The 125,514-nt window shown below is 36.7% G+C and overlaps 2 protein-coding genes across 4 annotated transcripts in view; one reads left to right on the top strand and one right to left on the bottom strand.

The window, feature by feature from the left end:
- The first annotated feature begins 6,320 nt into the window (after positions 1–6,320).
- Positions 6,321–103,305, top strand: LOC121313326 (myelin basic protein-like). The gene is given in 10 exon segments (XM_041245734.1): positions 6,321–6,413; positions 28,271–28,326; positions 46,380–46,449; positions 61,433–61,468; positions 76,384–76,835; positions 88,611–88,730; positions 89,354–89,386; positions 89,704–89,736; positions 93,481–93,603; positions 102,038–103,305. Coding segments are annotated over 9 exon segments (951 nt in total). The 5' UTR covers positions 6,321–6,413; positions 28,271–28,284; the 3' UTR covers positions 102,080–103,305.
- A 7,358-nt stretch (positions 103,306–110,663) lies between these two features.
- Positions 110,664–125,514, bottom strand: part of LOC121313325 (zinc finger protein 236-like) — a 114,228-nt gene continuing 99,377 nt past the window's right edge. For all 3 annotated transcript variants that reach the window (XM_041245732.1, XM_041245731.1, XM_041245733.1), the window contains 5 exons: positions 124,597–124,731; positions 124,162–124,359; positions 114,607–114,736; positions 113,376–113,552; positions 110,664–111,020 (listed from right to left, as the gene is read on the bottom strand). In XM_041245732.1, the coding sequence (XP_041101666.1) occupies positions 110,893–111,020; positions 113,376–113,552; positions 114,607–114,736; positions 124,162–124,359; positions 124,597–124,731 (768 nt within the window). In that variant the 3' untranslated portion in view covers positions 110,664–110,892. The remainder of the gene's footprint in view (positions 111,021–113,375; positions 113,553–114,606; positions 114,737–124,161; positions 124,360–124,596; positions 124,732–125,514) is intronic.

The following is a 125,514-nucleotide window of genomic DNA, read 5'->3' as shown; positions in this document are numbered from 1 at the left end:
CCACTGGGAGAGATTTGGAAAAGGTCCTCGCTCGGAATGCCACAGTTCAGACTGCCCTTGGTCGTGTGGCCCTTAGACAGCTAGCGCTGACTCTGATTGCCAATTTGTACTATCCTGTAGGCCTGGAGTCGTATACTTAACACAAAATCTGCATCAACCTCACAATTCAACACATCCCAACACAGTTTGCATAACTTAATTACTAGTTTTTAAGTGTGGGCTGATTACATTTAGCAGGCAATAATTTTAACTAACAATTGAAACTACAATCCACTTACCTATATCAACAACTATTCAAACAGCAACACGAGTTCCAGCCAGGAGCAGAAGCAGATACCACATGCGTTTTCAGATTACTCTCTCAAAATGAAATGATTGCAGGGTTATAGCTGCCAGTAATATGTGCAGGACGCCACAGAACTGACACACCCCCTCCCCCTAGTTAGAGAAAAATAGACAGCTAATCACTGTTTACTTTACACAAAATTTGCATCAACCTCACAATTCAACACACCTCAACACAGTTTGCATAACTTAATTACTAGTTTTCATAAAGACTTTCCTAAATATATTTACAAAATACAGTACAGCGACACAGGATACAGCTGTACCGTTGGTCTATTCATTTTTTAACACCATTTGTTTGCGCATCTTTTGGCAAACTGAGTTAAGTAATAACAATAACAACTGTCTTTCATTGCATGTGACTAACATCAGTAGTACGGCTTGGCTGCAGTGGAAAAACAACCCAGGCTCCCCTTAACCACCCCGGAGGGCTCGGTACGGACCTGGCACGGCTCGGTTCTACAGTGGAAAAGAAGCATTGGTAAGAACAGCAAAATGACACCCACATACAAACATATCATTAAGTTGTAATAAAGTTAATGCATAAGGAGTAAGGTTATGGTGACAGTGAAATACGTTTTGTCAGACATGTAATTCCATTTCTTAATGCATTTTTAGACCAGCACAATCAATCAATCTTTATTTTATATAGCACCTTTCATAGTGGACCACCATCACAAAGCGCTTTAAAAGGTGCAGTAACAAGAAAATCCATAGTACTTTAAATACAGAGAAATGCATAATAAATGATATATAGTAAAAAAAACAAAAAAAAAAAAAAAAAAAAAAACAATGCATAACACAATACAGTGAAAAATGTAAAATATGAAATACGGTAAAAAAAACAACAAAAAAAAAACAGTGCATAATACATGATATAGTAGCATAATACATGAAATAGCAGCAACAACAAAGCAGCTAACACTTGAGCAAGTACTGGCATTGATTTCAATAGAGAGGAGACCAAAAATGAGAGATAATCTCAGCCAGCCATGTCAAGTACCATGCATTCAGTGTTAGATTCACTCATTTGCATGTTCTTTCACTTTTGCAAACACAGCCTTGCTTATTTCGCACATATAAACCTCCCACAAAAGAACTTAATATAATTTATTTTGATAAATTACAAGGAAAATGTGTTATACAAATATCCTTGTACAATATGAATGTAACAGCATAATCCTAAAGTTTAACAAACAATGCAGTACATGTATATGGGTGCTTTATACTAAATCTAATTTTGCTGTGCGAGAGTATTCAAAAGCCTGTGTAACTGGGAAAAAAAAAAAAAAAAAAGTAAAAGAAATTTAAGTAAAACCTGTCTTGGCCATGAGCGAGTGCTGCAGCTACTGCCCTGTGTTGCTTCACATGTGCTGTTCCTCCCAAAAATGTAACTTTAACAAAACATCATGTATCCTAAAAGTTGAGGCAGTAAGCTTGAGTACATTTGTGAAGAAATGTTTTTGTAAATATTGGCAAAATGGTTAGAAAATGTAAGAAATTGTAGCTATAATAATTCCACAACTATTACAGGTTGTGCGCTTCCATTTGTTATGTAAGTCTGAAATGCCCTGTTTTAAAAGAAACACGTTACAGTAAACTTCATAACATTATTTAGGGTACTACACCTGGTTAAAGAGCTCTGTTTGCAAGCCAAGCTTTTAGTTAAGGTTGCACTTGCTTAGTCATTTCACCTGGAAGGTGAAATTGGTCCCACCCCATTTATGTCTTTATTCCTGTCATTAACCTACTAGCTGCTTTCCCTATTGACTTACATGCTTTTAACCCTTAACATGTTTTAACCCAGAAGACACTGCTGAGGTAAAATGGCCCAGGAAGTGGAATCAGATAACTAGAGAATAAGGCACACACCAAAGTAGTATCAGATGTCATGTGTGTTAAAATAAAAAGACAGGTTTCTTCAAAAGTGAACTTTTGAGACCTATTTACCTAGTGGAAGTGCTAAACTCAATTGAATAATAATCTTTATAAAGCACCTTTCACAGTGGACCACCATCACAAAGTGCTTTACAAGATACAAGACTAGCGTCTGTGAACTATGCATCAGCTGCAGAGTCACTTACAACAACATCTCACCTGAAAGACAGAGCAGAAGGGGGTTAAGTGACTTGCTCATGGTCACACAATGAGTTAGTGGCTGAGCTGGGATTTGAACTGGGGACCTCCTGGTTACAAGGCTGTTTCTTTTACCACTGGACCACACAGCCTCCTATAACTAGAATTGCTTTAAGTTCTGGAGGAGTGACAACCCCCAACACACCTCATAATTTGTCAGCCAGCTATAAAAGGACATTTGAGAGGCCTTTCCTCTGCATTGTTTTTTCATCCCTCCACCCCATCTCCGCCCTTGCTGCTGTTCTGTACTAGACAGTTTTGTCTCTGTCCAGTACTTGGTGGTATAGGACTGGGCATTTAACAATATACCAAAATGTATACAAATCCACCAATGATTTGTATGACTTGAATAGCACCTAATGTCCCATATGACCTACTACTTTTGAAATGTTTATGTTATCCTGACAAAAACAACAGTATCTTCACATTGAGAAGATGGAGTTAAGTGCTGATAATGTTGTTGCATAATGCTGTTGAGTAGCACAGGAAAGGAATTGATCCTCATGTGGCTGAGTATTAGTTTGTTTGTGTGGAAACTATGCTGTTGCTTTGGCTTCAATACAATGGGAAGATTTCAATGAGTTGTAAGTCAGAAAGACATTTACGCTGACCTTTTTTCTTGAATAAACACAATATTTTTAATAAGCATTCAATTTGTTTTAAGTTCTGGAGGAGTGACAACCCCCAACACACCTCACCTTACCTAATTTGTCACCCTGCTATAAAAAGACATTTGAGAGGCCTTTCCTCGTTGCACTTGTTCTTTTCATCCCTCCACCCCATCTCTGCCCTCGCAGCTAGTCTGTATGAACAACATGCCACCTTTTCCGAGATGCCTCATTGACAAGAAAATGACAAGCATGGCAAAGGAAAAGGCTTGAACTTATATGGCACCTCAAAAAAAAAAAAACAAAGCAGCGTAGACAAGTACGTTTCAAGTTTGAATTTAAAAGCGGAAAAAGTGGTGGCTTTTCATAATAAATACTGTAGTGAACCTCAGTTCCCCCAGGCAGGCGCCTCACTCAGGGCGAGGCAATCTACACGCAGGCGGAGGGCGGGTGCGAACCCGGGACCTCTCGTATTAAAGCATAGCGCTGATACAAAAGAGCTCTACAAAAGAGCCGTCTCCTTTGCAAGGTGTGTGCATCGGGCTTATGTCTCCATGTGTGATTACGTCACCTACCATCCCTGCTGTTGCCTTCCTCCGTGCATGGTACACTCTCCCGTCAGCCTCACGTCCGTCCCGGACTTACTCACCACGCTACAGTCCGACGAGTCTGTGTCTGGGTACCTGCATCCCACTTCTCACAGCAATGTAGCAAATCTCAGTTCCCGCAGACAGGTGCATAACACAGGGCGAGGTAATCCACACACAGGTGGAGGGTGGGCGTGAACCTGGAAACTCTCACACTAAAGCATAGCGCCAATACTGCTGTACAAAACAGCCAGCTCCTTTAGAAGAAGCGTATATCAGTCTTATGTCTCCGTGTGTGATTACATTACCTACCAGCCCTGCTGCTGCCTTCCCCTGTGCACGCTACCATACTTTATTATACCAGTGAAACAAGAAGGAATTTTCCGGAGGACCTCAGCTGATGCCTGGGGTATAGTTTACAGTTTGGATAGACATCTGACGCCTATTGCAAATCATTATTGTAAGTTATATAGAATTGGAGTTATGTGCTCAGACTGACAAGAACTGTAAAAGTTCAAACCTGCAGTAATAGGTTCAAGCTGCCATTTGTCTGCCATACATGGGTGGAAACGGGTTATTAAGGCACTTCAATAGATTAAGAAGGATACCACAAACATTGAATATGATCTGAATGTTAGCAGGAAGAGATGCAGATCATATGCCATTATTTATCTGGGGCTTTATGCAATTTCATATGTTGGAACAAATAAAATGACATTGTAGATCCACCATAAATTCATAAAGCAAGCCAACTTAAAACTTTCTTCTCATAGATGCCTCCTCTCATTTTGTCATGTTTTCTTTTTGCCTTTATTTGTACTTTTGTTTGGTTAATGTTATTTTTTTTGTTCAAGTCCTACTTTACTGTTGCATTATTTAAATCATCCTATTACAAATGCAAAAAATAGACTAGAGTTTTATAAGAGTGAGTTGAATTATTGTTCTCTCTGTTGCATTGTGAGTAAAGACAGAGCCACCACCCCACTTGCCTAATAAATGCAGTGCGTTAACTATATAAATATATGTTAGTGCTCGGTTAACGCAGACAGGCGCCTCACTCAGGACAAGGCAATCCACACGCAGGCAGAGAGCGGGTGCGAACCCGGGACCTCTCACAAAAGCATAGTGCCGATACCACTTCAAGTGAGCTGGCTCCCATGCAAGGTGTGTATATATTGGGCTTATGTCTTTGTGTGTGATTACGTCACCTACCAACCCTGCTGCTGACTTCCCCTGTGCATGCTACTATATATATATATATATATATATATATATATATATATATATATATATATATATATATAATATATATATATAGTAAGCAGGCAATGTTTTTCCAATCCTCCAGTGTCCAGTGTTTTCTTTCCTTAGCCCACTGCAACCGCAGTTTCTTGTGTTTTGCTGAAAGAAGTGAAACTTGTTAGGTCAGTTAGGTCGGCTGCTATACCCCATTGGTGTCACGGTACGACAAGTTGTGCATTCTTTTATGGGTCTTTCGGCACCAATATTGTACTGGACTGTCAGTTGACTAACTGCAGCCCGTCTGTTGCTCTGCTCAATTCGTGTCAGCCTCCTCTGGCCTCTTTCATCAATGAGCCGTTTTCGACCACTGGCCTGCCGTTGGCTGGATGTCCTTTGGGTGGTGGACCATCCTTGATACACACAGGAAACTGTCGAGCATGAAAAACCCAGCAGCATTGCAGTTCTTGACACACTCAAACCGGCGCGCCTGGCACTGACTACCATACCCCGTTCAAAGGCACTTAAATTTTTGTCTTGCCCATTTACCCTCTGAATGGCACACATACAAAATCCATGTCTCAATTGTGTCAAGGCTTAAAAATCCTTCTTTAACCTGTCTCCCCTTCATCTACACTGATTGAAGTGGATTTAACAGGTTACATCAATAAGGGATCATAGCTTTCACCTGGATTCACCTCGTCAGTCTATTTCATGGAAAGAGCACGTGTTCCTAATGTTTTGTACACTGTGTATATATCAGAGAGGTTCGTTATGCACTAGAGTTTATACACGAGTAGAAAAAATGGATGGACATCAATCGAACCTTTTTTGTTTGTTTGTTTTGTTCAGATCAACAAAATACTAGGATAACCATTTTTAAAGCTCGTGTTGTCATTTCAGCTGCTTTTTAGCTAGAATTCAGTTTGATGAAAAACATTTTTTGTACAAGATTGGCGTGGATTTTTGTGTGAATTTTTGCAAGTTCGCTAGAAATCTATTCGTTTTGTTGATGGAACCATAACTACTGCCTGTACTTACTTAATGCACATCATCACTTTTACAAAATAGTGAGTACGGTACAATGGTCATTTTCAGCACCGTTTTGTACACCGCGTGCTAGCTCATTGCTTATTTAAGGTGTAGTATTAAAAAAAAAAAAAAATTCCAATATTTGAAAACTCAATACTTATCAGGTGCCCGGACAAACCATTTCTCGTATCTTTCTATGTTCAGCCCCACCCCAAAACCCTCACTGTACCTAACAGGAAGCTGCAAGGCATGATCATACATTAACAGACGAAACCAGAAAAAAACAAAACAAAACAAAACCAAAAAAAAAACCCCCACGAAACAACAACTAGTAAAGCGACAGATATTAGTCTTAATATTTACAGCCTTTAAATTGAAGACGCTGCTGAATTGACATTGGCAAGAAGTCGAAATCGCCTTTCTTCTCTGGTTGATGCATTCCTTGATTCGATCGAAAAGAAGCTGGGTAGGTACCAATCAGGTTAAATGTAGGAAACGCTTCGCTTTATGTTGCTAAATGTATCCCATGAACGATATGGTAAACCAATGCTGAAATTATTAACTTGTGTAGCACAAACACAGCAAGGTGTGTTTATTTGTCTAAAAACGTGTATTTTGAGTTTAGCTAGGTTCACCTGGTCGTGTTTTTTGTTCCACCAGGTACATTTCCGTACAAAAAACATATACAACGATGTGCAGTGATTGCTAATGTGATAAACTTTGCTGAATAATAATGTTTTAAATGTTGTTTTTGACTTTTCTAAAACTGGTAACATTTTTTTTTTTTTTTTACCACTTATTGCAGTGTCAAAGATGGGTGGAGTTGCTGTTTTTTAAAAACCAGCAGTAGCATGTCAGTTTCACAACCTTCTCTTTTGCTCTTCCTGTAACATACGCATTATGATGTGACAAATGCAGTACTCATTATTTATTTTATTGTTTTACCAAAAACATAAGTAGTGTGATTTTAATTTAACGTACACACGAAATAGAAAATGTAGTGTCAAGTGACTAGAATACACAGCAGCAGCTTCCGGTTTGATGTCATGGCGTAGTCTATATTTTTGAGTGTTTTATAAATGGTTCAGTTGTGCAATTATGTAACTACACACCGTCCTGAGAAAGATCAGAGAATGAGCTGTAAATGGCTCCTGACAGAAAAACAAAACAATATTTCAGTGAAAGCATGCATTTACTGACAGTGTTCGGTTTGAGGAATGACATGTGTTTTGAATTATTTTCTATTTACACCTTGAGATAACAGCCGGAAAGCAGTGTGAAAGCAGTTTGTAGGAAATATGCCAATCCTGTAAAATTAAAAGAATGTGCAAACACTGCAGGTATGGTCTTGAGTTAAGGTGTCATGTTACCTAGTGGCGCATACTCCTACTGGCAGCAAGCGCCAATTCTGCAGAAGCACGCATACAGTACATAACCTTTGTGTGTGGTATTGGCAACCTTGGATTCTGTATTCTAAACTGTGAGTAAGGGATTAATAAAATTAATTAATAAATTAAACTGTATTCTAAACTGTGAGTAAGGGATTAATAAAATATTAAGCACAATTACTGTACATAAATATATTTTAATATTAGAAATATAAACGATATAAATCAATCATTCTTGAATGTCGATTAAACCCAAATCTGCAGGGAAGTATGCATTTGTAATTTGGCAATTAAAGTGTTGCAGTGTCTTTGACTTTAGCCACTTAACAGGCTGGTACTGATTAAGTAAGCATGCATGGCCTTGATCATTAGGTATTTTTTATTAATTATTTAATATCGTCATGTGACCCCCTGTACAAATAAAGTAGAAAAGATTTAAGTTCAGAAAAAGTCTGCTTTGCAGAATATTGATACAACATCGGTTAAATATAGAAAAAAAGCATTATAATAGACATTTCGACTGTGCGTATTGTTGAGAATGTTTAGTGTTTGGTTTGATTTTTTTGCCTAAGTCCAGTTTTTTTTTTTGTGTGTGTGTTTTTGGAATCTTAATACAAGCCTTTGTTGTTCATGTTTTGCAATAAGCTTTTCATGTTATTTTGTTGGCAAAGTGCCTTGTTTTAACGTATCTTGATGGACACTGAAAGCTCTGTAAAACAACCTTTCCATGCCAATGTTTCCTCTATCATTTTTGTAAATCGAACATCGTTTCCGAGATTGAAAGATAATATTCTCTGAATGAGTAAAACATGATTTCCTTCAAATAAAAAAAATGCATATACCCAGGTGAATTTTTTATAAGCAGGTACTGTACCTTTCCAAATGGAGTATGTTCTGTAATGTAATGGCTACAAAAAATGAAAAAAAAAAAAAAATCTGGTGCATTGTGAACTTATGACTAAAATATATGCTAAAAATAACAGCACTCACTGAAGAGTGTCTGCCTTTTCTATACCTCGCTGATTTACTGACTAGGAAAAGTGCCTAGAGTAATTCTCTAGTTACTTCTGAATCTTGGAAGGAAAATAACTGCTGATTACTTTTACAGCCATTGTCCTTCAAGGCAGCTACCCTACACCAGTCATTCATTGCTGCATTGACGAGCTTGACAATAACATATCAAATGTAATTCTAGCAGTGATAGTAGTTGGCCTCGGCTTTAATTGGGTACACATGGTAAGCGTGATACAATCAAGTGACTCCAGCCTTCACCATTATCAATGACAGTTTTAAATAAAAGCAAACAGTCTTAAACCACCAGACTTATCAAGGCAGAGTATGATCCAATCGACCCCATGGTCTGGAAGGTTTTACTGTTGTTTTTTGTTTCTCTCTTTGATTTAGACTGTACAATTTGCATTAATTAATTTGTGACCACAGTAGATCCCCCCCCCACAATGCCTCTCTAATCAATCTTTACCTAAATTGGCACAGCTATCCAGTTTTCATTGAGCATAACTCATGCTGCTTCATTCTGATTCCTCATACAGCTTCTGTTTCTGTTAGCTACTATTGGCCAACATTAACATCAATTTCATCACTCTGTTGATTTACTGAACTTTCATTCTGATCAGATTTCATTTTGGCATGTGTCACAAATCTCTGCCCATTTCATTTTGTGTCAGTTCTCATTGGTTGATCAACAAGAGGAAATTAGTAGTGTGACATGAAAATAGCTGTATGGAGTAATGTTATTTACTTTAGTGTGGAGAAACTATCTGAATATTGTAAAGAACATTGCTGCACATGATTATGAAGACAAAAATACATGTCAGTGTCTGCTACAAATTAGGTAGCTGATAGATATTAGAAATACATATCACAACATGTTTTGCCTTGCATCGATTTGACAGAATTTGCGCTGCAGTTTCAAAAATGGCAAGTGATGTGTGGGATTAACATAAAAAACAGTATAGACAAAGTGCTGCTTCATATTTGTCAAGGTTAGGGGATAGAGGTGCAGGTACAACTCTCGAAAATGCTTCATGTTTTCCAAGCATTGGCCCAAGGTAAATGTTACGTATAGTGATCACTGTTTTGTTTGTGGTCCTATATTCTTTTATGAGGAGAGTAATAAATTAAAACGTTGAGTTTTTTTCTTTGTACAACACCTCAATTCCACATTTATTCATTTATTCCAGGTTTCACTTCAGCTAAAAAAAAAAAAAGGCATAGGTGAACCTCAGTACTGCTATTAGTATATGAAAATGTGTCTTTTGCAACTTTGTTTATTGCGAAGAAACTAAAACGACAGGGATTCAAATTAAATAAACAACTGAAAACATGTCTACTTATGTACTGTTTCTGCCTGAAACACACACACACACACACACACACACACACACACAAGAACAAATTGTAACTTTAAACTACTGTGGGATGCTATTTTCTTTATAGTTAACTTAGTGGGGCAAAGTAAGGCCTTGACAACCTTGAATATTACAGTTTAACTGTCATTTTATGAGAAAACATTGCAAATAATTATACTTTTGTTTAGCTGAAAAGTGTGCAGCATGTGATTGGAGCAGGAAAGTAAAAGTATGTTTTTGTATTTCTAACTTTAATATGTTAGTAATGTACTTTAGCTTATATTTATAACAATATATATGATTGACTAACCTATTAAATTTGACCTGTTGTCAGAGAAAAAAATACAATATAATGAAAGACGCAAAACACCTGATTTGGCTCCAGTTTATTTTTAGAAGGGCCTGGGAATTAAGATCTAGTACAGATTTGAGAAGGGCTGCTGCAGAGTTCCCTCTAAGGCTAAAATGCGCACATTTTGGCAGTAACTGGCAACAACTTTCGCACTCAGTTTACTAACTTTTGCAAGTTATTATCATAAATATCAACCTCAGTCGAGACAAGAGACGACAGCCCCTCGAGGTAAACCTATTATTTTGAGACCATTCTTACAAAGCATTAACATAAGCAGATATATGACTGTCTTGCAGCTCATTGTCTGATTTCCCTCTGTAAAAAAGCACGTCACATTAGGGTAGAGCTCGCTTGGGCATCAGCAAATCTACTGGTACACAGTGGGCGAAGCAGGCGTCTGACGATTCTGCCTGTATAGAGTGCTGCTCGTGAACTTTACAGTTTTTAACTTGTCGTATAATGGAATACTAAAATCAGTGAAGCACAATCTTCCTGCATTATTTAGAAGTGTAAATACTCTGGTAAAGATAAATAAAAATCACAATACTCACACAGTTGACAGTTTTAGTTTTATTTCCCTTTTAAAAAAACGACCATTTCAGAAATCCTCTCAAGTGTTTTGTAACTGGTAAAAATGTAAATCGGCACATTAGTTGAAAATACACATTTAAGTGTATAGTAATTGAGGAAGACATACCATTATTGTATTTTATTTTTGCGAGTTTATTCACAATGTGACTTCACTCCATGTCTCTGCTGAAACTCAACATGGCGGCTGCACCAACAAAGAAAAACAAGCAATTTTTCAGTAAGACAGAGTTAAAAGATTTAACTCTAAAAAAGACTCTTTAACTCTTAAAAGAGTTTTTCTGTAGTTTGTGTAATCATGTACGGGTCAATACCATTAAATATCATAATGCCAGTACACATAGGGAATAAGAAAGCAAATAAGACGCCAACAATGGCAAAGCATTACATTCCACTATGCTGAAAAACTAAGACCTAATGCACTGCACTCAAGGTGGAGCTTTCCTGAAGTAAGCTAAATTAATTGCATATTTCATTATTGTTTAGTTTATTTCTTTCCACGCTACCTGCCTTTTAATGAAGCTGTAATTAGCAATTTTAAACCATGGCAGTTTATTAATTGAGTTATATTTTCTGACGACAAAGACGTGAGCTCAAAACTATTTTTCTAGCTATACAATTCTTAAAGGAAATTGATCACTTTACAGTGTAAAGGATGTAGTCACTACACTGTAAACCATTGGTTTCTTAAAGACATTCTGTCTGGAGACACGCTTTTCTTTAAATCTTGCAAATAACACTGCAGAATTAGGAAAGAAACAATTGAGAGGATTATGCGTTTACATTAAAAGGGGCATTATATAAATTAGAGTTGGGTAATACATAGCAGTGAACCTGTTTTAGAGCAATGAGTCAGTCAACACACCTTTATCAGTGTTTCATATTTTATCCTGGTTGTTATTATAATGCCAGTACACCTTTTATTTGTAGTCTGAACTACTGTGTTAGTGGAAGACTGTAAATATGATTCTCACAACTGTGCTGGACATTTGGTTTTCTGAACTGCTGTAGTATTTTTCTTAGGTTTTCCTGCTTATTTTGATGCCAGCAATGAGCCAAGTGATGTGTATAAACATTATGACAGGTTTGAAGTGACTTCAGGTGCTTTACATACTAATACAGCAACAAGAGTCTGATTGAAAAAAAAGTGGTAATATTTATTAAGTTTACTTATTTTAACTACCAACATTATATTTATGTTCAAATGCCATATTTAATTAATATGTTGATAAAAAGTGGGAACAAATGGAATTGGCCATTTTTAAAAAATGGAATTTTGTATTCCCAACAATGGAACAATGAGTAGCCCTAATTGAAGGCAGTGCAGATGCCAGTGTTTTATGCAGTAGCAGAAAGCAATTTTATGCAGGCCATCAGTTAAGCATGCAATCTTATCTATGATAACAACCAACAGGGCTGTATAGGATCAGAGGATGATTCAAAATCAGAGGCAGAGCCACAGTAAATGTCTTGTTTAAATTTAAATTGTAAAATTGTGTTGGAATATTGTTTCAGAATTGTATAATGCAACAAAAAATATATTAAAAGGGTTAATGTGTGGGCGAAGGTTTCTCACTGATAATTTACCCTTTCAGTCAAAACGGCAAGTTTCTCAGTATCTAAAAAGCTTAGAGGGAACGCTGGGTTGCTGCATTTGTTTTTAATGAGAAACATTTTGGCTTTATTATAGAAATAAATGAAAAAAATTGAAGTGCATATCTCTCTCTTCTTTATTTTTCATATTGTGTTCTTATGTTTTGGCAAACAATGTTTGATAACAACTGCTGTAGTCCGTGATTATACTGTAGCTCTGTTTTGTTAGAGCAGTGGCAGGGATGCACAGTATGTAACTGACATGCTTGTTTTACTTGTCAGGGACATAAAAAAATAGGTTTTAGATTTTTTAGCCATCTGCTTCCTTTGGGTTGTTGCACAGGGTTTTAGGCCAGAAAAATAAGTATTTTAAAGCCGTCTTGGAATGGTAATGCCAGGATGGTCAGATCAGTTAACACACAGTCTTCTCCTTGGTCTGCATTTTTAAAATAGATTTGTTAAGGTGACGCGATGGTCTAATCCCAGTTGGTCAGACGGTTCAGCTGCTTAAGGCACATGTATGTTAACCAGAGTCTGGATGCTGGGTCTTCAGTTAAAAAGTGTTATTCTTATCATATTGAACATCAGTTTAACAAGAAGCTACAACTAAATCAAAATGTGTTATGGGGAAGAGGGACTGTTTTCACTGTTAAAGCAGTATTTTGACTTAAGCAACGTACTGGGCATTCTGATAAAGGGAAAGACGGCAGGATATCAGAATCTAATTTTTGCGGTTTCTATGATGCCTGGCAATTTTATCTCATAGTACCTTTCATTGGACACATAGTACAGATTGTGTCCAGTATTTTTTTTTCCCCCATTTGTTTTTTTTTTCATTTTCTAGGAATATTTCTTAAGCTGATTGATGGAAACAAAACTACAGCCAATTTAGAAAAAAAAAAAATATAATGTTCATTAGTTTATTAAAAAAAAAAAAAAAAAAAAGACCACCCAGATTGATGGAGGCACTAGATTGCTTGAATACTTTTGTGATGCTAATGGGGAGCTTTTTCCCTCAGATACCAGGCAAGCGACAGAGTACAGAAAAATAGCCTATTCAGCGCTGACCTGTGGGTCACAGGCTGATATGGTAGGAAAAGCAGAGAATTACTTCATAAAGAAGATATGTGTTCTCTTGTTATTTAATGGTAGAGAGTGACAATTATTTTCCTGCTAATTACAGATAGCTCTCAGTTTAGAACAAAAAAAAATATGACAGTACTGTAGACCTCACAGCTGTTTCTTTTTACTGTTTCTCTGTTTATTGGTAGAATATTGCATTGCCTTTCGCTGCTGCACCACTTTGTTCAAATGAAAACAGGTGTATTCAGTCTAGTGGTAAAGGTTTTCGTGGGCCCCTGTATAATAGTATGTCTCTTATTCTTCTAAATTATTATTATTATTCATTTCTTAGCAGACACAGGGCGACTTACAGTTGTTACAAAATATCACAGTACAAAGTATGAGATTGCAAAATATCACATTACAGATAAGAGCAGTCATAAAGTACAGTAAAATCAGTAGAAAAAAGATCAAATTTAAATAGGAGCAAAATAAAGAATATAGTAAATAATTACATTTGTGTGAATTTGATTGAGCAGTTAAACATATAGTAAAATATTTGCTTAAGAGTAAATTCCATTAAGAACATGTAGTAAGTACGATAAATGGATAAGAACGATTTTAAATAAGAGCGATTACAAGAAACGTGAATACTGGTACCTTTAAGAGTAAAATCAAGTACAAGATACAGGAAATGGTTATAATTAAGAGCAGTAGTAGAATACGGCAAAGTATGGAGCAGTTCAGTGCAAGTACAAGATGATGCAAGTACTGGTATAATTGGGTGACGCATAGTCTGAGAATTATGAGGTTTACAGATGCTGACTGAACAGGTCTTGAGGAGGCGCAAGACGGTTGTTACATAATGCCTCTGCAATTAAGGGTAAATGTTCTGAGGTGTACAGTTACTTACAGTAATGTATTATCAGTAGGTGAGTTTGTTTTTGCAAACCACAGGAGTTCTGTTTGTTTTGTGGCTGTGACTACCCTGATAGAAGTTCTCAAAAAACAGGAAACTGTTGCACAAATGACCTTGTTTTAGTTCCTGTCGTTAAAACCGCTACTTGGATTGTACTGCTTCTTTCTTTCATTGATGTATCTTGGATATTGATATTCATTATATGTATTTTTGTTTTTAATTAATAGTAATTGTTCCTATTGATTAATGACTCATTGGTTTGTTTGAATAATCCACCGATTTATGTAACATGGATAGAATTTGAGTGATGAAATTAATGAATAGTGTCTGCTGATTAATGACTTGTGCAGTAATCAGATTATTAATAGTAAAACCCATTTAAATTACATTCCTAATAGAATTGAAACACTCCACTTCATCTCTGCTCAGCTCATAAATAACTGAGGCACAAGATGGAACTTGAAATGTCTGATTTCAGAAGGTGGTTCAGATGAGTTTAGTTTTATATGTTTAGAGACAAGGAGCCATTAACTAGGCAATAATAAACCTCACCTTTTAATTAAGGCATTATCCTCCCATTTCCTCATTACTCATACCCAGCACTCTAGATAAAGTTTGGGTTACTGAGTAATTTCCAATTTGGACATTATGGGGATGGTGTAAGTATAGGCCAGTGCAAATAATTGCGGATGCAAAATTCAAATGTTGGCTTACGAGCAATGCAAATGACTCAACACACACAAATAATGATCCGCAATTATGATAATGAGGGTCTCAATGAGTGCATGAGTCTGTTTAGCAGCCACACGTGCTGTGAGGTCAAGGATGATCTGTGGAGTGAGACGTTAACACTTTAGCACTGCATTCTTCGGCATCCCAAACAAAGTGACCCTGGGATTGAATATGCTGGGTCGTCTTCGTCTTCTCCTTCTCCTCCGAATGTGTTCCTGTCTCTCTTCAACAAAGAGTCAAGTGTCGCCGCATCAGGAAGCGTACCACAGCAGCCACCCTGAAGCCAGTGACAGGTCTCAGCAGGTGTGTGCTTTTATACCGCTCTTAGTTACTCGTTTCTACAATGGTTTGCACCTTATAAGAAGAGGTGTAAAGTTTTTGGAGGGTCAGCAATTTCCTAAGTGCAAAGCAAAATCCTTACATCGCATTATAATGTTTGCGGCCGCTTAGTATCCAGATCCCATCCAATTCCATGCTTTTTTCTTCATTTGAATGCATTTCTATATAATTAATGGATTAATGAAAGTGCAAATTTGATAGCAGGTGTAGAACGTCAGGTGAACACCATTCTTTACATACGCTGCATTTTTAGTGGGCGGTAAAATCAGATTTTATGTCTGCTAAACATGGTTTATGGCAGCATTAAATGGGTTTTGCACCTGCAAAAAAAATGTGTATACTTACATTGCCCCCATGTGAGTAAAATGTAATTTAGGTGAGTAAAATGCAACATTACTTTGAAGTCATGAGTAGTTTCAATAAATACTGTACATTTTTAATGTTTACTTATGTGGTATGCATTAACTACAGACTTACATTTCAACTGTCATATTACTTTGATCTACTGTACAGAAAATTGGTTTTACAATCAAAACTTCCCTTTCCTTATTTTTCACTTGAAAAAAAAACAAAATCTATGTAGTTAGCTACTGCATTCACCGAATCTCCTTCCATTAGCACTTCGCTTTTAGTTTTTATAGTTGTCACCATTTCCAAGTGAACTGACACACTCCCTAAAAATGTAAAACAAAACAAAACAAAAAAATCACCTTCCAAAAACGAGGTTGACAGATAGGTAAATTTGTAGGTTAGGTTGAGGGTGATGCCACCGAAAAATCCAAAGGATCAAGAATCCAGTCGCTTATTCAGCAGTCATAAACACATGAAGGGATTCAACGTACGCTTTTTATTAATAGAAAACCTGGACTTATTGGTCATGTGTTCCTGGCAATTCCCAGGCAGGTTACAATTATGATCCCTTCTGTAGCAGCTGCATGTTCACAATTGAGACGTTGGAAACCAACATGCGAACTCAAGCTGTGCAGCAAAATTGCTTTACATATTCTTTACGCCTTAAATTTAAATATCATGCATAATTCATTTTTTAAAGGTACAAAACACCCAGTATGCAGCATATGTGGAGTGCTGCTTATACCTATTTCAGTTATATTTTCCATGTGCCTGGAACAGTGAGCTTTTATAGGGTTTAGGTTCTGAACTTTTTATATTAACATTTTGATCTCAAAGTTTTTGGGCACCTATATTTAAAAGGGATAAGTAAACTAAAGCAAAGCAAAAATAGCTTTCACCAGAGTATGGTCACCGCACAAATCACCAGTTATCCTAGATATTCCTGGGATGCGCAAATTTCAGTACTATCCTATCTACTCCTCCACTGAAAGGTTTTCTTGGCTTTTTCCATTGTAAAAACGACTAGAAGCCTGTGCTTGAAGTCTTTTTGATGTCGGACAAGGGAAAATTGTAATATTGAACCTGGTCCGACATCATCAAAAAGAAGTCAAGCACAGGTCTCTAGTCGTTAGCAATACACATAGCCCCTGCACCACAGAGATAACACAAACATAAACAAGGTAGCTGCTTCCGCATCCAGTGCTCAAAGAATATCACAGACATTTGCCAAGCTTTTTGAGATGTTATAGTAATAAAATAATGACTTGGATCACATTATTGAGGAGTTTTGGTGATAAAATGAGTGATCAGGAGAGGATTTATCAGTATGCACGACTGTGAAGAGGTATGTGATGAATACAGTGAACAACGGGTGAGGCGGGGCTGAAGATGCAGTACTGAATGTCCTGTTGATATAAAGAATGGGGACCTAAACACCATAGAGGAATATTTCCGGAAATGGAGGCTCAAGCCAAACCCCCACAAAACAGTTGCTGCATTCCATCTTTAACAGGAACGCTAAGCGCACCCTGAAAGTGACCTTCTGCGGCAACAGTGTGCGACATGACCCCACTCCGACCTATCTCGGAGTGAAGCTGGACCGCACGCTAACCTTCCACGACCACCTGAAGAAGGTAGCCACCTGGTCCAGAAACTGGCAAGCAGAATTTGGGGAGCATCAGCATCAGTACTATGGACATCAGCCATGGCCCTTTTGTACTCTGTAACCAAATACTGTGCGCCGGTATGGACCAGAAGTAGTCACACTCAACTTTTTGATGTCCAACTGAACACTGCAATGCGGTGCTTTACTGGAACCCTCAAGTCAACCCCAACAGCCTGGTTTCCCGTGCTGTCGCACATTGCTCCCCAGTTCCATTCACCGCAACCCTCTGGGAAGTCCAGCAAGTTGTAGAAAACTAACGTCTCCGCATCCAGCAAGATCTCAACAATGTCCCTCACCGTTGCTTGAAGTCTCGCAAGCCCTTTTCGACCGACACACGTAACCTTCAACAATGCGACTTCAGCCCTGATGATGCTTGGAAAGCCGAATGGAGTTCACAAACAAACACCTCATGGAAGACCCAACGAAGAAGATCCCTGGCTTCGATCTTCCGTGACGCTTATGGGCAACCTTATCTCTTAGTGGTCCATTTGTTCAGTGCCTGTCAGGCGCGTCAGGTTCAATTTATTTTCACATGCACTGTTTATTTTACATGTGTTGTTTAAAATATGTTTTTCAGAGTAAAACAGGTTTAAAAGGCACTGAATCGCAAAAGGACACTGATGGGAGTGCAAGGAATTCCTGTTGTAGTTCGCCCTCCCGACTACTGGCGGTGCTGGAAAGCCACCAGCAGTAACAGTGCTGGCCAGGCAGCGGCCATGTTGAGCAGCATGACTCATCATGGCCAGGCAATCAGATGGCTGATTGCAGGGGCGGGGCTCAGCCTTATTTAAGCAGCACCTCTTCCCTTGCTCCAGTCTTCCCTTCCTGGAATAATACCGAAAGGAGACGTGCTGTTGTGTGCTGTTTGTTTTATTTTGGAAACTTCTCCTGTGTTGCAGACCTTTAAATCGGGATACCTTCTGGTTGTTCTTGCTGCCGTGTACTGATGAACAGAGGAGTCTGTAGCGCGGTAACTACACTCCAGGATTATTTGTGTTTGCTTCTGTTTACCTGGGAAGGAAGCCGAAGTGCAGCGGGACGACCTCCGATGTGTGATACGGGACAACCGGGTTTCGAGCGTGGTCCTCGAGTATATGATTTATTGTGTGCAGCACTGTTCACAGTGAGAGAGGTGCCGCAGAATTCAACAGGGTTCTCTCCGTTTGAACTGCTGTATGGTAGACAACCCTCAGCATTCTTGATCTCGTATGGGAGTGTTGAGAAGAGGGTAAAAACGAATCCAAAAATGTAGTTAAATATGCGCTACTGCTTAGAGATCGCTTGGAATTAGTCGATCATTTGGCTCAGGAGAACCTGCGCAACGCCTAGCAGCAGCAGTATAATAAAAAATCAAGAATTCTGACATTTCGGCCTGGTGACAAAGTACTGCTGCTCCTTCCCTCCTCAGAGTCAGACTTGTTTGCTAAGTGGCAGGGCCCTTATGAGGTGGTACGGGCTATAGGGAAGGTCAATTATGAGATTCGGCAGCCCGATCACCGAAAACCACTAAAAATATATCATGTTAATTTGCTATAGACCTGGAGAGATAGACAAGCCCTGTTTATTACGAGTGATAGTCCGGATGAGGATTTCGGTCCTGAGACGGGATCACTTGGTCAAACACCTTAGATCTCGATAGGGGAAACAGTTGCTTTCTCGTCAGAGATAGGAGTTGCAATTGTTAATTGAGGATTTTAATGATGTTTTTTCTGAGTTGCCCGGGAGGACGAATATCATTGAACATGCTATTGTTACTCTGCCAGGTATTCGTGTGCGGCAGAGGCCTTAATGGATCGCAGAGAGTCGTCGAGGTGTAATGCGCCAGGAAGTGGATAGTATGTTTGAGCTGGGCGTGGTGCAGCCGTCCCAGAATGAGTGGTGCAGTCCAGTGGTAATGGTATCCAAAAAGGATGGCTCCACTCGCTTCTGTGTGGACTATCATAAGGTGAATGCAGTCTCTAAGTTCGATGCGTACCCCATACCCCAAGTAGATGAGCTTCTTGACCGCCTGGGTGAAGCAAGGTATTTGTTGACCCTGGATCTGATGAAGGGATATTGGCAGATCCTGTTGACAGCCAGTTCCAAGGAGCAAACCGCATTCGCTACCCCAGGTGGCTTTTTTCATTTCCAGATCATGCCCTTCAGGTAGCATCTGTGATATTCTTTGAGCATGGACCTTCCAGAGAATAATAGATAGGATTTTAGCCCCACATCATCGATATGCGGCTGCATACATCAGTGATGTGGTGATTTTTAGCTCCACCTGGGAGGAGCATCTTGATAGATTCGCTGCCGTTTTTCAGTCTTTGAGGGAGGCGGGGCTGACAGCTAACCTGTGTAAGTGCGCGTTTGGAAAACACGAGGCCCAGTATCTTGGTTTTATTATGGGTAATGGTCAGGTGAAGCAAGTTGCATCCAAGGTGCAGGCCTTGGTGGACACTCCGATTCCACGGACCAAGGCTCAGGTGAGATCGTTTTTGGGGTTGGCAGGCTATTGCCGCCGCTTATCCGCACCCCCCACCCCCCAGCCGTGTTTTCCACCATTGTTGACCCCTTAATTGACCTCACTAACAAGAGTGCCCCAAATTCTGTAGAGTGGTCAGACGAGTGTCAGGGAGCGTTTGACAGGGTAAAGCAGGTTCTGTCCCAGGCCCCTGTGTCGATATCGCCGGATTTCAATAGGGAATTTTTCCTCCAGACGGATGCTTCAGATATCGGTCTAGGGGCTATTTTGTCCCAGGAGAAATGGTTCAGAGAGAACGAAATTACGCTGTGATCGAGAAGGAGTGTTTGGCCATTAAGTGGGCCATGAACGCTCAGATATCTCCTGGGACGGTCCTTTACTTTGGTCGCAAATCATGCCCCTCTTATTGGTTAAACACGATGAGGGACAGGAACGCCCGGATTACTCCGTGGAGTCTGGCGCTGCAACCTTTTAACTTCATGAAACATAATGCGGGAAAAGAGCATCAAAGTACGGATTTCTTTTCTAGGGAGGGGGGTCAATAAGGGGAGTTAGGGTTGGCTGAGAGTATGTGACAGGAGTGCAAGGAATTCCTGTTGTAGTTCACCCTCCCGACCACTGGCAGTGCTAGAGAGCCACCAACAGTAACAGTGCTGGCCAGACAGCGGCCATGTTGAGCAGCATGATTCAGCATGGCCAGGCAATCAGCTGGCTGATTGCAGGAGCAGGGCTTAGCCTTATTTAATCTTCCCCTGCTCCAGTCTCCCTGTCCTGTAATAATACTGAAAGGAGACGTGTTGTTTTGTTATTTTGGAAACGTCTTCTCCTGTGTTGCAGACATTTAAATCGGCATAACTTCTGGTTGTTCTTGCCGCTGCGTACTGACAAACTGAGGAGTCTCTAGCGTGGTAACTACACGCATTTCACCCCCTTTCATTGAGGCACCATTTTTATCTTTCATATTAAACTGCTACATTTGTGTCCGCATAGTGAATGAAACCTACAATATCTTTTAAAGAAACTTTCTACAATAGTACATGTGAAATTGGTAAAGTGAGTTCAAGTGCAAATTTCTAGGACATGCATGAATAAAATAGGATACAAATATTGAAATAACCTATTTTTTGTGTAAAATGTGTACTTTTATTTTGATACGTTGCCGAAGTGTGCTGTTTTGAACCCTGGAAGTAGTCATATTCTGCGGGCTTGTTGTTGCTTATTGTTGCTAGCGTCACACTGTGTTTGAAAGACGTTAGCAGCTGCTCACACAGAAATTTAATGGATTTATTTTTGCTATTTTGTCTATTTGGCTGCACTGTAGTTACAATACTGCTAAGTTTAAGGGTCTTCTGGTCGCTTTTTAATTATTGGCAGAATGTATGATAGTTCTGATCAGTGGTATAGTCCTAAATTTGAAAGTAACGGAACGCCAATTAAAATATAAATTTATCTCAAAAAAATTAACATTTTTATTTATACAGTAAACTTGAGGTAACATTTACTAGGTAATGCATGTGTCTCACATGCAACTTTTAGGCTACTCCCCCTTGCGGTGCTGCCACATTGTTGATTTTCAAGCCACATTTGTCTTGTTTTGAAAGCAGGTAAAATGTTGTCTTTGGTTTGATTATTTTTTGGGGCTATTTCTATCATGCATGTTTTTTGTATTGCTTACAGTTATGAGGTCCTCACCAGTGCAGAGCTTCAATCACCACAATGCCCTTGTAAAGTATATCATGTCCTCCCGCTGTCTTTTTTCTGGAGCTCCAATAGCATTATTCGTCACCAATTTAAAAACTGTATCAGTGCAAATTAGAATTGCTTTTACATTTATTTTTAAAGACTATCTACTGACAATGTTATAATTTAATGTTATTAAAATGTCTATTACAAAAAAATATCTTCATTCCATCACAAGGATAACTGTAATCAGACAATTGTGTGGGATATGTGTGGACTGTTGACTTTGCAAACATTTGAAATGCACGTCGGTTATCCAGACTTTGATTAAGAGTGTACCATTAAACCAGTTGTAGGGAACCAGACACTGATTTTTGAGTTCCTAGTGGCAAGGGACAGAAAGACTAATTTGATTTCCCTATTTAAAAGAGATTGCCCAGGGACCGAAATTAGAGAGTTCGGCACCATATAAGCATTTTCATAACAAAAAAAATCGGTAAAGATTCTTAATTCAAGGTTCTGCCTATAGAAAAAAGTTCCAGAAAGAAATGTGGGCATTTAAATCTCTCTAATACTAGCTGATCTTATTAAACGTGTTTAAAAATAATCTCCACTCGAATTATGTTTGATATTAATTATGTTGATGCAGTTTTAAGAAATGTAACGAAAGCAAGACTTCACACTTTCCAAGAGCTTAGTTTGCAATATTTAATAAGTTAGTTAGTTCAGGCAACTCGGTACAAAAAAATGTATTTAAGTGAGACCAAGTAATGTATTGGAATTTATGAATTTAAAAACCTGACCGGTTCTGGAGCATTTGGCTTCCTTTAATATAAGAGCAGTCAGGGATGCCTCTGGTTGAGTACGGTGGCTTGTTGTCTTTTGATCTTTATGGAATTTTGCTTTTGTGGATTCTATTGCTTTGCCTTTTAGTTCTCAATGCTTTTAGACTTTTTTTCTATGTGTGGCATTTAGTGTTTATTTGCTATTGTTTTAAAAAAAAAGCAGAAACTTTAATAACTGAAGAAGAAAAAAAATAAAAAGATCTGCGTGAGACTTTATACTCTATTTTACGGAGTCCTGCAGAATCCCCCTTTTGGGAATTTTTGATTCAGTTTATTAAAGGCGCAGGGCTTTTCTTATTTGGTTAAAAAAATAAAGCTTGAGAATAAGGGAGTTAAAATGAGTGTGTATGCAAATTTACTTTTCAGATCCTTCTACTGAAACCTGTGTTTCTCATAGTAAATAGCTGAGAACTGATTTTAAAAAACAAGAGATACTGTGGTTTCCCACCGCTAAAAAGCGCTTGTGTGTGGTTGCTCAGTTTTGTTATTTATATTCTCACGCGAAATTCTGATCCAGTGAAAACTGTTTATGTAATCACCTTAATGTGTTATTTTGTTTATTAGCCCCTATACACCGTTTTTTATAAAACTGAAACAATATAAAAACCTACAACTTTGCTCACACAGTTCTAAACTAGTCTTCATTTGTCTTCATGCAGCAGTTTCATTTGTACTTGACTTCCTTCATAAAACCACTGTCTTGGCTTTTTTTTTTTTTTGGTTAGCTGCAGATACAAAAAACTCATACAAAAAACACTGTGGGGTTCAAACGAAGTGATCCACCATACTGATGTTGCAGGAATGGAACAGGAAAAATCTATATTTTTACAACTTGGACTGCATGATTTTTTAAATCGACAATGTATATTGTTTAAATGAAAAAGAAAAAAAAACTGATCAACAACACCTTCTGGGCTTATAGCACTGAAATTTGATGAACTGTGCGAACTGATTTTAATATTATATTGCTATAGCAGAGTTTTTTTTTAATGATTAGGGCTTACTTGTTTTTCTGGAAATTCTTACAATTACATAATGAAACACACTTACAGAAGTTTATTACTGGTTTCCTGCTTAAAGGATTTGGTTGGTTTGTGTTCCTTGGCCTTTTAGTAATTCATCTTCCAAAATCTGTAGTTTAGCATTTAAATAAGGTAATAACTGGTAACTTGTTACCCTGATACTTTAGCGGCTGGACGACACAGTATTGCAGAACTTTGCAGTACGGTTCTAAAGTGTCTTTTTGAATACCGTACACAATTTAAGTAAAATGGTGGTACTGTTCTGTCAATTTTAAACATGTGTTGCCCTTGTTTCTAATACAAAACTAGATATGACAAACATTGTTTTTTGGCTGCTTTAAAAAGGTGTTAAATCGCTTTAAATTCCCTCCTGTATCTACAGTATAAGATCCATGCAATTGTAACCTGGTGAAAGAGAACATGGCAAGTCCTTATTCTTCATGACTGCACCCAGTATGGTCAGTGCATAGCCCCCAGTTTGGGGAGTTCTTAACAAGCATAGATAATGTACCTTTTGACAAGCTCAGAAGCCTCAGTCATGTTGACAGCCTTGTATTACCGCTAATATTTGCGTCAGTACTGAGGTTGGCCACGTTATTAAAACTGTGTTTGCACAGTCACTGTAACAGTAAGTGCATATTTGCCCTGGTGTGTGTGTGTGCACACATGTACTGTATAACCAATTATACAACATTCCTTTCTGGTTCTGTGTCAACCTGTACAGCTTCAGTACACTGTAGGTGGAATGATTATTCAGCGACTTTTCTTGGAATTTAAAATGGATGGCTCTTAAAGCAGACTTAGTGTAGATGGCACATGTTTTCAAATGTTTCTATATGAAAGATGCAAATATTATGGCAATCATGTATTTGATTTTTAATAGTGTTATTTCATAGCAATTAGTGAACAAAAAATGAGTGTAGACCTTTACCGGGAATATATCACTGATATATCTGCCAGTGATCGTTTAATTTTGTCAACTAAAAAAAAAAAAACATTTAAAAAAGAAAATTTGCCTTTACTGTCAGACTTGAAACAAATAGATTTATATTTCAGATTTAATTTATAAATATAAAATATTTCAATATTTTGTCCACACTCAATTATTTCTTTGAAATTATTGGTCAAACTTTTCAAATGATTTTCAAATTTATACAAATAAATACTCAAAGCTGAGTAAATCTTGGAACCCTAGAATTAGGCTTGCAACTATTTTGATTTTTTTTTTTCGCGAAATCAACGATTTAGTAATAAACATTTATTTTAGATAAAAAATTACCAGGGTTTTTTTTTTTAAATCTTTATTTTTCAATTCAAGCAGAGAATGGGTGACATTGACCTTTATTCTTTAAAAAAACAAAACAAAAAAACAAACAACTATGCCATTGAGAAATGTATTTTTTAGCGAAACCCCTTTATCATATTCAACATGCAACAAAACCATGGTTACCAACATTCTAATTGAAATAACATTTGGTCAAAGCAAATCTATACCTTGTAAAAGAACGATCCAACACAGATTTACTGCAGTTTTTGTGGGGTATTTTATTAGATGTGAAAACACTGTAGAATCCGTGAAGTGCCCCCTTGGTGCCCCTCTGTGTGCTATACTCTAGAATTGTCACTGTCTCAGATGTAGGTCCTATATTTTATTTTACATACAGAAATGTTTCCTTTGGCTGAGGGAGAGCAATTCTGTCTCCTATATTGTGCTTGCCACACGCACATGTTTCTTCGGGCTGATAGATAGAGAAAAGTATGATGTTGCCTGTGGTGTGTTACATGTTCAGTGTTGTTGCCCATGGGCCAGCAAATGTTGGGGACAACTGATGTCCAGTAATTTCATATGATATCACACCATGGGGTGGGGTGTGGTGTTAGGGGTCATCACAGCCTGAAACATTTCCAGAGGGTCCCAGCAAAAAATGTTTGAGAACCCCTGACATAGATAATTTACTTTTAAGTTAAACTGAATCTCCTCATTTGTAAACCTTCTCACACATTTGTATTATGAGACGATCAAGGGGACTTGGTGTATACAAGCTGCCTGTCTTCAGTTCAAGTTCAAGTCAGTCACAGGGTACTTGTTTATGTTACTAGACTATATATCACACACACACACAGTGCCTATAGAAGTCTATACCCCCTTTCAAAATGTTCACCTGTTGTTGCCTTTATAGCATGGAATTAAAATGCATTAAAATATATATATATATATATATATATATATATATATATATATATATATATATATATATATATATATATATATATATTCCATTTATCTACGCATCCTACCCCACAACTTCCAAGTGAAAAAAATATTCTAGAAATTTGTAGAAATTGAATTAAAAATAAAAACTAAAATAGCTTGGCTGGATAAGTGTCCACACCCCTTGTAATAGCAATCCTAAAGTAGCTCAGGTGTAACCAGTCACCTTCAAAATCACGCACCAAGTTAAGTGGCCTCCACCTGTGTAAAATTGTAGTGATTCACATGATTTCAGGATAAATTCAGCCATTCCTATAGATTCCCTCTGCTGTGTAGTGCATTTCAAAGCAGACTCAACCATGAATCAGCTTTCAAAAGAACTCCAGGACAAAGTTTTTGAAAGGCACAGGTCAGGGGATGGGTATAAAAAAATATCAAAGGCCTTGAATATCCCTTGGAGAACAGTCAAGACAATTATTAAGCAGAAGGTGTATGGTACCATCAAGACCCTGCCTAGATCAGGCTGTCCCTCCAAACTGGATGACCGAGCAAGGAGGAGACTGATCAGAGAGGCTACCAAGAGGCCAATGGCAACTTTGCACGAGCTACAGGCTTTTATGGTCAAGACTGGTCAAAGTGTGCATGTGACAACAATATCCCAAGCACTCCACAAATCTGGCCATTATGGTAGGGTGGCAAGAAGGAAGCCATTACTCAAGAAAGCCCACCTTGAATCCCGTGTAAGCATGCAAAAAAACTCGGGAGATTCTGTAGCCATGTGGCAAAAAGTTTTGAGTTCTGATGAAACAAAAATTGAACTTTTTGGCCTAAATGCAACAAAACGCATCACCCAAAGAACACCATCCCTACTGTGAAGCATGGTGGTGGCAGCATCATGTTATGGGGATGTTTCTCATCGGCAGGGACTGGGGCACTTGTCATGATAGAAGGGAAAATGAAGCAAAGTACAGAGAAGTCCTTGAGGAAAACCTGCTGCCCTTTGCAAGAAAGCTGAAACTGGGATAGAAGTTCACGTTTCAGCATGAGAACAACCCAAAGCACACAGCCAAAGCTACACTGGAGTGGCTAAGGAACAAAAAGGTAAATGTCCTTATGTGGCCTAGTCTGAGCCCCGACCTAATTCCAATCGAAAATTTGTGGCATGACTTGAAGATTGCTGTCCATCAACGCTCCCGAAGGAACTTGACAGAGCTTGCACAGTTTTGTAAAGAAGAATGGTCAAATATTGCCAAATCTAGGTGGGCAAAGTTGGGACCTATCCCAACAGATTCACAGCTGTAATTGCTGCCAAATGTGCTTCCACCAAGTATTAACTCAGGGGTGGAGAATTATCCAATTATGTTTTGTATTTTTAATATAGAATTTCTAAATAAAACCTTTTTTCTCCTTATCAGTGTGGAGTATGGTGTGTAGAGAAGTGGGGAAAAAAAAAATCTGAATTTAAATGCATGAAACTCAGCCACTGACACAACAAAATGTGAAAAAAGTTCAAGGGGGTGTAGACTTTCTATAGGCACTGATCTATCTATCTATCTATCTATCAACAAAATATTTTGGAACCAAAAGGATCAAGGTTCATTTTTATGTAAAATGTTCTGCATTCAAGGGCTCCAGCTAATAAAAAAAACAAAAAAAAAAAACAGTAATTTGTAGACAAACTGTGGTACAGTTCTTAATATATACCATATTAATGTATATTGGTATTTGCAGCCCTTACTCAGATAGATACTGTAACACATCATCGCATCTACATTGTGCCATGCAAAGTATGGGAAGAATGACCTATATTACTTTAACCATGGTTGGGAATTCACACTAGGCCTGCACCCAGTCCCGGGTCTTTAGAAATAACCTCAATAAATGTTTATTATTGAAAATGATCAGGATGGCAAAAAATAGCAGTTACTGCATCTCCAGCTCCTGATAATAAACCTACTTATTCATGCTTTGATATGTGTTCATAATACATTTAGCAGGGGCCTGATTGCTGGCACCTGCTCATTTCAATAATATTCATAGACAGTGGGTGCATGACTAGTCTGAATTAATAGGAAGCACATTTGTACCTACTGATACATGTTTATTCATATTGGATCTACTGTTATTGTTAGAACATCTGACACTTGATTAGGTATTCCATTACCTTAACCCTCTCGAATTATAGGACAAAAAGTAGGGGAGACCGAAGCACAGCCAAGGATACTTCACAAGGATATACAAACTCCAGTATGTAAATCACAATATTCCAGGACACAATAGAAGGCTATGATGAGAAAGTAAATAAATATTTTTCATGTTTGTTGGATTTATTTTTTGTTTGTTTTGTTTTCTAAGGAAACAAAAATAGCTGACACACATGTAGCAGCAAAAATATTTCTAGCATCACTGATGAGAAGTAAGGGGGCCAAAACAAGGACCCCTCCCCCAGGTGCCTTAGAATAAGACAGAAGTGCGATATCCCTTAAAAGAAGTGTTGTCATCCGTCTCCTCTCTGCCCAATAATGAGGGTACTGCTTGATCCGCAGGTCAAAGTATTATTACTGTGGTTGTATGCAGATGAAAATACAGGAGAGCAAAGGTAAACATTACCACTCCACTACCATATTTCTTTTCTTTTATAAGGCAGACCATCTTTAACATAAGGTGTGGTAAAGGCACTATTAACATTTCAGTGTATGAGCGTCTTTATCAATAAACTGTTTTTCTTTTATCTTTTGCAGCTTTGTTTTGCAGAATGGGTAGTCATGTAGGAAAACAAAATCAAGTGTCTGAAAAGGTAAGAATTTATTATTGCTTTTTTTATCCAATAAGCACATAATTTCTGTTTTTTTGTGAACCATTTTTTTTGTTTTACAAGAACAAAACATCAAAATAAAATATACAGTCTGTACTGAATTAAAAAAAAAAAAAAGAAATTATTAAAAAATGCTTAAATAAAATAGCAGAGTCAGAATCGTAATGAGATTAAAATAAATAAATAAATTGAAAAATGGCACTAATAAGATAATTAATTTGTATTGTATTTATTTCCTTGTAGAAAATTCATACTATCAGGAAATGTGTCTAATCAGAGTTGGTTTTAACGAGAATTCACTACTTTGTTTCAAGCCCTTAGTTTTCTCAGGGGTATTTTTTTATGTTTTCACCCTTCAGCACTAACATATATTGTAAAAACATGTTATTGTAGTTAGGCTAAGCGTTAGGTGTTTGTTTTCCTATTTCTAGTGAATCGCACATAATCAGCCTAGTGCTTTGCAAACAGAAACTGTAAATCTACCTGTTTAAGTGAATTAATGCACTGCTTTGGACCTAAGGCTTATCTAAAGAACATCTGGCTCTTCTGTTTTAATGTTCAAAAACATTCTGTCATGTAATATTACCGTAGAAGAATGAACATTGCTAACTGTGTGAAACAGTTTTACATTAGTACTTAAATCTACTTTAGTACTGAAATATTTACTGCTTCTCTACACTGTCCTGTTGTAACCTGCTGCAATGCACAGGAAAGGCAGAGTACATAGTCATGTAATCGCATTCTTTAGATGCCTATGTGCTAGGGATGGGACGGTATAAAATTTACACGGTATGATAACAGTTAAAAAAAAATAAAAAATACCGTGGTAACCTTAATATCATGGTATACAGTACATGCAAGTTATAAAGGCTTAAAAAAATTGACTAATGTAAAATTACTTAAATTACAAAACTTAAATTAAAAACACTTAAATTATTGTAATTCACAAAAATAAAACCAAGTCACACTTCCTTTCATGGAATGATTTAAGCATTTGGTATTTAGCATTTTACTATGTCAAATAACTTGGTACATTTCTTTTTTTATAAAGACAATCAGAATTAAAAAAAAAAAAAAAAAAAAAGTTGTACACTCTCAATCTTCTACTACAACAGTATATAATATCTATTATTTGCTCAAAATGACGTGGTGCTGTAGTTTATTAAAACATTTTAATGTATCTGATGAAATAAAAATAAATACTTTTTTAGCTGATAGTAAATAGAATTGGGAAATAATCAGTCTTGCTTAAAACAAAAATGTACCATAGGTTATTATTTAAGAGCAGAGATTAGTTGTTTATTTTTTCAACCGGATAAATGAAATATGTATAGCAAAAAAAAAGTATTTTAATACTAAAATGTGTTATTGGATTTATAGCTACATGTCACGACATTGCACAAGTGAGCTTCCAATGGATTATTACACGTGTGGAGTTTGTATAATTTTTTATTTTTTTTTTAAACCCAACTCAACTTAGCCAAGAAAATTGGAATACTGTTATAACTTGTTTAAACAAAACTACGTTGTTAATAAGTAGTCTATCCTGCTCCAGTCACGGGTCTGTGCTAGTTTTAATTGAGGCATTGGTCGTGTTCTTATACTTATAGCGCTGATTTTTTCAGTTCTGCACAGAATTGCGGAGATGTGCTGTAGACGTCAGTCAGCACCCACAGAAATCTGTGCAAATCTGCATACCCAGCGCAGCTTTGAAATGTTACAGCAGGAGGCTGGCTGTGGCTGTGAACCAAAAGGAACGATGCAAAAATCATGAGTGACGTGCTAATCGTAATGCAAACAACTACTAAAACTACTGCTGCCACCGACATTTTATCACTTTACAATGAATCTGTGAACGGCCTTGTCAACGTTATATTAAATAAATCATTTAAACAAACATGTGTAATTTTAAAATAAAGTTAATGTTAATCTATTACATTAAACAGACTGTTGATAATCCAGACAAATGTAAATATAGGACACTGAAAATGTGTGCTCAGCTGCAAGGTTTGGAGAAGGCATTTCTCGAAAAGCTACGCGCGACGTCAGAAAGACAGCAGCCAGCGCAGCAAGCTCTGGTAACAGAGCGTAACAATTGAAACGTGTGTTCTGTGTCGTTGACGGTTTCCTTTAAAACCATTATCAAAGTACAGTATCAGTTCACAAAAAGCTCTTACACTTTGCTAAGGCTGCAAGTACCATCACTTGATTTAGATGAAACGTGCTTGCAGTTGAAAAAATGTGTTAAATGGTGTATAAAGGAATTACGAGTTTGCGTTGTAGAATAAAAGGAATGGTATTAATACAGTAATGTACCTAAACCGCTGTAAACCGAAAAACCGGTATGCCGACCCATCCCTACTGTATGCAACCAGATTCTAGGCAGTGATTGCACAATTGTGCAAAATGGAGACATTTTTGTCTATTACAAATATAAAAGAAAGTGATGATATTTGCCCACATTTCTGCATTCAGCTGTGATTTCACAATAGCCGTGGTTATGGGGTGGCTACATTTGAAATCCATCCATTAAATGTTGTTTTGACAAAAGAAAAAAAGAAAAAAACAAGACACTGGATTGCACCATTTAAAATGGGATACCTGAAAGTGATATAATAAGTACGTTATTCAAGATTGATTGACTTACTTACTAGACTTGTGTGATCTAAATGTTTCTTGTCTTTGCTTGAGAAGTTTCTCCTGTGAAGACTCCTTTTTTCCACGTCAGCGTCTCTCCAGCGATTGCTGCTGAACTGTATCACAATTCCTTGGACCTTTGTACTCATATGTACCGTTTACTAATCATCTGGAGGATGTTATAAACCAAGGCTGAGATGCATCAAAACAGTTTTCACCAAAATGAACTGCAGTAATTAATGGTACATTAGGGGATGTGGATAATTCAGTAGTAAATGGAACAAGTGCATGAAAACTACTAAATGTGTTAAAATTACACTTTACATTCAAGAGAGGAGCTAATCTGGCGTTTGGTTGCATACCCGATGCGACACATCACAAGTCATCTGTGTTGGGATTTATTTTAAATCCTCTCCAACACCACAGAGCTCCATTGCACTAGAACGTAACCTTAATTCAGTCCAAAACGCAGGGAAAACACATGCACGGGATTGACCAGCGATAGCAAATCAAACATTTTCATACATGAAAGGTATGCACAGTCACTGATACCGCAGTGCACAGAGTCAATTCCCAGTCAGTCACTGGAAACTTCTTTTAAAAAACATACGCCAACTATATTTGTGGAAAATCCCCTGAAGAACCACCAGGTAGTGTGTTTTTCTTTAACTTTTTAAAAAGATACCCTGAAAAAAGGAACAACTATATATGGGAGAAAAAATAAGGACAATTACATTAAACCAAAATGTAACATAAAAGCAGCATCAGATTTAGTGTTTCTTTAGTTAGAAAACAATTCATATTATCATGACTAAGGTTTATCATTATTATTTTCCCTGCCAAGTATTATGAAACTGGATTATTTATTTTTTTTTTTTTTGTATTTTTAGAAGCTTTGATTAAACAGAATGTATCTTTCTAATGTTAATACTATACTGTATGTTGCATTGTTGCAATGCTGATCGTGAAGACAGTGCTATGTTGAAACATATAACAGTATGTAAGCTTACAACAGTAAAGCCAATTATTTTATTATTATCATTTGCGTTTGCCATTAATAGCTAAGCTTTTGCAATATGAGGCTCAGAGGGAGTGAGGTGGTGGAGAATCTGTAGTCTTAAGTAGCCTAAAAGTTTAAAATGTCATGCTGTGGTTTCATCCACAGTCGCGTAGACACTTTTTCAGGGCGATGGAGATTTTTGTAGATGGATAATAATTTAGAAATATGTTTTTGGAAGTAACAATTCACTACGCTCCAAACTTGCAATGAACTTGAAATAGCACATTTAGAACAACTACTGCAGTTACAAAACATACAAATTTAAAATAACAGTTCAGATCCCCAAGTATATCCTCCTGTTTTTCATTGCAAACTCATCGAGTATTTATAGCTCTCGGTTTTACAACAGCCATTTAAAGCAGATTTGCACGAGACTGAATTAAATTAAACTACAAAATTATATCGCAATAGTCTACACTAAACCATAATAGTAAAGTATCTCATGTTAGATTTCGAAATATCACATTTTTCAATTTTTTATAGTTTTTCGTTAAGTATATGGAAAACTACAAAGCGGTATGTAGTTCAGTATGTTAACATAACATTATTACAGTATTTAACAATTATAGTAATTAAACTTAAAATAACACATCATATGCAGGGCTTGGCAGTGCCAACTCGGCACAGCCATGTTACATGACAGACATTTCCGCACAAGTGCGATATCCTGCTCTCTCCCATACCTCCTCACTGTACACCCAACCCTGTGTGCGTGAAACACTCACTCTTATGTAGCTGTACTGAGATTTGATTGCTAAGCAGTCATTAAATTGAATCACGGCACAGTCTGCACGTGAAGTAATTGTGCAATCCCCATTTTAATTTGCCTGTGCTACATAACCCCCACTCCGTTTTTCAGATAGGTAAAAAAAAAAGCGTTGTTTCTTCTCCCTTTTTCACACCTTTCCAATGAACAGTTACATTTAAATTGCATTTAGATGGACATAAGTTTTTTTTTTGCTTTTTGCTTTTCAGTTTAATCAACACATTCAATTTAAAAACACAGTGCATTTGTTTATACAGTATATAATACCTATACAGAGAGAGAAGGAGTATTAAAAAAAGCTAAAGCAGAAGTCATCTTGTTAACCAACAACGGTATACAGCCCATTCAATTCCTAAAAGCGTTGGTTTTACAATTCAAGCTGCACCGCACAATAACCAGGTATACTGTGACGTGTCTTGAGGCAACTTTACCGTGGAACTGGTGAGATTTTGCATGGGACTGACTTTAACAAAATCAATAGAAAGAGTCAGCGTTATATAAAAAAGTGGATACAGACACTGATGTGAAGGATAAAGTAGCCATATTCGTTGGTACCCAGATGAATGAAGCCATTATAGGAATTACTGGTACAGTGTGTCACTACTCAGTGCCATATTGCTATCCAGATCTCCATGCAGCAGTAATGAAATCAAGATTGCATACAGATAGAGAACAAGCCTTAATGTTAGGTCATGCTAATGTACTTTGCTTGTATGTTGGAAAATACTTTTCACAGAACATGTCTCCCAAAGGGTTATGCATTGCAGTACAGGTTTCCAATTCCCATATTTCTTTGCTGGAAATAGAAACCAAAATTTTCTGGGGCCTGAAAACACACACATGTTACATGGAATGTAACAGTTAACAGTAATCAAACTTGGAGGTTCCAATAAGATACAGTCCCATGTTGGCCTAGCCCTAGCCCTTTCTTTAAATCGGTAACTACAATCCACCAAAAAAAGTGTTATTCACAAGTCTGTTTATTTGTTTGGTCTAAAACAGACAAATGAAATCCATTTAACAAATAACATTTAGCGAAATAAAATGCCACCTTTCAAATATTTTAGAGCAGTCTAATTGCTCAGATGCTTTTTGAACACATGTGATGGGCACATTGCAGACAGATGGGATTTTTGCACGAGGCACAGGAGACATTTGTCTTTTGGTCCTTCGATGGATAAATGGAGCACCTTTTCCTTTTGGATTTGGGAATATCTGCAGGGATTGGGTCAATAGGTAGCAGAGTTCTGAGAATATCTACTGTAAGGGAACAGTTTCAACGTACTTTGGTGTTGGTTATTCTGTACTCCTTACTCATGTGGGCTTGAAGAGTTCAGAGCCTGTTAGATTAATTTGTTGCTGCAGACATATAGAAAACGCAACTGTTTATCCCAACAATGTTTGGAATGGCAATAAATATTGCCGCCGGATAGCAATATGCCAGTGATGACTCATTTTATCAGATTTTTCAAAAAAAGTTAGTTTAAAAAATTGGAACAATCTTTGTTCTTTCCTCTAGAGCTAACTCTTAGTAGCTTGAAAAATAAAGAATTCTAAAATCGCATGACTGATGAAGAAATGTCACGCAAGTACTATCCACAGGTCCCCTGGACCCAACTACATACCTGTGCAGAAACTCAGAGTAGACAGTCCAGTGAGAACACCACCATACAACTGACACGGACATGACATGAAAACAACAGGAGGGCAGGGGTGCAGAATGTTTGCGAACAATGTGCACCAAAGGATTTTGTCTGGAGCTGAAGACAACCCCCTCCCACTGCACGAAGTTTTCAATTTTCACCGACATCTGAAGGATACACACGTTGTTAACGGGCTCATGTTGTCCGAGTCTGGACACATTGTCACTCAAACAAATAAACACTTTCACTTTAAATTATCATCCTATGTTCTGTTTGGGGTGTATTTACATAAATAAGCATGATGTCATTTTTTTACCATGCATATCGTTTGTTCACAAACACATGACCGCAGTAATACAGTGTACCACATCGATTCTGCTTAAATGGGAACTCTAGGAGACGGCTCTTCCCAATGTTATTTATGTCATTTAATTGGGATGTCACTTTGTTGGGGATACAGTATTTTCAAATGATGGACGGAGATCGCTTTTCAGAGCAAGACAGGTCGCGTAGCACAGTGCAGGAAGCACGTGATTACGCTGTCACTTGCATAAATTGTGTAAACCACGTTGAATTCTTGAAGGAGTCTCCTGTGGTTTCTCAGGTGGCTGTTGCAAAGAAAGTTGGCGTGTCAACATTGCAGGTGTCTTGCTTTGTGATTTCATTTTTTTTCATGTAGAAATAAAACCGATTTTTAATTTTGTTTAGGAATAAAAACGATTGACTCGTATTTTAAATTATATAGTTAACATTTAATCAGTCTTATGTAATGATTGTTTTTCTTTTCATTTAGAAACAAAAAACTATGACTAAGGTCGTCTCAAATGCCTCTTGTTTAATTGCTGACTGTACAAGCCTTTTGCTATTTTGTTACAATTCTTTATTCATATTTTGTTAAAATGTCAATTTTTATTAGTAAAATACCACCTCCAATTAGAGGGTGAGATACGATTATTGTAAAACAGAAATGATACGAGCGGAGCTTGCTCATCACCCAAAAGCAAACACTCACAACTTTTTTCTTTACAAAACACAGCATTGAGACTTGGGGCCATATTTACTATTATCGGGATAGTGAGTATTTGGTTAAATGCATTGTACTTTTCCATATATTCGTTCCATCAAAAGTTCAATTATAAATGCAGTATTTTAAATGTATGATTCCCATAATCGGCAGGTTTATTTTATTTCTTAGAGTACCAATATCTCGGTTCACCAAGTTAGAAAACGTAACTATACTTGCAGTCAAATTCATATTGGGGAGAAAATGTGATTTCTTTTTAAATTTAGTTATATTGTTTTGATTTGGCACAACAATTGCAGAATTAGCTTTTGAAAGTTTTAAATAGTTTTTTAGATGCAATTGTCTAAGTTTAAAAGCCATCCACCTTCAGACCCAAAACACTGACATTACTTGTCGGGACAAAGGAGAGCTCTCTATTTAAAACACATACCTGTGAGGGGGTTAGGGCTGTATCCGATATATTTAAAACAGATATCTGTTAGGGTTAGAGCTGTATCCGATATATTTATGACCACCGGGTTCTATGTCGTTGAGAACTCCTTAATACCATTGGTTCTTCTGTTCCCCCTCCTGGTCTTCTTCGGTTGAGTGCTGTGTTTTTCCTGTGATCTTGGGTTGCTCTGCTGTGATTGCTGTCTGTCTAAAAAAAAAAAAAAAGTGAGTTGTATCCATTTTCCCCATCACTGATCAGTTTGTTCACGGTCACTAGCAGAAGAAAGCAGCAAATCCTCCCTTTCCATATGATTAAACTTCCTAAAGTTGACTTTTTGCTTTTTCTGTGGTCTATTCCAACTGTAAACTGTACCGTCCTTGTAGTCTATGAATTTCTTCAATTTGTATTCTTTCAAGTCTTTTTGAAAAGTGTCCATTGTATTCTTGATTTCTATGTCTGTGTAGGCTGGAACATCTTTTCTCTTGTAAGGTTTGTTCAAGTATCAGAATATCTTGTGACAATCTCTGATTTAGGTTTGTTCAGTTGTTAGTAGAATAAGATCAAATGAACACTTATTCAAAAAAAAATGTTCCCATTTCTGTGGAATTCCCTGATTTTGTATTCTGACACAGGTGTTTTATGTGGCCTTAGTCCTGTTGGTATTCTCTTCTTCCTCCAGTACTCTGAAGGGGTTATTGCATGCCACATCAGTCTGATTTATTTTCTTCAAATTCTCCAGGTTGTTCACTAGATTCACTAAATTGTTACCTCCGATTGAGAAGTTTGTAGCAGCCTCTAAATTCAGAATGTGGCAAAGTTATGCTATTTCCTTTTTCATCTGAGTAAGATAAACTTATGCTCTTTGCTTCCGTGAGTTTTGTTATTTCTTCAAAACAAACTAATTTTCAAATAGGTGGCTATGGACTTCACTTAGACTGAAGTCGTTGTACAGCCTTAGCAACTGACCTTACCCATCTTCGGTCATAGAAATCTTACTGTAGAAAATGCGGATGCTGGCACTACAAAAGTGTTGCGGTACAGCCTTTAAAATCCGGGGTGCCTTGTCCTAGGATATAGATAAACAGAAGTCTCCTCCAGTGAGAAATTCCATCAAAGGAGAAATTAAGAAGCAACTCCCATTTTAATTAAGTCCAAAGCCCCAAAGAATTCAATAAAAACAATAGTCTTTATTCAAACATATTTAAAAACCACGGTAAACATGATAATGGCTTACGCGTTTCGAACCGTAGGTCTTCCTCAGAGCCCAATAGACATTTTGAACAAGGAAGGAGCCACCTCCTACTCCTGCGAAACTTATCTCCGCCCATTTTGCAGATTAGAAATGCCTAGTTTTGGTTTTGTGATAAAGAAAATGCGATATGGAAACTTGTAAACTTGTTTGCTTTTCTGGAAGGAGAATCCGCCCATAACCAAAACGTCATCAGCAAGCGCATAAAATCTCTGTGTATTATTCTTTCTTGTCGCTTCTTTTTGTTTCGGCTGCTCAGTCAAGCACTGGGAAGCCAAAACGGGAGTTGACCGCTTAGAGCCTGAAGGATGGGCTGCATCAGCCACGGATTTCCTGAGGTTTCCTGCTACAAAAATTTAAAATATGTGAGTAGGGGTTTTTTCCTTACCCGAGTGTTGAGCGGTTCGTATTTAGTTCTCCGGGGTGCATGGTCGGGTTGGAGAGGCTAGGCTCAGTCATGCTCTGGGGGGCAGGCCGTGTCTCAGTTGCTGATTTTCATTAAATTCTTTATTTGGGAGTTAGGTGGAGACTGCCACTGTGGAGAGCGTTTATTATTTATTATTATTCATTCATGGTTTGGTGGCCTCGTCTTTTTGGGGAGAGGTAGCTACAGCCACTTCTTATCTGCGGCACTGGGATGCATGTAAATGTTCATGTGTTTCCAGCCGGCCTCGCGCAGATAGCCATCGAGCACCTGCAGTCGAGACCTCCAGCCAAATTTATATTTCACAGGTCCTGAGCGCCATTCACAGTCAGAAATTATCTGCAATCTCTATCGTCATCATTCATTCATTCATTTAAGCAGATTCTCTTTGGATTTTTGCAAAAAAAAAAAAAATGCTGAAATTAGTAATTAGACATCTATTTCTTGTAACTTTTTTCCTCATCCACAAAAGCAAAAATTTGCTACAAAAGATTTTTCCTGTAATTTGTTCGAGAAATTTCTATAAGTTCTAAATTTCCATTGGGGTATGTAAACTTTTGACTACAACTGTGTGTATATATGTGTGTTTGTGGAAAATTTGCTGTGGTATGATTCTATGTTGTGTGTGTGTGTATATGACTTGTCTGGTTATGGTATTAAGGGAGTAATCTATCTTTAAAATCTAATCCGTTACTTGAAAATTATTATTTTGAACTAGAAAATGCTTCATACCTTCATCTGAAGTTGTCATAATGGAGAAGTTTTTGAGGTTTTAGATATTACTGAATCATGCAATCATGAAATATAGAATACATAAATAATGGACTCCCATCAGAAATGCAATATATTTCAAGTGATATACAAAGCAGTACGAAAAAATATACACATTAATTTTCTTCAGTTTAGAGGTTGATGCTATAAAAGTAAAAAGTAACCCAATTGAAAATGTTCATCTTTATGGGGACAGTCTAGCAGGATAAATTTGCCGAGCTTTGAACCTAAGAATGGAGTGTGTGTTTTCTGCACTCGTTGATCTCTGGAAACACATACAAGTCTTTACAGGTTATTTACTGCATATTACATACAATGTGTTAATTGCCTCAGGCAATTATAAACTGAAACTGGTCTGCTCCAGCAAATTCTCTTGAGTGACAATAAATAGTACAGGCACATTCAGTAAATCATTTAGAAACATACACAATTTTAACAGATTTTTTTCCATCAGATACTGCCATAAAACAGTGCTTGTTTAGAGTGAATGTACCCCTGTACTTTCAGAACACAGGAGGCAGTTGAAGCAATATCTAAACTTCATGTCAGCACTTACAGCCCATAGATTATGCAGTACCAGACCAAAAATGGGGAGCAGCAATAAGCAACATTACCTGCAAGTGATTCCTTATGACAAATTATCTCAGTTGTCCTTAAAGCTATGGTCAGTTTGTACTTGCGAAAACAGAGTTTTGCATGCAACTTTATCTGACAATCATAAATTTAGTGCTGTACTGATGCATTGGTAGGGTAACTGATCTGCTGTCAGTCTCTGCCATTTGATAAATCTATATTTTAAAGTGTTACATAACTCCCTGCAGTGTTTACATTTGTATGTTATAGTTCCCATAGTTTTGTTATTCACACACACCATAGGTAAATAAACGAACATTCCTTTTTTCAACTCTTACTCTGGAACTGATTGAAATGAGTGTCTTTTTGTGGGAGGGGGTGCGATCCTTAAAAGATTACTGAGTAAATGTTGTGAAATGTATTGACTTATGATGCATAATGTGCATTGAAATATTTTAAGTCAGCAAATGTTTAGCAATGTACAGGACATAGCAAAGGTTATGGAATGTGTTTCTTGTAAACCTTGCGGGGTGTTTAATGTCATCTTGCATAAAGAGAAATGTATGAAAAACTTTTAGGAGCACTACTTTTGCAATTTAGTTTGCGATTTTGTTGTGTGGCTGCTAGGGAACTGACCAGTGAGAAAGCGCTTCCCTTGCGTGGCTTCAGTAAACAATGTCGGAAGAAAAAATATACTTGCAGTATCTATACCCGAGCTATCCAATAAAGGACATTCGATGTATAAAGACACTGCAATGAGGGAGAACATCTGGGAGTACATTTCCAGCAAACTGGATATAGCTGGTACGTGATTTGTTTAGCTTTGCTGAAATAAGTATTCTGAAAAGCTATATGTATTCTACATTTTTTATTAGCTGTATAACAGAACTTTCATATGTGTGATTTTTTTTTTTCCCAGGTGATGATGCAACAGGTGGGGGTGGGGGAAATTTGGCATGGCATTGCCGCTGGTGTGAAAGGTAGTGTCGCAGTGAAAATATAATTTTCTCGCGGGACAAATTGCATCGCATACACTTAGCCTATTTTATAAATACAAAAAGAGTCCCAAATAGACAGTCAAATCTCACACACTCAGCATGAGGCACACTCATTTGCATGTTATCTCGCTCTCTCACATTAAGCTTTGCTTATTTCACTTTAAAAGAAAAGGCCAGTACCTGTGTATTGGGGATTTATACTAAATCAAAATTTGGCCCACAAGAGTATGCAAAAGCCTGTGTAACTGTGTAAGAGGCAGTAAACAATTCAGCCATGTATAGGAAAGAGTGCTGCTGCTGCCAATTGTCTCTTTCCAAGTACTGTCCCACCACAAAAAAACAAAACAACTAATTAAATTTATCAGTACTTTCAAGAACAAATTCATATTTAAGCCAGAGCCGTGTGTGGACTGCAAAGCAGCCCTGTATATGAATTTCTAAACTGTATAGTTCCTGGGAGCTGTCAAAGTGCAGGGGAAAAGACAAAATTCATTATCTGCAGATAAACACTCCATTGTAACTAATCATTGATAGATGTTTAACCCCTTCTCTGCTGAGGCCCTTATAAAGCCTACTCAAGTTCCTTTTCAGGTATCCCTGGTAAATATATATATATATATATATATATATATATATATATATATATATATATATATATATATATATATATATATATATATTTTTGTTAGACTGAAGTTTCTATTGGTGCCAAGTTTTTTTGTGTTTTATAGCTGCATCACATTTAGTCCCTAAAATGCTAAAGTTTTGGTGTAAGAATGTAGAAATCTAAGATGCTGGATGTGCCTATGTGGAAATCTTTTCATTGATTTTGGGGGGGGGGGGGGGGGGGGGGGGGTGGGGGGGGGGGGGGGGGGGGTGGGGGGGGGGGGGGGGGGGGATGTCACTGCATGTCATAAGTCACTTTTTTCCCCTTATATTTGGACCAGTGAATCTAACAGCTTTTGTTCCATTGTTAAAAAAATTAAAAAAAGCGAGACTAGGTCACTTTGAACTTTCCCTTCCGCAAGGTGATGTTGCTGCATGACAACAAGAGACTTAGCAGCTTTTGTTACTGGTCATGGTGGTTTGTTCTGGGGTTTAGTCGTTCCAGTACTCAAAATACTCCTCCAAACAGGCCTGGCTGAGAGGGATAGTAGTACTGTGTATCCGTCCGCACACCCTTGAGGGAACACACACAGCACTTTTTTTTGTGGCCTTTACTCAAGTCTAGCCACTGTCTCTAATCTTACTGTTATCTGGCATTTCTTGGTTGGCAAATATGAGGCTGGAGATGACAGAAGTCTGAAAGGCTAGAAAAGTAAGCTTGTTTTCTGGAGCCATACAGTACACAACATGGCTGTTGCAGAAGGAAATGTGAACCATGTACATGGCGAGATTTTTTTTTATACTATGCCATGGTCTTCCTTGCAGCACTGTAAGGTTCCAGCATTTGGTCCGACTTATCTACACCTCCCATGTGTCTGTTGTAGTCCAGCACACACTCAGGCTTATTTGTGTGAGTGTCCTGATTTCGCACAGGAACTGCCACCGTGGCCTCATTGTGAATGGTAGTTAGGAGATACACAGCTTTTTTTTTTTTTTTTTTTTTTTCTGTATTTCATTGCCAGCAGTTCCTCACTGGTTTTGCCACACCTCTGTTTCTTGGCTACCAATTGATGGTTTAAATCCCTTTCGGTTTGGTCTTATTGTGCCACAAAACATTGTTTGTGATGTGTACAAAACCCTAAACAGATGGATTCCTGTGTAGAAGTTGTCTACATATAAAATGGTAGCCCAAATTTAATAGGGGAAAAACCATTGCACATGCAATTCTCAGTGGTCTGCAACCATGGGGGGCAGCCAGGTGGCTCAATCTGAGTCTTTCCCTGTGTACACTCTGAACCGATGAACATACCAGTGGAGCTCTCACACAGTTTGTACAGTTTAATCCCGTAAAGGGCATGTTTCATGGGAATATACCATTTAAAAATTAGCCTCCCTTGAATAGAAGGAGGGACTCTTCCAAAGATACAATTTTGCATGGGGGACATGTCTCTTCAAATTTATTCTGTAGGTGTTTGAGAAGGGGGACACAATTTGAAGAGTACCTACTGATGGTGGCAGGGAAAGTAGGCTAGCATTAATAGGGTCAGTGGACCAATATAAATTAATTCTAGGTTTAATCACCAGTCCCATCAGACGGGATAAACCCCATAATTTTCTTTTCAGTTAGATTAGTGGAGACCCATTTGTGCACCTTAGAATATGACCCCAGGTTGTCCCGATATTGTGCCATGTATTGCTGGGCTTACAAATTGGTCTGCATAACTCAATACTCAGTCATCAGTGATGAACTAGAAGGCAACAATTGGGGTCAGTCCAGTTGTGTTCACCCTGGCACCTGGTGTGCCAGAAAAAGGTGGAATTTGAGACTGGATGTTGTTAGGGGGAGGGTCCAAGCGTAGAGTGGCTGAAATCCACCACCCCTTGGTCCACGACCTACTGTACCCTGTTCTGGTAGGGGCTTCGGCTCAACGTCCATTGGCTCTTCTTCCTCACTACTGCTGGATTTCTCACTGGAGGAAGAGTCACTCTGTACATATTCAATACCAGAGTCAGGCACAAAATCTGAGTCAGACTCCCTGAAGAGGTCAGCAACAGCCTCTGCATTGAGCTGTTTTCTTGCCATTTCACAGAGTAAAACTTCAAAATTGAACAATAAAATAAAACACAAATAGATTAATGCCAATTTAAATATATATTTTTAAAATGAAGCAAATCATTTTAAATCAAATTGTTGGAAAAGCAGAAAAAAATTGGATCTGCAGTATTTATTGAAAAACCAACCCCCCAAAACCCTTAATTATTGTAAAATTGTATAATATTTAACCTAAAATGAAATTGAATAAATACTATTCAAACATAGTTTACAAAAAAGTAGTAGTGGGGAAAAGAAAAAAATAAATCTAAATGCAGAATAGGAAAACTATATATATATATTTTTTTAAAGCCTGTAATCACTGAGTTTACACCATGGGACAAAAAAAAAAAAAATTATTACTTGATGTGTTACAATGGTGTCATGTGATGACACCCAAGATCAGGAAGTATCAAACAAATGTAGTCACAGTAGGCCGATGTTATTGATAATTTTATGAAACACAGGTCAATAAAACAGCTACTAACCAAAGGTTAACTTTTTATTATTAATTTACATTGACAAGAAAACAAAAAATTACTGTTTTAAAAATTCAGGATGTTTCACAGTACAAGCCAAAGACTGCTTGCATTCAAATAGGCTGTAAATTATATTTCACAACTGCATCACAAATATATTTTGTCAGTGAAATATACAACACATACTACCACGCTCAAGTTCCAAAATTTAACTCACTGCTGCATCGACCCAAAAATGAATATCAATTCAAAGCAATGTGACGAAGGTCCACACATAAAAAAAGCTAATTCCAAAAAGCCATTATTTATTCTTCATTTCACAGCTTCATTTTTTGAAGAACAAACATATTAAAATTCTAATCCACAAGAAAAGTCACAAACATGTTTCAGCCAAAAAGCCTTCAGTGTGTATACACAGCTTCAATACCTCAATTTAAATACACTGAGTTTAATAGGCAATTATAGTTTAGTAAAGGGTTAGTTAATGGGCACCAACACAAATTATATTGGGTATATTGTGGATATTTGTTAGTGAATTTTAGCTTTGATTCTAAAACTGTTACCTCAGTGTAATATTATACAAAATAAACCATTCCTCAAATAGACTTACAGACATCAGTTAATTATCACTAACTAGCACTAACTCACAGGACGGCTAAGCTGTTTACCTGACAAATAACAAACACAGTTTTGCAAAAGGCTTGCCAAAGTACCTTTGACTATGCACAGATCAATCAGGTTTCAACCAGCAGAACGAAGAAGAAACTAACTGCTAACCTTAAATACTCTGCACCTGGCTCTAATTTACAATAATAGCCAGGTGCAGGTGATAATGAACAATTAAATAAATTAACCAAGTAAATAACACACACACATGTGCACCTGTGTTTGGCAGGGAGGATTTTAACCCCCTCCCTTATGGAGTTTGCTTTTATCTATTTATTACTTTTTAGCCACACCTGTTTCAGCTTTTAGGAGCCCTTGTACCTCTTATTAGAAAATCAATATTTGTTTACACCCCAGGGAATTTTGCACAGAAAAAAAAAAATATTAAAATTATGCGGTATCTCTTACAAGTATGTACAAAGCAACAAGAGTAGTGTGCAGTTGTATTGGGTTCTTCTCTCATACTGGATAGCAAAATACTAGCATAAGAACAAAAAAAAGTAAAAAATAATGGATATTTTTTATCATTTTTTCTTTCTAAATTCCAAGATTGAAATAAAGGAACACCAGCTCTTTGTTTGTCTTCCGAAAGAGAACGCCTCCGATCGGACAGGACAAGATTATACAGCGAGTTGCTGCACTCAGCATCAGCTGTATTTGTTACTGCATTTATGTATCTGAAAGCTAATGTTTTCAAATTAGGAAGACGGTCAGCTGTCGATGACCAAAACAAGTCAATGTCAATTTTGTGGCTCACATTGGGTGCCACACTGTACAAAGCAAAGAACATATTTTACCTTCTCTTTTGCTGATATATTTGCAACGTGGGACCTTTGTCATGGCACTTTCTGGTAAAATCACTCAGTCTTCTCTTGCTCCTCAGTGCGATCCAATATTTTTCTCTATCCTTCTCTGTTAACAGCGATATTATTTAATATTACGCTCCTATGCGTGGTGATACATTGTATGCGTAATTCCCCAGGGTGTATTTGCTGACATTTTAAAGAGCCTATGCCTGAAATGTTAATATCTGATAGGCACTGTATTAACTACTGCACTTGCTCTGTGTGCATTTTACTGCCAACAAGGGCAAAAACAGACACAAAAGCATGGTTGTTAGAATAGATTGCCTAAAAAAGTACTTAGATGGGGAAACGGTAAATCCTGGTTGGACACAGTAAACAAAAAAATAAAAAAATAACGCTCCAACTGTACCAGCTGGAAAAGTGAAGTAAAGCAGCAATAAAACAAAATGCTAAATGTATTACCTTTTTTGGCTAACAGGCATATCAAGTAAATATTTCAAGTCACAAACAAGTGCTTTTATTTAAAACAAAAACAAAAAAAAACAACAAAAACATTTATCCAGGATTGTATCAGGTTTTTATAATAACATTGACTGCTAGTAGAAATGTCTCCATGGTTACTGTAACTCACAGTATCAAGACTGCTGGTTGCCATGTGCAGCAGATGAAGCCTAAAGATGCTTTAGCTGACCTCAAGCCAGTAGGGTTTTAGAAACACAGTGTGAGGCATTGATGGTACTTGTATGTGTTTCAGCAAATATTATTAGTGTGTATGAAATTTGGCAGTGATGTTTAATCTTTTCATATCAGTAAATGAAGTTCAGTCATGGAGAATCCTTTGCTGGTGACATGGAGAAATACGTGGCTTTGGATTAACTGGGGGGGGGGGGGTATATTTTCAGGAGAGGCTGTATTTTTAGAAAAACCCAAATGTGATTAAATCATGAACAGTTGTGTCCACAATGACCTGTTGTTTCACAATTCAGTATTAGTCTTTCAGTATTAGTCTTTTAGTATCAGTCCACACAGATGTATAGTGCTCTTCTGGTTCTATTCACTGGATTTCTGTCCTATTTCTGACTTGCACTATTGCTCTGTTTCTTTACCTAACTAACTTTCAATAGACTCAGCTCTACACATAACTGTCTTTCACTATTGGCTGGTTTTTGACTACTGTTTGGTGGAAATTAATTTCAACTTGTTTTCAGATTGGACAATGCAGATAGTCAAAATATTACATCTGTTACATGTCTATTCCTTAAGAATTCCAGAACTTTCTAAATAATTCAGAGTGCTTGTGGATTCATTTAATACCATCTAGTAGTAACTGCTAGCATTTTTGTGCCCCAAGCCACAGGCGAGAGGGAACTGCTGATTTTATTTATTTTTTATGACTGGATTAACCTTGTTTGTTGAGTACCCTTAAAAACATACAAACCACAAACAGCATTTCATATTGCAAGGAGGAAAATGAGCATTTTTACTTCATGTTTGCTGTTAAGTTATCTGCTGGACGTTGTTAGTGAGTTGAAAAGTCAAGCAGCTAGTTAAGCATAGTTGAGCTTCTTGTTATTACTGAAACAGGAACGATACATTGCATAACATTCTCAAATGCAGCAGTAATTAAATCTAAATATATTTACTTTATCATACTTTTTTTTTTAATATCTGTTTAAACTGTAAAATATTTGCTAATAAGTTTAGGCATGCCTTTACATAAAACATAGTGGAATTATATTATTTATACAGTTACACTTAGTCTTGGTTCAGTATTTATAATTCTTCCTAATTCTTGCCCTTGTATTCAGGTCAAATCAGAAGAACCACCACCAAGTCAAACACCTGAACCCGAACTGGTTGATGATAATGAAGTTTTTGGTATGTAATTCAATTATGTGTTAAAAACTGATACCTATGTTACATTGCACTGTGAATCCTTACCAGAGCATAACTAGAAACTTTAATATTGATAAACTGCATAATTGTAAACCTGGATATTTTTTTTAAATGATCTTTTACAGTATTGAGCCCTAGGTGTTACTCATCCATAACTACGAACAGTCAATCATAGATTCCAGTGGAAACATTTAATTTAAAGCAAATGCAAAGCTGCTGGTGCCTTTTCTAAAATTAATTATTTGTATGGTATACCACTAGAAAGAAACAACCCCTAATTGTAACTAATTCATTGTTGAAAGCACTGTGAAACCGAGCAATAATAAATAGACTTCTCGATTAGCTCTGATTCTGGACTAAATTGCACATTTAATCAAGATTAATGAAAAGTTAATTTCATGAACAAGGTTTCAAATACTTCCGGAGTATGGTAGTTCTTGACTAAAAAAGTTTCACGAATGTACATTAGATGTCGTCTAAAACTATATGGGGGCTTAACTTAAACTTGTAAGGTGGTAGGTTTAAATTTAGATTAAATCCAGTTTGTCCTCAGTACCTGAAGAACATGGAGTACTTGGACTTTGTTAATGATCACAGGCGTGTTCCAGTAAGGCGAGAGAGAAGAATACTGCTAGACAGAAGTGATCCAATTAACTATTACCATGATATTAACTTCCATGATCATTTTTAAAGATGCATGCATCTCTTCGGGGGAAGCCTCTTCCTGCTGGTTTGGTCACCTTAACCCTCTGAGTGGTATGAATGTACCGGCACATTCGCTGTTGTCTGGTCCCCAGGGAGTATGCATGTACCAGTACGCTCTGCAACTTTAACTTTAATTACTGAGCCTACAAAACCCCTGATCACATGATATTGTAACACAAGGTTTCTGTAACATATTTTATTGGTCCCTTGCAACCTCTGCCAGATATTGACTGAATTACATATAATTATCCCAGTCACAAAAATGTCAATAGTGTTTGTAAACCGGCGAAAATTGCTCAGTGAGAAAGAAGTATTAGTAATAATACTGAATTCAGATTCCGATTTAAATTCAAATACATACAATTCTTCCGCTGAATCGGATGTCTGCAAGTGTGTCAGTGAAGACATAAACAAAGAATATTTACCACCATCAAGTGACAGCGAAGAGGCGGCGCCAAGCCATGTGCATTGCTCCATGCTCAAGGAGTGTCATACGCTGAAGCATTAGACACTCTCACTCTCTCTGCCCCCACAACCTGTTCACCCGGATATGATTTATTCATGTCTCTCTCTGTCTTTATTGTTTATTGCCTACATGTTATTATTTAGTCGAAACCTTTCCTCATGACTAAATAAAAATATATATTTATTGGTTTTATTTATTTACGGTAAAAATAATTTGTCTGTATTTCGTCAGTATTAATTACTACATTTAGCTTTCAACTGGTTTGTGTGCTGTACTGTAATAATCAAGCACATGCAGCAGACAGAAAAAACAAAACAAAACCAAAAAAAAACTCACTCCTGTAGGTCAGGCAGTGCATTTTAGAACTCACTACTCAAAGGGTTAAGGTTTTTGGCTACTGGAAATTTTCATTAGGAAACTGGGGATTTATTGGTTGTCAGTGAATCAACCGTATGCAGAATAGCCCATAAAGTTTGCTATGCCTTATGTCAGCTGAAACCTAGATACATTCATTTCCCAGATGCTGCTGAACAAGACATTTACAAAGTACAGTTCTATGAATATGGGAACTTCCCTGGTGTTGTTAGCTGTATAGATGGGTGTCCCATTCCCATCAAGCGCCTGTCAATGCCAGATTATGAGGAGTACAGAAACTGAAAAAGAAATGGTTTTCTATCAATGTCAAAGGTGTGTGCACCCCAAAGTTATTGTTTTCAAACATTCTTGCTCGGTGGAAAGGTGCAACTCACGACCTCAAGAATTTTCCAGAATTCTTCCCTGTATGCACATTTTGAAAGAGCAGAACATGGTAGCATTTTCCTTGGTGACAGTGGCTATGCACAGACCAATTTTTTATTCACCACCAACCTCATTGTAGCAGAACTTTCCCAACAATGATACAACCAAGCTCACATCCATAAAACAAACCTTGTGTCGCTTCCAGTGTCTACGAAAGACATTGTTGAAAGTGTATTGTTCTCATTGCCACAGCTGTGCTGCACAATTTTTTGAAACAACAATGCGACCCAGACCCCCCCCCCCCCCCCCCCCCCCCCCCCCCCCCCCCCCCCCCCCCCCCCCCCCCCCCCCCCCCCCCCCCCCCCCCCCCCCCCCCCCCGATTGAAGAAGAGGATGACATTGCTGTTCCAACTATTGTAGCAGACCACAGCAACAGAAATGCACTGGCCTATAGGGATGCTTTTGTTCTTGAAAACATTTCCAGTTATGTTGACAAATATTTAATACTGTGTGTGGTGTAACAGTGTAATTCAAACAAGAAACATGGTTTTCGGTAAACGTATTATTTATGAACATTTATTAAGTTTAACATATTGTTCCTCCAAACTCGAGCAGGTGCTCTCTCTCTACATTCTTCATTATCTGCGTGGCGCATCTTTCTTTCTTCCTCCTTCATGGCCACTTCAATGGTTAATATTTTCATTTTCATTGCATGCTCTTCTTTGAGATATTTCAATTTGCATTGAGGAAATTCAATTGCAAGCTTTTCATGGGGAGTCCTTTGGCCCATTTTTTCTCAGATCTCAAATTGTTTTTCAGTTACAGTCAATTCAAAAAGTTCATAATGCCAGCCTGACTGCCTGCATAATCAGTACAGTTTAACAATGGAAACCATCGCAAGTAATTGTATGGATTATTATTTGCAAAGGAAATTAATTTAGATTGATGTGAAGAAAGAAATAGAGTGTGAAAGTGAATTACAGTTGTATGGTGGAGGCTAGTGAGATTTTGCTATGTCCCTTATTATTATTATTATTATTATTATTATTATTATTATTATTATTATTATTATATTATTATTATTATTATTGTTGTTTTGTTCTTTGAATATAATATAAAAAAAAATGTTCATAAGGAGCCCATAAGTGTTCCTTATGTTTGCATGAAAGACAGAAAAAAATTCATTGTCAGTTCTTGTCCATTATATTTTGCTATTAAACTCTTTCACGGTTTGACGTTGTTCTGTGAAAAATGTGTTACATTTACTAAAATGAAAAAAATAAAAATGTTTTTAAAAAGACCAAATTCCCACTGGGCTGTTTTTTTTTTTTTTTTTTTTTTATATAGATTCTTTTTTTTTTTTAAGTATTACTATGGATGACAGCCCCTTACGATCATTACCTTAAAAAAGTTCACGGATTAATCTAACGATTTTATTCTACCAGTTAAAATGCCCATAAATTAACCGATCAATTTTTTGTTTTTTTTATTGAGCGACAGACCTAATTTAAACTGCTCAGACTGAATTAAAAGCAGATAAATGGTTTGATTATATCATATTTATTTAAAATCAGCTGTAATTTGTTTTCGCTTGTTGGCTATACATTTCATCTGGGGGGGAAAAAAAACAGTAAAATGTGACTCCGTTCTTTTGCTATTGTTATTAGGATAACCAGATTTTCAAAGCTCAAAAACATGTTTTGAAGTAATTTCTAAGACTAATTAAACCATTTAAATATAGACTATTTAATGGTTATCAAAATAGCCATCCTCTCAGTGATTTTTTTTATTTATTTATTTTTTTTAAAGCAGCTAGCTAATTTCAGTGCACTCCCGTGTGTATAGTTTGTGGCTAATTAGTTTAACTTGCCATATTGTGTTGTATACATATTGATACTTTTTATCGATAATAATAATAATTATAATATTATAATAATAATAGTAATACATTTAAATTAATTCTGTAAATCGTCATTAAAAATACATTTATGTTTTGGCTTTTTTTACTTACTGTGTCAGGCTGTATTTATTGATTGTTGATGTGGTTTAACTTGGTGGATTCAGATGCTTGCAACCGCTCACCACTCTGCCTACTGTCTTTGCTAAATCCAGCCAGAACTGAACACCTACAAAATTACTGTATTATACATTATTGTAGATTCATATTGAATATAAACTAAATGAAAACGCATGGAGCACTGAGGAATACGTATGTATGTGCTAATCGCTTTATAGTAACAGTGTTATTACCCTAGTACCTTTTTTAATTTAATTTTTGTTTTCACTGCAAGTGCTATAAACTATCGTAAGGGCCAGACTACAGGGGTCCTTGGTGCACAGTGAACCGAGGACACTCTGGCCGACCTAAGCCCTCCCCACCCGGGCGGTGCTGGGAGTGCCTCTCCACGGTCGGCAGTGGAATAGCCTAGACTCAGACCGGCGACGCCCAGGCTATAGGGCGCATCCTGCACTCGCGCAGAGCGCCTTTACTGGATGTGCCACTCAGGTGATAGATTAGCTTTTTTAAACTGAATTATAAACTGTGTTTCTCTTTAATCAAATATACAAATATGTTATATTTAGAATTTCTTCTGTTTTGTCCTGTACAGCGCTCTGATTTACTTTTTGTATGAAAGGCGCTATGTTAAGTATTGATTGATTGATTGTATAATAACAATGATTAAAGATAAGATACTGTAAGTAAATCAATAAATCCTGTCCTGATCACTCGTTTTGTCACCAAACTCAATAATCTGATCCAAGTCATTATTTTATTACTATAACATCTCAAAAAGCTTTGCAAATATCTGTGACATTCTTTGAGCGCTGGATCCAGAAGCAGCTATCTCCTTTGTTTATGTCCGTGTTTTCTCTGTAGTGCATGGATCTATGAGATACGCCCTTTTTTCTTTTTTTTTTCGGCTTCATTCGGCTCCTATCAGTCTCACTCGGCCATTGAAAGATTTTCTTGGCTTTTTCCGGAGAAAAAATGACTAGAGACCGGTGCTTTATGAAAATTGCAATGTTGGACCTGGTCCGACATACGACCGCAAAGGGTTAAACTGTAAACACTTCCAGACTTTTGATATTTAAACAGTAGGTTGACATTTGTTAGGTGGTGTCTGTAAAAAGGCAGTGATTTATTTATTTATTTTTGCACATTTGGCAATTATAATTTCCAAAAGCTGTCTAGAAACTACAGTTTGGGAAAGGGGTATGGAGATGTGGCAAAGTGATTAACAGTGTTCCAGTGAAAGTAATGCAGCAGTGATTTAATAAACAGACAGACAATGATAATCCAGGTGCAGTGTTGTTTAATGTTTTTTTAAATCCAATGGCCTGATGACAAAACAACAGTGAATAATAACAATGGTAATGAAGCAATACAGTGGCGTGTATTGCTTGTTTGTAACCTGTAGGTTGGCCCCGAAATAATAACAGTCCCGTTTCAGTTCATCCACACGTAACACATACACAAATACCAGTCCACAGTGCATGCTCTAGTGCTTGTGGTGAATATAGTTCTTTATTGCAAATAAAGTGCAGTGTCGTTGATCCGGGTTTAGTGCTGGCCTTTTGCGACAGCTCTGGATCATGTTAGCTGTCCAAATAATTACAAACAGTATTATTAACGACAAACAAAACACTGACGTTTCACAACACAGATTCTGGTCATTTCATTTAACCATTCACCAAGGAACAGATCACATCACTACATCCCCATTATATATTGTCAACCATGACCCCTTGGTTAACTAGTGCACTCGCTCCTCCAATCCGCCGATGCCACATCGTTTTCTGTCCGGGTCAATGATTTAGTGTACCATAGCTCTGTCCCCTTTCTAGATGGCCGACTTCCACCTAACCCTGGGAATGAATTGTTGGGCCACCCAGTCCAGGGTACTCTGTTCCCTTTACACTGCGCTCTCTCAGGTCGGGAGGGAGATCTAACACTAATAATCATTCAATATCTGTCACAGGAGCCTGTTACTTACTTCCTTTAATTCAAAAGTAGTTCTATGTGTAGTTGCACAATGTCAAGAAATTTTATGTACAGATTCACTAATACTAGCAAGTAATCCTAATGACAGGACTTTTATAATGTGGGCAGTTTTGCCTAATGGTGCAACTTGAAGGTAACTACTCTAATCATTGCCTTCAGCCTATTATTTTCTACAGAGTACATCCTCACGCAGTTCGATGTATAATATATTGTGGAACAGAAGCAAAGTGATCTCAAGAGTCTAAACTACAGGATGATTGGAACTGTAGGCTGTAGAGTTTTTTTTTTTTTTATTAAGGGTTACTAGGCAACGTCATGAAGCACCGATAAGGGGAGGGGGTAACAGGTGTCTGTTCTCAGCTTTGTACATTTACAGTTTATTGTACTATAGGAAAGGCTTTGAGAGAAAGAGAGATTTTTTTTTTTTTTTTTTTTTATCTGACAAACCTTGAGGGTAAATATGACATTCTACATGGAGGAACAGCCGATAATTTATTTATACATTCTTACACAGCAGTCTTTTAAAAAAAAAAAAAAAAAAAAACTCAACCTACCTACAAAAGGCTTTCATTTAGATTCAGCAATGTATTTCAAGTTTCAAAACAAACCCAAAATGAAAAAAAAAAAAAAAAAACCTTGGGACTGGATACTAGACAAAGGTGTCAAATGTTCCAGTTTTATTATTGACAATGGCATCTTTTTAAAATGTCTCTCATCTCAAACTTGCATTTTTTTATACTGTATATAGTACAAGTTATATTAGGCATTTTGTTGTGATAATATAGCATGTTTACCATACAGTACTTCTGTCTATTGCTATGCTTGGCTTGTCTTGCCTACACTTCGCTGTGATTTTTCATCTTTTATAAAGGTTGTATAATAAAATAGTACTGGCCGTTGCCTGATCACAAGTTACAAGTTTCCAGGCAAACTTACAGGATGCTGCATGAATTATGAAGGGATCTCATATTTGCAGTTAAGACACATAGCATTTTAACACATTGAAATGGACACCGCCACGAAAAAAAAAAGTCATACAGATATATAAATGTTGATTCATGCATGTCAAATGCGCAATGTTCAATTACAGTTTATGGACTTTCTAAATAAAGTAACATTGTAAAATGTGAATTTTGATTATAAAATCCTACTGCAGTATTTCTTATACCTTTTTTTGTGTCTGTAGTTTAACAAAACTTTCACCACATCAGTCGAAGCCTGACGTGTGTTATGCATAAAAGGTACTGTTTTGGTATGGTGGTAGAAGCTGTTACTATGTAATTGTGTTTTTTTTGGATTCATATGGTATTTCCATGATCATGATGGGGGCAGTACAAGCACATCATTCACCTTTTCCTCATTTGCATAGACTTCAACTGATTCATAAAACAATGTGATAAAAGTAAATGGTTTTACTGAAAAAAAAAAATACCACAACCTCTGACAGTAATATTATAGGCTTCTCAATTGGAAACGTTTTAAAATTTTATTCTATTTTCGTTTGCTTGATTTTTGTAGAAAATTGTCAAGCATTCACCAAACACCAGCAGTCATGCTTTCATGTTTTAGTCACAAAAAATGTATTTTGGTAGAAGATTCAATAACAAGAAGAGAGACAATTCCTGGTCAAAGCAAATGCTATGCAGCCATAGGTCTTTGTCAGTGTGTCACAGACAAATCCTTTGTGAGACCAACCATTCTACCATGGGCAATTTATGTTTAAGGTAATAAAGGTAATTTATTTCTGACTGTAACGTGGGTATATAAAGCACCATACTAGTTTTTTTGTTTTCAAGAAAAGCAGACTTTTCTTCTGTGGCTTGGGTAGTGCACCAGGAATGGGGTGCGTTATTAGTAACCCACCCTGTTCCTGGTAACATTTCAGTAATACAGAATCAGACACACACACACACACAAAAACATAATGATGATTGGGAGTAAATAGCTTTAAGAACCTAGCCATGGTGCCTTAATAGGTCCGTATCCTGGTTAAATAAAAAATAACTGAATTGAATACAACAATGTTTGTTGGAATAGAGTAAAGATACAGCAGCATCTGACAATCAGATCTCTTCCTGGCAGTCCCTTCATGTTCATACTTAAAAGGTTTGTGGCAGTGGCACAAATTGGCAATAATTGCTGAGGAGTCTCATCCTACCATGTGTAACTGCAGCAGTTTGTCAACTGAGATTGATTTAAAAAAAAAATATATATATATATATATATATATATATATATATATATATATATATATATATATATATATCAGTTTTCCAGCCGTCCATCTTGAGTGGCTCATTTGGAATGCAGCCATCTAGCTGTTTGACTGTGCTCCTATCCCCCAGGTGTCTAGGCTAGACATTAGTTCAAATTAAAGCACGCCTTGAGTTCTTGGCGAGCAGGACTGCTGAAGAGTAGTTTGTCATGCTGGGCAGAGCATACCCTGGATTTGTTTCATGCTTTGTCAGTGCAGAGCCAGACAGCAGACCAGATTGCTGCTTGAATGCTAGGTGGTGTACATCTCTGGCTGTTAGTAAAGTCAGATATCTGATGCTCAAGCTTGCTTACTGTAGCAGGAGATGAAACACAAAGGCTTGGTCCCTACTCATTTAGTTTATAAGGTTTTGTTCATGAACTAATTTAAATTCATATAACCTTTCATAACCTAGTGTTATAATAGTGCTGATGGAAATCGCGAAAGGCTGGAAAAATGTGTCACAAGGGTAGAATGACACTGCATTATTTTTTACATACCAATGGCTTTAACCCGTATGCATTTATTTTAATGATCAGATTACCATGGTGCCAGATTTGTACCAGTGTGCGTCTGTATCAGTGCCACCATGCAATATGTTTTACTCAACTTTACCATTCAACCTGTTACCACTGCTGGTAATTGTGTGTGCTAATGGTTCTGATTAAGTTTAATGGTATTATATCTTTTTTTGCAAGGACTTACAGGTTATATGTAACTGAAGTAAGGGGAAATTGAGATTAACTATTGGCCAGCTTTGTATGGATAATTAATTACATGATTGTATGCATTTATTTGTGAGGAGGAAAGCCCATATACCCTGGCACAACAATCTAGAAAATATTACCTTGCAAGTGATGATTGTTGGTCAGAATAGAAATTTTGACTAGCCTAGCCATTGCCACTGTATTAGCATGCCACAATATTAACAATTGTGCTTTGAAAGTTAGAAGAGAGGAAATAAGCTATTCCAGAAGAGAATGCACAGAAACACTGTGCATGGGGAATGTTGTACCCCCACAGTGCAGACATTGTGGGAATAAACAGATAAGAAATCATGTAGAACTTCTCCTTCGCCTATTGAGTTACTTATCATTTCCCTAAGTGTGTGGGACATAGGAAAACATAAAACTCCTTTTTTAAATTTATTTTTTATTATCCTTGGCAAAAAAAAAAACAACACTAGAAATGGGAAGTTACTTGTACGTTAGATTGACCGATACATCAAAATGGAAACAGTTTTACTTCCAGTTCTCTTTTAAATGCTGCTTTCTTTGGCTTCTTCCATTCCCTTACTCCACCAGCAGGCTCCCGGATCTCATCAATCAGGGAGTGTCACTAGAGTTCGTCTGGAGTGCAGCGCCTAGTTAGTACAGTGAAGCCCCAACTTGTTACAGTATCTATGATATTACTAATATATCAGAGTTTTAATGTGGACAGGCTAGTAGCTTTGTACATGTTTTATGAATATATTCTGGATAAGAGCTGTCCACCTTAGAGTGGACTGAATTTTCATTCTTAGCTTCACACACATGTAGTGCAGAGTGTTTTTTTTTTTTTTTTTTTTTTTTTTTTTTTTTAAACCTTCTTTGACTTGACATACTATTGGTATATGCGTTTTGTTTAGTTATCATCCCTTGATATGTGTTCCTACTCATCATGTAATACTATTTCTATATTTTCAGCATGTTTAATAAACATTTTAACTTTGGGACTATCTCTGAGCGAGCCTACTCGAGGTGGGTTTTTTGTAATCAAGGCCATTATAAAAAGGACCACTTGGGGTGTGCATCAGTAATTTCTTGACCTGTTTTTTTTTTTTTTTATTTTTTTATTAATTAAACGATATTCTGCTACCAGCTGTGCAAATATAATGAATTGTTTAATAAATAAGTTTAAATTATTTTAAGTGCACTTTTAAAATACAGTTTAAATTATTTTAAGTGTGCTTTTAATTACAGTACAGAAACAAAAACTAAAGCTTTATATGAAATAATAATCCTCTATTTTTCCTAGGTGGTATAGAAAGATAGTCACCATTTACCTTTTTGTTCAAATTACCTGTATACATTTAAAAATTACAAACACAGTGTACTCTTTGTAGAACATACAGCGAATATGTGAGCCACACAAGTTTCTGAAAACCTGAATTGCGGAAGTCTAGCACCTACACACAAACATTTTAAAACGTTCACTTCTGATTGGATAGCTGTGGAAGAAGCTGATCTTCTATTGGTTACAAAGAAACCCAGAAATGGCTGCCAGGAAAGCCTCTGGCAATGCACAGACTAATCTTTTAAACTTAAGGTATTTACGTTTTTTTTTTTTTTGTAAACTAGCAAATAACTGGTGCTGCTTTCTTAATGCATGAACCTGACATTTAAATGCTGTAATCTAGTGAAGTTACAACAACCAAAAAAATAAACACCAGTCACTAAGTTATTAGCAGATTAGAAAAAAGTTGTGCTGTCTAATTTATCAAATTATTTATCAAGTCAACTTTGTGGTCAAGCTTGTACAGTACTTGTTAGGATGTTTAAAAATAAATAATAAAAATAAAAAAAGTTGAAGTTAAGTTAGATTTTAGTGTTGCTAATTTATTTATTTTTTATTTTTTTACCAGATTTGATCAGAAGCGATATTAGTTATTTATTGGACATGTAATCAGTAATTGAGTCACTGTTAAATAAAACCAAAATCCTACAAGTTATATTCTATTTTATGTGTGTGTGTGTTTTGCAACAGGGAGGGGGCAAGTTGATTTTTAAGGACAAGTAGATTTTTCTAGCATTTTGTCCCTTTGTAATTTTTTTTTTTTTCATAAGTTGCACACCCCTGACACAGTATACACGACATCTGCCAATGACTGTTATATTAAATGCAGAATGTTATGAAATATACTTTAAGTGGCATTGCATTGGTGTTGCCTCTTTTTTGTATGGTTAAATTTCAGCAGAAGTATTGTGTCACTGCAATACATTGCATCCTGTGTGTAGTGGCCTTTATTTAGTATTCAGTCGGGCACTGTCGTTAAACAAAATGTTCAGTACATACACAAGATACAGTTCACTGTCTGTGTAGACTCCTGGCTCCTCTGTGCTGGCATCCCCAGCACAACCAAACCTCTCAACCACACACTCCACTTATATACAGCAAACTCCACCTGAATCTGTCCTGTACCCATCCCTAGGAAACAGGTGCAACTAATAAGACAGTAACTTAGAAAAAATGGCGTCTGAAGCACATGTACGTTTAAACCTCTACCAAGATGGCTGCCACAACCGGACGTTAGACTTAGGTCCGGAACATCTTGGTGAGGGTGGGAGTCATCAAACACCTCACCGCCACTGGTTGGGAGACCAGACTTTACCCCTGAACAAGAGAGAATGCTTTACCCTGCCACAATAATCATTTATAATGCATTTGCATATGACTAAAGTGATTTCTACTTACTTTTCTAATGAACTTGTGCTCTGTGTTAAATTAAGTGGCACATGATCATGGTATCTTAAGAGTTAAAAAATGGAATGAAATGAAATTGTCCTTAAAGCTAATGAGTTCAGAATAATGGCCTCTTTTCAGAATGGATTTACTCGGAATGGATTAGTTTTCTTTACCTTTCCATGTGTATTGGCTAGGAAACAAACACAGACATTTTGTGAAGCATGGGTTAAGCCCCTTAACCGCACTAAGTAATTATTTTATAGTAATACTTGTAAAAAAGGGATTCAAATACCAGCATTATCTGTGAAGACATTGAAAACCTGTGTTGGTACTAGATTAATGAAGTATACTGAAGTATATTTTATTGATAATGCTGTTGGGTGCAAGTACACTTTATACCAACCCTGTTATATTATCCTTTGCTGATGATGTAGTGAGGCACCTCTACATCCATATGTTACTTTCAAATGTTATAAAATATTGCTTATCCAATTGTGGTGAAACTTGGTAGGGACATTATTTCGCTCAAGTTATTGAGGGTGTCAGAATCCGTGGATATACATGTACAGTATGAACATTGAGTATCTTACTGCAGTGATTCTGTAAATTGCCAAAGGGCAATGATATAACACTCACGTTGACATTTTAAAAAATAGCTTGACTTCTTTACTTTTTAAAAGTATACTCCAGAGTTTGTGAATATTTGTAATTGTGAACAGCCTGCTAATGGTTCTAAAGGTTTCTTCAGCAAAAACACCAGTAATAAGCCAAATGAACTGCCTTTACAATCTGGCTCCTGGGCTGCTCAGCCCAGAAATTTCACAGTCCTTGTATTTTACTGATAATAACAGGTGTCCCGTGATGATTATTTCACAAAAAAAAAGAGAGAAGTGCGCATCCATTCCTGTCTGAAATCGGTCTGGTCTGTTTATCTCTCGAAGAGGTTTCTGGTTCTGTTTAATTGGGAATCATTCTGGTAGAAAACAAAAAAGTCCCTGCTGAGAGCGATGCAGTAAAAAAAAAAAAAAGCCGGGGGTAAAGGGCTTCCTATCTCAACTGTGCAAATGCACTGTGCTAAAGCAGGTAGGAATAATGTTGCACATGCGTTTTCTTAATTACACCAAATAACTGTGTAGCTTTGGTAATAGGTAAGTGATACCCCTTGTGCAATTCATCAATTACTTTTATTAGAGGAGTCAGCATTGAGTGGCTTCATAGAAATTAACTGTCCTTTATGGTATTAAAAGCTTAGAGTATGAAACACTCCTTGCATTGCATTTTCCGCCAGTAGCTACCACTAACTGGTACAAGCACTGGTACTGTTTAAGCAAATCACTAGCGTTGCTGCTCAAAAGCAGATATTGTTGCAGGGGTCATCTATCACTGCTGCTGTTTGCTACAGTTTGACACCATTGTTCTTGGCAATGTATTAAGTCACTCCCAGAGCAATGGGTTTCATGGCTTCAGAGAATATAAGCTTTTCTCCTCGCACTCATCTCTAGCCAAGCCTCTTAAAGTGAAACTAGCCTACTTATCTAACTATATTTCACTTTTTAGGGGGTTATATGTAAGGTATATTTCAGTAAAACTCTTGATTTTACTCATTAAAAAAAAAAAAAAAAGTTCAATCTCTCGCTTAATTAATCAATTTAGTAGTCATTTCCATTTACAACAACTTGGAAGCAGCTGTAATCAGCACTAATAGCTTTATACTGGTCATGCAGGAGACTAATACTGGTCCTGGTTATCAAAAAATAACAACTTAAAAACTCTTTAAAATCCTTGTAATTTGGCAAAAGTGATTTGGCAAGTATTGCCTGCAGAAAATATATGTTGGGATTTTATATGCCAATTTTTTTGGCCTTTTCTGTATTATTATTATTATTATTATTATTATTATTATTATTATTATTATTATTTTATTATTATTATTATTATTATTAATAAATGTGCATCTACTGGGTTAATTTCCAAGCATTACGCCTTACATTTAAAGAAAGTACACAGAGGATAAAGGATCAGCATACCTGAGTTGGCACGTCTTGTGCTGCATGTCTTCCAGACACTGCTCAGCAAGCCAATCATTACAATGAGCAGATGTTTCTATTGATATTTGGTAAAATATCTAGCAGCAAAGCGAACATAATACTCTGCTATTAATGTCATGTTAATCAATAGCTGCCATTTGGCTTGTATGCAGTGAAGCGCATAGAGGGCTTTTTTTATCAACAACATTATCCTAAATAGATCGCTTACAAAATAAACACAAAACCATGTTAATTAAACTAAACGTATAAGGAAAGCATATGAGCTCTACAAGTTAAGGATCAAGCACCAGTGAAATAAGTGAACTATACTGCATGTTCCAGAAAAAAAAAACCAATGTATTGTATGTTAACTGTAAATAAAATATATGCATCCACTAAACAAAAAGAAACATTATTTGTCAGGCTGGTGGGTGCTTTAGAAACTTGCTGCTCTTAGATGAGATTTTTTAGCCTCCGTGGGTTGCTTGGACCTTTGCCACATATTTCTCATGGTTTTAGCATTTCGCCCATTTTTAGTCCCACTAGCTCTATCTATGCTCTTTTTTGTTGTCCTTCAAGTGCCTTCTGATCCTCAGCAAACGGTCAGAATGTCCAAAGTATTTTCAAAACAAGAAGGACATGCTGTGGAGTAGTCCCACTCACTGCATTCTTTGACACTGCTGTCACTGTGGGTGCTGTGCTACTCCTTACATGGAAAGAGGCACATTGTACATGACCTGCATGCAGCACTACACCAAGTATTAAAAAGGCTACATTTCAAAACTGCCTATATATGTGTGTTTGTGTGTGTGTGTGTGTGTGTGTTGATTGTGTAACCTTTTGTAAGTCCTTGCTTTGGTCAGCAATGCTTAATACCTATTTTATGTGTTTTTGAGTTTCCATTACAGCTACAGAGACCATGCGCTTCAATGCCCGACAGAAAGTGATAGCCACGGGTGTGTACAGTGTCAAGGGTGACAGTACATGAGCCAAAATGCAGTTTGTACACTAGGTTCTGATGAGCTTGGTAACCAATAAAGAAACCAAAACTATAGAAAACAACCAGAACGAATGCATGCAGGAATAGTGTGTACTGTAATAATTTGTCGATCTGTAGCCATAAAGAGATGTACTGTGAGGTGCGTTTTAATATTTCAGCTGATACATAATATTTTATCCCACAGATTAACTTTCTCTCACTTAAGATTTAAAACATATAAGAATGTGTTTGTTTCACATTGCATCAAACACTGTCCTAAACTGATTTAAAATCAGATTCTCATTCATGTAATTTTATTTATTTTTTTTACCCTTTTCTCACACAAAAGGTACCGGTTCTCCCCCTACACAAGAATTCATGGAAGGTATTTATAGCTAAACTGTTTTCCACAATGTGACTAGTGCAGAAACTGGAACTGAAAGTTTTTCTCAGGGTTATTGTGTGTGTGTGTGTGTGTCTATCTATCTATCTATCTATATCTATCTATCTATCTATATATATATATATATATATATATATATATATATATATATATATATATATATATATATAATATAATAAGTCCAACAGATTAGATCTCCCTATGACTAGATACTGATTTCAGTGGAGACCTCTAAAGTAGTGGACACCATTGGTAAGCATGATACTATATTATAATTAATTGTTTACCTAGAAACTCATTTTCCCTGATAAATTTAGGGCTGTAAGTGTCGACATTTAATTGCTCTGAAAATTAACGACTTACCTTCGAAGGATATATATATATATATATATATATATATATATATATATATATATATATGTATATATATAAAATTGCAGAAACGTGACTTATATGATGACAGACTTCAGTCTCCTCATTTATCTTGCCACCAGACACCCCCGATACGATTACAGGCTTATTAGACAAACTTTGGTGTAGGTTATTCCTTATGTAATCTATACATCCCTATTTGAATCTAGTCCAGTAAATTAATGAAGTCTTTGTATGAGACCTGGCCTAAATTGTTTACAGTAATGAGCAGACCTCATAAAGAAAAACGTCTCTAATCCAAACTAATTGGCACCAGTAGCTGTTCACAGGTCAGGTACAGATTGTGTTTATTAAATTATAATATATGAAATTCTTGATCACAAAACCTCTAAAATGTATTTCAATGCAGTCCGTGTACATTAAAATGCAATATGAAAAATGCGCTGTGCAAAAAATACATAAATAAATGCAATAAAAAAAGATAATAGTGTGGTGCCTTTTAGAATCTTATTAACAGGCCTTTCAAGACACTACACTTTCTTGCATTAATCTTCATCCTTCAATTTTGTCAGAAAGACAAGTTTCTGATGCCCTGTCTGTTTAAGATCTGTCAGAGCTGTGCCTAAACATCACTGTCTCTTCTTCAGAAACCCAATCACTGGATTCACTGTGGCACTGTAATTCAGTATGTTTTCTACCTGTGTTACTGGTGCACATACTCTTACATAACTTTCCTGAAATTCTCCAGTTTATGCTCATTCACAATAAATTAGTTATTGCTCCCAGTCTACTTCATCACCCTTCCCACAGACATTTCTATTTGCCCTTTTAAAGACCATGAATTTCACATCACTAGTTTTTGAGCCCTTCACTTGATATGTTAAATTGGCCCATTAAGCCTCTGCATGCCTGCTTCAATTGATAAATATCTTCATTACTCCCCTGTTAAAATCCAATCCCTTCCAGTAATATGTTAAATACAGCAAGAATGTTATGCTTTAGGGCAATGTATGCCGTGCTTCATTTCCATTTACCTTGTTAAACAGCTTGTGAAAAGTTGCAACAGTAAGATACCTTTCCAAAGTATGTGGTGATTTTCATTCATCAGGTTTAAGTAAAGCAGATTTGGATTATATATTTTTTTTTTTTTAATATTGATTCGTTCTGAATACATTAAACCCACCCCAACTACTGAGTGGCAGCACAGTCTACATTTCTATTGGAGACTCAGCTTGTTAGATTTAAAACAAGATTACAATTAGGAATGGATGCTTGTTCGCAGGAGTTAAACCTGTATTACATTTAAGATATAGAGGATTTAAAACAGAATTGCAAATTGTGATGAAATGTAAAAACATGCCTACACACAAAAACCCCAGAAGAATGTGCCTGTGACTATAAGGATTTCGTTGCAGTAAACAGCAAAGGAATGAAGGTACCACTTAAGTGTGCTTGTACTGAAAAAAAAAAAAGAAATTTGAAAAGTGACCGAAAACAATAATTTCATGAAGTAGATAAAAAGCGAAAACCCCCAAAAAATGATTTACATAAAATTCAAAAATAGCTACAAAAAAAATGAACACAGAAAAATGAAATTAATAAAAAACAAAAAACTGCAGCCCTAGTTATAATTCCTGCCCCTGTATGTATTTCTATGTCAAATAAAGTGTCAAGTTAAGCTGGAAAAAAATGGTTGGAAATACTACCTTTTTGAGTATTGCTTGAACTGTTGAAAGTAAAGCTGTATATGCTTGCATTCCTCATTGGTCCCAATCTCTTACATTATGTAACCCAATGTTAACAAACCGGCTGCCTCCCCCATCTCAGTACCTGATCTCTTCCAATGTATCTGTAATAAAGCGCCTGGAAGGATTTTTATGGAAGAATGGTTTTATATTATAAAATATCAAGAAAGCATAATTCAAGTAACATCAGGGTACCCAAGGCCACTATTTGCTTGCTGAATGACTTGGTAAATTACCTGACTGAGTGAGTGCCAGCTGGCTCCCACTGTAAAGAGTTATTGGAATGTGTGGATTGCCATATACTGTGTGAAACAGTCCTAAAAAGGGGGATACTTCTGTCAGCTTGATAAAGGACATATTTGAGGGTACTGACTTACAATACCAGGGCCATGCATCTGAAAAGCTTTATGAAAAACGTTGTAAGGTAATTTCAGTCGTGTCCTGCAACTGATTGACTCCTATTAGCACGTTGTTGTTTTTTTTGTTTGTTTGTTTGTTTTTGGTGCTGATTTCTGGTTGTTTTCGACCCCTTCACAACAATTGCCTAATGTCGAAATTCCTTACCTTTTTTTTTTAAATCAATGTGCAAAATGTCAGAGGTAATTTGCGTTGGCCATGCCCAATCTTCCAGTGTTCTGAGGGTGAGAAACTATTACATTGTGAGAGCAGGGTGATGCATTATAGTTTTGATGTACAAACTGCAGCCAAAAAGCAGTGTAATGCATCAGAGTAAGGAAAAATGTGTGCACAATAATGGTAAACTTTTCTCAATACATTTTTCAGTACCAGTAATTAATTTGTTTTTAACTTGTGTTGTGAAGTTAAATCACCTAAATCTATAACCAGAGAATTAAATATTACCAGAAGTCCAGCTTACTTTCTGCCTGATGGCTCCACTTGTTGATCATCCAACATTATATGCTGGTACTCTGCCTTTTTCCAACAATTATGCATTGGCACAATACAGCTATGGAAGTCATTTTGTTGTGTGCATTTACGTTTTACAATCCAACATCACATAGGAATAATATTTGTTTCAGAAACAAATCCTATTTTTTGGCTATTTTATATTATCATGGTGTCTGGTAATTACACTTTGACTTTGACACAGTAGTAGTCAAGTAAATATACAATAAAAGTTACTTTTCTTCTAGATCTAAGTGCTGCCTTTGATACTGTAGACCATTCCATCCTACTGAATCATCTTGAAAGCACAGGGGTGTTGTCTGGCCTTGTCCTATCCTGGTTCAAATCTTATCTTCTTGATAGGTTTCAGTTTGTCTCAATTGGGAAGGTAAAATCAGCAGTATAGTAAGTTTGTCTGTGGTGTTCCACAGGGCTCCATTCTAGGTCGCTTGTTGTTTTCATTATATGCTATCGTTGGGTGACGTTATCCGCAGACACAGAGTGAACTTCCGTTGCTACGCTGATGATACCCAGCTTAATTTGTGCCTAAAGAAGAATTTCTTCTGTCTGGGTGTTATCTGCTACTTGCCTTACATACATCAAGCATTGTCTGTCACAGACTTTTTTAATGTTGAATTCAGATAAAACTGAGGTTATGCTTGTGGGCTCACAGAACCAACTAATAGGAAATGTGGGATTACATGAGCTTGACCCTTGCAGTCTCGCATCAAAACTTAAACTAGAAATTAAGAGTTTGATCTTTGATCCTGATCTATCATTTAAGACTCACATTAGGGAAGTTACTAAAGTATTTTTTTACCATTTGAGAAATATAGGCAAACTTAGACCAATTATTTCCATATCTAATGTGGAGAGACGAATGCATGCCTTTGTTTCATCTAGAATTGATTATTGTAATGCACTTTTCTCTGATTTCCCAAAACGTGTGGTATCACGCTTGCAGCTTGTTCAGAATGCCACTGCTGGAAAAGTTAACATATTACCTATGTTTTGGTCTCTTTACACTGGCTCTCTGTGCAGTATAGAATTGATTTTAAGATGTTCCTGTTAACTTACAAGGACCTGAATGGATTAGCACCTAGTTATTTGCAGGAGTTACTGACCCCGTATCTTCCAAACCACACTCTGTGATCACAGGATGGTTGTTCCTAGGGTCAACGAGCAACACAGGAGGGTTTTTTCTTGGAGAGGTCCTAAATTATGGAATACTCTGCCTTTGTTTATCAAGGACCGTTACAGTTTTCAAGTCAAGACTAAAAATGCACTTTTATAAAATGGCTTTCTTAGTGGGTTTTAATGCAACTAAAATTGCTGATTTTGTATTATGTGTATGGTGTAATTTACTATACAGTGCTTTGTGATACTTTTTGAATAAAAAGCACTATATAAATGCAATAGATAAAGAAAGAAAAAATTGCATATATTTTAAAAAGGAAAGGAAAAATACAGTACACCCTCGCTATAACGAACTTGTTGGGGTCCAAGCCTTTTGTTCGTTATATCGAGGGGTTCATTATAGCGAAAGGACAATCAAAATGAAGGATAAACTGTTGGAGTGAGTTAATGAGATGAGATTGTGAATAAAAGTAGAATTACATGTACCTGTTTGTCTCATGTATGCAGTATTCTGCCTTTGCTTTATCCTATTCATTAAAACAAAGTATATAAAGAAAAAATCCCGAATTGAAGCTTCACTTTTAGTCAGTCAATCTGACATGAATCATTTCAAAGTGGACCAATCCAACCTTAATTCAACATGCAAGAATCCAAAACTGAACTTTTATTATGCGTATGAAAAAAAGCTGTCAGCTGACGGCACACGCTTCAGTGGACAGCGTTTGCTCATTTTCGCAACTTCTGAGTCAGCGCTGAGCCTAAAATAAATATTGGATATGCCAAATTGGGAGAAAATAAAATAATTGGAGATTTACTAAATTAAAATAATAATGGTTGCTGAACAAACATAAAAAAATTGCTTTTTGACAACCTATATTCACGACAGAGATATGCTTGTGTTACTGCTTTTTTCAAACAATCAATATAGTTTCCAGCTGTGTTGCAACATAAAATGGTTTTTATTAAGACAAATGAGTTGATTTCACTGTGTGTGTGCAGATTCAGCATCACATATTTGAGAACTAGGGGTGCACAGAATAATCGTTACTCATGCTCATTATTGTCTTTAAGAAGTATTCATCGGCAGGTATCCAGTAAATCCATTCATAACATTGATTTCAAAACACAGAAAACTGTCTCCCTCACGTTTCCAACTTAGTACCAATCGATTGCAATTCACTTCCACATTGAGTGTTTTAAAAACTGATTGGAAGATTATTTTCCTCTCATCCTGGGCGCTGAAAATGAAAAGTCAGTTTACGGCCTAGGTACTCCAGCACGACAGTAAAAAATGTGATGCCTGCATTGAGCTGAACATGCATAGTAGATAATAAATCATGAAGCTACTGTCAGCCAATCAAAACACCAGATTTCAGAACATTCCAGAACATCTTATTTTTCCATTAATGTCGTCTTGTGCGTGGTGGACTTCCAACTTCTACCTCAGGTTCGCTTGGTCCACTTGACCACCCAAAGTGTTCACAAGAAGATGCTTTTAAACCATTAGAGAAAGGGTGCCTGATTTCATGGATTTATCCAGCACCCTGTAGATATTTGTAATATCAGGACTGTTTTATTTATTATTATCTTATAATAAATAAAACTGGCCTAGTGCTCAAATATATTGCATATTATTTTGGGAATATTGTCGTGATATCATCTTACAAAGCAGCATTAGGACTAGAATACAGCAATAACAAATAATCAAGATTGACACTGAATATTGATAGAAATGCATTATCCAGAACCAACATTCTGTCTGGCTAAGTTAAGGCAGCTAACAGCTGTTCGTTCTCTGCAGGATGTTTGGTACATATCAAATGAGAAGTAAGACAGGAAGGCAGTAATGCTTATCATAAGCACTAAGGCCTAGATTGCTGAATGAATTGGATCAGTGAAGAACTATGGGGTGATTTAGAAAATAACAAAGGACCAGATGGTGCATATTTATTTGGTTTTTTTTTTTTTTTGGTAAAAGGACCCATCTAGTAATTTCAGTTTTTAAACTATGCAAATGTGTAATGCCAAGTTTCTGTCACATATTACTGTAGTTATATTGTTTACTTTCTCAAATGACATGTTTAGGTGAATCTGTAAATACACAATACTACAGAAAAAAAAGTCGTAAGGATGAGCTGGTCTTCACATTGAGCTGCACAAACCTTATAAAAGGTTTAGCACGGTGATTTTGCACTGTATTTTTGTAGTTTTTCCATGCTTTTCCTGTGGTTATACTATGCATTTACCATTGTTTACTGTGGTTTTTCATGGTTTTTAATATATTTAACCAAACAATCTCCATAAAACCTCTAAGCTTTACCATACTCACCAATGCTTTACCATGCTTTAACTATGCTTTGTTACATTTTGCTATGCTTTTACTATGTTGTACTTTTATAAGGAAAGGTGTGAGTTTGCTGTACTTGATAGAAATAGTAGTAAATAGTAGATTTAATGTTGCAAGAAAATTAGGTTTTGTAAAGTAATAGGAGTCTCCATTTTTGTTTCTTCGTTGGCTAAAAAGATAATCATCATTATCATTAGTTTACCTTAGATGCTTTAGTAAACTGGGTAGACTTGTTCTGACTGATGCTACAGTAGTTGTTAGTCGCTGCATTTACCCTACCATACCTCTGGGATCTTTAATCACAATAAGGATAGGACTTTAATGGGGCCAGGTGGCAACATGAATACATTGTTTTGTATTGGTATTTTCACCTGACCCCATAGTCCTGGGACATTTTAAGAAAGGTCAAGTTTTTCAACCCACTTCTAAACCACCAAAACTGAAAACGTACATGGTAAAAATATATTTAGCAAAGTAGTACAATTGCTCCGTCATAATACAGATCTTGGAATTCACCCAAAATTTGTTTTGATATATCTTTATAATTGTGTGTGTGTGTGTGTGTGTGTGTGTGTGTGTGTGTGTGTTGGAAAGTTAACCAGACAAACAAGTAGCTAACGTGCGGTGTAATTCAGAATGTGCGCGAGAACACGTGAATTAATTTCTCTTGTTAAATGTTTTTATCTTAATGGCAACACATGAAGCTCTCCTCACGATATTCAGAGTCGTTCTTTTCCTACTTAGTAAGCAGACAGGGACATTTAAATATCCCCGCCCCTAAGTGACTATGAATTCAGTAATCTGCATTGGCACGGCCGATTTCTTTTCCTAAATCAGAACAGCATAGCAACACATTTCCTGAAAAGAACTGCATAGCAACACATTTCCTGAAAAGTACGACAAACAGATTGTGAGGAACACTGTCATGACTTATGCATGTAAACACCGCCAAAGAGAATATATAAATACAGTAGTGGTGTTATTTAAACACACCACTGTGTAGATCATTATGTCATGCCTCCACTATATTAGCAGCAACTACACGTATAATTTCACTGTGTAGATCTCACGCTCAAAATGACAAAAAATTCTAATTGCTTAAATTAAAACAGATTCTATTGAAACAAATTTGACTCCTGTGTTTAAAGATGGGTGGCAAAAGACATTATGAAGATAGGATCATACATATAATTAGAGGTTATTATCAAAAACTGTACTCTTCTGACTGAAGTAATACTATACATATTTTGACAGAAAAAAAGGCCAAGAATTTTGAAAAGTGACCGAAAATAATAATTTCATGAAGTATGTAAAAAGCGAAAACCCCCCAAAAATGATTTACATAAAGCTCAAAAATAGCTATAAAAAAAGATAAACACAGAAAAATTAAATAAATAAAAAAAGAAAAACAGAAGCCCTAGTTAGAATTCCTGCTTTCCGTACTTTCCAGTGCCCTTGGCTCTTAATGATTAATTAATCCCCCCCCCCCCCCCCCCCCCATGTATTTCTACGTCAAATAAAGTGTCAAGTTAAGCTGGAAAAAAATGGTTGGAAATACTACCTTTTTGAGTATTGCTTGAACTGTTGAAAGTAAAGCTGTATATGCTTGCATTCCTCATTGGTCCCAATCTCTTACATTATGTAACCCAATGTTAACAAACCGGCTGCCTCCCCCATCTCAGTACCTGATCTCTTCCAATGTATCTGTAATAAAGCGCCTGGAAGGATTTTTATGGAAGAATGGTTTTATATTATAAAATATCAAGAAAGCATAATTCAAGTAACATCAGGGTACCCAAGGCCACTATTTGCTTGCTGAATGACTTGGTAAATTACCTGACTGAGTGAGTGCCAGCTGGCTCCCACTGTAAAGAGTTATTGGAATGTGTGGATTGCCATATACTGTGTGAAACAGTCCTAAAAAGGGGGATACTTCTGTCAGCTTGATAAAGGACATATTTGAGGGTACTGACTTACAATACCAGGGCCATGCATCTGAAAAGCTTTATGAAAAACGTTGTAAGGTAATTTCAGTCGTGTCCTGCAACTGATTGACTCCTATTAGCACGTTGTTGTTTTTTTTGTTTGTTTGTTTGTTTTTGGTGCTGATTTCTGGTTGTTTTCGACCCCTTCACAACAATTGCCTAATGTCGAAATTCCTTACCTTTTTTTTTTAAATCAATGTGCAAAATGTCAGAGGTAATTTGCGTTGGCCATGCCCAATCTTCCAGTGTTCTGAGGGTGAGAAACTATTACATTGTGAGAGCAGGGTGATGCATTATAGTTTTGATGTACAAACTGCAGCCAAAAAGCAGTGTAATGCATCAGAGTAAGGAAAAATGTGTGCACAATAATGGTAAACTTTTCTCAATACATTTTTCAGTACCAGTAATTAATTTGTTTTTAACTTGTGTTGTGAAGTTAAATCACCTAAATCTATAACCAGAGAATTAAATATTACCAGAAGTCCAGCTTACTTTCTGCCTGATGGCTCCACTTGTTGATCATCCAACATTATATGCTGGTACTCTGCCTTTTTCCAACAATTATACATTGGCACAATACAGCTATGGAAGTCATTTTGTTGTGTGCATTTACATTTTACAATCCAACATCACATAGGAATAATATTTGTTTCAGAAACAAATCCTATTTTTTGGCTATTTTATATTACCATGTCTGGTAATTACACTTTTAACTTTGACAAAGTAGTATTCAATTCACGTGTAAAGCCAGTGTTTAAATTGATATACATAATGCTAGCAACTACCAAGAGCCCATCTAGGGGATTTATGTGCCAAATGCTTTACCCCAGTAAATGCAAAGCTTGGGTGTGTATAACATCAATTCCAATGTGTTTCAACCGCTGTTCGTTTGGGCATGCGTTCTGGTCTCCCATAAGCAGGAGGTAATTCTAGTGTTTAAGCATGGTAATGTTTTCTCATTATTGTAATGTTTCATAAGGGTGAGGGGTAGCTCAGTTGTAAGAGATAGTGATTTGAGCTCCTATTTATAAAATTAGCCATGACAAGGACTTTGCAGACTGAAAGGTAAACGATATTGCATGAACAAAGCAACGATAAAAAAAAATATTTCTGCTTCATTTTTGAAAAACAGTGTGGGTTCAAACTAAAGGGAACTCTATTGGTTGCCATTAGAACAAAGGAATTACAACTTCCAGCAACCTGGAAACAGACCTGGGCTTTTGAAAACAGTTAAAGCGCTTTCCCTGGACAAGAAGTTTTAATTCGTCTAGATCTAAATGCTGCCTTTGATACTGTAGACCATTCTATCCTACCGAATCATCTTGAAAGCACAGTGGGGTTGTCTGGCCTTGTCCTATCCTGGTTCAAATCTTATCTTCTTGATAGGTTTCAGTTTGTCTCTATTGGGGAGATAAAATCAGCATTATGTTACTAAATTATCTTTTTAGCATTTGAGAAATATAGTGAAACTTAGACCAATTATTTCCATATCTAATGCGGAGAGACGAATGCATGCCTTTGTTTCACCTAGAATTGATTATTGTAATGTACTTTTTTCAGATTTCCCAAAATGTGTGGTATTACTCTTGCAGCTTGTTCGGAATGCCGCTGCTAGAATTCTGACTAAAACCAGGAAAAGTGAACATATTACCCCTGTTTTGGCCTCTTTACACTGGCTCCATGTGTAGTATAGGATTGATTTTAAGATTTTGCTGTTATCTTATAAGATCCTGAATGGATTAGCACCTAGTTATTTGCAGGAGTTACTGACCCTGTATCTTCCAAACCACACTGTGAGATCACGGGATGGTAATTCCTAGGGTAAACAAGAGCAACACTGGATGTAGGGCTTTTTTTCTTGGAAAGCTCCTAAATTATGGAATGATCTGCCTTCGTTTATCAGGGGGGTGGGATGGGGGATTAGATCGGCCAGGTCCTCGGCTCACCGCACACCAACAACCCCTGTAGTCTGGCCGGGCGCCTGCGGGCTTGCCTGTAAGCTGCCCAGAGCTGCGTTGTCCTCCGTCGCTGTAGCTCTGAGGTGGCTGCACAGCTGACGGCACACACTTCGGAGTACAGCGTGTGCTTGTCTTCGCCGCTCCCTACTCAGCGTGAGGCTAAATAAAACTGTTAAACTGTAATTTGAAGCTATTTCTTTAAATGTGCCCATCATGTTTTAATCATCCAAACCAAGCAAACTGTTTGTTAACAAAAATGAAAAATAAAAAAGAATGTCCACATTTTCTGTGGTACATTTGTAAGGGATTCAGAACTAGGGGTGTGCAGAATACTTGTTACTCATATTCATTATTGTGTTTAGAAGTATTTATCTGTAGGTATTCAGTAAATCCATTCATAACAAGTTGATTTCAAAACAAAGAAAACTTTCTCCCTCATGTTTCCAACTCAGTACCACATTGAGTGTTTTAAAAAACGATTAAGATTATTGGAAGATTATTTTCCTCTCATCCTGGGCGCTGAAAATGAAAAGTCCGTTTACGGCCTAGGTACGCCAGCACGACAGTAAAAAGTGTGATACCTGCATTGAGCTGAACATGCAAAGTAGATAATAAATAATGAAGCTACTGTCAGCCAATCAAAACACCAGATTTCAGAACATTCCAGAACATCTTATTTTTCCATTAATGTCATCTTGTGCGTGGTGGACTTCCAACTTCTACCTCAGGTTCGCTTGGTCCGCTTGACCACCCAAAGTGTTCACAAGAAGATGCTTTTAAACCATTAGAGAAAGGGTGCCAGATTTCATGGATTTATCCAGCACTCTGTAGATAGTTGTAATATCAGGACTGTTTTATTTATTATTATCTTATAATAAATAAAACTGGCCTAGTGCTCAAATATATTGCACATTATTTTTTATACAATTGGGAAGCCTGTAGCATATGTGAATATTGTTGTGATATCGTCTTACAAAGCAGCATTAGGATTAGAATACAGCAATAACAAATAATGACGATTGACACTGAATATTGATAGAAATGCATTATCCAGAACCAAAATTCTGTCTGGCTAAGTTACGGTAGCTAGTAGCTGTTCGTCTTCTGCAGGAGTTTTGGTACATATCAAATGAGAAGCAAGATAGGAAGGCAGTAATGAACAGCCTAGAAAAAAAATGGTATCATTTATGAAATGCTTATCATAAGCACTAAGACCTAGATTGCTGAGTGAATTGTATCAGTGAAGAACTGATGGGGTGATTTAGAAAATAACAAAGGACCAGATGTCTATTTATTTATTTGTTTGTTTTTTGGGGGAAAAGGACCCATCTAGTAATTTCAGGTTTTAAACTACGCAAATGCAAATGTGTAATGCCAAGTTTCTGTTACATATTACTGTAGTTATATTGTTTACTTTCTCAAATGACTTGTTTAGGTGAATCTGTAAATACAAAATACTACAGAAAAAAAGTCATAAGGATGAGCTGGTCTTCACATTGAGCTGCACAAACCTTATAAAAGGTTTAGCACAGTAATTTTGCACTGTAGTTTTTCCATGCTTTTCCCGTGGTTATACTATGCATTTACTGTTGTTTACCATGGTTTTTCATGTTTTTTTAATATATTTCACCACACCATCTCCATAAAACCTCCAAGCTTTACAATACTCACCAGTGCTTTACAATGCTTTATTTTACCATAATGTACTTTTATAAGGGAAGGTGTGAGTTTGCTGTACTTGATACAAATAGTAGTAAATAGTAGATTTAATGTTCCGTTTTCCATCTTCGTTGGCTAAAAAGATAATCATCATTATCATTAGTTTACCTTAGATGTTTTAGTAAACTGGGTAGACTTGTTCTGACTGATGCTACAGTAGTTGTTAGTCGCTGCATTTACCCTACCATACCTCTGGGATCTTTAATCACAATAAGGATAGGACTTTAATGGGGCCAGGTGGCAACATGAATACATTGTTTTGTATTGGTGTTTTCACCTGACCCCATAATCCTGGGCATTTTAAGAAAGGTCAAGTTTTTCAACCCATCTCTAAACCAACAATTGACTGAAAACTTACATGGTAAAAAATATATTTAGCAAAATAGTGCAATTGCCCCATCATAATACAGATCTTGGAATTCACCCGGAATTTGTTTTAATATATCTTCCTGCTTCCCGACTGGAGAAATAAATAAAATCTACAAATGTCGCTTAATAAAAGTTTGATTGATGGAAACGATCATTGCAAGAAATAATCTTGAAAGAAGTGTACTTTTGATAGAATTGCTAACTAGTAAAGTAAAGCAATTACATTAATTTCAGCTCCAGCCTATCACATTTGGATTAAAATGTTTCCTAATATCAATTACATCAAGAGGAGAGCTGAAAAACCTGATATGTTCCATACCCTATTCACACTACCTAAATAGTGCTAGACCGACACACTTTGAAACTGTGAGATTGCCTTACACTTCAATTGCTTTTTTCAAAAGTTCTAGTGTAAATAGGTCAGTGGGACTTATAATGGTAGATATTGGATTGTATTAACCTTGGTACACAAAGAGAATGTATACATGGAGTAGTGGTTGTATTTAAACACACCACTGTTAGAAGGGTATTCTCCTCTGGACTGGTCTCCCTGATAAAAAAAAGGTTTCTGTCCTGCTGTAAAAGAAAGTACTTTTAACGACAGGTATCGCTAAGGAATCCGGTTTATTGCTGCTTTATATGATAGGGATAAAATAATGTATTTTCAACAAATCCAAACAAAACATGATAAACACTTTTATGGTTTTCTACATGCTAGACATTTTCTGCATACAAATATTGTGCTCCCTCCAGGATTACCTGTGCTGACCCCTGTGGATAATATTATTTTAAAATTTGTGAACTCCAAAAAATGTATATCTTCTTTCTATTCAGTGATAGTCAGAGTATTTCAGTGGTAGTTGGAGTAATGTCAGTGGGGCCCTTAGATCTTGGGAGAGGGATTTGGGTGGATCACAGCTTTTGTGTCTATTGGGGAGCACACAAAAAAAAAAAACATAAGTTGTCCCTCTTCCAACTTAAAACATGTCCCCCAATCAGACATCTAAAATGCAACCACCTGGTCTTATTTTCTCACCTTCAGAAAACATTAGTCATGACATTTTTAGCTCACAACCTCCCTTTGCACACACAATATTGTGTGCTGCCTCCCAATAATAACACACCACTTCACACCACTCTACAGTATTTCCCTCCGCCCTTCCCCGCTATCTTGCTGTAAAAAATACTTAATGGGAGCGTCAACCTCTTGAAAGCTTTCGTTCTTTCTCATGGACTAGCATTGAGGTCGGAGGAGTTCATCTCGACCCAGAAAAAATCTAATTGCAGATAATTATGGCATTTTCCATTCTTTACATTTGTCCATAATCATTTTTCCCAATACGTTTTGAAAGCCCTGCAAAACAATCTGGGGATCAATTACCAAAGAAGTGGAAGGTGTATGTTTCCCTACAGATGGATATATCCCAGTGAATGCTTTTCGACTGTGGTCTAAACAAGTGTGTCTAAACGAGTCAACACTCTATGGGGTATAAACTTCTAAATCCATAGGAGTTATGTTTTTTCAATTGTATTAAACACATAGCTAGAAAAGGTTTTTTTTTTTTTTTTTTTTTTTTTTTTTTTTTTTGACACAGCCTCCTTTGTAATAAATAACTGTATGCAGCAACACAAAGAACAACTGTTGTGAAAATATTAGTATGCAGAGTCTCTGGTGCTTTGTTACTGCATCTATCTTAGTACAGTATCGACATTGTTCATTTGTATTTTGTAAATTGAGACTAAACCTGAAATTCTGCAGCTTTATACGTTATCAATTATCACTGCTTAAATAAATATTCAAACATTTTGAAATCACACAGCTATAACGTTATTTACTCTTTTTTTAGTCATCTTAGGCTGTGTATTGCCCCTCAATATTAAGGTTTAATTTATGTCTTTTGTAATAATTAAAGAAGTCTTGTTGTTCCGGGTTGTACTGAGGCAAATTCCATCCTGCTTGCTTTAACTAAATCTGGTTGCCCACCTCCTTAGTGCCAGATTAGTACTGAAAATCTTACTGTGAAGCAAGCAGCTTCTATAAGACGATGAAACTGGGATGCTTTAATAAACACAACATTTCATGTTAATTTATAAAAGTATGTGATCTTCACATTTAGACAGCCATTCGCTTGTAACTTTGCATTGTTCCCTTCCTGTTCGGAATTGTTAGTATTGTTAATACTTTTTAAAGGATTTTTAGGAACGATTAAGGATGCTCTGTCTTTAATCCTCTGTGTGTTTTCTATAAATTAACTTATCTGTGGGCCTTTTTGCCTCACGAAATGAATAAAAAGGGTCTAATTGTTCTCCTGCTGTTTTTCATAGGCCAACATTCATAGATCACCCTTGTTGTTTGCAGGACATGTAGAGGCAGATGTGAACCAGAACAATGGGACCTCCTCTGAGAAGACAACGGTGACAGACTCCAAGGGTGTAGCAGATACAGAGAATGCCTGGAACGAGGCCAACACAGCTGACCACAGCGCAAGTCGCCCACACTTGGTCCGCCTCTTTTCCCGGGATGCACCAGGCCGTGAGGACAACACCTTCAAAGATCGCCCATCGGAGTCAGATGAGCTTCAGACCATCCAAGAGGACAGTGGAGCAGCTTCCGATAGCTCGGATATTACTGAAATCGAGCCAGAAGAGTTCCCTCAGGGCCACTGAACACCACAAATGGCATCTACAAGCTCCACAGACCAAGCAAAACACGGAGGCAAACCCAGGGGACAAAGGGACGCTGGTCTACTGGACCAGCTGGGAAAATTCTTTGGAGGTGAAAAAGAAGTATCCAGGAAGGGATCGAAAAAGGTGAGCTTTGAGAATTAAAGGACATAATTTTTTTTTTTTTTTCTTTTTTTTTTTTTTTTTTTTAGTAGGTTTAGCCAGAATCTCGGTAAGCTAAAGGCAACAACACAGAAAAACATGTATCATGCATTTGTTTTTTTTTTAAGTTCTTATAAAAGGGTATCATATTTACAATACAACATGAAATATCCTTGAATATACTGGAGAAATGGTATGGGTGTGGTTTCAGACCTGGAGAGGCATACAAAATGACCTACTGATATATCCAAATGATAGATTTTCAAATACTTCATAATGATAAACTGTTAAACAACTGAGGTATCAGAAAAAGTTCAGAATCTACAAGTATAAAACCTCTTTTCAATGTCAGCTGTCAAACCGTACCCTACCCTATTCTGTGTAGATAATGACAACAGAGTCATTGAATGCATCAGCCGTTTCTTGTATTTTATTTTGGCTAATTTGCTAACAGGGAGGCATATCCTTTTACAGGAGATTTTGTTTTTAAAAACAAATTCAGGGGACAGTTTTAATATAAAACAAGAAAGGAGTTTGATTTGCTGAGACACAGTACAGTACAAATGAATATAACCAGTAATTACATGTTTTCTAGAATATCTGCTATACTTCAGCAGCAGTACTTTGCAGAAAACTGCTTTGCTTACTAAGTTTTTGTATTGTTACTGAGGAGGGAGAGAAATTTATTTAATTGTAATAAAAAAGTAAAATTGTCAGTATTTTACAAAAAAAAAAAAAAAAAATGTCATAGTAATTAATAAGAGACTGACAGCAAAACTAAGGACAAATATTTGTTTCTTCTTCTGCTTACTTATAGCAACAGCAATTAAGGAAATGCAGTTAATCTCGCTGTTATGCTGAACCAGGTCTCATTTAAGCTAGTTTTGCAACTGCTGAGGGGTGCTGAAAGATGGAAATATTGAATGTGATTCAGTGCCAATTGAAACCAGTAGTGCAAGTACTTGATAGGTCTCACTTTTTTAAAACCAGAAAATAAAGTGCTTTTGTAGTTTTATTATAACCTGTCACATCTTTTTGGATTGGTCAAGGTACCATAAATACTTTTCAGAAGGACAATGAAGCCATGGAATCTTAACACATTCAAAAGTTCCATACCTGCTGTATAGGCCACTTACTCACAAGACTCTGATGTACTTGCACCAGTGGCTCTAACTGTATTACCAGCCATTTTTCCAAGCAATCTCTTAATAAAGTAATTTAAGTGTATTTGGGGTTATATAGAAGGGGAGTAACTGTGAAATGAGTGTTCTGCTAAGATGATTTAACTTGGAGGGTGACTCCCATGGGTTGCCTTTTAATGTAACACTGCTTCATCTGTGGAGTGCCTGGTACTGCAAATCATTGTAATTCCTTTCTTTTGTCAACTGTTCTCCCAAGATCACATTAAGCCCATCTAAGCTGCCCACTCTCCCTTTGTACTTTGCAAATTTAGAGTTGATGTTAAGATAAAGTACTTTAAACATTTTACACAGAAGTCCTTATGGCACACTGAACTCTTACGGGTTTATGGGAACTATTGAACAGCACCATTTTCTATACAGTGTAACTCTGTTTAATGTATACCATTGACATTTCCTTATTTCAAGTGATCTGCAGTGAAGGCTGTCACACTGGTGTTCCTGAATGCAGAGACACTAGTTGTGTATGTTCTATAGTGAGTAAAACTGTCAGCTCTTGGCATACAAACCAGAAAGACCTGTTCCAGTTTGTTACTTACAAATCGTTTGGTTATTATTTGTCTTTAAGAAATCTATTAACTTGGTCAACATTCTGCTGTGTCACATCTATTTAAGGTTTTCTAGAAACCGATGTTAAGGGGATGATTATCACTTTATATACTTTTACATTTTATTTGTGTAAAATTGTACCTGTTCCTGACGACAGTCTTTTTGTTTCAGTATCACCTGCCAAATTACCATTAGCATTTAAATGTATGAGCAAAACCTGCTGCTGTTAAGTTTTTCAAAAGTATTATTAAAGGTGTTTTTAATTAAGGGTGTTTTTTTAAGTATTCATTGGTTTTTAGTGGTAAAGATGTGGGACTTTCTGTGGTGTTATAATGAACCACAATTGCTTAAAAGTATTTCCATTGTGTATTGGGTATTTGACACTGTATCATTATACTTATTGTACTAATATTATCATGCATACTCAGTACTTTGCTTTTTCACTGTGTAAGACCATTGCAGAATCCAGGGGTGCAGCTGATACTGATCAATTGGGCACAAATTACAATATGGTTCCCTCCCACCATATCCCTGTTGGTACGACTAACCCATTTAATATGTACCATTTAATATAACCACTGAACCCCAATTATGTACCTAATAATGAACCTATAATGCATAATTCTACAATGCTCAATTTGGTATCTGTTGCACTTTTGTATTAAGTTAATGATACACATTTGCTGTAGTCTACCAATACAGCAATACATTCTGTGTATAAAAGACATGCTTGTAAAACAGCAACAACAATAAAAACCTCATGTATCACTAGTGTTCCATTTTTGAATGTAACTCCTAATATTTTCTTGATTTTGGATGATTGCTTGAGCTTACAATTCTTTATTAAAACTCTTTAAAGAAACGCTGTCAATTGTTTTGAGTATGTACTTAGTGCTTTTGTTTAACACAGCTGCTTGAATATTTCAGTAACTGAAAAACAGCCCCCTAATAAAGCTGAAATACTGTTATATTCCTAAAAGGTTGAATGTATTTATAATTGTTACCATGTGGGAGTGGTAGGGGGTGGTATTTCACACCATAAAACAATATATTCGAACTTAACTGGTAAAGAAAAGCAAAGTAATTTCTACTCTGATTTTTCTTATATACCTTTACCTTCAGAGGTTTCAATGTACTATATACAAACTACCTCCTTAAAGATGACAAGTAGTTTCTGATATTTCAGGTAGTAAGGACAAGAAGATGCAGATATTGAACCCAGGCGTCTGTAAATAACATTTTTAAAAAATCAAGAGTTGTATATGTATACTTTTGCATGGTACTACTAAAATAGTATCATTATGCAGCTACAAAAAGAAACAGAGGAGACCAAATTAAAAGCAAAAACAAAACTAATCTGTAGTGTTTTTTTTTTTTTTTTAAAGAATGAATATATTTAGTAATATACAAAAAAAGATAAATGATAAAAAAAATCCCCCCAAATCCTTTCATTATAAAAATAATGTATTAATCCACTAATGTTTAACACACTTGCTGCTTGCTGACTGAGCTTTGTAAAGTGAGGTAACTGACAAATTATATGTATGACAGATACAGTATTGTTATACTATCTATTATGGTTTAGTTTGTTTGGTAATTGTTTTGAAAGTGGGAGTGCTTTTCCACATCAAGCTGTAAACAGAATTGCTATAATGTTGACCTGGCTTTATAAATTAATTCTCCATATTATATTTAATAGAATTTGCACAGTGCCATGAAATGTCCTTGACAAGAAATGTGCTTCTAAAATCTTATATATATTTCTGTGGAACCAGTATGTAAATGATGTCAAGAGCACCCAGCATTTATCAAGAGCACCAAGATTTATATAATATATATATATATATATATATATACATTTATATATATTTCTATATATCTATATATATATATATATATATATATCTATTATATATAGTATTATATATATATATATATAGAGTATGTATACGGACTAGGTATACGTATATTATCTAGTATATGGTTTCGTCGGAGTCAGGTGAACGATACAGGATGACATGATGTATTGTCCAAAGTCTGCATCTGTTTACAGGTAGGTAATGTACAGTAATAGCCCCTTTGACCGATCAGTCTAAATGAACAATTAGTTAATTAAATGCTGTTCAACATTGCTTAAAGTTTGATTCATTAATTTATACTAAGTTAATGTTGAACAGCAAGTAATGTGAACATTGGTCTGCACCACCAATCCAGTAAGTCATTCATGTGAAAACAGATTCTTTCACTAGGTCTACCAATTATTTTTCAGCAAGATAGCCCAGAATGTGTTTCAGATGTAATGTCCCTGATTGTATAAAGTGTTTCAATTCCTTACTTTTCCCATAATTTTTTCCATGGAATTCAGAAAACTGGAATCAATTTCACATGTTGTTTGGTAGAATTGGTAGTCCAACATGTGTGGCTATTATTATACATGACAGGCTATTAAAGTACATGGTGCTAACAAAATAATCCCACTAAATCTTACCTAACATATTTTGCCATAATTGCGCAGGTGTCAAATGGGAGACGTACACGTACACATTATGATACCTCTCATTCGGTATAGTAATACATATATTGCCATAACAATTGAAGTCTATGAAGTGTATATGGTATATACGGTATATATATATATATATATATTATATATATATCAAGTAGTTAAATTTCGAGCATATTCTTATAATTGGTTGTAGGAGATACGTCTATGAAGTGTACGTGTACAGTACTACTGGTCAACTTCATTAATTCGCATGAAGGAATTAAGTCAACATTGAAAAATGTCAGTCATAGGAAAAGCAGTGCAAGATATATTCTCTAGTTTTATTGTTTACAAAAACTGCTGTGAAGAAATGTTATTGACTAATTAAATTTCACTTGCATCATGAAACATTGTGTGGTTTTCAAGCTGTTTCTCCCATGAGATGCTCACAGTGGAGCACTCAAATATCAAAGGACAGTATTGAGATTTCCGTGCAGTTTTGATGATGTGTGATGAATATCTCACGAAACTCTTAAAATAACCTCATGAGGATTATGTGCATAATCTGAATTCCTTTAAATATTTCTGTGGAACCAGTATGTAAATTATGTCAAGAGCACCCAGCATTTTTTCAATAGTGCTTAGCCTTAGTACAACCCTAACCCTACTCCTTCCTGCTCTGTACCTAATTTTTGTGAAGGCATTTATTAGTTCAAATTTATACACTACTTCTATTTTGACTAGTAGTTGAGGTAAATATAGTCAAATAGGTCCACTATATACTTTTTAGAAAATCATGTATTTTATAGTCTGTGTTTGTTATTTGTCTGAACCTCAAATATAAAGGAAGTCGATTGTTTAAAAATGGAAAACAAAAACCTAGGAATCCAATATTTCTAATATCATCGCTATTAGTACGGTCAATTTATATCACTTTCAGCCCGTCTAACAAGAGCATCAGTCACCTTTCTGATGGACCTAGACAAATACTGGTTACTGTATATGAAGATGGTTGTCTTTCTAGACAAATACAGATTTAATGATAGCCTTAAATATGGCTAGACTTGTTACTGTTCTCCTTTTTATAATTTTTTTTTTTTTTTTTTAATACTATGAATTCAGGTCTGATTCCCAGTTGTGAAGGCAGCATGGAACAATTGTGCAGTAACTAGTCGAAGTGAATACCACATTACAAAATGAAGACTAAAAGAATAATGGTTGTGAAAAGAAAATTGCACTTCTAAAGCAGAACTTACCGTTTTATAATCCAAGTCATTTTTTAAGATGAAGATGGTATCTCTGCTTGGAAATTTCACTTGCTTCTCAGCAATGCTCAAAAAGGTCACCCAATTTAAAAATAAAAACTATTTCTTTGTATCTTGATTATCTCTAGAAAAGTAGAAAGTAGCTCTTTTACATAAGCTGTCGCCTTCTTTTTACACAGAATGCCAGTCATTTTAGCATTATATATTAGTAATCACATTTTAATAAAGAATGCTTTTATAACCATTGTGCCCATCCCTAAGTTTAGCCAAATGAGAGGTGTGTTGTAAAAATAAAACCCATAAACAAATCACTGCAAAGTTGAACGTATACTCCCATTTAGAGTAGGTTGCAAATCTGAAGACATGAAAACATACCTCTCATTGCCACCCACTTGGAAAATGTGTTTGGACTTGACTAGATGGAGTGGGTCCTGGCTAGGACCAGTGGACAAGCAAAAAGATAGTGCCTTCGCCTTTGAAATTCCAGGGGCCCACCATTGGTACAAGACATTAAGTATGCAAATAATAAAAAAATCAAAGCAACTGACAGATTACTGCATCCTGAACCCTTTGCTGTAGGTCACATGTTTTTTTTTGCAGCTAGAACATGAGTGAGTTTAAACTACAATACATGAAGTGATAAGCTACCAGGAAGCTGCTGCAATTTCTCATCTATACAATTCTTTTAAGCAGCTTCAAATTCCAAATTTAAGTATTAAATGCAAGCAAGGAACCAAAAGACTGTTAACATAATTAAAGTCTGATAATAGATGCAAGAATATAATATAGCTATTCAGGTTTTTTGTATGCTTCAACAGAATCAAATAAAGGTTTAAAAAGCAGTGTTAGGAGTAGAAATTGCCTGAGGTTGAAATGTATTCACACGCAAGCTTTTAAACCAAAGCAGCAATCTGACAACACAGAAATAGGAGATGTGCTAACAGATGAAAAAGAGATACAGCTGAGAAGTATTGCTGTTGAAATGAAACCCAGCTCCATTGTGCTGTATGATATGAACCAAGGCGGTAAAACTTAACAACCTAAACAAAAAAACTGGGCAGTCTAAATAAGAGAAAACATCTCCCATAGCAAGTCCTGCAAGTTAAGTAGAATTAACCCATTTACTGTGTTGAAAGTCAGATTGATTAACCCCTCGAGACTTTCCAGGATAATGTAAAGATAAAAAAAAATAAAAAGTAGTGTGAGCCTTGAATCAGGCATCATAAAAAAAAGTTTTTGTTTCTTTTTTTTTTGCATTTCTACAACTACTAAAATACAAATACATTCCACTTTTCATTAAATGTAACTCTATTTCTGTTTGGGAACATACAAATAATTTAAGCAAACAGGTGTAATTTAAAGGAAATGTGTGTGTGTGTGTGTGTGTGTTTGTGTGTTTAACCTTAATAAATTAATAAGTCTTACCTTAACACTACAGCACAGTGGACAAGTGGGCATATTATCATTTAAAACTGGTTGTGTTACATAATGACATTCATAGATATAAACAGAAACATCTTATATTACACCAAAGACACTGTACAACAGGGTTCAGCAACAGTATTCACAAAGTAACATCTCTCCCCCTATTACTGCAGAACATTATACAAAAATGCTTGTTTTTGTGGCAGTTTCAATAGACTTTTGAAAACTGCAAAGGCAGTTACCAGCAGATTTTTTTCTCAGTACATAAAATCGCACCAATCTCAAAAGTTGGGCTGGGTAGTAGGTACCCATATTGTTTGTTTGTTTTTGTGTTCATTAGAATGTATTATGTTGTATTGGGATCTGGAGATGGTGTAAAAATGTAGTTTTAGCACCGTCCACAAGCAGCGCTCCAGTCCTGGTGGAACGCACCAGAAAGGCATTCCTGCACTTTTTTGGTAGCTGGAATGGAGTTCCACCACTTTTTTTTTTTTTTTTTTTTTTTTTTTTTTTGCCGTCGCTTCGTTATGGGCGTTATCTGAGTTTAGCCACGGACTCAGACAACCGCTCTGCGCTCCCATTGGAAAAGACAGTAACGGTGGGTGGGCAATAACAATCATTCTGTTCATGTTTATTTGTTCAATATATCTGTTCAACTCCACGAAACTTTACTACTACTCCACTGATAGTAATGTCTGACAAAAAGCGTAATGGGAGACGCTGTACAACACTTTTTATTAACAATAAATACATAAAAACAGAGGGGGTGTAACTGTTATAGTATGTAGACTTTAGCACTGTACGATATGTGCATGTTTGTTGTATAAATTCATGAAGGCCTTCTGATTTTACTTTATATATGTTTGAAAATAGTCTTATCATATATTAAAGTTAAGAAATGCAACAATTAGTTTGGATTGGTGACCACTGATTTCTATAAACAATATTTAGAAATTACAAAAGCAAATGTTTGTATATATATATATATATATATATATATATATATATATATATATATATATATATATATATATATATATATATATATATATATATATATATATATATATATATATATATATAATATTATAATTATTTAACTTTTACTCAGTATATGCTGTGGGACAGGCGGCGCGTCATTCTTCCCGCCGGTCTGAGCCCCGCACACCGCTACAGGAGGCGGATTCCAAGTTTTCGTAAGCTTTTTCGCTTCCCTTCTGGAACATCCTCTTCACAATTTCTACATTCATTCGAATTACTGTTATCTATACAAACAGCTTGATCCGAATCTGATTTTACAAAACTTGTGACAAAATATGTTTTCACGCACCACCGTTTTGTGAGAATTACAGTATACAGTAAAGAAGAACGACTGATGTAAATCACTTAAATTACCGCAATTCACAAAAATAAAACCAACAAAACACACTTCCTTTCATGGAATGATTTAAACATTTGGTATTTAGTATTTTACTATGCTAAAAAACTTGGTACATTTATTTTTTATAAAGACAACCAGAATATAACCCCCCCCCCCCCCCCCCCCCCCCCCCCCCCCCCCCCCCCCCCCCCCAAAAAAAAACAAACCAAAACAAAAGTTGTACACTCTCAATGTCATACTACAACAGTATTATTTGCTCAAAATGACGTGGTGCTGTAGTTTGTTAATACATTTTAACGTATAAAATTAAATAAATAAATAAACAAATAAATACTTTGTTTAGCTGATGGCAAATAGATTTGGGAAATGCTTAAAACACAAACATGTACCCGTACAGGTTATTATTTAAGAACAGAGATGAGTCTTTTATAAAAGTCGGATAAATAAAATATGTATAGCAAAAAAAAGTTTTTTAATACTAAAACGTGTTATTGGATTTACATTTACGACATGGCACAAGTAAGCTGTGAGGTTTGTAAAAAAAAAAAAAAAAAAAAAAAAAAAAAGATTTCTTCACTACCTAAGAAAATTGGAATAGTCTTACAACTTGTTAAACAAAACTACGCTGATAATAAGTAGGCTGATAATAAGTAGACTATCCTGCTGCAGTCGCGGGTCTGTGCTAGTTTTATTTGAGACATTGGTCATGTTTTTATAGCGCAGATTTCCGCTGTTCTGCACAGGCTGCACAGAATCTCGATGCGCAGAGACGTCACTCAACACCCACAGAAATGTGCAGATTCTGCATAGCTCAGCGCAGCTTTGAAATATTACTGCGGGAGGCTGGCTGCGCTGTGAACCAGAGGGGCGGAACCAAAGATCACTGACCTGCTAATCGTAATGCAAATACCACTAAAACTACAGCTGCCACCTTGTTAGCGGAGGCGAACATATAGCCTTGTCAACGCTATATTAAATAAATAAATCAGTTATGTAAACATGATGTACTAAATCCGTGCTAAGTGCTAAGCTAAAACACAGTCCTGGCTTTCGGTAGTTATCCACTTCCAGTGGTGTGGGCAAACGTAATTTCTGATTTTAACTATCAAAAATTTAAATTGACTTTTGTAAACAGTTTTCATCAAATTTTAACAAAAAAAAAAATCTCAAAAACATATTTTACATGCTTAAGAAATACTTTTTTACACAACAAACCTCGCTCAAACGTTCATCCAGCGGTCATCTTGGATTTTATTTTTTAAGTTTCTGCTGACTTTGAGCTTTCGTAATTAAAATTGGAAACATATATTTATAGATTCATTATTGAAGGGACCAACAGGACCACTGTACAACAGCCGTATGCATAGCAACTGCCATTTTTGTTTCTATCCTAGTATGTGCTGACCGTGACTTACACTTACAGTCGCTTCCACATATGCAAGTTCATGTTCTTAGTTATGGGCTTGCGTATCTTTGCCTAGCCATGTTATATAATCTTCACTTTTGAACAATGCCAGTTTTTTTTTTTTTTTTTAATTCAGTAAAAACATGAAAATAGTAAATTTGAATATTAATAAAAAAACAGTTTAGATCAAGTGAATACAATTGTTATGTAGATTAAGGTTACCATATTTCAGATCCTCAAAAAGTGGACACTACCCAGGGAGGTTGCTGACAGGCGACACATTTTAATTCAAGATTAACCTTTCATTGTGCAAAATGAACATGGAAAAACTAAATTTATACTAAATACTTTGAACATCTGAAAATGATTAAAAAGGAAGTATAATGGCCTGCATCAAACATGAACATAACTTTTTACAGTCAGTACTTTATTGAGTGGGAATCAAAAAAGTCTCTGCAAGATAACTGTCAAATCTGTCCACCAAACATCTGTTTCATACTGTGCTTCTTTTTGTGACCATGCATATTTCTCTGCAGAGCGTATCTTTCTCAGCAGTGGTTGAAGTGGCTCTAAAAGTCTTTGCAAGATGTGTGCCTGAAGTTGTGCTGTACGAGCAGGATCCCTTTCAGAGACTCAACAGTCAAGTTGTTCCTTTCCTTTGTCCACTGGCTTGGCATCAGTGAAAAAACTCGCTCTACATTTGCATTTTGAAAGGAAACAGCAAAGAACTGTGCAATGTAACAGTACTGAATGACATTCAATGTTTTTGGACCTGTTGAAATATTTGGCCATTTTTGGAGTGCTAGCAAGTTCTTGAACTCTTCATCACTTTTACAACCTTCCACACATTTCTCGAGCTTGCAAGTTTGCAAAGCACTTACCTAAACAACAAGAAGACATTTTAAATTTGGAGCTAGGTGTTGTTTGCATTATCGTCTGTATCGTCTGTATTTCTTAAATACCCATACAGTACTGAAGAAATAGCAAACTGTATTTATCTTACATACCAGTATTTAAACCTCAGCGTTCCCAGAAATATATTTTAAGGGAAATTATCATACGCCCCATTAAAATCTACATCATTATGCCACACTTGCTTTAGCGTTCAGGGATAATAAAGAGCACATTTTCACATGAAAATTGGAAGGTCTCAAGCCTCCGCTGGTAAAAGTGCAGTTTGTCAACAATACGTAACGGTAGTGATTTTGTTATGCAAATCTCTTTGATTTATTTATGTAGGGCAACTGAATGAACTAATTCTTGTTTATTTATTTATTTAGCAGATGCCTTTATCCAAGGCGAATTACAAGTGTTACATGGCAATACAAGGTTAAAGAATATGTATATAATATATAAGCATATACACAGTGGCTCTCAAAAGTATTGGAAGCCATGGAAAACTGTAACTCCTTTAGAGTTGCTATAGGCTTCTTGGTGGCCTCCCTGACTAGTGCCCTTCTCGCCCGGATACTCAGTTTTTGAGGACGGCCTGTTCTAGACAGATTCACAGTTGTGCCATATTCTCTCCTTTTCTTAATAATGGACTTTACTGTGCTCCAGGGGATATTCAATGCCTTGGAAATGTTCTTATATCCTACCCCTGATTGGTGCTTTTGAAGAACCTTATTCCGGATTTGCTTTAAATGTTCCTTCATCTTCGTGATGTAGATTTTGTTAGGAAATGTACTAACCAACTGTGGGACTTACCAGAGACAGGTGTATTTAACCTGAAATCATGTGAAACACCTTAATTGCACACAGGTGGACTCCACTCAACTAATTATGTGACTTCTAAAGACAATTGGTTGCACCAGAGCTTATTTAGGTGTGTCATAGCAAAGGGGGTGAATACTTATGTTTGAAATGAAAAGCAATCAAGGTCACTTTAAAAAGTTGTAAAAATGCTTGATGGAATATACTTTGAAAACCATGTATTCCAAAATGCTTTTGGTCATAACCATTTCATGTACATTTGCCATGGCACATGGCCATGTTGTGCCTGCTTTACAGTGTTAGCAGGTGTGTGAGTGGAGGTGTTGTTGTTGTTTCAGGGGGTATCTGCAATGAGATCCAGCCAGTTAGCAGCCTCACCACAGAAGACTCCTCAGCAATCTGGTGCCCATGCCAGACCAGGAGATGACAACCCTGTAGTGAGCTTCTTTAAAACCATTGTAAGCGCTTTAGTATTGTTTATTCATTTCAGATGCTTTACAGCACTCACTCGTTTGAAGGAACTTGTGTCATTTGCTATATGATACCATGCTGTGATCCTGCCACTTGCATTTGTTTTATGTCAGAACACAACTAGCATGGCCTCTAAACAACAGCTCTTAACTGCAGAGTAAAAAAGGGGAGAACACTACTTCTTTAGACATTATTGAAAGTGTGTGAAATTACAATAAGCACTAATGTCTTAATGACATGTTACAATCAGTTTTCACACACCAGACTTGGATGGTCTTGTTATGTATGTCCGAGATTAATATGTCTAGATCGAAGGAAAAATCATAAATTTGTGACATAAATCACCCAAAAATATTGTGAGGAAGAAAGATCATTACTTGTTTGCATGATGAGAAAGAAGTATAATTAAAAAAAAATATGACCAAAAGACTGACAGACCAAAGCCCTGTTCAAACTTATATCGGTACGATACTAGTACAGTTTGTTTCGGTATAGAATATACCAGTACGAAACCACTTGCTGTCCTAACTCACTTTTCAATACTGGCACAGTACCAATACAGTTGCGATATATTGTCATCATCATAATAATTATTATATCTGTCTTTCAGGTATCCCCAAGGACTCCACCTCCACCAACAAAGGTGAGAAATGCTCATTCTATTGCACTTTTGTTATGTTCTCATATTTGCGAATTAGCACATAACTGTAACGGGCCTGAAATATGAAACATAGCTCATCCAAAGGTGGACATCAGTGTTTTAACATGAGTAATACATTTAGGTACAAAAGCTCCTGGAGTTATTTCTTTTGTCTGTGCTCTTAACTTCTTTTTTTTTTTTTTGTTCCGGACACAACTCAAACTATTGTGTAACATTTTCAACCGTATGTTGATTTTGTACCGCCATTGTTTCTTGGAGATGAAACCTCATGACACTGTCTCTGTCTCTTGCATGTCCAGGGGAGAGGATTATCCCTCGCGAGATTAGGCTGGGTAGGTGATAAATGCATTCATTCACCGCCATCTCGGTAGCCGTGCCGACCACAATGCATAGCCATCCTTTCTCAAACCTTCTCAAGAATTCATCATTAGCAACTTTGTTTTTAATTTTTACATCATTTCTTTTGCAGTGTGATTTAAAAAAAAAAAAAATCCCCTTTGCCTCACTGGTTTAATTAATTTCAGTAGCTGCTGCTTCTACAGTTTAATGATTTTAAAGGCTAATTCAATTATTCAACAATTCAGGCAGGGACACAATGTTATGCAGTATCTCTGTTTCAGAAAGGGATCATATAGCTTTGTGAACATTCTTTATTTTTTCCTTTGTTTTTATCAGAGATGGGGAGGGTTTTTTTTTTTTGTTTGTTTTGTTTATTCATATTTGACGCTTGGAGCTCAGTATAACATGTAGAATGAAAAAATAAATGAGCAGAAAAAAAAGATTTCCATCAACACAGAGTGAGTCACACTCCTGAAGGCATAGTAACTACTATTTATTTTTGTATCACATTTTTAATCACTATACATACTGTACGTGTATGCACATATTAGCAACCTCATTCTTGATCTTCAGTTATCTTACTCTTTTTATTCGCTATTTGCTGGAAGGTCAGAGTAGACAGTGGCAATTATGGCAGAGTCTAGTGAGCTGTGTACTTTCTTTTATATTTACTCTGCAGCTCTGCTTAATTATGGCAACATTTTGATGTAATTATTTTTTATGTTGCTTTGCAAACTTCCCCCTCTTTTACGCAATATTTTTGCAATATTTCTGGGTCGGATTTGATGCAGGATGTATTATTTAATGATTTAAACAGCATTTAAACAAATTGTAAACCTTCTCCCTGGCATATGTTTAATTGTATTATCTGATATTAAAACAGGTCAGGGGGTTAGTAAATACATAATTACATAAACTGGTGGTATGTAGCTCATTAAACTTTTTTTTTTTCTAGCTCGTTAAAATTGGCACTGTAGTACCTACTGTATCGTAAAATAAATAAATAAATAAAAGCCGTGGTGATATTTTCTCTGCTCAGCAATAGCAGTGAAGATGTTTTTATCACAATTGTCTTAGAAAATAAATTTGCAACACACAAGAGGCAGACACAGTGAGTAGGGTGAGACAATTACTTAGAGCAGAAGCAATGATATTTGCCTGCTGACTGTGAGGAAATACCTATATTTCTATAAACAATAAGTATGTGTTATTGGTGACATGTTTTGGAGGCCTACAGTACAGTATAACCGAGACTATCATGTTTTACATGGATAATTGTTTTTTACATTCATTTCAATTAACCATATTGAGACATTCCATGTTTCTAATTTTTGGAGTAGAAAGAGGAAACAATGTGATTCTCACTTTCCTCTCAGCAGGAATGCATTGTTTGGGGAAAAGGGTAATGTGAATATATCATAGGATATAACAACGTGTGTCATTTAGATATTATGGGAACACCTGACAGCTCTACTTCATACAGGGAGTACTCATTCACCCTGGAATGAATATGTGTGATAACAACATTAGATTTTTCTTTTATTCTACTCCTTCATTTTCAGGATTACACTATTTGTACACCGCTGCTGCACTCTGCAATCTGACACACGTTGGGGCAGCTCTACCCTACCTGCCCGTAAACGCAAATAAGATTTCAGTTTTAGGAATTGCCCAAACACAAGACAAAGCTCATCGGCTTCTTTTATCTTAAGTCTTAAAAAACTTATTTTCATGAGGCAGAGATTTCCTACATACATTAGATGCCACTTTTTTTTTTCTTGAAATTTGTAAAATGTAAATGAACATTATTGGCTATGAATGAGAAATTACAAGAGATAGGCAGAACTGTAGAACTGTTTAAAATGTTACATAGCAGTATTCTCTATTCACTATTTCAAGACCTTTTTGATGGACCCTGTTTAATCTGGGAGAATATTTAAACACTTTTTGATTCAAATTTTCCCTAGATTTTGTTGTGCAAGTTCTTTTTTCTTTGGGTTTACCGATGCCAAGCCTCTGATCTACCAATTAGAAGCTCAAGGTTATTATTATTACTATTGACAGATTTATACCAAGATATAGATATAAATACCACTCAACCAGTTCATTATTCATGATATGTGAAGTTATAGAATTAAATCATTTATTTTATATTCTCGTACATTGCACATTCAACCCAAGGAAGGATATACTCTAAGCAAGAAATAATTACTGATTTATAGATTGGATTTCATAGCAGGGACTTTTCTTTGAAATCCCCTTTTTCAACATAGCTATAAAGGAATGGTATGACAGCATGTGGATAGATCTGAAGTATTAAACGCAGCATCTACATTTTTCATTATCAGAATTCATTCAAGTGACTCTTTATCTAGGATTGAAAGAAATATTATTTTTTGAAGTATGCATAAATATTTAATCACACTTGTTCTTTCAGACATTTTTGTGCAGAATGTTTTCAGTCTATTGACAATATATTTGGCACTTTTTTTTTCAACCTGCATGTGCTAAATTGTAACCAATTTCTACATTTTCTTACAGTTTTTTAAATTTTATTTTTTTTTTAACATCATCGGATTGGCCTTATATGCATTTTACAACTGATGTTAACAAATATAGGGGTTGAAATAAAAAGCACATTCACTCCTGGGTACAATCAGTATCTTTTTTTTGTTAAAGGAAGCACACAATGTTACAAAAATGTGTATTTCATCATCATATGAAACAAATAAAATAAATATAACACATTTGTTTAAAATAAACCAAATCCAAAAATTATTTAAAATAAATCCAACGATAAGTAGTAAAATTAGCTTACAATATATTAAAAATAGGCCAACCTTTGTGGGACTGAAACAGATAAAATATAGATAACAAGTCACATCACATTAGTTACAATTAATTAAATATATAATATATTATATATATATATATATATATATATATATATATATATATAATATATGTGTGCACACACACACACGCCTACTTTTACCTTCTTTTGTGGTCTGTTTTATTGCTACAGTTTTGACAATACTGTACTATTAAAATACAAACATGCTTTAAAAATATGTATATTTTGTAAAAATAGGTTATAATATTGCTATTAAAATACATTCTGGTAGCTCTGCTTTATTTTGTTTATGTCATAATATATGGCTAATTATAAACACTAGGCTTGAACAAAGTTATCTAGATTAAATCTTGTTCAGTTCCTTAAAGATCCCCACTTAAATGCATTATTATTGATGGTTTATTAGATCCCCTGAATGTTACAGACTATACATTTGAACGGGACACCAACATTATATGCAGACATGTAAATAACCAAGGCCCCTCATTTCTCATTAGCAAAAGCATTGGCTCCCATTCTATTTCTCCCCATGTTGTTTTTAAGATATGCTGCAATGGAATTAATCCAGCCTATTGTAGGATAACTGGAGGCAGCCATTTAAACCTTTAATAAAGTGCTGTATTTGAAAAATCTTAATACTGGCTTGAAAGTAAAATTAGCAAGAAAACAATAAAGATATCTTCAGCACAATAAAAGGTGGGTCAGTGATAATCTCACAGTTGCTAACAAGAGGCAAGAAATATGGTTTTAAACCCTTTTTTTTTTCAAATTCACAGTGTATTTTATTGTGTGCTTATAAACCATATTTGTGGAATAAATAATACTTGCCTGTTATGTTGTTCCAGCATCCGCAACTGGCTAACGACTGTGGTTCTGCTTTCAGGGAACTGATGGGCAAAAGCAGCCTGTGCAGGCAAGATCACAAGAGACCACAAGAGCAGCTCACAAAGGGCACAAGGATGCAAGGGGAGATGGCCAAGGAACCCTTTCTAAAATTTTTAAACTGGTAAAGTAAAGAAAGAATTTAAACATTCTTTATCATGCACCAGTATGCATATAAAACATGAGGGGAGGTTAAGGATGAGTTTATATAATTTCCTGGTAAGACCACATTTTGAACACTTCATTTTTAGTCTCCACTATACAATTACACTGGAAGAAAGACATTTCAGTTTTGGAAAGAACTTAGAACAACAACTACAGTAACCATACCCAGGTATATAGGGTATGTGTATGAGAATAGATTCAAGGAAATACATATCATAGCAGCCGGGCTGGTAGGTGACGTAATCACACACGGAGACATAAGGCCGACATACACTCCTTGCAATGGAGCCGGCTCTTTTGTACAGCAGTATTGGCACTATGCTTTAGTGTGAGAGGTCCCGGGTTCGCACCCACCCTCCTCCTGTGTGTGGATTGCCTCACCCTGTGTGATGCGCCTGCCTGCGGGAACTGAGGTTCGCTACAATATTTAGCTTAGAAAATTAAAGGGTAACGGAAGATGTTTTAAAAATCCTATAAGGAGTCAACAAAGTCAATTTTTAAAAAGACCAGGACCAGAGGACAGAGCAGGAAATGGAGTGGAGATAGAATCAGGACAACGGGGCACGGAGAATATCTTCACACAGGTAATAGGGATATGGAGTGGGTTTTCAGGACATGTTGTTGTTGCTGCTGATTCCTTGGGCTTGTTCTGGGATCAGTTAGCTATTTGAGACTGGACAAGTATGGATGGGCAGAATGGCCTCCTCTTGTTCACAACTCTGCTTATGTTGTTTTGTGTGTACACTGCCAGCAAACAGCAAGCCTAGATTCTATTGGCTCACTTCCTGGAGTATAACAAATGGTAAGATGACTGCTATAAACAAATAGTTTTTACAGCTACCTCCCTTCTTGAAGTAGTGCACTTGCCACTATGTCACTATATGAACTAAATAAAAAAGGACAATGCTGCAGAATGTCAGTCTGTGGTTATACAGTATGCAGTTTGTTATTCTGCAAAATATAGTTGTGGGATTGTTTTCCCTGTCTAGTCCTACCATAACAGAGGCTGTTTTGTAGCACAGAGTGTTTTATTTATGGCTTGCAACCGAAGTTCAATTGTTCAACAAGTTACATGGTTTCTGTTCCATCTGCCCGCAGAAGCTTCAATTGTAAACATGTCATTATACTCAAAGATGTTGTTTGTGCAGGTCTAACAACCCTAATTGAAAATCACATCCTAAGACATAATTAAAAAAAAAAAAAAAAAAAAGAACTGCACAGTTTTAATGAATGCTTATTTCAGCTGTTTTGTTTAATGGATGTGCAGTACTGTATTGATGTGTCTTTGTGAGGGCTTTGGGTTGTGGTTGTTTTGCAGCTATGGTTTTGTTTACTTTGAGATCTTTTAGGTGGGTGGACATCAAAACATCTTAATTTGGGTCTTTTATTTTTGGTTTAAAAGACCCTTGCTATTCATTGAACACAATATTATGTACTGTATGATCATGTTAAACAGCACATATATCTAAGGACACATTTGAAAATAATAAAATTAAATTCTACTCGTTGTGCATACCAAAATGAGAATCAATAGCAAGAAATATAGAACAGAAGTGACTCAATACTTCAAAGAGACACCAGAGTGAACTAAAACTTCCATACTTTTATCATCAGTGGCCATGGTTCCCAACCTGTGGTCAGTGTGAGTAAACTCCAGGTAGTCCACAAACAACTCCTAAAATTTGGTTGCAGTTCTGCAAAGAGCCCATTTCTACACAATCACATGTTGTGCTCCTACTATTAATAAGCAACACAACACAACAAACAGCTTTAACCATGTGATATATAAATGTAACATATGTATGTAGTCTGAAGTTTTCTCCTTTCTTTATCTGTTTTCTTTTATTACTGGTGTGCTTATAAATTAATATATATTACAGCTCTCTTTAATGCAGTACCAAGCATTGCCTTCAAAGCTGCCATTATCTGAACATTTTCTCCTGCTATTTACAGCTAAACAAAAAAAAAAAAAAAAAAAGAGGTGTGATTCCTCCTCTGCCTGCTGTTGAGTCGTCACTGCTGATTGTCTTGGCCCGCTTGCTCGGTGCGCTTGGCCCCACAGCTTGGCTGTTGTGTGTGTTTGTTTTTTTTTTCTTTTACTGCTCTTGCAGTTAAAAAAGATAATAATAATAACAGCTAGACAAAGTGTCTTTCCTCCACTGAGACCTGGTTCTACTTTGCCTTGCTGTTGCGTGGACTTCACAGGCTGTCTCGGCCCAGCCTGTTTACCCTCCTTTTTCTTAACTGTCTCTTAGCAGTTCAGCCTGCCTACTGCAGTTCTTTTAGCCTGTGCTCCACTCCAACTTACGGTGCATGCTGCCCCGCTTGTGTGACTGCATGTGGTCAAGGCCAGGCTAACGACTGCGCTGCACCTCAGTGCAGCACAGTGCACTTCTTAATACTGCTCTCCCATTTCCTAACTGCAGCCACTTGAGCTTGTATATCTATCCCGGCATATGCAATGTGCTTCCCCTGGGCTGTGTGACTGCTTGCGGTTAAGGCTAGGCACCTCTTCCCAGTATCCTCAGTGCTTGGCGTCCTCAGTTACTCGGTGCTTAGACGCTCCGTGCCTCAGTGGTTTGGCGCCCTGGCACTGCAGTACACAGGCGTTAGGTGCCCCCAGGTGCTTCGGCGCCCGTGGGACCTCAGTGCCCTCGGTGTTGCGCGCCCTCTGTGTGCCCTCAGTGCTTCGGCACCCCTGGTGCCCGAGTGTTGCACAACCTTGGTGCTTCAGGGCCTCAGAGCCTCGGTGCACACGGTGCCCTCGGTGCTTCAGATGAGCCGGCAGCAGCAGATGAGCACGAGCCTACAGCAGCAGACAAATATGCAGCCAGCCTATCCATGCTCCACAGAGAGATCAAAGGCCTACAGACATCAAAGGCCTACTGCATCCTCTCACAGAGTCCGCTTCATCTCTCTCCCCCCGTCTCCAATCCATCGAGGCACAGCTCGGTCACGGACCGCACCAGCCCTTCCCGCCTCGGCCTCAGCCTCCGCTCCAGCCTCAACCTCCATTCCAGCCTCAGACTCAGCCCCCTCCTCAGGCTCCGTTCTCCCAGCAACCGATCCCGAGGCCCTGCAGTACAACTTGGCCACAGCTGCCTCCTCTTCCTTGTCTTACCAGCCTTCTACTTCCTTTAGACGCCACTCCATCTCCTCTCATCTCCGCCACCTAATCATCTAGGGTAAGGATGTCAACCTTGTATCCATCCTCATTGCAGCTTCCGAGTACCTTGACCATCGGGTAGTGGATTGCGGCGACCTCTCCATCACCCTTAAGTCTCGCGATCCACGGCTTCTAAAAAGTCTCACCTTCGGAGAGTTTGTCATCGCTTTTTCAGCATACCAGGACGTCCTCTGCACAGCCTACCCTCACAGACGCCAGGAGCTGGATCAGTATCTTCTGTATGTTTCCGACCTGTCCGTTAGACGAGTTCTCACTTCATTATATCACTCTTTCAGACGCCATTAAATCCATCAAGTAGGTAGGTCAAGGAGCGTGGCTAGCTAAAGTGGATATTTCGGCCGCATTTAAAGTGATGCCATCCACCCTTCCCTCCGTCACTTATTAAGTGTCTTCTGGAATAGAGGAGTCTATTTCACCACCCAACTCCTTCAGTTCCGCACCCTCATTAACACCTTTCAGTCGTCATGGTCCATCTCAAAGCGGAACCTGCTCTCTCTGCTAGGCCACTTCAATTATCCCCTTCAGCTCTACCTAATCATTACAGCCGCAGCTTCGTAAGATGTGCAGAATTCACCAGACCATCCCTTCCCTGCGTCCCAGCCTCTGGAATCCATTCCAACGACCTCTTCCTAGTTAAGGACTACCATCTCCTGTTTTTTCTCTGATCCTCAAAACCGACCAGCTTCTATCCGTGCACTGTATCCAGCTCTCAGACATCAACTCTTCTCTCTGCCGTTACACATCTCTACAGAAACTCCTATCAACCAGGAACCCTTCACCCTCTGAACCCCTCTTTTCAGACCTATCCAGAAACATTATCACTAGGTATTGGTTCACCTCTCACCTCTCCTCCATCGTCACCAAGGCAGACCTACCCTCCCAATTCTACACACCCCATTCTCTTAGAATCAGAGCAGCAACATCCGCAGAAAGAGCAGGGCTTAGCCAACACGCCATCAAAGTCCTAGGTTGCTGGGCATCATCATCACCTCTACATCAGAACCACCTCAGCAGTCATTGTAACTGCCCACCAGTCTGCTCCACAGTGCGGATGGTTTTCCTTTAGGTCGAGTTGGAGGTTTTGTGTCCGGCCACACTCTCTATCCTGTCGCAGCTCATGCGCTTTCCCTATACTAATTTCTGGAGTCTCTCTCCTTCTCAGCTGTCGACGCAAAGTCTGCCTTGCAGTCCTTCGATCTCTTTCTAATCTCTCTACTTCTTTCTTTCTAGCTCTAGGACTCCTGTAAGCTCCATTCCACGATCCTGAGTCCCTCTAATTTTTCCATTTCAAGGCTCTCCTTCAGAGGTCTGTTTGGTCCCGGTGGGTAGCTCCGTTCCCAAGTCGCTCAGCTGCAGCGGCTCTCCGAGAGTCGGGTCCTCTCTTCCTTCAATCCCCTATGCATAGCTCCGTTCCCAAGCCGTCACGTAAGCAGCTGTCCGCAGAGTGGAGGATTCTATCTATGTATTTTCGTGTCTTCAGTCGCCGGACCAGGTTTCGGCAATAAGGTTCTCCATTGCTGAGAGCAAGACTCCTGTTCTATCCCTTTAAGTCCCATCAAGTATCATGGCGCTGTCCGAGCTGTCATGAAGCACTACACTTACTACTTACCATTGCCCCGTGAAACACATTTAAGCTCAATTTATTTTTCTTTTTGTTTCTTTTTTTAAATTTGATCACAGTACTATTGTACACAAAAGTTCTTAAACAAGTATATTCTTCAACCAGCCTCCTGGGAGCTTGGCTGTTATTGTACGTATTAAATATAATTTGACAGGGAGGGTTTTGGGGGGCACAGTGGATGTTCAGTGAATGAATGAACCATCCCAAGATTCTACCTCAGCTACTCTATTTCAGCACCGTAAAGTACGAGAGACATGTTTGCACAAATCAGTGGGATTTTTTTAATGGTGCCTGATATATTCAGGGTTGCTGTGCATAGTACTTTCACTCAGTTGGTTTCACATTCAGGCACCAAATCAATGGCTGTTTGTGCATCATAGCAATATACTTGTCTAGAAAGGACAGGCAGTTTTAATTTTGCAGCTTGGAGATAAAGCAAACACTTACTGTAAACAGGATAAAGAGATTTTAAAAACACATTATAGCCAGAGATGGTTCATATATAAATATATGACGGCAGTTTTAATTTTATTAACCATAATGAATCACATCAGAGTTTCATCAGAGTTGCTAGTCTAATATTTGTATACAGTATACGGAATAAACACAAATCTGTAAAACTAATACAACTTGATTTAGTGCAGTGGGGCTGGTAGAATGGAACCACACTGGTTTTCAACACCATCTCACAAATCATTGGCTGGGAGCAAGTGCACTGCAACAATAGTAAATATTAAAAAGCATAGGAAAACATGGTACTGGTAAGAAAATGAGAGACTAATTTACCAATGTACTTTGGTATTTTACAAGACCAGGTAGTTTTCCTACATTCTCAGCATGTATAATGCCATTAACACCAATACGTTGTCTCATCAAAACCATACAAAAGGCTTCCTACTGTAGCTATAGCCTTCACTACCACAGCCAGTCAGATATCAGTTCTGTGTAGGTCATACAGGAAGTTGACATGTGGGTTGCTGTAGTTTAGTCAGGTATTGTTACAAGAGCTATCACAGCTTTCAACAAAATAGTACTGTTATATTTACAACCACCAATGTAGTGTTAGAAACTATATAACCTGATAGGACTACTACAGCAACAAACATATACTGTTTTCTTTTGTTCCATTTCAGAAATTGACTGTTATGACATTCTCGGTTAAATTCAATTATACACTGTGTTTGTATCAAAGTTTGCTGTCATAACAAAGAACCTGTACACAGACAAATCATTTCTCTCATGACAGTAATTGGCTGAGATTGACTTCTGAATTTACCTTGGGCAACCCCATTCAGCTGGGGCATAATTAGTTAGACTGTAACATTTTAACTGTAGAGGCTAAACTAGGACTTGTCTGTGCATTAAGAACATAAGAACATATTATATGGACCAGGTGATTTATTATATTTGAGTTCCTGTAACTGAGGATGAAATCATCCAGAAATGTCTGTGCATTTCCTGGGTTTAGTGGCTTACTGTTGGTTTCCTCCATAGTGAAATCATAGAAAGAATGATTTGTTTAATACATGACAAGGGTTTCAATCTTCATCAACCTCATTGCTAGATTCATCCTTTAACTTTCTCTTTAACAGTTATTCCAATATTTTCCCCACTACTCTCATTTTTGTAAAGCTATAACCATATTTTCTTTGTAATTTGTTTTTCATTGATCTCCTATTAAAGCTGGTCTTTTAAACGTTAGGTATATTTTTATATATATATATGTGGCATGTCTTGCATTTAGTCATTTGATTTTCCTTCCATTTCTCTCTACCATTTTTCTCAGATCAGATTCCGACCTCCTGAAAAGAAACATTTTTGTGCGGTTCACAGTTATGCTAATTTGTATACTCAAGGTTTTCACTTCTAGTCCTTCCATAAAAAATACCCCTCATCTCCTTTTCAGTCTGTCCTCTCTTCACAGCTTACACACCTGCATGTGGAATTCTCCTCAATCTTCAGTCTTGTGCTTCTGTCATTTTCCTTTATTTTTCCCAAAATAGATGGCTCACAAAAGGTGTATTGCATGTTGCATAACTTGTTTTGTTGTCAGCCAGAAACACATAACTGACAAGTGTTTTTCCTCTGGAGATGTTCTCTGTATTTTTTTTTTTTTTTTATTTTTTTTTTTTGTTCTAGTTTGGTAAACAAAAACAAAAAAAACCTCCCGGTTCAAGAGTATTATTGTGATGTTGTTAAATTACAGCTTGCTGTAAGATTAAACCCTAAAAAGCACAGGCCTCAGACACGTTAAAGGGTTTTGTTATCCATACATAAGTATGATTCTTGTTTCTCTTGGACTTTCATGTCATGTGGGGCATTTGAAGAGTTTGGATTTGTGTCACAATTCTTGTTTGTTTTTATTGTTGTTTTTACTTTATTGTTGCTTAATGTTTTCTTTCTAATGGAGCAGATACTCAGCCTTATTCTCGATTCAATTCTAAATTCATTCAATATAAACTCAAAACTTTTTCATTTCAAGTCTCCCTTTTGGTTCCACATGTCATTTTAATAAGAAAATATATGTAATACAGATTGCTGTTACAGTGAACCAGGGTTTTATCATAAAAAAACAAAACAAACAAAAAAAAAAAACGCTAGAGTATAGTATATAAGTTCAAGGTTGTATATGCTTTTGATGATCAACTATACAGCTGTAAGCGTTGCGACAACTGTGTTTTTCTTTGTATGTCTGCTAAAATGGCTTGGACAGTGGTGTTATGTGCAATAATGGTTTTATGGTTGATAAAAGCAGTAGAAAAAGCAAGTGTGGGAAAATACACAAAACAGTTGTTGAAAACCATGATCAGAATTGGGCAACTTGAAAATGACCGGGCAAATTTACCATGGGCAACTTATATTTTATTAAAATTCTCTAAATATACAGACATTGTTTTTTAATGATTAAAACAGGTTTCCAGTCTGCATAACAAAAGTGATTGTGTTTCAACGGCACTTTCTGATACATAGTAACCTTTTTAACCTTTTCATTTGGGTCCCTTGAATTGTAGCACTGATAACCAATTGCTGTATTAAAGCTCCAAATGAATCAAATGCATCGGACAAATGAGCCTGATCTCATTTTCTGTACTGAATTACTTTCGAGGGAACTGGATAGTATTGAAGCCACCAGTAGTGGCAATTTTGGTATTTATTTTAACAAGGCAGTTGCCAAGGTACTTTCCTTAACCAGTTCAACTGGTATCGCATCTTAGAACTGTGTCTGTTTTTTAAGATGCCATTATAATGCCAATTTCAATGGGCACATTTAGCCTAATTAAAGGAGTGTGGTGTTTCAAATAAGAAGATATCTAGAGATGCTGTTATGTGAACCATTATTGATTAAATGCTGCATAATAACATAACCTGACAGCCGGAAAACAGAGCTCTCACTAGGTCTTTGAAGTGAAGTTAGCATCCATGAAGGACTTTTCATTAGAATGTCATAATAAATAATGCATGTGACACCTTTGACCTCCTCCTTTAGTCTTATAATGTTTGATAAACAAAGAAAGGCACACGACAGCATTGTGCAAGCTTTGTAAATCTATTATATTGCATTTTCTTTCTTTTTTTTTTATACAGGGAGGAAAAGACAGTCGATCTGGTTCACCTTCTAAACGCTGAGGCTCCTTAAAAAAGAAAAAAGAAAAAGGTTTTGAAAAGAAAATCTCTGCTTCATAATATAACTCCTATCCATTTCTAAAACACATTAATGTAAAGTTGCCATGTTTTCTACATAGCAACGCAATCTTTAACATTTTGCTTGCTGAGATTTAAATGCAGTAGTGTTCAGCGAGAACTGTTGAATTCATAGAGTGACCTCAACCAAAAAGACACCTGTTTGTTTACAGAAGTATGCTCCACCCATTGGTTTTGACACATTCTTCTGTGTTTTGTTTCTTCTTTCCTCAAAGCAGGATTCACATGAAACCTTGATTTTCATTTTCAGAAGTATTCTGTTGTTATTGCTTGACAGCTAATTTTTCATAAATTCTTTTGGTAAAGTTAATAAGATCATGTGTTTTTATGTAAACTATTTTAGGAAGATAACAGGCCTGATGAGTTGACCACTTGTCTATCTCATTAAAGGCTTCTGTTCCAGAGTGTAGATCTCAGTATCCCACTGTTACTTAACAGATATGTGGCTCTGAAGAGTGAAAACACGAGTCATGATTAAACTGTGACTGTTTAACTGTTGTTTTGTAATTACAGTATATACTGTAATATGCTAATACATTATATATGTTGAATTACTTACTTTAGGTACTAAACTCTTAATGGGTATGGTGTTGGGTTTTTCCAGCCATATAAAAAAGAACGAAAGCTCTTCTGAATTGCACTGTTTTATCACTGAAGCTAATTCCCTTTAACTCTTGTTGATTGTCCTGTTTGGTTATTTCATCTGCTTCAATGTATGTGAGCACATCAGAACAGCAAGCTGACACAGCATTTTTTACAAAAAAAGTGTGTGGAGATGATTATGTGTTTGTACATAATACTCTTGCAGGCCCATAAATAACTGCCTACAGAAATGTACCTAATTATTACCCCTAGTGTAACCAAACCATTGTAGGGACATGAAACATGCAGCATGCAATGGATATGGAAGACAATTGTTGAAAATCAGGAAAAGAAAAAGCCACTGTATTGAATTGCTGTCATGTGAACTCGGCCACTTTATCACAGATACGTCCTCAAAGTTCTCTCTGCGTGTAAAACCAAGTTCTAATAATGTGTAACAGACTGGTGAACCCTCTTTGCATGTAGTTTCTGTGAATGAATGTAAATTAAAGCTTTAAAATACTATTGTGAATGTCAAAAAATAAAATACTTGCCTTTTAACAAAAAAAGAAAGCTAAGAGTCTTTATTATTAAAATGTATATATGTATTAATTTGATAAGAATACAGACATTAAAAGGTACATTTGATAGGAATTAAAAGAGAATAACAGGGTGCAATTTGATGGAGGGGATTTCCCTGGCTCTGCACTTTCAGTTGTCGTCCCAGGGGTGGATAAATCTGGAAATTTTAACCATTTAAAATGATAAATGCATGTTGTATCATTTTTACTCAAACTGATCTCGGTCTTAGCACTTCAGACTGTAAGTGCACAGTGTATTAACATGATTAAAAATAAAAAAAAAGGAATGGAGTTTAGTTTCACTGGAGCCGGATCATAAAGTTCGGCTGTATAAAGTGGATCAGGCTCGGATTCCACTTACCCGTCATTGTCATCCAACAGTAATGTGCTGTACGCATCGTAGGAAGGCAAATTGACCAGTGCAAATCAACTATGTCAATGTCATTCAGTTGCTGTATTTCAAACTTATTTTTTATTATCATTGGAAGAGCATACTATACTTAAGAAAAAATAAATTAAAACAGACACTAAAAATCCATAGTAGCTTTTTTTTAAACAGCCCCAGAGCCAAAGACTGGAACTTTCACCCGCCGAGTAGCGTGGAAAAAGGGCCAAGATTAATTCAATTAACTCCTGCAGATTAAGCTGTTAAACAGTCAACAGTCCCTATATGGTCGGGACAGTCTTGATTTCCTAGCAGATGTCCCTTGTCCTGATATTTACTCGAAAAAAAAAGCATTTATTCTGCACAGCAGAGTTAGTGAAAACCACACTCTGTGCTCTTTGTGTGGGTGACAAATCTACTCATCACTAACTTATACAAAGGGAAGAAGGCTTCATTATGTGTATTTTTACTGTCATGATGGTCGAGTGGGGGGGGGTACGTCTATTATATGATAATATGTGATTAACTGTTCTTGCTGAACAGTTTCCAAATGTTGGCAAGTATGACAGTATCCATAAAAAATAACTGCAGTTATCCTGCATGGTGGTAGATTTGGCAATTGTGTGATTCCTAAAGATTTTTTAGCAGTTGATTCGGCATAAATAATTACCTTATTGATTCTCTTAACTCTTTAAATTGTGTACTACAGATGTATCAATGCTTGCACTGATGTTTTATTCCCCCCCCCCAGTGGAAATTTGAGAAATCGCACCCTGGAGAATAATATAGAGAAGGGACAGTTACGACATTGGTAAAGTTTAAGAGGTGTTTAAAATGCACAGGATATTTTTTTTTTTTTGCGTAGTTAGTTCTGCTGCCACCAGTACAAATGTGTTGCCATATTAAATATGCATATCATCACAAATGTGAGTTTGATGTTTCAATAGTATTTTTTCAAAGAAATGAATTGCCACAGTTTATGGATTGCTCCTTGAAGACCATGCTTGCATTCTGCTTCAGGAGGTCACAAAAGAATGCAGAAAGATTGATAACAAGTAGGCATAAGAAAAGCAGTGATTGGTTATTGTACTAAGGAGAACCAAGTTTGAAGCTTTTGTGAATTTTAATTCTTTTAAAACTCCCAAAGCCCTCTGTAATCACTTTTCCAATGTTCTTTCAATGTCAGTTAATCTTTATGTGATCAGTTGAACATTTTGTTTAGTAATAGCATACTGGCTATTTGAGGTAATTTATGGTACGTTATGTTATGTTATTTTTCTCACATCAAATGCAAGGTAATTTTGTTTCCATGACAAAACTGTCTTATTCAAAGCTATTTACATAGTCAATAATAAGCACTAAAAATGTGTTATTGAGATATGTCACAAAAACAGATACAGTATGGGAAAAAATAATGCTCAGATCATATGCTTGTTTACAACTAAAATTGTTAGTAGTGCTATTATTCCTAAAAAGAATAACCTTGTTATTTTTTACCACAACTACTTCAAAGTGCCATGCTAGTGGGTGCCATTTTAAGGTATTTAATGTAGAGTATTGCTAATGTTTTAGATATCACGCATAATTAATTAAGGGGTGTAATTTCTGTATGGTAGTCCCTAATCTCTAGTTTGGGACTCTTACTCATAAACTCTAGTTTAGCCATATAACTAAGGGGCTAGAGTGGGCCATATCATTAGAAATCAGTAAATTTAAGCTGTAATAAAAAATTAAAACTAATGATTTTATACATGTACTAACATTAAAAACATCCAGTTGTTATTATAACCCTGGTTCTCTGAAACAGAAATGTACCCATTACCATATGGGTGTTTACCTTTGAAACCTTAATAAGATATATCAAAGCTGCTCGTAGAGGCTGTGACTTAAGGGCATAAAATGAGAGCGCTAGCTGACCTCAACGTCATTTTTCCTTCAAGCCTGCTGCAATCATAGACGTAGTGACCTTGAAGGTTCCCTTTCAAGTACAAAATGTAACCATTACTGTATGGGTGAGCGTACCAAAGCCGTTGCAAAGGCAATATTGCAGGATGATTGGAATGCTGCAAGGCTGAGCCTAGAGGCTGTCTTGTGCGTTATCATACAGAACCCCAGGACAAATAGCTAGGGCTAAAAAGTGAGGGAGAAACTCACCTCTATGCCTTAGTTATGAGGGTCAACTGAGAAGCCATCCTTATATCTCCAGTTCCAAAACCAGGGTTTTGAGGATCCAGGACATTAAGTCTGTAGAACCTAGTAAAGGTATATGGAGTAGCCCACACTGATGCATTGCAACTGTCCTTGACAGATGAACCCTGGAATAAATGGGCAATGAGCTTTTCTGAAAGTTGGCCAGCTGATAGTCAGTCCTGACCGTGTGTACTATCCATTTGGACAGCCTCTGCTTAGACAGGGCTTGTCCATGGGACACAAAAAATTGTTCGGACTGCCTCCAACTTTTCGTCCTGTCAACGTAGTACACCAGGGCCCGAATTGGGCAGTGTGTATGGAGTTGTCGCTCCCTGCCAGACTGGAAAAGGAGGTGGATAGAAAGCCTCCAGTTCCACAGACTGGTTGACACAGAATGCCGAGATCGTCTTCGGCCAAAAGGTAGGATTGGTACTGAGTGTAACCTTTGTCCTGACCAATGTAAAAATTAAGCAGACTTTTGGCATTGAGAATGCCTCCATCTCTCAACCACATTGTGAAGGTGATAGCAAGCAAGAAGTCCCGCCAGGAAGTGAGCTCCTGAGACCGAGTCAGTCTTGACATGGCAAGTTGAAATAGCTTCCAGATAGATCTTCATTGTAGTGGGGATCTCCCCTCGTCAAAAAAGTTCCAGAAGAGAATAATTTAGCAAAACAGCTGCTACTTCGAGATACACCATCGCGGCATCCTGTGGGTTCATGACTGATGTTGCATTCACGCCCCAAAATGGAGGGGGGACCATGCTTGCACTGCAGTGAGTAGCCAGTCTGAACGGTAGTAAGCACCCAGATGTCCATGGGGCACTGACAGCAATACACCAGAAGGGTCTTTGAAAAGGGGCCGAGCCAATATGTGATATTCAAGAACAAAGCCTCAAAAGCCATTTCATTGAATTATAATATCTTTTTATCTTAACCTTTTAAATTGTGTTTTAGTTTTTAATTGGTACAGAGGAAAATGTTACAACAAAACATTTAAATAATACAGAAAAATAATGTATTAATGTTGGAAATGCATTTGTAACAGCTGGGGTAATTGGACTGTTACAGCTGTCTTCTGCAGTGCTGTGTTGCTGTGTCATGTTGTATTTATTCTTCCCCCACCTGCTTGGTAAGTTAAGTGCACTTTAATGATGGGTTCCCTTACTAAACGTGTATTTATTTATTCATACATTTATTTAAAAATATATTTTATTGCGTATTTTAGAGTTCATGAGTTGCTGTGTGATTTGTTGTATCCTGGACTCCTTGAGGTAACTTGTCTTTTAATTGATTTGACGGTTGGTTTAATGTTGTCTGTGTTGATAAATGTGTTTTATATTTTTAGAACAAGGACGTCGGCCAGCCTGTTTTCCTTCTGTGTAGTGTTTTTATATTTTGTGATTGAAGGTTTAGTATTTAGTCTTTTTAACAGAGAACTACTATGTGCGCTCTTGTCATGGTGCACAGGTTTGTTATAGCATATAGTTTATTTTTTTTTGTGTGTTGGAGTACTTTTAGCTGGCCTTTTTTTTAAATATAATAACAACATGTTAAGAGTGATGTAATCTCTGTGTTTGCTACTATTATGTCTATCTTTTGCATTAAGCAAGCCGGGCTGTTTTCGCTGGGGGAGGGTTTGTCTACCTGGACCATTCTGTTCCCCTGGGATCATCCTGACCAAGCACCTGGGCTTGTTTTAAGGTAGTTTATGTATGTTTTGAGTTTTGCATGTTTTGATTTGGTTGTGTCTTTTACTGAGCACTTTTACAGATTGATTTATTAGTATTCTTTTGTTTGTTGGTTTTATTTAAGCACTAATTATTTCAGTGTTATTTGCTTGGTCTGGGCTGACTTGGTGGACTGGATGGGTGGGTTACCGGTGTCTGTGCCCTGGGTGTTCCCTTCCTTGGTGCTCCACCCTGACTTGTTGTGTTTTCTTTTTAGAAGCTGCTGTGTTAAAAAAGGATTTCAAACAACATTTATTCTTTCTTTGACCACTGCCTGCAGCCATCACTGTGCTGGTCATTTTAACTTATCTATGTGTTATAATAAAATATCCTGAGAGCTGAAAAGACCAGATTTTAAAAGCACTACAAACTGTTATCAATTGAGGGAAGAGTTAAAGCTGATTGAAAGTCAGAAAGTCTTCAGTTGGAAACTATAACCAAGAACATGTATCCAGTCCTATAAATACAGCAAAACAAACAGGAATATAACATGTTTTGTTTTGTAAAAAGAACTGCATTTATTTTCACGTAAATACTTTAACATAACAAAATAACTTCCTGTGACAAACTATAAAACTTATGTACTGTACACAGAGCTAGTAAGTGTTTAAATAAAGAAAATGTTAGGTTATTATCATAACCCTGGTTCCCTGAAATAGGAATATTAACAATTACAAATGGGTGTTTCCCTTTAAGACACCCAAACCTGAAAACATATACCAAAGAATTCTCGTCAGAACAGTGAGAAGTGGCTGCTGCTCCGCTCCCAAAAGCATAAAGGAGCTACATACACAGACAACGCTGTCATTTTCCTTTGAGAACTGCGACCAAGAACGCCATGACCTCTAAGTTAATGGTTAATATTCCTATTTTAGGAAACCACGGTTATGATAATAACCTAATATTCCCTTTCAAGTAGGGAATATTAACCATTACAAATGGGTGAGTATACCCAAGCTATCGCAAGGTTGTAGAACACTAAGCTACAAAGCTAAGCCGAAACCACCTTGTGCTTGTTAATCAATATCCCAGCAATGGCTGGAATTAAACATTTTTAGGATGAACTCGCCTATAATGTTCTGTTGTGAGGGTGGACTGGGAAGCCACCCTCAGCACTCTAGTGCCAAACCCTGGGTTCTGCGGATCTACGTCATTCTCAGTTGACCACCATAGGTAGGTGAACTGCCCAGAGTGAGAGAAGGTTCTCATGTGCCCACAGCAGAAGCTTGAGGGCAACATGGTGGAGACTGGGTGACCACAAACCACCTTGGTGGTTCATGCAGGACACCCACAGACATGTTGTCCGTACGGATGTACACCTGTCTCCCCTAAATCTGCTCCAAAAGATTCTGCAAGGACAGGTACAAGTTCCAAAATATTGATGTGGTGACCCTTCCATGGGGTCTGCCACACATCCTGCATGCTTCAGCCATTCCACACACCCGAGTTGGAAGCGTCCAGCTCTTTCCTGGTGACACTGCCCAGCGCCAGGCCTAGGCTCTCTCCACCAAGACAGCACTGTAGACAGTGTCGAGACACTGTCAACAGGCGGTTGCGATTCAACATGGGCTGACAAGTCGTGCGGTTGAACCAATTAACATATGTGGAGCTAGAGAGGGGCCGAACACAGAAATTGTATACTGTGGTGACCAGTGGAGCTGCTACCCCGAGCGGCGGCTTGTAGGTTATCATCACGCCCAAAAAAGGAGGAGGGCTGTGTTGGAACAGAAGCGAATAACCAGTCTGTACAGTAGCGAGCACGATAATAGAAAAAATAGATAATACTTAACGCTCGTATTCAGGTTCAGCTAACAAAGAAAATGACAGCGTTGTTTGTGTAAGTAGCTCCTCTATGCTTTCAGGGGCACAGCAGCAGCCACGTCACACTGCTCTGACGAGAATTCTTTTGTATAAGTTTTCAGGTTCGGGTGTCTTAAAGGGAAACAACCTGGTAATTGGTTAATATTCCCTACTTGAAAGGGAACATTAGTCTGAATGCCATTCCCAACGTTGTCCAGTAAACATTTTCTGAAATATATCTCCAAACTGTACAATATTTACATTAAAATAGTGTCTTGATTATCACATTTTTAGAGGTTAGAGTATGTTTTTACAGTAAAGCTGTATTGAGTTTTGCTGTCACACAAGTATATCTAAATTAATGCAAAACACTTTTAAATAACTTGTAACTTAAAGAAAATCTATAAAAAATACATATTGAGACAAAGATACAAATAACATATCCCAGAATTAGGCATCTGATGGGTTAATTAAAGGCATTATTTAATTAATCCTATGCTACATAGTTTTGAATTTGCATAATGTTTAATGTAATATCTGTTTATTATTTGTTGTTTCTCAGCCTATGGATATTTGGCATGCTGAATGTAGTCACCAGGATGTTATTTCTGTGATAAGGCCGGAATATGAAGAAGCTCTAGTAGTGTGTCAGAGATTTTTCCACTACAAATCTTTAACACACTCACTGTTTCAGAGGAAGAAGTTACTGTTCCTTTGTATACTGTCCTCTTCAAGACATTCCTCATTAGAAATATGTTGGTGACTTTATTAAACATGCCCAATATACATGCAGAAAAAGTCATACATTATTATTATTAAGCACATGTACAGTATCATGGATAAAAAATAAATAGTATGCAAATTCAGAAGGTATAAAGTATTCCTTTAAGCTGCAAAAGTTAAGAATGACATCCATTTAATTGATTTTTATGGCATACATTCTGAAAATTAGTATGTTGGAAAGACATAGCTTGTTTGCACATTTAAGCACAAACAAAAATGAAATCTTACATTTCCATAATATTTAGAGCAAGTCGCAAACACAATTACACAAGACGTCATGGGTACAGCAAACACACGATTGTCTTATTACTGGATACAACAAGATTTTATTTGATCATATCTCTTTTTCTATTTGCAGCTTTGTGGATTTACACACACATATATATATATATATATATCTATATATTATATATATCATATATCTAGATATATATTATATATATAATATATTTAGACACACACACACACACACACACACACATACACATACTGAACAAGTGTTGTACAATAAAGACTTCCACGACTGCTGCCCAAGAACATTAACAACCATCTAATGATTAAAATTCTTAGGCTATACATCCTTTTTGAATCTCCTAACAAGTCACTTTATAAATATATGTGTTCCTTTTTTAAATGTCTTTGTTTTTTTATTTTCCTCTAACAATTTAAGTTTGGATTGGCCAGGAAACTATCAAAACACATTTGATATCCCACACTGCCAGTCGTTTGAAGAATCCTGCACCACCTCCTCCAAGTCCAGCTCGCGACCGTCATCTTCCTCTTCTTGTTCCTGATCAATAGTAATTTCTTGTCCGCTGCCTACAAAATATAAAACAGTAAATGTATTTAAATGTAATAGCAAGCAAAAAAGAACATTTAACCACTAGCCAAAGGCAATCGTAACACTTCCCTTCGGCACCCTGAAGTACATTGATTCACTGCACCACATATACATATGGTGAATGATTCATAGAATACAGCTTTATTTTAACGCCGATATCTGAAAGTGTTTTGGTCCAGAAACCAATATCACATGACAGCTTGATATTTTAATCTTTTATTTTATGGTAAATAATGTTTCCAAAGTAATCATAGAATACATGTGTACCAAATTAAAAGCCAATTTGTTTTCTATCATCAAAAAGTCAGAATATTACATGGATGCAATATGGTAACCGTTTTCGGTCAAAGGTCTTTATATAATATGGGCCAGGCCATAGACACAAAAACCTTTTAGATGTTGTCTTAAAATTTGATACACACCTGTATTTGAAAGAGCAGCAACTGTTATTACTACTGTATATATTTATATACTATATACTATACTGATATTTAAAGAGTAAGTACTGGGGTTCCGAAAAATATAGCGTTATACGTCCCCATGTGTTGCTACAACTGTTTCACTAATGTTTCTTTTCATTGTATAACTTTTAATTCTGTTTCAAAGCTCTTTTCAAAATATCCACTTCAGTGCACTGAGGTTTGAGATCTGTCCTCTAATTTACTGCACGATTATATTTAGAAAAAAAAAAAAAAACACATAACAAGTGCTCTGGCTTATTGGTGTGTTACCTGCTTGACAATGTGGGCAATAATCCTTACACTATCAGTGCACTGCAGTGGACATTTTGAAAAGAGCTTTGACACAGACTTCAAAGTTGTAAGTGTAAAAAGTTGTCAGGATATTAACAATGAAAAGAAAAATTACAGGAACGTTATTTATTTAAACAACTGTATTGGGACGTGTAACACTATATTTTTCAGAACCCCGCTACTTACATTTTCAAAAGTTTGTTATGTTTTTAAACATGAGTAAAAAAATCGAACTTGACTCAATGCCAAGTTTTCCACAAATTCATTTTTTGGGCAATTTACTACGATAATCTGAGAGGAGAATATTAAACAGCAATGCATTTAATGTAAGGTTTGCTAAATTGATGTATTAACTACCTAAATGCTACCTATAAAGTTCAGGATTACTTTCAAAATTCGCCTGCCCACCTACAATGACACAGGTCCTTAGTACCTCTTCAACCTGCTGACCCGCTATGTCCCTGCCCGCAAGCTGAGGTCCTCTGACTCTGGCCTGCTTGTTCTCCCCAATCAAAAGCGCACCACACTTGGAGAACGCATGTTTAGCTTCATGGCTCAGACGCTCTGGAACTCTCCCAGCTTTGGTGCGTGATGCTCAAACCGTTGCTCGCTTAAATCAACTCTCAAGACCCACTTGTTCTCCCTAGCTTGATATCTGTTATTAGCTGTTGTGTCTTTGCTACTTCTAACTTTTTATACTTATGATTCTATACAAAACATGCATCCACAATATTTTAGAATTTTCACTTCCTAGCCTTGGATTTAATGTATTATGCATTATTTATTTATTTTTTTATTTTTACTGTATCTTGTAAAGCGCTTTGTTATGGTGGTCCACTATGAAAGGCGCTATATAAAATAGATTGATTGATTGATTGATTCATGTCCTCATAAAGTAGCTTATAAAGTCATCCTTCTCTGTAATCTGAATTAAATGGTAAAAGCTAGTAAATGCTTGTAAATAAACCCATTGTCAACTATTTAACCTAAACATTATAAACTGAATCACTGAAATTGGGACAATGTGTATAGGTAGACAATGTGAATCACATTGTTTGTGCACCATGACAGAAGAGTAGGCCGGGTGATTTTGAAAATGGCAGATTAAATTGCTCCTCTTGAAAATGGTTTTATTACAAAATTGGCAGTGGACCCTGAATTTTGTTGTTGTTGTTTTTAGGGCCTTTTCATACCTAGATCCAATTTAGAATTCACTTGAAAACGAACAAAAATGTGGCCATTTTGCTTAGATTGGTTTCACATCAGAAAATTTAAAATGAACTGCATTGCTTGTTTAGGATCTAAATTCTACAAAACAATGCCACTCTGTAAAGGGCACACCATGACCTACTGAAAATCCTTTAACATTTTCTATTTTGTAGGTGGACAAAGGGTACATTTTGTCACCCTTCAAAGTGCCCCATCTAGTCAACTAAGTTTGGTCCAGCAGAACCTACACCACATTCTGCTACTGGAAAGTAACCAATAAAAATATAACACAACATTTTACATGTTCTTGCTCTAGTGTTATTTAAATGAAGGGAAGGGGTGGGGTGGGGTGGGAACACGTATTACACTCACCAGAATAACCATGAGACCTTTTCATGTGTAGCTTCATATTGCTCTTCTGAGTGAACCCAATACCACAGATTTCACATTTGTACGGTTTCTCCCCTGTATGCTTGACCATGTGCACCTGAAGCGCACTCTTCTGGTTAAAGGCTTTATCACACTGAGGACACTGAAATGGCCGTTCACCTGCAACAACACGAACAGATTATGAAATATGTAATCATCCTTCATTGTTTTTTCAATGGTTAATCAATTTAGAAATATGTTTTCATGGCAAATAATATACAAACTACAAATTAATAATACTGATTACACTATGTAACACAATTTTTGTTCCTGGGTAGTAAGTGTTATTTCCTAATTGCTTATGCCTCAAAAGTATAGAAAATGTCTATTATTCCCCGCAAACTTTGCTTTTGTGACCAGGACAGTGATATTTCAAAATATCACTATTTCCAATGGGAAAATGGGCAAATGTGTGTCTTTTCGTTCACATAAAGTCAGAAAAAAACAACATATGAATCCAAATTAACATGTATTTATACTAAAGTAATACAAAAATGACTACAATTTCTGACTTTATGTGAACGAAAAGACACAGGGTCCGACATCACCGAAAAGACGTAGTGCACAAGTCTCTAGTCTTTTTTTCTCCGGAAAAAGCAAAGAAAACCATTCAATGGCTGAGTGAGACCAATAGTAGCCGAATGAAACCAAAAAAAAAGGGAGCCTGTGAGTAATAGCCCTAGCAGTTGTACCACATAGAGATAAGCAGACATAAACCAAAGGAGGTAGCTGCTTCCACATCCAGCGCTCAAAGAATATCACAGACATTTGCAGAGCTTTTTGAGATGTTATAGTTGACTTGGATCGCATTATTGAGGAGTTTGGTGATAAAACGAGTGTATATATATATGTATGGATGTCTTTCTGTTTATTCATTCATCTCTCTGTATGTCTCATTTACATTTTCACTTATCAAGCTATTATTAAACATGTCATTGCAATTTCTTATTCTATAGTATTCTATGAATACAGTTGATATATTTCAAGATCATCAACTTTTTCATCATACTGGTTGCTCTAATTTTAACCCGTGGCAAGGGGTGTATAAACATGCATACATACATAAAAGAGAGTTGAAAGGGTTGGAATGTAGCCTTAAAGTCCATTTATTCAAACCCATTAAGCTGTCAGCCTACTTTTACGTGGTCTTTATTAATAACGTCACTTGATTTACCTGTGTGAGTCCGATTGTGCCTCTCCAGTTGGCTGGGTTTAGCGAATGCCTTTTCGCAGTAGGGACACTTGAAAATCTTGGGTCTCTGGGAGCTGAGTGAGGGCCCATCTTGGTGAATATGTTCATGCTCCTAATGAAAACATATAAACAAATACAAAAGAAAATAAAAAAAAGGTTCTCCAAATTCAGCCATACATTGTTTCCATAATGTAACTGTAAGTAGCTATTTGTGCTAAAAATTAGTTATGGCAAATATAGATTTAAACCTTCTGTTCCAATAATCCCCTTTCAATAAATAAATAAATAAATAAATAAATAAAAATTTAAAAAAAGCTGGTAAGTTTAGTTCAAAATATTTCTCTTAACTGTAAAATGTCCTCTTTAATTAACATTGACTTTTAATAAGTTTGCGAAAAAGCAAACACAACATGGCTTTATTCGCCTCCCCACCCCCCATTCTTACACACTATAATGCATTAACTGTTTTGTTCTCTTAAAGAAAAAAGTTGATATGGGTATGAGTAACACAGTAACTGGTTTTTCATATAAAGCACCCCTGTGGGCTCCATATAACCCTCATAATGATGTTTACCCTCCAAATAAAGGGGTGCTTTAAACCATGATGAGATGACTGAAACAGAACATGGACATGTAAACCAAATCAAAGCTTTATATATATACTATATATATATATATATATATATATATATATATATATATATATATATATATATATATATATATATATATATATTATATATTCTAATTGACTGGTGTACATAACCCGACTTTGTCATCTCGTTAACGGAGTTTAGCTTACGGTATTGTCCCACCAAAACAAGATTTATTTATAAAACCATGCTTATAGAGCTACCATAAATGGTGAACATGAGAATCATCTGTATTTATTATTAGGAAATGCAGTCTTTAAGCATACAATACAACAAACAACTGGTAGAAACCCAACAGGCCAGATATAAAAATGTAGAGAGATAGTAAATTAAACATATATTTTTTAATTGAAGATCAATGAAATAGACAGGTGTTATATGTACAGGCATTTCCCCCATGCTTTGTGCCTTACCTGCATGTCATGCTGTTTAAAAGGCTAAGTTAAATAACGAGAGTAAAAAATAAAAAAATAAAAAATAAAAACTCTTCTACTTGGCCAAACACAGTACTGTTGTACAGTTCACCTAAACTCAGAAGACTCTTATTCTGCATGTATCTCAAAATTAAAATGTTCTAACAGGGGTTACATAGATTTCTGTACCCCATATAATTATATATCCCCGCATGATTCCATGCCTGTGCAGATTCAATTTTTCAAAGCAGGATGTGGACGAGCACTGCCACTGAGTTCTGCTGCAGTTTGTAACAAACACTGAAAACAAGACCAAACTAATTCTGTAGAAAAATTAAAAGGCACATTTAATAGCACTGATTTTCTACGCTCAGCCTCTGGTATTGCTCAACACACAAAACCCTTGATTAAAAATAACCTTATAAAACTGTATTTTTCTTACAAAATGCATTTTAATTTTATTGCATGTTAATGCTGTTCAGAAACATCAAGCGTTCACGTTCAGCGATGAAAAAATGCAGCTATATTGGCATGAAATCATCAAAGGTACAGAATTCTATAGCGTACAGGAATCTACCATACATAACACCTCAACTTGTATTCCAAAACATTGGTGATTTCTCTGCTCTAGAGAAAAGGGCTTGTTCTTTAATGAAGCGTGCAGTAAACTGTAACGTATTTGACTACACAACAATGTTCAGGCGTGATTGGTTTTTATTACTGTATTTATTTTCGTGGAGTATTGTGTAGCTACCATTAGTGAACAGAAGTTTGAGCACCCTTCTATATATTACCTCTCTGAGCTTCGTATTTTGTTCCTTGTTTGTTTGAACTGTTGCTTTTTTAGTCAGTAAATCAGGAAAAGTCGTTGTCGAGCTGTGCTACAGGATTTAACACAGGCTTCAGTTTTTTTCCGGTTTTATTTCGAAATGTATTTAGCATACCCCCTAGAGTTTAATTTGCTGTCGGATTCATTTAGTCATTCATATTAATTTCAATTACACCTATTGTAAAAGGGTGGAGCGCTAGTTATAAAGGCTGTAATGTATATAGAGGTGTGTGTGTGAAGCACATGTTCAACTACATGATTCAATTTTCAAGGCTCCATGTCATAGTGTTGTGCACTCACTCAAGTTATGGTATGTGGGTGGATTCAATCAAAAAATTTAATTTGCCTGTATTACAGGAAATCTCAATCAACCTTTACAGACACAGTATGTTTTAAAAATTTTAAACAATTTCTGGTATTTTTTTGGCTAATGTCTTCATCAGTTTTCCCCAGCAGCTGTAGAAGACAGAGGGTCCAAAAAGAAAGCTGCCTAGTTAATCTTGTTTTGCTAGTAAGATAAAAGCAAACACTTAATCAATTCTTAACTTCACAGGGAGCCAGTGTAAAGAGGCCAAAACAGGGGTAAAATGTTAACTTTTTCTGGTTTTAGTTAGAATACTGAACAAGCTGTAAGCAGGGCACCACACATTTTGGGATACAGAGAAAAGTGCATTACAATAATCAATTTTAGATGAAACAAAGGCATGCATTAGTCTTCTTAGCATCGGGTAGAGAGCTAATAGCTATACTTCTCAAATGATAAAAGGAAACTTTAGTAACTTGCCTAATAACAGTCTACAACGATAGATCAGGGTCAAAGACGACCCCTAAATGTCTCATTTCTAGTTTTAGTTCTAATGAGAGAACAAGTAAATTGGCATTTTTTAGTTGGTTCTGAGAACCCACTAGCATAGCCTTTGTTTATCAGAATTCAACATTAAAACATTCTGAGACATCCAACACTTGAGGTCATCAAGGAAAACCGCAGTATTTCCTGGCTTAAAGACAAATATAGCTGTGTAGCATCAGCATAACAATGAACTGACACCTCGTGTCTGTGGATAATGTCACCTAAGGGTAACATATATAACACAAATAACAAAGCACCTGATATAGAACCAACACCACGACAACCTCAGACAATGCCGAATTCATTTCCCTAACAGAGAAGAACTAAAACCATCAGAAAGATAAGACCTGAACCAAGACACAGTAGGACAACTCTGACAATCCCACTGAGCTTTCAAGACAGTTAAATACAATTATGAAGTGGTCCACAGTATCAAAAGCAGCACTTCGATCTAGTAGAATTAAAATTGAGGGAAAGACTGAGTCAGAGTTTATTAACAGATAATTTACTACTCTAACAAGTGCTGTCTCAGTGCTATGTGCAACACGAAATCCAGAGCATTTTCATATATACTATTAAGAGCTAGAGATTTGTATCATTGACTGCCAACAACTCTCTCTAGAGCCTTAGCCAAAAATGACAGATTGGGGATTGGCCTATAATTATTAAGGTCCAAGTTAGTTTTCTTGAGCAAAGGCTTTACCACAGGTACCTTAAGTGCTAAGACAACAGAGGAAAGTGATCCTTTTCTAACATTTAAAAAACAGAAAATACATATTTTGATAGTTTAGTAGGACTGGGATCAAGAGCACACGTGTAGCTCTCCACAAATGAAGAAGTTTTCCACACTAAGCAAGTTCTCCGCAGAAGGAACAGCACTCCAGGCAAGACAGAGAGAGCGCCCCACACTGAGAGCTTCCTCACACTAGAGAGAGCTACCCACACTAGAAGTGTACCCCACAGAAGGAACAGCGCTCCGGGCAAGAGAGAGTGCTCTCCACACAAAGAACAAGTCTTTGAACTTTGACAATCAGGAGTGCTGAGGGAGAAATGGAAGCTGAACTGTTCTGAAGAAAGTTACTCAAGTCATGGGAGCATAATTGCTTGAATTTACGGAAGGCAAGGAAGAACCAATATTCTAAATAATGGCTAAAATCACCTTCTGAGGAAGGGCACTGCCGTCTGATCTACGAGAGACTGAATCAGTAAACGGGATACTGCATTAATTGGAAAGCGGGCCTTTGTTTCCACATAGCTGCACGAAATGATTTGTTTTTGGAAGATACCGAGAGAATTGCAACAAGAACACTTCTACAAACTAATAACTTTCCAATTGCAACGCATTATCCGAAATGTCTGATCAACAGAACTATTCCCAGTTGGAAAACTGTCGACAACAAAGATATTGTTGCAAGACTTGGAGATCAACAAGCTGATCTCCATTTGAAAATAACTATTTGTTTATTGCGAGCCTACGCAATACAATGTGTACAGCAAAGTACCGTCTTCATTCATTGGAATTTTAAATCCATAAAGCCGCAGTATTCACCTACAAAGATTGACTTCTTTATATGGAAATCGATAAGTAGTCAACATGTCTAATATTAAATATTTTATGACTCGAGAAAGTAACTGAAGCAAATGCTATCAAGTTAGTGGATAAACTGTTCTAGGAATATAATATAAGTTCCTGTTTAACAGTGTGTAAAATGTATTTTGTTTGTTGAAATGTGCAACTCAAAGGAGTTGCCTCGTAAATACAGAGAATTTGATCACTGTCCCATTTCTGAGTTAATTTGAATATATAATTGATAGGTTGATAATATATTATTAGTTTGATACATTACGTCTAAACCAAATTAACACGGTAAAACTAATTTGCTAAATTAGGTACTCGAATGTTGGATTTTGTTCTGAATGGGAAGTTGAATTAATTCTCGTGCTTATTGACATGATAGACTACAACGAGAAATAGGTATTGAAAATACTAATGCAAAGTAGATACTTTGTGTGATAAGCCATATTTAATATTAGTATATTAAACATCTATGCTTATGTTATGGTCGTTGTAATCGTCTGACTATGAGATCAATATATACTATTCATGCATATAGCTAACCAGTAGCCTTTCCTTTCTGTAATATTAAACTAGTTGTGCACCCTGTTTATTCTTAAATAAACTATTGTTTTATATTTCTGACACGTTGTGCAAATGTCGGTTATTGTCCAAGGGAATCCAAATTCTACATGTTCCAGAACTTAAATATGGTATGTTTCATTTCTTACATTTTGATGTTCTTAAACAGAGCGACTAGAGATTATTTATATTTAAATAAATTGTATACCTAATTCACTACAGTGAGCTTCTTTTAAAAGGCACTCCCCGAGTTTTAACTGCTGCTACCGTATCTACGATACTAGTCAAGGAAGTGTTGTGGGTGTTAACCAGCTCATCTAATGATAAAGACTGAGTAAGTGGCAATGAACGCAATATCTCAGAAAATTTTACAGTATTTGAAGAATTAACTACCGGGTTTTAATTGCATGTTCCAGAGTAGTTCAAAGCAAATTAAGCTTGAAAAGAATGGCAAGATGATCATAAATAGTAAGATCACTAGTTTCGAAATTCTGAACAAGTAAACCACGAGAAATTATTAAATCTAAAGTATGAACATGATAATGAGTAGAACCTTTATTGAACACGCTGGACATAATCTAGGGCATTCAGTGGTCTCAAATTCCAAAGCATTCAATGTCAATATGCATGTTAATCACCCAATGAAAGAGTCCTATTGGATTATAGATAAAAGATCACCAAATTTGATCAAAAATAGCGGGTTTGACTTTGGCGGACGATATATAATTACTATATGAACAAGTAGGGTAAATATTACCAATTAAAAAGATGAATAAACTTAAACAATTTTTGTTTGATACTATGTTCAGTGTGGAAGATAGTGGCAACTCCGCCTCCCTGTCCTATAGAGTGTACCTTCTGGAAAAAAAGTTTAATTTGGAGGAGAAGCCTCAATCAATCTTGTCAAGTTTTAATTAGAGAAAATATCAAGGTTATAATCCATAATAAAGTCACTGACTAGAGGAGCTTTATTAGACAGAGATCTAACATAAAAAAGCCAGGGGTATATTGGTACAATGAAGAACATTTGATTTAGCAGAGGTAATAGGTATATGAAGAAGATAACTGTAACACACACCTCTGGGATTGCTAAATGCCAACGAATAGCGGGAGTGGTAAGATACTTTAACTTATTTTTCCCTCTCTCAACTCAGTACACATCTGTTTAGATTCCCTCCCTGCCCCAGTTCTTATTTTAAATAACTTACTAAGTGTTTTTCAATATTTCCACCTAGTCTACTTGCCCCTGACCTATTTAGGTGCACTCCATGTTTCTTGTAGTATGTAGTTGTTCCCCAAATGCAGTCCCAGTTATTTATTATTCTGAACCCTTCCTGCACACACCAACCAGCCAGCCAGCCAAGTATTTATAGACATAATTCTACTGAAATATCCATCCCCTCTATCAATAACAGGTAATAAACCTTACAAAATAATTCCGCATCCTAGCTCTTTCAATCTCCTTGTTAATGAATTAAAATGATCTTTCAATACCTCTGATTTTCTGACTCTTATGTAGCAACATGTACAATGACCACTGGCTCTTTTTTATAAGTATAATAATATGTGCATTCTTGATTTAATGTTCCTGACTTTGGCTCCAGGGAGGCAGGAATCAGCCCTGTTTAAAGGATCTTTATGGCTAAACTCACTGTCTACATAGCATATTACTGATTCACCTACTAACATCACCCATGTTTTCATCCATCACACAGTCATCACTGATCAATGCCTGAAATCTGTTAGCTAGATCAATCTCTTTGTATACCGACTTCTCACTTTTCAAGCCCCTCTAAACATACACTTCCACTATCTTGCTGTAACTCTGAAATGTTGCAAGGAGCAGGATTTATAAGGCTAAAATGTAAATCAGAATCCAAAACTAGCCAAATGTTATTAATTTAAAAACTAATTGCTAATTTTTATTTATATACTTCTAATTATTTATATTTGTTTTTCAAGTTCAGTATTATTAACCACCATATACATTTCACAAAAATTACAGACCAATGCATGTATTCTGGATTCCACAGTATACTCAATATTACAAACCACTACCATGGATTCAAAGGTTGTGAAATCAACTGAAAAACTTTTGGGCCAAGGCAATTAAAGCAATAAATATGTAAAATAGTATATACAAAATTATTATTTATTAAATTTAGTAGTCAACAATTGATTTTTACCCTGTTTTTCTCCCAATTTGAAACAGCCAATTATTTGTAGACAGCTCACTGCTACCACCCCTGTACTGACTCAGGAGCAGTAAAGACAAACACATGCTGTCCTCTGAAGTGTGTGCCGTCAGCCGACCACTTCTTTTCACTCTGAAGGCCCACCATGCAGCCACCTCAGAGCTACAGTGTCAGAAACAATGCAGCTCTGGGCAGCTTATAGGCAAGCATGCAGGCGCCTGGCCAGTCCACAGGGGTTGCTGGTGCATGGAAAGCTGAGGGCACCTTGGCTGACCTAAGCCCTCCCCACCCAGGTGACTTGGCCAATTGTGTGCTGTCCCTTGGGAGCTATCTTCCATGGTTGACAGTGGAATAGCCTGGACTTGAACTGGCAACCTCCAGGCTATAGGGTACATCCTGCACTCCACACCGAGTGCCTTTACCAGATGTGCCACTTAGGAACCCCCATACAAAATTATTTTAACAACCCAGAAAATATTCAGCTATTCCATGTCTGAAAAAGGAATAGCTTGCAATACAGTACTGTCAACGTTGTCTGATTGATCCCTGCTGTAAGCAATCACCTTATCTTTAATTCAAACCGTATACAAAGCGTGTTCAATTAAATTATTTTTCCTGGATTTAAAATCTTAATGACTGTTAAAACCTGTTTTGCAAATACTAGTTTCCTCTTAATTATGATTTCATTAAATCAATTTAACTTCATCTTGCTGTTTGCATTCAGTTTGAATTAAAAAATAAAGGAGCTGCCCTTTTTTTATTTTACCCATCAATGAAACAGAATCACAGTCTCAATCAAGTTACGGGAGAAAAAACTAAAGTGAACAATCAACACTTTTCCAAGAGTTTAATTGAACTGAGTCGACTCAAAAAAAAAAAAAAAAAAAAAAAAGGACATCACGCGATAAATAGAAAACAAAAACAAAAAGCCCTAGGCATGAAATATTGCTTGTGCCAAACATCCTTATTCAGATGAATGAATCTTTACAAAATTGGAGTCTTTCTTTTTTTTGGAAAAACAAGCATTCAGATCTTCAAGGGTTTAAAAAATAATCTTTACAAAAATGTATTTTTATGTGGTGTTTTTCGTGAAAATCAGTGCAGTTACCATATTTTGCTTCATAATAACTGAATATATATTATTTAAAGAGCATAACAAAAATAATGGAAAAACACCAGTGTGTTACATTTAAAGTTGAATACACTAGATCTACAGTGCAATGAAAACTTACAAAGAAACTGTAAGGCTCTGCAATGTTCTCCCTTGTTCATGTGTATTTTGCTGCTATAAAGAGATAATCATTACTGTACTACACAGAGTTAACAGCAAGATTCCTTATAATGTTCGAGAGAATGAAAAAAAACATTTAAAACAATGCCAGTATTTAAAATGTTTTGCTCGCAAACATTTAATGTTTTACAGTATGTGTCCTGCAGCTCTCGGACGTATAAAAATGCTGTTATGCGGCTCGCAGGGTCAGGAAGTTTGGCCACCACTGTTATACATCATCGCTTTCTTTTAAACTGGGGTTTAAATCAATCCATTGGTCACATATGATGATTAGCTTGGGTCAAAACAAAAGACACCTCAATGAATTACACAGTTTTGAAAGATTCTGTACTGCACTTTCTGTCAAATACTCACTTATAGCTAACAAAATAATTCCATGAATCGTGCCTGTCATGCATTTCCATTCCCTAAACAGGTCTTACATGTGCAGTTTTGAAAGAAGACATTGCAAACGTATTTTAGTTTTCAAAGAAACACATGGTATGGCAAACATCAGAAAAAAATTATCTGGAACCGTATTAAGTACTATACAAAAACTTTTTAAAAAGGCATACAAACTGAGAGCTTCCTTTCAACTAGTACAGGGGTAGGTAACTTGTCTAACAGTCCACTTCACTCCATTGCAGGACTTTGATTAAACCAGTTCCTTAATTTTATTAATGGCCCCTGCTGACTTTCAATTAAATAATTAAGGGCCATATTAGAATTAAATTCTTACTATGGCCTGCACTGGAAGAGCCAAGGTTGACTACTCCAGTGCTGGTTTAAAGTAAGCTCTCACTTTGCAAGCTTTCTTTTAAACTTTTTCATATCATACACCCACTTTGTCCCTAGTTTAGAATGTCCAGCTATATTCCTGGAAACTCCCCACGACATCTTAGGAGAATTGAAGGTCAGTGGGTGTCCCCTTCGAACCCACCACTAAGCCAATTGCTTTTTATGGGCAGCTGATGTTGGCTCTGGAGGCCAACCTTGCATGTGTCTGCTCAAGCTCACCAGACATCTGGACAGTAACAGAGTACACAAATGTACTGTGCCAGACATCACTAAACAAAAAGGAAATAAATGTTTGCAGTAACATGTTCTCTCTTCAAAACTGCATACAGGACATACACAGTGAATGTGACTGCATGAATTAATCTATTAGCTGTACCCCTTGTTCAGTTTACCTTGAGATGTGTAGCCCTTTTAAAAGCTTTGTTGCAGATTCGACACACATGGCACCTCTCTTTTCCATGGGCCTGCTCGCAGTGGCGTCTCAGCATGATGCCTGTTAGAAACACCTGGTTACAGTAGAAGCACTGGTTCAGCTGGCTGGACTGTTCAACTTCACTGTCCTTTGGGAGGTCCCTGGTAACCTCTGTGACCTGCAATTAAACATTGAAAACGTTAAGCGATTAAGATTATTCCTGATTCTTTCACTAATTCTTTCACACTTCACACTCTGTGGAAATAGCAATTTATTCTCCACAGTTCTTAGCATTTTGTTTAAAGCTATAATTTAAAATGCACTTTAAACTTTAAGAACTTAAAAATGAACAGTGTGACCTATTACTAATAGTCATATAATTTAAAGAAGAAAGCTTCTGATAACCAGGCATTACCCCATAGACATTTGTGTCATCCAGAGTTCCAGCAGTACTATGGGTTGGGTGGCTGACCAGTATTACTTGCTGTGGAGCTGTTCCAGGTTGCCCTTGGAGACTTGAATCCCCAATAATTGCAGGGAATTGTTGCCCCTATTAAAAAAATGAATTACAGATATAACCTCCTTCGCTTGTGAGCCAGAATCTCATGGAACAGAAAAAAAGGCAAGCACGTCATTCTGAAATGCCTTGCTTAAACAGTACCCAACTTCCTGAAAATGTTGTATACTGATTTTTATGTAATTGCTGCCAAAGGTGACTCTACCAAAATATTGAATCAAGGGTATGAATACTTACGCAATCAATTATTTTCTGTTTCGTATTTGTAATTAATTTAGAACAATTTGTAGATTTAATTTTTCACTTTGACATTATGGACTTTTTTTGTGCTGATCAGTGGCAAAAACTCCTAATTAAATCCATTCTGATTCCATGTTGTAACACAATAAAATCCAAGGGGGGTGAATACTTTTGAGAGCCACTGTAGCTGAAGTCAGTTAATGGTGCGTGCCGGGAGACCACAATATAAAGAGTTGCACTAGTCTAGAGGAGACAAATGAATGATAAAGTATCTCCGCATCCGGGAGGGAAAGGTAGGGACAGGCTTTGGAGATGTTTTGAAGATGGCAGAAGATTTGACTAGGGAGGAGATATGAGCATCAACATAACCTGGTTAACCATACTAATGGTATATCAAATGCTTAGATGATACATATGGTTACATTCAAGTAGAACTTATAAGGCCAGAACAAAATACATTGCGACAAGGAATTGCATTAGTTCTATTACTTAGTTACTTAGTCCCAGCAGTCCAGATGGTCGCTGAAGAAGGGGCCCTGGGCCTGTGGCAGAAATGCCCTAGGGCTGTTGCTTCAA

This window comes from Polyodon spathula, chromosome 3 (genome assembly GCF_017654505.1).
Source record: "Polyodon spathula isolate WHYD16114869_AA chromosome 3, ASM1765450v1, whole genome shotgun sequence".
Classification (NCBI taxonomy): domain Eukaryota; kingdom Metazoa; phylum Chordata; class Actinopteri; order Acipenseriformes; family Polyodontidae; genus Polyodon; species Polyodon spathula.
Note: the sequence above shows the minus strand (reverse complement) of the source record. Positions and strands in the feature narration are given on the sequence as shown.